This window comes from Magallana gigas, chromosome 4, assembly GCF_963853765.1.
Source record: "Magallana gigas chromosome 4, xbMagGiga1.1, whole genome shotgun sequence".
In the NCBI taxonomy this organism is placed as follows: domain Eukaryota; kingdom Metazoa; phylum Mollusca; class Bivalvia; order Ostreida; family Ostreidae; genus Magallana; species Magallana gigas.
In genome coordinates this window covers 7,740,282-7,867,645 of record NC_088856.1, presented here as the reverse complement: position 1 = coordinate 7,867,645, position 127,364 = coordinate 7,740,282, and the positions used below count along the sequence as shown (strand labels likewise).

General features: G+C 33.6%; 7 protein-coding genes and 1 long non-coding RNA gene across 9 annotated transcripts; 4 read left to right on the top strand and 4 right to left on the bottom strand.

Moving 5' to 3' along the window:
* Positions 1–7,511: 7,511 nt before the first annotated feature.
* On the top strand, positions 7,512–11,089 carry LOC105332984 (uncharacterized). Its single transcript, XM_011435752.4, has 4 exons — positions 7,512–8,207; positions 8,520–8,616; positions 9,295–9,469; positions 10,816–11,089. Exons 1-4 carry the CDS (start codon positions 7,544–7,546, stop codon positions 11,005–11,007), a joined length of 1,128 nt encoding a protein of 375 aa, XP_011434054.3. The 5' UTR covers positions 7,512–7,543; the 3' UTR covers positions 11,008–11,089.
* A 405-nt stretch (positions 11,090–11,494) lies between these two features.
* Positions 11,495–13,717, top strand: LOC105332986 (uncharacterized). The gene is made up of 3 exons (XM_011435753.4): positions 11,495–11,964; positions 12,790–12,844; positions 13,049–13,717. The coding sequence occupies exons 1-3, from the start codon at positions 11,864–11,866 to the stop codon at positions 13,715–13,717; spliced, it is 825 nt and encodes a 274-aa protein (XP_011434055.3). The 5' UTR covers positions 11,495–11,863.
* Positions 13,049–22,619, bottom strand: LOC105332988 (GTPase IMAP family member 4). The gene is made up of 7 exons (XM_034450898.2): positions 22,472–22,619; positions 20,518–20,721; positions 19,748–19,801; positions 19,521–19,559; positions 18,545–18,607; positions 18,003–18,095; positions 13,049–17,498 (listed from the first exon to the last, which is right to left on the bottom strand). Exons 2-7 carry the CDS (start codon positions 20,717–20,719, stop codon positions 16,381–16,383), a joined length of 1,569 nt encoding a protein of 522 aa, XP_034306789.2. The 5' UTR covers positions 20,720–20,721; positions 22,472–22,619; the 3' UTR covers positions 13,049–16,380.
* A 10,699-nt stretch (positions 22,620–33,318) lies between these two features.
* LOC105328175 (GTPase IMAP family member 4) lies at positions 33,319–68,478 on the bottom strand. Its single transcript, XM_066081138.1, has 4 exons — positions 68,435–68,478; positions 45,971–46,027; positions 42,247–42,492; positions 33,319–37,374 (listed from the first exon to the last, which is right to left on the bottom strand). The coding sequence occupies exons 3-4, from the start codon at positions 42,485–42,487 to the stop codon at positions 36,269–36,271; spliced, it is 1,347 nt and encodes a 448-aa protein (XP_065937210.1). The 5' UTR covers positions 42,488–42,492; positions 45,971–46,027; positions 68,435–68,478; the 3' UTR covers positions 33,319–36,268.
* A 30,931-nt stretch (positions 68,479–99,409) lies between these two features.
* Positions 99,410–102,368, top strand: LOC117682708 (uncharacterized). Its single transcript, XM_034450900.2, has 3 exons — positions 99,410–99,792; positions 100,638–100,725; positions 101,572–102,368. Exons 1-3 carry the CDS (start codon positions 99,588–99,590, stop codon positions 102,026–102,028), a joined length of 750 nt encoding a protein of 249 aa, XP_034306791.2. The 5' UTR covers positions 99,410–99,587; the 3' UTR covers positions 102,029–102,368.
* Positions 102,369–103,216: 848 nt separating this feature from the next.
* LOC109617217 (uncharacterized) lies at positions 103,217–104,922 on the top strand. The gene is made up of 3 exons (XR_010712727.1): positions 103,217–103,450; positions 103,561–103,648; positions 104,267–104,922. It is a non-coding gene; the product is annotated as an uncharacterized lncRNA (long non-coding RNA).
* Positions 104,923–105,308: 386 nt separating this feature from the next.
* LOC105317098 (polyglutamine-binding protein 1) lies at positions 105,309–110,089 on the bottom strand. The gene is made up of 7 exons (XM_011413636.4): positions 109,933–110,089; positions 109,593–109,737; positions 107,895–108,047; positions 107,447–107,547; positions 106,993–107,075; positions 106,031–106,191; positions 105,309–105,579 (listed from the first exon to the last, which is right to left on the bottom strand). Exons 1-7 carry the CDS (start codon positions 110,003–110,005, stop codon positions 105,441–105,443), a joined length of 855 nt encoding a protein of 284 aa, XP_011411938.2. The 5' UTR covers positions 110,006–110,089; the 3' UTR covers positions 105,309–105,440.
* Positions 110,090–111,903: 1,814 nt separating this feature from the next.
* On the bottom strand, positions 111,904–113,949 carry LOC105317108 (uncharacterized). 2 transcript variants are annotated; one of them, XM_011413646.4, is made up of 5 exons: positions 113,413–113,943; positions 113,009–113,155; positions 112,641–112,770; positions 112,420–112,560; positions 111,904–112,309 (listed from the first exon to the last, which is right to left on the bottom strand). In XM_011413646.4, exons 1-5 carry the CDS (start codon positions 113,871–113,873, stop codon positions 112,118–112,120), a joined length of 1,071 nt encoding a protein of 356 aa, XP_011411948.3. In that variant the 5' UTR covers positions 113,874–113,943; the 3' UTR covers positions 111,904–112,117. The 2 variants fall into 2 exon arrangements, with proteins under 2 accessions (XP_011411948.3, XP_034306792.2); XM_034450901.2 differs by having other exon boundaries at positions 112,188–112,329; positions 113,413–113,949.
* Positions 113,950–127,364: the final 13,415 nt, after the last annotated feature.

Here is a 127,364-nt window from a genome sequence, read left to right as displayed (position 1 = left end):
TTTCTGTCGTTTGTCCGCAATTTATTGTTAGCTTAAATATATATTTCATGTTTTCTAAAATTGTCTTAAATATTTAAAACATGGATCGATTTAGTATAGCTGTACTGTGAAATTGTAATCACCACGGTATCCTTACCTAAGCTTTTATAAAGGTATCTTATTTGTCTAGCTTAAAGTTAAGAAATAATGGAAAACGTATTGAAAAAAGTAAAATTAAGACAGGTGGACTGGATGCCCCGGGTCAAATCCAACGACTTCAAAGATCTTGGTTTAACCCCTGAGCATAGGTCAATCATTGCACGAAATCCACCATCTTCTCGTGTTTATATATCCACTGACAAAGCCGAATTCCAATATAACGATTTATAATGTTTACATTTATCAAACTGTGGATTTTATAATTTTGAAGGTTAATATGTTTCGTTTAACACGGTTTGATTGGACTGCACGGAGTACACGCATACTTCGACTTTTGTCATATGGCAATTAAATCTTGTTGTGGCTGATCCTTCTCGGCAGCTTCATGTTGGCAATTGAGTCGTATTTTTACTTACTTCAGTATACGGATACACGAAGGAAGAAATAATTAAGGATACAATGTTTATGTATTAAAATATAAATCATATAAAATATCTATGGGTGTTACATATCCCATATATATATATATATATATATATATATATATATATATATATATATATATATATATATATATATATATATATATATATATATATATGGGTTAATGATCACAGAACTAATTATACAATCTGCTGGGCGGGTTATGTATTGTTTTTGCAATATCCGCTATACCTTCACATCAACATCAAAGGAACAGTTCATCACCAATCAAACATTACACTACCCATTTTTCGGACACAAATTAAATAATTAATTTTTACGTTAAATTTCCCCCCTTTTTCCTTCAGAGTTTTTGAGCCATGCTTAGGAATGAACATCAATAAACACCAGAGTAGCCCCCTTCTCATGATCTATAGTATAAGAGAAAGAAGCCTACACATGATATGGATTCTCTCAATGATACTTAAGAGAGCTGTTCGGAGATTATTGAAATTTTTACTCTTACTCCCTTGGGAAAAAAAGATATACCATTGAAATTTTATCAAGAAAGTAAACCAGGATACCATTAATTAAAGTGAGAATTTCCCAGTCAGACGTCTTTAGTTCATACTTGTAATAACATCAATAGTGAAACAGACTGTACTATTTTATGCAGAATGTTCCTTGAAAATGGCTCGATACACTAAGTTTTTATGCAAAACATTCACCCATTAATTTAAAAAAAATTGGTATTGCACACCACAAGCATCAAACATGGCTATGATTTTATTAAGCAACCCAATGTTAATATTTTCAACCACTTTACACGTGGTTGAACACGAATGATAACTCTGTTCTGAATATCATCGTTTAATTTGAATAACCGCTAGATGGTGAAATAAAACATACATTTTAAAAGATTTTCATGTTTTTACATAAATCAACGTAGGATATATGAAAAACGATCAGTTCTTACGTATTTTGAAATTATTAACCGAACACATTTAATTTACTTCTGCTCGAAATTTCACAGGAACTGAACAAATCTCGGTGAAGTCTCGTGAACTTTCATTCGAGCACCTCTGGATTTATTATATATTTAGTAAAGAAAAGATTCCGAACACATTTGCGGGGTGCTTGCATGGGCCCCGGAAATGTTGACGAAAGCTGCATCCCGATATTCAGTTATTTTTAATTATGTATTTTATGTTGTTTATTAAATCATTTTTATAGTATTAAATGGTGTAAACTTCCAAATATTGAGTGGCACATTCCGTTTCAAAAGCTTCGATACAAAGTTTAGAGAATTCCATTCAAACGCAAACTTTAACCACTTCAATGCGCTTCATTGTATTTCAATCCAGATCCATTCAGTGTTATGGGGGTCTAAGTCAACGCGTTTAACTGCCTTCAAAAAATCAGATACACATATTACTTCTCCTCCTCCAAAAGAATTTCTGTCATTACGAAAAATTGTATTAAATCCCACAATTGTTATGTCTTTATCTAGAACGTCTAGAGGTAGTTGCACACGATGAAGCGTCGTCTACGCAAATTGACTCCGAGCAACCCCAACTCATCGCAACGTCATTTTAATGCATTTCCTTGCTCCTATGTTTTAAATGCCTTACAACCAAAAGGGAAAATATGAATTAGTTTTCATTTATCACCCTTTGTTCTCATTTTAAGCTATCAACATTTACATAATCTCTCCATACTTGATTTTCTGTAAAAATAGAAAATTGAGTTAGTTCTACCCAAAAGTAAACTTTCTGTGAAAAGTCTCTTACAGTCATTCTGTACATATTTTTAGAACTGGTTACATCAGTTTTTGTGTAAATAGTAGTACTTAGATATTTAGTCCAATTGTTTTAACTCCAGTTTTATGCCGTTGTGGTCTGATTTGGCGGTTTGTTAAATTTTGACGTCACGGCGGCGCAGCGAATAAACATCAAATTGGCAGGAATCTCGATAGAAGACCTTTATAGGCCAACAAATTGCTTAAACAAAAATAATACAATCATATTATCGGTTTTTTTTTTTTTTACTTATTCATTTGTCAAACTGGAGTTAAAACAATTGGACTAAATATCTAAGTTTCACCAGTGTACGAGTGTAAATATGGAGATAGTTACTAGTACCAATGCATTGAAATCAGGATCCGGTTGTATCAATATTTAATGGTTTATTAAAGCATTATTAAACTCTATATATTTAATGAGTCATTAATTTCCGTTGTATCAAAGTTTAAATGAACGAATTTGTTCATTAAAACTCCATTAAATTCCCATATTTTAATGATGCCAATGGGGCTTCATTAACACTTAATAACGCTAAATAAATAAATACACACACACACACACATATATATATATATATATATATATATATATATATATATATATATATATATATATATATATATATATATATATATATATATATATATATATATATATATATATATATATATATATGGTACCACCTTTTACATGACTCTAACAGAAATGTAAGGACAAATGTTTCATTTTTTACAAAATTCCCTTCGAGTCACCAAGTAATAGTGTTGTAATAGTGAATATATATAATAACATCGTCTCAAATAATATAGCGCCAAAAAGACAATCTAAAATAATTTTTAGATCTTTACCTTCATTGAAATAATGAAAATGAGAACTTTCATTAACCTAATTTCTGTCTAAAATAACGACAACGATTAAAATTCATACATTGACCTATAATAAGTTCATTGTACATGCAAAGTGTTTTAACACTATATATATATATATATATATATATATATATATATATATATATATATATATATATATATATATATATATATATATATATATATATAATATATATATTTTTTTTATAAGATTTATTAACAAAGACAAAGACAGCAGAAAAGGATACAAAGGATACAAGTACACATATCTCACAATGTAATAGCTTGTCTCTTAAAGAAAAAGAACATAATGTAGGCCTCTATATTATGCATATAAGTCTTTACAAATGTACCTGTATACTACTTGAGAAAGGAAGTTTGTGAGAATAAGATGAAAGAAAAGTGTTTGTGTGCGAGTTGGAGGGGGGGGGGGGGGGGGTAGTACAGTATATAACCTATTGAATCTGATAAATATAGCTAGTATATCATAATAATAAGTCACATATAAAATATAAAATGGTTACAACAAAACGTCCACAAAAACAACATTTTTATATGACTCGGATTCCAAATATATGAATTTTCAATCAAAAAATCAACAGCGATTACACCCTGTGATGTTAACGATTATTTTATTGCACAACCAATTTAGAAATGCCATTACGAAATAAAATTGATCCACATGCCGCAATGAAAGTGTATAATTTTGAATCACGCATAGATGTGTAAAACTGTCGAGCACGAACCATAAAATTATGAAACAATAATTGAGGCTACTAAAAATTTCTAGCAATATACAAATAGAAACCCCCTCTTTTGAGATAACGGACACAATGGGAGATCGATTGAACAACCCCAACCGAATTATTATCCCTGTACTTGGCCCATATCCCCAGATATTTTCAAAGTAGTTCTGCGACCCCCTTCCTATACCCTTACGGCACATGAGGCCTACTCTAAAGCTCATACAGGGGTGTGTCTTAAGTTAAGAGGGAAGGAATGTTTGATTATCATTACACATTGGTTAAAAAAACATATGGTACTTGTGTCCTTTCCGATATATTTCATTTTATCAAATAAAATATACAAATTGACTATAAAATGAAATATATCGGAAAGGACACTTGTCATCGTCTTTTTAAACTTAAAATTCGTTGCAGTAATAAATATTAAAAAACAAACTTGTTTGTGGAAAGTGGACTGTATTTCTGCTTGAGGTGCTTCTTGATGGTTGTTCTTGGATCGAAAATATTAAACATTACGACAGTTTTCAAAAGTCGAATAAATACATTACATGTATATACTGTATAGTGCACAGACTTAGCAATACTAAGATTTATATGTATACTACTATACACCAATACACTACCTTTTAACAGTTTCAATCACTGGTTCGTGTTTTGACGTAGATAATAAAAATGTACGAAAAACGAAATCAATACATTTGTGCAGATGTACATTTTTTAATTTTCATAATTTTAGCTTTGAATACTTAAACCAATTTCAATTCCCAAAATCCTATCAATGAAAACACAAAGAAACTATGAAGAAAGGGGTCTGGTGTATTATTAGAATCTGAGATTGACAGAAATGCAGTTTATGACGGTTCGTCCCTTAAGCCATTTGTGTAAGTGAGGCTGTGTGTAGGTAAATTTGATAAGATAAGGATAGATATCAAAACATTTCAAATCAAGGTTACTTTGAACAGGTAAGAACGATTAATTTGGTCAGTCATTCGTTTATATAGTTTAATAATTCATTTATTTTATATTGTTAAGTAACCGATTTCAAACGTTTTTCAAGGGAAAAAGTTATATAAGTATGTAAATCGTGTACGATAAAGTTAGTTAACCATGAACCCCCCAAAAAATCATTTTTGAAATTGATTCGAGTAAATTTAATTGTATAGTTTTGGTAATTGACTTTGGCTCCTGTGTCTGAAAGCATTGGCGGAATTTGAAGTAAAATGTGATGGTATTTTTTTTTTTTTGCAAATTCAAGCGGAGTGAAACAGATATCTTTAATTATCTTTCCATAGTTCTGAACAAGTGAAATTGTTTGTTCGAATTAGTCCATATCATTCTTATATATCTTATTCAAATCTTAGAACCGAATTCTTTACTAGTATTGGCTTTAATAATCGATTACTACATGTAAATATGTCAGACTCAGACTGCACTAGTTTTCTCTTAGCTAACTTTCCTAGACAAACTGCAGTATATTCAGCTTTTATGCGCACACAATCTATCCTGTATAAAAAATAACAATGCATATACTTATTATTACTTGTATACTCATGTTTATAAAGTGACATATAGGTCCGATGGGCCGGGTGTTTATTCATCAAGTTATTATATAATATACATGTTTCTGTATTTGTTTATAAAACACATGTCGCTGTTACATGTATAAATTATGGAACGCCTCAACTGCCTTATGTAGATAATCTTCATAATATGATGATACTTCAACATTACATGCTTATACTTTAACATTACATGATGGTACTTTAACATTACGTGCTGTTACTTCAACATTACATGCTGATACATTATTGAACTATCAGCACGTAATGTTAAAGTACCATCATGTAATGTTAAAGTATCAGCACGTAATGCTAAAGTATCAGCACGTAATGTTAAAGTATCAGCACGTAATGTTAAAGTATCAGCACGTAATGTTAAAGTACCATCACGTAATGTTGAAGTATCAGCATGTAATGTTAAAGTACCATCATGTAATGTTGAAGTATCAGCATGTAATGTTAAAGTACCATCATGTAATGTTGGAATATCAGTATGTAATGTTGAAGTACCACCATGTAATGTTGGAATATCAGTATGTAATGTTGAAGTACCACCATGTAATGTTGGAATATCAGTATGTAATGTTGAAGTACCACCATGTAATGTTGGAATATCAGTATGTAATGTTGAAGTACCACCATGTAATGTTGAAGTATCATCATAATATGAAGATTATCTACATGAGGCAGTTGAGGCGTTCCATAATAAATCATTTACTTACTTTGGTGTGAGTCCCATACTCCCTCAACTAACAATGATACAGATATTGTTTTGATTATTATTACAACACTTTCATCATCCTTTAAAATTTGACCCATTCGAAAAAAAAAATTATCTGAATGATTTGAGTTTTAAGTATAACAAATGAATCCATGTCTTTGATCTTGATACATATATATACGATGAAAAGATAAATGTGCATAAAATATATTTTTAACTATCTTCAGCGCTACCACCCTATGTTATAAAACAAAATAAAAATACATTGCATATTTTAAGAAAAAATACATGTAAAAATACATGCACGATAACGAAAATTTGTACAGTTGATTCTGTGGGTCATTATATTAAGATTAGCAAGTCAACAGTCGTTTTTCTGTCGCTATGACATTGACATAATTATGGATATAAATAAAAAATACCAGAATTCTATTTGACGATTTTATCTTTGGCAATTTTTCGCCAATATCAAACATAATTCGGTTAATAATAAACGTAAGATCATGCGGTTAAATCCAGCTCTCTCAATGTTAACAATGGAACGTGTGGAGGGATTCTCAGAACAAAAGAGGACCATTAGATACAAGACTTTTGAGGGCCTTTGTGTGGGGAACTAGCACTGTTTTAATGCGATACTTGTTATTTTATCGAAATATTTCACCTGCTAGCCGCATCAGGGCTTATCTTTTTGATCTCCGTTTGTCGATTTGGACTTTCCTCTTACAATATTAACAGCAATTTATTTCTATATTTTCATGATAAATATATTTCAAGTTATGTTTGAACTTGTATAGAATAGCGTAAAAGTGTAGTTTCATAACATTCAAACTGCATGCAGGAGATGGACATTTTCTCTCTCCTTATCTTTATCTATCCATAGCAAGATTAGGATCGCTGTCTGTTTTTTTTTTTAGCATGGAGCTCAAATACCGAATAAATATGCTGCTACTTATGGTTATGATGACAACGTTATCATAAGGAACGTTTTAAAATTACATTTAAAACAAGCTCGAGTCTTTGAATTATATATTGAATTATATCTAAAAATGTGCAAGCCGAGTATATGTTGGTGTAAATGTCTATCACAAGTATAGACAGGTTTCATGTATATTAAAACGCTTGTCGAATCCTCATTATTTTTTTTTAACTTTTTTTTAATATGCTAATGTTTTTTATTTAAAAAAAAATAACTAAATCGACTAATGGATTAACTTCATATTTATTTTTACTACTACGGTAGATATATCTTTTAAAGGAACACATGACATTAAATAGGGAATAAAGGATGGCCTCGCTAAAACAGATGTGGCTTTCGCTGACATTAATCGCCATTTTGACAAATCGACAGAGAATGTGTGGAGCCTCGACTTCATCAAGTCAACAACTCACAACAGAGGAAGGAACCACCACAGACCCCTGGGAGTCTTCGCTGATTCCCACATCCATTACACCCAGCACAAGCTCTGCAGCAACAACACAGGAACGCACCACGGACATCACCACCAGCACTGTGGCGACTACACGGGACAAGACCACAGAAAGGACAAGCGCCGCGCCAGCTACATGGGAAAAGACAATTGAAATCACAATCACTGTGGCGTCTACACAGGACAAGACAACAGAAAGCACAAACACCGTTGCAGCGTCCACAAAGCCAAGTTCGATTCTACTGAACTCCCTGTCGACCAGTCCCCCAAATATTGTCCCCTCTTCTCCCAATATGTCGTCAACTTGTCCCATTCCCAATATAAGCGGTGGTACAGCGATGGCTTCCGCAGGGGGAACAACTGTTATCATCTCGTGTTTCTCGGGCTACAACATCCAAGGCGCCAGTGTACTGCAGTGTGTGAACGGATCGTGGAATTTTCCCGTTCCCACCTGCTTCCGAGAAAGTCATAATGATATACATACTCATGTTCACAATAAGTTAGACGTGAATGATATTGGACGTAAGAAAATATACATGAAACTTTATAAATTTTCTCTGATAGAGATAGAAAATAGAAAGAAAGAAAAAAAAAGAAAGATAGAAAAATCAAACTCAGAAAGAGGGCGAGAAAGAGAATAGAGATATCTAAGAGAGAGATAATTTTAATGTTTGCCTTCCTGGTTTGTTTTGCGCATGAGAGAGAGAGAGAGAGAGAGAGAGAGAGAGAGAGAGAGAGAGAGAGAGAGAGAGAGAGAGAGAGAGAGAGAGAGAGCGAGAGAGAGATAGAAGAGAGAGAGATTTTCAAATTAAAGGTGTTGTTTTTTGTTTACAGTACCGACCTGGCTTTTATACACACTGTGTGCTGTGATAGGACTCCTTGGACTCCTACTTCTCTGCTGTGTGCTCTACGTCTGTCTGAAAATGTGTGGGTAGGTGGGCCATTGAGAGTATTTGAAAAACCATTGTTATATATTGCAAACACGGATTAAGTTATTTTTTTGCAGATTTCGTTACCTTTATACCTGCGAATATCACAAAAAATATAGAACCATTTTAACAAGACCATGGACTTTCGATAGGACCTAACTATCTATTTCTTGCGTCAAAACAAGTTTAAATAAAGCTGGTTTGAAGTGAAATATACACATATTGCGTAGTCTTAGCTCAAAAGCCAGACAAATCTTGTTGACTTCACAAAGCCTTTGCTGAGTGGCCAGCAATGATATAGACAGCCCGTCACATTCCTGTTTGACACAACTACCCAAAGTCCAAGCTCTTGTTAAAATGGCTCTATTTCAAAGTAGTCCTGTCTATTTCATTGCTGGCTTTTGAGCTAACACTACGCAATCTTTGCATATTACGCTTGAAACCACGTCATTTTAACTTGTTTTGACGCAAGAAATAGATAAGTATGCTCTACTGAAAGTCCAAGTTCTTGTTAAAGTAGTTCAGAGAACGCATCCACCCCCAAAACAACAAACGATAGGATTTATTAAAAAAGAGGTGAAAATTACGGCAGTATAGTACTATGCCTAAAAATTTATCCTAAAGACCTCAAAATATGACAAATTGAAATAAACTGACGCCTCTTATTCTCCTTTATTAAGCTGCACAACCGAGCCAGTGTTTGGGTTCAGCCAAGTCCACCCTTACGCCCCCCGACGCTCGTATTTCACATGCTGCCGAGAGAGCGTTAGCTATGACGACATGGACTACATCAGAAGGCAAAGAGGTCGAACACTCAGGAAAGACACGGAGCTCACGTTCTCGTTACCTAACGAGGTACAGTACATTAATGATTACGTCTTATAGCGTTTGTTTCATCTTGTATGGAACAAATTCCAAAGGAGCAGTGACGTTTTAAATAAATGTAAATGGAGTTATTAAATTTATCATTTAATGCTTGTCGTGCAAACAGGTAGCTGAAAGTTGCGAGCGTGCCAATTGTCCTTATGTGCGGACATCTGATTTATAAATGAATCAATTTATTCAAGGAAACTGACACAGTTTGTGAAGAAAGATACAGTCAAGTGTAGCGTTAGTTTTTGGTATGGTTATCAACATATGAAATACCAGTATACAAATGCAAGGCCAACTGAACTAGAATGACTGTTTATTCCAAACATTGAATTGAAGAAAGTGTAAGAGTGATATTTTTACCTTTTTATATACCGGGTAGTTCGATGTAAACATTTTGACAAGGATGATTCCTTCTTTCCGGGGGAGGGGTGGGGTGGTGGGTGGGGTTGATGTCGGTTGTTATTGAATTAAAATATCAATTTTAAATATCCTTTTCATGGCGACCAAATAAACGTTTACAATATAATGGTCTTTCTGAACATGAAAGTCGAATTTCATTTGATTCCTGCTGATGCCAATTTCTTAAAAGGTTTTGACTACAAATTAAATAATGGCCGCGTGCATTGACTATGCACAACCATTTTTAAATATTTACGTCACCTAATGATATACTTGGCCAGCGTCATATAGCAATCATGTAATTCAAATCTGATCTTTTTATCAATTATGTCACATACACGTTTTTTTGTTACACGTTCTTATTAGTTTTAAATAATAAACTAGATATAGTTTTACAGAATGGTCTAAGTTATGGCAAAATCAGAAGCCAGGTGCACATGAACAGAGGTTTATCCGTATGTAATCGTCTTAATGTTCTGTGGAGAGTGTAAATTAAATAAACTTAATGGAAATAAGATATTTGATAAATACAGGAAGTTGCATTTAATTAACAAAATGGAATACCAAAGTGAAAATGGCGTTTCCTTATTTGTCTTCGAGCAGCAAGACGCCATCATCACATTACAAGATTTAAAAAAACCAACATCTTCCGTCTTTACAGTTGATATTTGATATTCGCTTTTAATCTCGCGGAAGCTGTGATATCAAGTAATTAAGCAAACTGTTTGACTACCTGATATGATCTCCATTAACGCAGCCTTGAAAATTGAACTTGGTCTATTTACAAAAGAATTGGAAACGCATTATTTTTTCTGTACATGTTTTCATATTTGTGATGTATGATGCGTAAAGTGGGGACATACAACTGTATGTAAAAGCAGCTGAAATTGTTAGAGTACAATAGAGTTTCGTTGTTTTTTTTAATTTAGACTCTGGGTAGAAACGGACCAAGCAGACGACATCGGTCAATTAGTGACAGTGGCCTGTCATCCCAGCCACCGGAAAGTCCCGAGACGAGCCGAAAGTTACAAGTCAAAGTCCGGAGAACGAGAGCCAAAAGCATCCCGACGTGGTTACCACACAGCCATCCAAAGAGAAACAATAACACAAGCACGAATTAAAGGATAGAAAGAATGACACACGTCGACCTGCTGCGGCTGTTAAAATTTTTTAAAATAAAAAATCACACGATACGTGAATTATTTTTTTTTTTATTATTTTATTTAAATTGAAAACTCGATTCTAATTTCTGTATTTTTATCATACGTAGCGTGTCCTGACTAGGAAGTGAAGAAAGAATTTCATGCGGTTTTAATCATATTTAACTACTTTTACACGCCTTAACCTTACTTGAAAGTCACTGTCTTGATTTGATTAATATTACAGAATTTGCAACAATATAATGGTTCTGTTTCTTTGCATTCGTATTTTAAATTGTAGTTTACTCTTTACCGCAATGCATCCTTTACAACAATCTGATATGTCTATGATACCGGTATAAAGTGGTCAGTCATAAATTTGGTTTGTGCAATGTGTTTCAATCGGATGACCGACTTAGACTGTCAGGTGAATGCTTTTATTAAAGGGCACACTATCACAATAAGGGCCTCGGTCTTTAAAGTTTATCAAAATACCCAGTCACCTTTATGATCAGGTTCAGGCTGTTACAATAGGAGCGGTATTTGGATTGTGGATTTCCGGAGAGGAAAGTATTTTAAAAAAATCCCTTTTTAAAATTCCTTAACACCTACGACGTACAAGGGGAAGGCAGTCTTGTGGAAAAGAAGACATCGAATCTTTAATTCCCAGTTAGCGGCGCTAAATATGCGACTCCAATCCCGGAAGAGTTACTTTATGTTATTAAACCATCGACACAACGGCAATTACTCTAGAGAACAACCACACACCACCCCGTGTATACGACACATAATGCCTAGCGTATCGCTTAGAAACTGACCACCGTGTTCCCCCGCCGTGATGACATCATTAGCCGCGGTGGCTGGGGCGCTGGGAGGTGTTTTAGCCCTGTGTCTGATCGTCATACTGGGACTGTCGCTGTATTGTCTCTGCTTAAAGAGGTTAGTGTATAAACAATGGATCCTTGTCTTCACATTAACGATCGATGTGGATTAAATAGTAACCATATCATTCTTTCAATCATTTTACTAAATCATTTACTGTGGTGCCGTTATAATCTTTCGGTGTGGCGTTTGGCTATGTGTTTATTGGATTTATTAATCTATGTGTGAATATCACACCGTATCTCCTCATGTCTCGCTGCACAAAAAATCACATAATAAAACCTGTTGTTGGCAATTAAAATCTTTAGCAAAATTACATGAACTGCATTTGCAAAATCTGTTTATATTTTAACCATGATAGATTTAAGAAAATCTAAGGGTTTACTGTAAGATTCTTTAAAGTTTCCAATAAAGTTCCAATTAATCATAATTTAATAATAATTATAACACCAGTATGTACCAGTAGTGTATACATTTGATTACATGTCTCTATTTGATCACGCAGTTGACTATATTATACCTGCTTAACAAGATCGATCTATTTAGTATGGTGCTCATCCTGATTTACCTGAAGGAATAAATTGACACTTTTTAACTCATAAATATCTTTTTATCAAGATACATAATGCATAGATGTTACTAATATTTATATAATACACATATGTATTATCATGTTTAAAAAAGCATTTATTTAGTTTAAAAATGAAACGATACGAAACATTCAGAGATAAATAAAATAGAGTTGTAAATAAATCTAAATCAACGCGGGTTTTGCTTATTATGCTCTAGATTTTCTCTATACTCTTGACGTTTGTCTCTAGAATATAAATATTTATCATGAGTTATTGGAGTATATCTATTCTGGATTTTTTTCTGTTGTAGAAAGCAAGATAAAGACGAGATCGAAACACAACCTCACTCAGAGAGCGAATATTTTGTATGTAAACCTATACATCTTCTATTTCTTATATTGGAAAATTAAACCAAATACTTACCGTCTGTAGGAGAAATTTTCATAGTTTACGTTATCAACAACAACACAAATCGTTCAACTAGAATAGGTATAATTCTGATATATAATCTTTATTTAAACTGTGTCTATATAACATATTTTAACGTCTGACTCAATTTATTACCCCAGGAAGCCATCGATTTCTCAAAGATCAGAAAAAATCTACCTCAACCAAATCTTGTCAGCACTGTGTCCGACTCAACATCGTCTACAAGACAGACAGTGTCAGTCGGCAAAGAAACGGGTGCTGCCAAGTCTGGATACAACAATGACATAGAAGTGACGTCATCGTACGACGGAAACGACGTGGAATATTATAACACCGCTCATACCTATGAAGGAAGTTTTAATAAGAATGTACAATGTTGTAACGTTAATAAACATGATAACAAACAATCTCAGAATGAAACGAATGTCAGCAGTATTCAAAGTTATGAGGTGAACAGTGTATCTTCTAGAATAGAAAACAGTGCACCCCAAAGGACCTTACCGAGCGACCAGACAGAGTTTACACAACGTGAAAGAAGCGATCGAGAATCCAATTCTGAGTCTCAGAGTGAAAACTATTTTGTTCTAATAAAGGAGGATAAACATAGCCACGGCGACACGATTGGCCAATCTCCAAGGGAAAGGCCCCGTGTTGAAATACCTGAAACAGAAAGGGAATATGTCGAAATAATGGGACAAGAGAGCGACGGCAACTCACACATACGTCAAGGCAGATCTATTTCTTCAACATGTCATCAGACCTCTTACGATGAAAACTCTGATATGTATTTTGTTTTAGAAAAGCAATAAAAAATATTTTCAGATGGCAATGCATTCCAAACTCATCTAATTTGGTGGAATACAAACATGCATTCTTTACAAAGATTTTAGTCGTTTTCAAACAAAGCTGTGCTTAATTTTTATGTCTTGCCTTGTCTGTAGATAATTACTTTTTTATAACCTTTATATTTTTCAGTTTAAGTATATTTACCTGGAAAATGACAATAATAATCATCTTGTCCATTGAACCGTGGGTATGTAAATAGAAATGTGGTTTCTATTGTAGCAGAAAGATCTCTTCATTTATATACATTTTTTAACATTTATTGAATGAAGTATAAATATTGTCATTAAGCGTTAAAAGTGATTGTGTCCATTGTTCATCTATTTCAAATCAGCAGTAATCAACATGATACATTATAAAAAAATCAGTGTTAAAAATATATAATGATTTATATATATATATAATTATTTTTCAGAATAAACATTTTTGTTTCCTAAAAATTAATTGTATAAAGTTTGATTCGCTTATATCAGTTGAGACTTACAAAACCTCAACAATGTTTATCCATGTGTTAATGAAACTACATTATCATTATACTAGTAATTCAAACAGCATTATATTATTTAGAGACATCATACTTGGTATAAATGTAGTATTAATGTATTGCTTGGATGACATCATTTCTAGCAATATTTTTTTTTCAAATAAAAATTAAAACTGTAAGATTAGAACAAGAAGAAGTATAAAATTTAATTTCAGTAAGAAAGAATTCGACAAATCTTAATCATAAAATTTATACATTTACGTCGTATTAGTTAAATATTCGACATCGCGTGATTGAAAAGCGAACTCCTTAATATCTTAAAGACATATTTAGTTTATCCAATTTTCCATTTATAGGTACAATAAATTGCCCGATGATATGGTAGGTAAGACAATAATACAGAGAAAATATCAAAACAAATAACAAAAAGTATAGCATAGAAAAATATGCTCAATCCTTTAGAGGTAATCGACCAAGGATCTAACAAATCAAATCATAAAGCTTTTTAAAAAGATGAATACAATATGATGAAAATCTCTTTGAAATATAATACGAGGGTTGTCCCAAAATAGCGTAGACAGGTCACATAATTTATTATCTGTTCACTGCAATTCATTAGACTTCTATGTTTTCTTCAATGACCCTTTGGCAAACAATACTGAAAAATTCAAATCTGTACTTTATTTATTTCTCGAGAAAATAAATAATTAGTAACAACAAGTTTTGTCAGGCGGCGCAATGTTCGACGTCGAAAATTTCCAGTTTTACGTTGTTGCTAAACCCTCAACATCGTTTTACGACAACATTTACGTTTTATTTCCGAAAAAGTCTTAGAAATTTTTTTTATCTCTGAACAAGTAACCTGAGTGCACATTCAACATATATTTCTAGTTTTGTTCTTTTGTTTTAAATATTTTCTTAGTACAAACGATCTGTCGGCTCCACACTTGTCCTGTATTACTTGTTGTCTAAGGCCTGTCTTGCCGAAATGTGTCTTTGAGCATTTTGACGTCCATTGATATCGTTCGGGGTTTCTTTTAAACCACTAATTGTCATACTTGTTCAAATATTTTCAATGTTGTTTAACTACTTATTCACAAAACGCATTTTTTAATCGATTTTGTTAATTTCATTTACTTCCAAAGCCGCTTAGCATTTATTTCATGGTCTTTACAAAATTGTCTCAGTTACTGCTGCGCCGCCTTAAACGCTGACATCGTCATTTTATTACGAGTTTACTTTTCAACATGTCACAAAACGCACTCCAAGATATTTAAAAGTTTTGTTATAGCCAAAACAATTTCTGAGTAAATAATAGAATTATTATCAAATATCAATGTATGTTTTATTTGAATTTTTTATTCGAAAAGTGCTTTTCCTCGCAATTTTCATTTCATTATGTTGATTTTTACTTTTTTGTTCTTGACATTGCGCCGCATGTCGGATTTCTGACCTTACATGCTTTCATTTCACTAATTTAATCTCAAACAATATTTGATTTTAAAACATTATTTGAATGCAAATTTTTTGAACCCTTTGTGGCACAAATTTCATCTTCCTTTGTCTTCGATTAACTGAATAACGCCACTTGTCTACGCTATTTTGGGACAACCCTCGTATATATATAACAATAACACGCCACAATTAATCCCAGTAAGTATGAAACAATGAATTTAAGCAAGAAAAATACATCACTCAAAGTATCTACGACAGTCTGTACTTTATTTAATATCCTTTTCAAAAGAAATTAAAAAAAGATAAAAAATTTATAGAAAAAAAGAAAAAAAAAACCCACATTAACTGATCATCAAAAGACGTGAGTGTTATTACCATATACTAGAATACGTTGTTATAGGAATGTGTATTGTAAGAAAAGGGTTTAACGAAAGGGTTTAATCTATGCTGCAGTTAAATTTAAGAAAACGTTCAGAATTTGAGAAGGATATGTGTATACCACACATAAGTATAACACATCTCAAAAAGTTTTCAAGGGTCAGCCAATTTTCCTTTAACCGACTAAAGCTACTCTAAAACCAATGTGCAGCGCAAGAACGTTTCTCAATAAACCGTTATCTGTGATGGATTAAAGTCTAATGGCAGTGAAAATTACACAAACAGATGAGTTCTTTGAGTGACGATTGCTTTTTACGAAAAATAAGATTTCAGATGACTCCAAGCCCTTGAAAAGAAACCTTTCTCTTGTTCAACTTCCTCTCGAACTACATTACGAGCATTTCTTTGTTGTATCTTAAATTTCTCCTGTGCTTTGCGTTCCATTTCCCTTCTGTCTTCTTCTTGCTTCTTTTCTAAATCCATTTTGTTTTTAAGCAATCCGTCCAGCTTTTGTTTTAATTCATCTCTTTTCATCCCCATTGAATGCGTACTCTGCACCTGTTTCTCAGAACCTTTCATTTTAGTATCCATAACATTTTCTGATTTTTCCTGTGCATGAATTGCCCGTATTATCTCTTCAAGCTGCGTTTGCGTTTCATTAAATTTATCAGTTTTCTCAACTAACTTTGATTTATACTCTTTATCTAACCTTTTTTCAATATCTTGTTGCTCTTTTTCTCGTTCAATCTTCGCTTTCTGTATGATTTCTTTCTCTCTTTTCTGGATAAGCGCTTCCGCTTCATGGTACATTTCATTGGTATAGCAATCACCTTTATTGTGTTTTATGTTTTCTGAAATCATTGACAATAACGCCGAAACTTGCGCATCTTGCTCTTCCCCTTTAAGCTTGTTATTGAAGGCAATTACTCTCCCACCACATTTCTTAAGAAACAGTTGGAGTTCACCCGGAACGGTTTTAATATGATCGGATAGACTCTTTCCTTCATCATCAAGATCATCTTTTCTTGTGAAAAGCACAATAAAATAACCGTAAATTTTGTCTCCGAAGTACTTTACAAAATGCTCTACAGTTCTCTTTTCTTCCTCGGTGTACCTTGTCAGACTCAGAACTAAAATGAAAGCATGAGGGCCAGGTGCGGTGATTCCGACACATTTAAAAATTTCCTGTTGAATCTTATTATTGCTTTGTTTTGTATCAAAGATACCAGGAGTATCAACAATAACGATTTTGCATCCAAAACGATGAGCATATTTCTGTGAACAACTACTTGTGACAGATGAACCAGATGAGGAGGAAGTGAACTTTTTTTCTCCAAGGATGGTATTCCCCGTAGCGCTTTTTCCTGATCCTGTTTTTCCTACGAGCACCATTCTTATTTCATTCTCCTTATTTTCACCCTCATCATCATCTGAGAAAATATAAACATAATCAAATGATTTAATTTAATGAATCTTCTTTTGATTAAGACTTCTTTGGCTGCACCTATCAACCCGGACACGTACATAAACTGAAGCAATTGTACAACAACTTTGGTACATTAAAATCTACATATGATTTAAATATACAGCAAAATCATAATCTCACACACTACCAAACACATATTGTATACTTAAATACTAGCTATGAGAAGAAAAGCAAGATTATTGATCCCTCATTAGCAACTATGTTTTGAGGTACAGCGAAACAATTGATATATAAGAGGGCAATTAACTCGTTGTTGCCTCATTTGTAAGTAGAATTTGATTTTCCGGCGGATTCTAGCATTGTAATACTATAGTTTTTTAAAACTGTATATCAGGCAGATCAATTTAAAACAAACATTAATCAGGCCGAAATAATTATGAGAAGACGACCGATAGGTTTAGATATGTATAGTCATAACATTTTGAATATGGAATACTTTCATACATACCTTTCTTTTTCCTGTGAACATCTGGATTTGAAGCACCCGAAGGTACATGTTTTGATATTTTTTCGAACGATCCAATAATATCCTTCACATTTCCTGTTTAACATTGAAAAACGAAATCTAATTATATTTTTATCTGACTATCAAATTAAATGAAATTTATTTTTATCGTCTTTACTAAGAAAAAGTAATACAGATAATCTGATATAATATTCAATATGGAACTGCTTAATTAGTAAGTTAATTATGAGATATTAACTTTGCCTGCCTTTAAAACTGATCTGATGAATAGGTATGTTATGTTTAAACTAGTTAAAAAGTTATCAAGAGTCACTATTTTAAAATGATTGAAAATATTCGGGAATTAATGTTATATATACGATAATATTTCAGGTTTGATGTAATTAAACACATCAAATACATGTACCGAGACCAAATGGGTGAAACATGACCACATTATGGTTAGCGACAACATGAGGGAAATTGATATTCCAATTTGTGAATTGAATATCAATATATTCTCATCATTTGAAGCTTTTGCTTACCTTTTTCAACATTTTGGTTTGAACACTCTTTCTTCACGTGTTCCTCTGCTTTTTGTTTTGATTCTGTAAAATTAAATGATGTCAATTAAGTGTAGGATTTTTCAATACTTATTGTTGAATTCTGGAAGTTATTAAAAGCCCATGTTAATCAACTACAATCAGCTCATTTATTTATTGTAATGTACACACATGTTACCTATATCCTGACCTACTTATCTCATGCGAGAGTTTATAAAGTTTATTTTTGTTTCCCAATTTATATAGAATTTATTACATAAAATATGTCTAAATTATTACAGTAAATCTTTTATTTTCGTCCAATTTTAAAAACCACCAATGTGACTTAAATGAGCATCATCAAAATTAATAAAATTAATGATTAAAAATTGTGTCACCTTTTATCTTTGAGCACACAAAAGAAAATTAATAGAAAAGCAACAGGTTACATGATACAAAAAGATAATGTATATTTTTTTTTTACCTCTTACGACCGAAAAACATACAATCATATCTAAATATGATATAGTTTTCCGTCCTATCTGTCCATGGTAAATAGTCATCGAAACTATTTACTACATCATTTGGTTTCTCCCGTTTTTAATCTCGGATTAAAGTCCGATAACTCTAATTTGATTACCATCGAGAAAATCTGCATTTCCGGCAAATGAAGTTTTCATTGGTTTAATAAAATACCTATTTACGGACCATTCAGACGATAGCAAGATACTGTCTCCCTCAGCAGCCACTATTGCCCTTGGCTTCCTGAAAAAGTAGTTCTTTGGTTGACAATAAACTTGCTATCGTCTTTATTGCCAGTATATAGGTATATAATATTTAATGATATAATACTGTACCACACAATATAATATTTTTTCATTTAATACAGCATTTAGAAGTTTGATATCATACAATGCATAATATTAAATTACATAATTACAATATCATATGATATAATCCTCGAATGCATTGCACTTACTTTTACTGGTGTCCCCTGTTTCCAACGGTACTCTAGGTTCTGTAAAACATTAGTCAAATATAATATGACTTAAACAAGAGTAATCAATAGTAAGTGAAGATGACTATGTAAAACCCCCAACACACAAAATCGGACAGATGTGTGGAAATGACAAGCAATTTTTATCACAAATAAATTTAAGAAATCTTAGAATTTAAAACAGATTATGAAATTGATCTTGCACTAACCATTTCTGGTGTCCCCTGCTTCCTTCTCGGTGGAGTCGTGTTCGCATCTATCCCCTGAAATTATAAGAACAATGTTTTGTTTTTTTATAGAATTCAATATTCTTAAACATATCATTTAACAAATTGTAGCTGTCTTTGACTGTACAAGGTATTTATGTATTGGACACGCTCCATATATCTTACTAGACAAGCACGATCTAGACAAATGTGTTTATAAATGGTTAAGCAAGTCTTAATTTAAAAATAAGGTATTTATGAGCACATATAATAACATTTATATCCTTTCACATACACATAAGTTTTGATAAAACACAATGACCAGCTGACGGACGAATATGTACCTCATTGCGCTCGTGAATTTTAAGACTTTTAAATAGGCAGTGGAGCTTAAGGTTGTAAGGTTGTATGTTCACAGTCTACCCCAACAGAAAAGATGCATATCTCCTAATTAACTGTTTTGCTTAGATGGAAATGATTATCTTTTAAAGGTACACGCATGTAAACATTATTTATTGGTCAATAAATTTATTGTATAAAATAATATTTTTAGTCTTAAGTAAACATATTTTAAGTTTATTTGAGACTAGATTAAATTATTTAATGTTAACTGGTAATTATTTCAATTCAGCTTATTCAATTATAACTCACTATGATAAAAATATTTCGCATTTTTCTCAAAATGTATTAATTGTCGATCAAATCAAATCGTATTAATTGTATTTTCTAATAAAAAGTCCAAAATTAGCATTTTCTAAATAAGGTGAACCTGCCTCCAGCTTTAATTTCCTGTATCTTTTTGATAATCAGTAAGCGGTTTCCAAGAGGTAATTTGAGTTCTGTCAGTGCTTCTTTCAATTCCGTGTCAGACAATGACATCAACAATTTTAGCCCGAGCTCATTTTGTTTGAATAAGTTTATATAACTTTCCAGTTCCAAGCTTTGCAATAACTTTTCAATTGATTCGATTTCCATAGCTGCAAAAGCAAAAAGAAAAAAACTTATTTAAAAAAAAACGATTTTTTAAATTTTGAGAGCATAAAAATATGGAAAATATTAACATTTTTTCTCCATCTACATTATCTCGTATACCAAATTTAATAATGAGCATTTGAATTTTAAAAATATGAAATTGAGTTCCTCCATATGACACTTCTGTATGCGATAAAAATGGAAAAAGAAATGTGATAAACAATTACACAATAGTTTCTTATTGATCAAATAAATCAATTATTAGACAGTCCCAATCACCTGGACATCCTTGACTTTTTTTTTTACACAGTTAGCGTTGTATTCGGATTCCTAAGGACACGAAGCATGTATTGACATGCCCAACTTGTCAACACATACAATTTTGTCTTTTGCTAGTTGTTAAAAATCAGTGAAAGACATGCTACTAAAATCTTTTATCTTATCTCAGCAGTCTGAAATTTAACACCAATATTCTTCCGTTTCGGTGTATTTTTAAACAGCAGGTTCAAATTTAAACATTATAATGCATTTCAACGGTGTATATACATAATTATATATTAACCTCTTAGAGTTATCGATTTAACGAACACTGTAAAACTGCAATAATACTTCTTCAGTCTTACATTGGTGCGGATAAAGCCATGGTTTTCATATGTTAATGTTAATGAGTGCAAGACTGCCTCGACATTTTTAGATCTGGGATAAGTTAATTTGCAATTTTAATCATTGAGATAACTAAAGAATTGTCATGCTTCTTTAAACTGTATGATAAATTTAACAAAATACCGACCATAAGAAGGCAGTCAGCTGTACGATTTACAAATTAAATGTACACTGTAGCTTTTCGATTTTGTGGAGCTACCATTAAACTTCGAAGTCAATAACACGCTTTTTCTATGTACAAAACACGCAATATTACGTAAGAAATTATTTAGTCCTATATTGGAGTATTTTGCTTACTTGTTGAAGTTTTGATTTCAATGACAAACAGTTATTAAAGTCTTGCAACTTAGTATCAGGGTTTCAAATCGTTAAACCTACCCCACTGTCAGACTAATTTTCAGAAAATTTAAAATTCCTGTATAGGAGTTTTATCTTTTGAAAATATCTTAAAAGATTTTTTAAAACCTGAAATGTTTGCATAGGATAGCATGTCTTGCTTTTGATTTACATGTATACATTACATATACAGCTACAGAAATTCAACAATATTAAATAATTAAGCAATGTCTTTTTTTCTTTAAGTTTGTTACATTTTTCAATTAGAATTGCCAAACTTAGTTCTTGTAAGCTTCTTTTTAACGTTTCATTATGCTGTTACCATCCATAGTGCAAAAATTAAAACCTGCATTAATTGTTAGGCGATAAAATGGCTTTGCTTCATAGAAAAATTAAGAGTTTTTCGTTGCCGTTTTTACGCTTTTGATAACTACTGCGTGTGGACTATTTCCTGCTCATTCGAAACTTAAGTTAAATCGAGAGCACAGTCGTTACAGCCTCGAACGAGCTGAACTCAGACTACTAAGTATAGTTACATTATTAGCTATTATGCATTATTCTGCATTGCTCGATACCTTCACACCGGCGAGAAAAAAAAAAACAAGTTAGCATTTTTGTTTTATAAACATTAAAAAGACTGGGGATAAGTCTTCGAAAAGAAAGCTCTAACTAATATATTTACAAAAATGTTCTAAAATGTATTTGAATTTTTATCTGATTATCTGCACGATTAAATAAGAAAATCAGTTGACCTACCTGTTTTTAAGGCTCTGTTTGTTAGGTCAGGTATTCAATCTCAAAGTCAATGAGCACACGTTTGCGCATGTCTTTATTTTTGTGCACTGATTATTTGGACTCGAAAAGGGTGTTTATTCAGAACGAAAAAAAACTATCATGGTAGCGTGCTTTTTAACACGATTCACTACCTGAATAATCTCATTGCTTATGATATGTCAATACACAACTGTATTGCTTTCAAACCGACAGTGAAAAAAGCTTAGTAATTGACAATTACAATGAAATGAGCAATTTGAAATTTATTTCATGTGTTTTAGAGATTCTGTATAACTGTATATTGACTATGTACAACAAAAACAAAAACCACCCCCCCCCCCCCAAAAAAAAAAACCAACAACAAAACCCCATGATGTAACAGTTACCTAAAAGCCGTGTAAGGTTACCTGATAATCTTAAGTTAATATGATAGCAGTCTAATGGACGTTGTTAAGCATGCTACCACTGATTGCAGAGTCTATTTGGCGCTAATCGCATTACACGGCAAATGGTAGACTAAATATGTTTTCCATTAATATGTTTGAGAGAGAGAGAGAGAGAGAGAGAGAGAGAGAGAGAGAGAGAGAGAGAGAGAGAGAGAGAGAGAGAACAATTGCTTTCACTGAACTGATATTATCATGTGTGAACGTTAACATCTTTACAAATTAAAGAAGGTTACAATGCTTTATGTTACCGAATTGTCTTGTTAACACTTTTAATAACAGGTATTTATTAGGGTTTTAAACAAATGTAGTTTTGTTTAGAGGTTTTAAATTGAAAAAAATCTATTTTTAAGGTTTTTATTGTCAAAATAATTACCTATATCTTCCTTTGATTACATTATAATACCCCCTTCAATTTAAGAACTATGTACAGTTTTAATCATATTTTGCCCTGTTTTAGAGTGATTTTTAAAGATACCACAAGAAATTGAAATGTAACGTTTATTTACACAAGAATAACCAGAAACTAGAGCAGAGCTCGTGGCAAAGCCACGAGTAGGTCTTCCGTTGTTGCTGCGGGTTGAAAATATATGTGATATGGTGTCAAACGATTATATTGACGAAACTTTCAGTTCTGTTTTTGTTATAAAAACGTGTTGTGATTGAAAGCCTGTATATAAAACGTGTTTAAAAAAGAAAGGAAGAAAATGTTTTAGGAAAATTATTTGTCGAACACAGTTTGTGTAATCGTTTCAAAAATTCTTTTAAAAATGAGATGTTCAATGGCGAGTTAAATTTTCAAAGGGTAGCAAGCATTGTTATAAACAGTATGTACTCATGATTCATGTCAGGAATTGATTTTTTTTTAACCGAACCCGCCTACAAAACACGTAACCTTTTCTCTAAGATAACTTCTTTATTTAAATCTTTCTAAATTTTTGAAGACTGTGCAAGTTTAGAATTGTTACGTGCTGACAAAATTTAGTAATTAGTCAAAATTGATGGCATCTCTGAACTTTTCTATAGGAAAATGTGTGTCGTCTGATATTATTTAATGATACGAGTAGACTTGGACATTCAAAATAATATATAATCAGCTAAAAAAAAAAAAAGATTAGCGGGAGAATTTATGCAAAAGCGATCATCTAAATTTTACACCAGATGGTGCTGTTTTATAGAGACACGGCTATGTAACGTGAATGAAATAACCTTATTTACAGAAATGAATATTACTTCTCTCGACGATGCAATAATATGCAAAATCCTTATTTTTATGTCAGTGGGTTGACTAATTAAATTGAAAAAAATTCAATCGCACTTGCGTAAATTGGAATTCTGGGAAGGAATTAGACAGTCCGTTTTAGAGAAATTCGAAGAAGTTATGAAACTGGTCAGTTTCTAGATCAAACTGCGCATTGATGTATTAAAAGACTATCATGGGAATCGTCTGTAGCCACGGTCCGGTATGTGCAGTCATACATTGTGTGTACATCGATACACCTTTACCTCCTCACCTACAGCCATACAAATGAGGGTGCAACCTTTATATACACATGCATAGTATTATAGTTCTGGAAACTATTTATCTTGTATTTTAATATATTGGGTATTCATTGTTCACCTAAAATTAGTATTCCACTGGCTGTAGATAACCTTGTAAGTAAATTAAGTTGGATTACAACCTCATAATACACATTGTCAACTTTAATTAAAAGGGTTTTTTTAATCAATTTTCATACAATTAGCAATAAATAAAATCCCCAATAATGAACATCTATCTCACTTAAGTGTAACTTTGAGAAGCGCTTATATTTTTGGAAGGCAGATATGTCGCTATATTATAGTCTGCAAGTCAAGTGAACTATCATGGTCTTTCAAAGAAATAAGAAATCTGTCGACACTTGCAGTACTTTGATGATTTCTATGACGATCGACTGCATTGCATAATGTAGTATTATTTCCCAGGAACAAAATTTCTTTTGACTTCAAACTTTTAATTATAATATAAATTATTATGAATTATTCTGTTCATAACTATAGAAGTTTAGCGTGTTCAACAGGTTAATTTATTAGCCACATTCTCAGGTTACGATTTCACATCTTTAATGTGAAGATGATTGACTTCTAATAATATTCTTATTGTTTATAAAAGCACCCTTCCAACTGTTACTCAATTACATATGTTCTGAGTTGTGTGCCTGAAGCGACACAAGATTTTCGGTCGCAAGTGGCGATTTAATTAACACAGACTGACCGAATAAACAAACGGGTGGGAAAGTGAAACACGTTAAGGAGAAAATGTTACACATAAGAAGAAGTCACCAAAAATGATTTTCGACAGATCTGGATATCGTTTTGCCAAGTTAAAAAACCCCCAGCACGAGCACTTGTCAGGGGGGGGGGGGGGCGCAGCAATGAGTTCGCTTCCATCCACACTGAAACGAACAACCATGTAGAAAAACTACAGAGTGATTAATATGTGACCGATAGAATCTAATCTTAAGTTGTTTAAAATCATGTGAATATTCTTTAAAATAATCATCAAATACTTCAATTCAGAACATTGTACCTACCGCAAACATGTAACATGGAACTTTGATTATAATTTGATTTGATTTTTAAACTACCCTGTACGCTATCGTAAAATAAATCAATGCTTAATCAACTGTACAAGTAAAATAAATTTATCTTTTCATCTTAAACCTATATAATACTTTAAAACATAATAAAATATAGTTCTGTCCGTGCAAAATATGAAACATGAACGCGTGATAAGGTACATGTAGAAGAACAAGAGCCGACCGCGGATCACTTGTCCACTTGCGCTGGATCTCCTCGGCCATGTGCGAGGGATGATCATCATTTAATATTTTTGGGGGGGGGGGGGTTAAAAAAATTTAGATATACAAACCAACCATTAATTTATGTCTGACGATGTTTCCGATTTGGAGTAATATCGTTCAATAATATTCATTTACACTGTTTAATTAAATAAATACAAGATGGACAAACTTTTATAACGTGAAATTAAAACAGTTTTTGTATTTACGGTTATATAAACTCAAACACGTTCATATAGTGTGCGAATTTTGTGTATTAGATAACCGCTTACCGCTAGGTAGTGCAGCCGTGGCTGATAGATTACGTAAAGGTACAACGCACAGACACGCACAGCTCAGAACCCAGGACGATTTGAAAAGTTTGCAGTATAATGACCATATTCTATCAAATAGAAGTTCTTTATTTCAAACTTAAAACCCACAATTGATCTATGTCTGATATTGCTTTAAATTGAGAATGACATTGCTTTTATTAATTAACTGAACGATTTCTTAATTGACACCCAATCGTTTAGTCTATAAACTTTTATGTGTAATCAAAATTAAAACAATTCTTGAGTTCGCGGCTAAATAAATTCATATATGAGAGACGCAACTCTCGTGTATTAGATAACCGCTGACCGCTAGGTAGTCCCTCCGCGACCATGGTGACCGATTTTCTCGGCCGCGGGCGAGGGAGAGTTTCGTTAACTTGGCCAAATTGCCGCGAGTACTGGTCAACACGTATTACTTTTTACCCTCATATTATGCAATACCCGAACACAAAAACAGTTTTATGAGATCAATAAAGTCACAAACAACATTTTTTGCAGTGACGCCCATATCGAAAAATTTACCGTTTTAGAGTTATGAAGCAAAGAATTTTAAGGAATCTAGACCCCTCATTTTAGGGGCTAGCCCCTTTTTTATGGTATCAAATGAAAGCTCTAAATATTCTGCACAACTTTTGTTCTATATGTGTCTAGAAAAAATTTACAACTAAAGAGTTATTGAGCAAAAATATAAGCAAAATTTAACATTTTTTGAAACATAAATTTCGATGTAATTTTTTAAGAAGTATACGTGGGTTAATCAAACATGTAAAACTAGGAGGACAACGTTCAAGATGTCTACATTAAGGATTTGTAAATTAAAACTACTTGCTACGGATCAACTCGGAGCCTTTGCAGGTACACGAGACCCACTAAAAAATTATTCAAAGAGGAATAACTCAAAACCGGAAGTAGCGATCTCACAATATTTTGTGCTATAGTGAGCTATTGTCATTTACAATAAACCCTGAAAACTTGAATAAAATCTAATGACAAACAAGCGAGATATTACAGTTTAAAGAAACGTCTAGAAGAAAAAGAAGAAGAACTAGAGCAAAGCTCGTTGCAAAGCAACGAGTGGGTCTTCCGATAATGTCGAAGGTAAAGCTAAAACTGTCTCTAAGAAGCAGAGTTCTTAAACCAATAAGTATAAGTAAATAAAACAAAAAGAAGAAAAAAATCGAATTATTTTTGGTACGAGTTCACAAAATCAAAATGATTCTAGGTACGAATTAGCAATAACATTATCAATTTCAAGAACGACTTAGCAAATACAAATCCGAATGTGTTTAAGTACGATTTAACAATTATCGATATATTTTAGGTACGAGTTAATTAAACTATGAACATAACATTCTTTTCTTTACCAAGAATGTGGAATCAAAATTTCCAGAAAAGTCAATTTTCAAACACCTATATCTTTGTAATGCATCGGCCGATTTTAAAACGAATTTCAGTTTTACATTAAACTTAATAAGCTTTTATTTTTGCTTTTATGATTAATAACAAATTATCGCTCTAAAAAAGGTTACTATTAAAAGACTTTGTAGCATAGCCCTCCTGGCCCCTAATTTGAAGGGTCAGCACCTTTTTCTTGATATCAAATTAAAGGTCTCGCAAATATAAACATATTTTTTTCAACAAGTGTTCACGAATTATTAACCGTTATAGAGATATCGGAACAACTGTGCTTTAGGGGCCGACCCTTCAACTCCTTACTGGGGCCACCAACGAAAAATGTTTAGGTATCACATTGTTCACAACATTATTTTCAGCAACTTTTGTTATACAATGTTTTTCAAAATATTTCTCCTTTTCAAGATAATATTGATCAAAGTTTTGGACTTCTGGCCCCTTCAAACCCCTAATTATGTAACATATGACTTTAGTATGGTCCAGAATAGATGAACAGCTGTACAATGAACATTTTTGCTTCTATAAATAATAACAAATTATTTTTCAGTAAAGAGTTATTATATAAAGATTTTAGAGCGCTCTTGGCCCCTAATTTGAGGGGCTAGTCCCTTTTTCTTAATATTAAATAAAAGATCTTATTAATATAAACATATTTTGTTTAATAAGTGTTCAGAAATTGTTGACCGATTTGGAGATATCTTGACAACAGTGTTTTAGGGGCCGACTCTTAAACTCCTTACTGGGGCCACAAACCATAAATTTTAAGGTACCATGTTCTAAAGAACATTATTTTAAGCAACTTTTGTTCAACATTGCCTTTCAAAATATTTCTCCTTTTTAAGATATTAATGATCAAAGTGTTGGTCTTCTGGCCCCTTGAAACCCCTAATTACGTAACAAATGTTTAAAATAAGGTACTGTGTAGATCAACAGCTGTACAATAAACATTTTTGCTTCTATAATTAATGACAAATTATTGCTCAGTTAAGAGTTAAAATTAAAAGACTTTAGAGCCCTCCTGGCCCCTAATTAAAAGGGCCAGCCCCTTTTTATTAAAACAAAACAAAAGCTCGAGTAAATCTAAACAACTTTTGCATTACATGTTTTAACAAATTATCAACAGGTTAAAAGATATTTTGCAAAACGTGTTAAAATTTTGCCAAAAATGTTGGTGCCAATTTTTGACCTCGGGCGAGCTTCGGCGCCGTGCGCATTTTCCACAATGTCAAATATAGAGGATCATCTACAGACATTCATCTACATATTCCTGAAAGTTTCACTTTTCTATACCCTTTAGTTTCGGAGGACTTACGTGGACAAAATGGTTCTTAAAAATTCAAAAAATCCTCAAAATCTCAAACCGGATGTGACGTCATCAGCTCAAAATTTTACATTCGCAAGCACGTTTTATGTTCTATCAGTCCTGTCAATTTGGTGAAAATCGACCAAATAGTTTTTGAGTTATAGCTATCGAAAAATGTCAGAGGAAAAATGTAGAATAATAATAAAAAGAAACCGTAGAATAACAAGAGGGTCTTCCGTTGGAAACGGAAGACCCTAAAAATAATAATGAAGAATTTCCAACAGAATCAGTACAAGGTCTTCCGTTGGAAACGGAAGACCTTAATTAAGAATCTATATATAGCACCAAATAAGACTTCTATAAATTTAATTGTGACGTCACAGACAGTGCATTTACCCGTAAGTTTCATAAAACTGAGCAGAAGACACCAATTCCCTAGTAGTTTTTTGAATAGAAAAATATGTCTGCAGCTGTCGCCCACAATGAAACTCGCATTATAACTTTATCACGTGATATCACATAAAATATATTTGTTTCGTTGTGGGCGACGGCTGCGGACACATTTTCCTCTTAAAAAAAACTATGAGAAAAGTGGCATTATTCATCATCATTTCCCCCCCCCCCCCCCAAATCTTAGAAATATGACAATATGTTAAGTCATAACTATTTATTGAAACGAGATAAAAGTGTATAACTTGGTACTTTATATACACACATGTTCAAGATGGCACATGTGTATGTTTATGAATTTTAAACAACTTTTGAATTTTAGGGCAAATATTGCAAGTAACTTTATCTTCTAAAACACTTTTCGTTTGAAATTAAAAAAATATGCAATATGTGCTGTATATAATCTCATATACACAGGAGAAATAAATATGAAACATGTTGTTATCTTTGATTATACTTATATAACAGATAGACGAATCAGTCCATTTGAAATTTCAGACCAATATCAATTTTTATATATGACAAAAAAGTTGAATTTTTTACTGGGCAGGAATCAAGAACTTGATATTTGTCAACAATCTAAAAGTGTATTGAGTTCGGGAATCGTGATTGATTTAAACTTAACAGAGAGCTCAATCAGCTGAGTTTAATGTTTAAACGATTTGAATTATATTTATCAGTATATATTCTTTTTTTTACTCAAGTGTGTCTTTTAATCTCGCAAACTAGCAAATTATCGAACCAAAATACTTATATTATTATCATTTTATCAGTTTTTAAAATCATATTATCTGTTCTAATCTTTTTCACAAGTCACAATATCTTTAACTTGTATCCGAAGTATGCATACTGTAGACTATAACAGTATAAACCGTGGTCTCTGTCCATGTATTTACCCATGTTTAATATTATAATTTAGGCTGAATGTCTTAGACTAACCCTCCCTTGTTGAAAGATATGAGCAAAGTAACATATAATCTTTACTCGAAATAAATTGAGCATATACAAGAAGAAAGATGTATTATATCAAGAGGAAGCTTAAAGGGGCATGGTAACGATTTTTGTCAAATCTTATTTTTCTCTTTTTATTATGCACAATGCTTAAAGAATGCATTTTCAACGACCATATGAAATTTGAGAGCCAGTCGTAAAGCTATAAGCAAGATACAGGGCTCACAATTCTTTGTCATGTAAATAACTGCTGAAAGTATCTCAAACAAAGTCAAGACAGATCTATTTCTCAGTTAATTCGTTACGCAAGGGCATGCTCTTCGTATGAACAGTTATTGAGGAGAGGCAAGCTTCTGACAAACAAGTTGATAAAACAGGACTATCATCAGTCTCGTTTGAAATAATATTTTGTAAGTTTTATGGTCGATACAACGACCTTGTTAGCAAATACAATCTTCCACTGGATCGCATGCTGACTGACGTTTTGCATACTACAGTGAAACTTCTCAAAACCGGCACCCCTGAAAACCAGCACCCCCTCAATATCGGCCGATTTAAAAAGTCCCGGCCAGCTCTCTCTTTATTTCTTATATATAAACCCTTAGAAAACCGGCACCCCCTGAATACCGGACACCGGCCGTTTTTTGTCGGCCGATCTTTAACAAACGTGTGAAATATACCCTCACAAAACCGGCATATAGCCAGAGGACAGAGACACCCGTATAATTGACAGAAGGTGTGAAAAAAGCAGGTACACCGACTCGACAGAGTGTCAGTGTGATAGGTGTTAATTACGCGGGTTGAATATGGCGTTATAACGGGTTGTTTAATAAATGGAGTGTGACTAAAATGGGTAGCGAAACCCGGGCCGGGCCGGGATTTTCGAAACTGATAACCTGGTTTTTGTTGATTTCTTTAAAAATACTCATTAGTTCTGCACGAAATTTGCAGGAATACTTTATTACAACTTGTTTTGTCTTCGCTGAAATTTTTATTATCACAGAATAAGTTTTTCAATATTTATTACACATTTTCATTTTTCAGGTGACTAAAATGGGTAGCGAGCCCGGGTTACACATTTTGGCGATATAAAGCGAATTACATTGTTGAATTTGGAAACTTGTTTATTTTATCATTGCTATTTAGGTTTAAATACTAAGATAATTCAACATTTCTGTCAAAAAATTTTTTTTTAATAAAATTATGGCCGATGCATCTATTATTACAAAATATTTATGTAAAATTATTTTGTCATGATATAAATGTGATATTGAATGAAACAGCATAGTAAATGCTACTTTGTAAGACACTTGGTCCTCGTGATTGATAGTCACGTGACATGTGTTGATAATTCTCCCAAATGGAGGTCATAAACAAATTTCAATATTACAAGGGTATACTCTTATTTGCATTGAAAATTTAAATGATAATTAAATTCTTTTCTGGTAGGTTCTGAAAAGTGCGGCTGCTTTGTTCAGAGTTCATCGTTTATTAAAATAAATATCAGAGAAATGAGCTCCGGTTGGAATTTATAAGACCTTCGCTTAAAATTTTACATATTTATTAATTCATTCTATAGATTTCATCGAAACAGCAGCACATTTTAATAAATTAAACGTTCCCTTAATTTATATCCAAAATATCTTAATGATCTGTTTTGAAGATGCCCTTGTGAAAGCGGTTTAGATAGGCTTCCCGATGTCAAGCATATCGAACTTGAACATTAAACACTCAAGAAAAAATAATAATACATGCTCTAAAACAATCACATGCCGAATCAAAACAAGCATAATAGATAGGATTTTATGGTATAATAATTGTTTTAAGATTATGCTCTGCTCATTTATAAAATGCAATTTTCCATGTTAAAAAATTGATTAATTTGCCCCTCTCTACACAAAATATGCGTCAAAATTTACAGTATGACGTCACGTCGACATGTGCACTGCGATCAGTCAGTTGTTTATATTTATCGTGTTGGACTTAATTCGACTTCAAAGTTGCACGCATAGGTAAAAATAAATACAATACGATAAACATTTATTTGAAATATAAAAGACGAAAAATAAATTCCGTAACTGTGAAACATTAATTAAAGCAAGAAAATACATCACTCAAAATATCTTAAGCCGTGTGCATTTTAATCAATAACATTTTCGAAAGAAATTTAAAAAAATGGAATATTTATTAGCGAAAAAAAAAATTAAAATATCGACTGGTCGTCAAAAGACGTGAAAGTCATAATCATAAACTAGTATAGGGTGGGATTGGAATTTTTACTAAATGTTTATGGAAGAACATACATGTAAAATAAGGTTTTTTTAGTCACATCTTAAAACGACACCACTAACACTTATCATAATGTTATGAATCAATTATTTATGTAATGAAAAACTGCGTAGAGACCTCCAATATCTTGGATGTTATTTACTTCTATTTATTACGCCTTATTTGACCGGCTAAACAAATTCATCTATTCTACATGTATATCGAATAATATAAATTGCAAGCCTACGTCATAATACGGCTGATATGAGAACATATAATCTTCATGACGTTACATTCAAATGTACAAATAAACGTCAATGTTTTAAATAGTCGGTTTTTCTTAATGCACATGTGAAAAATTGAATAAAAAGAAATGAATTTGATTTCTACCTTTGTTATGCGAGCATAATATAAATAGGTATATTTTACGCTTTTTCTTAAAAAAAAAACAACCCTATTTGAAGTTTAACAGCTTAGTAAAGTAACTGTACATCGTATAATATACATGTAGGAAGATATCAATTTGAATTCATTTCTTTTATATTATTAAGGTCATAGAAAAATCTTCAAAGACTACACTTATAAAACGTATGTCTTTGCTGTCTTGATGGTGACAATGCATCTACGTCTACGTAATGTCAATCTATGCTGCAATAAAGTTTAAAAAAAGTTCGAGAGGTATATCATGTTAAACGTTGCAATATTGGATCTTTTCCATTTTTATCGTATAAATATTCATTTGAGTTGTATGATTTTCTATTTGTATTCTATAATTTTCCATTTGTATTCCACAATTTTCCATTTGCATTGTATAAATATTCATTTGTATTGTATAATTTCCCATTTGTATTCTATAATTTTCCATTTTGACATGTGTTTTTGGGAGTTGATTTTAATCAACTCTCCTATACAGTTACTCTGGCAAACCGAAAGTGAAACAGTGTTTGGACCTTAGCACAAATCAACACCGCTTACAAGACTTAGATCTTAAAATAACAGATAAATTTGGTGTACTGTATGCGGAACCATTAATTTTCAAGGAAACGTATTTACAAATACCTTGATAATAGTCAGGTTTTGAATAGTACGAACAATTTAGATATTTTTTGTAGTCGTATGTATTCCTACGCCTGAGTTTAATTTAGTCTCGTTCAACCATACGCTCGGCTGTATCCGTAAAGAGTCTCTCTTGGTAGTCGGAGATTAACATAGACAGCTGAGCGTCTGATTAAACGAGACTAGAGGGTTAATATTGCTTGGATCCAGACATGTGTACAGTTTTTAGAAATATTTCGATTACTGATACATAGTTTGATGGAATTAATTCTATCTTTAAATATTACACAACATGATTTATGTGGGGTTTACTCGTTTACTTTACTTCTTGTCGGAAAAGTTCGAGAATTCATATTAAAAAAATGTGTGTAATTTAAATACAGATTAGAAACTACTTGTCATGCAAAAGAACATATCGTTGATTTTATAATTAATGATAATCGATAAAATCAACTCCCGTCAGTACTTCAGTACTTTGATTCTTCTTGTTTTTAAAACATATGATATTTGTTTACATTTAATTACAGGTAATTAACTGGTGTTATCTGTGGACCAAGCTCAGTACAGTTAAGGCGGCTAATAAAAATATCGGCAAATTTTTTTGATGAAAACACGTATACTTTAGTTCAACTGGCACGTCTTTTTTAAAATCAAGAACATTCACTCAAATGCAATATATTTCTTAAATATATATAAAAGAGCACAATATTTTAACTCATAGTGGTCACGTGATATGGCAGTCGCATGGTACAAGCAGATGTATTTGTGGTTTTGAGGTCAATTTAAAAATTCAATATTGCAAGGGCATAATCATGTCAAAATTCAGAACTGAATTATAAAATAACTTGATGTTACATCGTAGATTTAAAAAACATTGCAAACTTTGTTAGATAAGATTATTTGTTAGTAGAAACCCTAATTTATGATGCATATGTTGAATAATTTTGAAGGTCACAAGGCTAATTTCATTAAAAGAAATTTAATTTGTAAGATTTTAAAAGGATCGTAGAAATTTGTAAGTTACACAGCACATTTCAAATTCACACGTAAAGATTTGTCAGGATTAGTTAAGTGTATGCCCTTGCAATATTTTACACAAAACCGAGGTTGCCTCTTTATACGATGCATATTTATACCAAAATGAAAATAAGACTATATAGGGAGCATTCGACTAAATATAATTTTAAACAAAATATTCATTTATAATTTTCCGGTAATCTATGACATTTATTTTTCTTCGCTAAAAAACTGCATGATAGCCTTCAATGACTTAACTTATTGCGTCATTTTGAAGCATATGACGTCGTATTTTGTAGTACAGCGAGAACATCTCGCTTATTTTCCAGTGTGTACGATATAACGGACATCAAAATTGTAAGTAATAGCATTTGTTGTTTTCAATAAAAGATTAGCATAAATTAATTTTGCTAATGAGTAAATAAGTAATTTTGAGGTTTGTGATATACTTTGATGTCATAATGCTCATTTCCCGTACTTTTTGTCTGAACGGAATTTATTGACAGCCTTAACTGTGCTGCGAGATTCTATCTTGAATACGATCGGGGTAAGATAATGATTGAACCTATCAGCGTGGCTCCTCAATATCACGTGACCATTCTTGATTTACTTACTACAGGAGTACGCCACGCTTTATGTTTAGAAGATATTTGGGGAAAACCCTCCATCCACCCCTTTCTTCCGCCATAATTATAATTTTCACTTTATCTCTATTTTCATGGATTGGTATACTATGAAGCTTGTTATTGCGTGTATCTTGTTATTTTCCCCCTTTTTGATGTTTGTATCTATCTGGGGGTCAGCATATTGCATAATGTACTGTCAAAGACTTTACACAGTAGTCAGTTGTTTTCTAGTCTATGTTGATCCCCTTGGTGGTGTATATATTTATTTTCATCATTTACTTCAATAAATGACATGTGTTCATTTCTATATATCTGTTTTTCTTAACATCAAAAAACTAAGTGCAGTTGTCTTGGCTTTAAATAACATAGGAAAAAAAATTATTCAATACAAATGGAAAATTACTGTAAACGTATTGTGTTTGGCGTGTACGATATTTGGCAGACATTAGTTTTCGAACAAGTTTGCGTGGATTTGAATTAGCGTATTATTTAATTTGACTTTTTCTTATACATAGATGTATGGCATTTAGCGATGTACTTGATTTAGCGGAGGGTCGCATTCCGCCAAAAGCGCTAAATAGAATACATCGCCAAATGTAGTACGTTTACAGTATAGAATACAAATGGAAAATTATACAATACAAATGGAAAACTATAGAATACAAATGAATATTTATACAATACACCTGGAAAATTATAGAACACAAATGAAAGGTATAGAAAACAAATGTAAAGTTATAGAATACAAATGGAAAATTATAGAATACAAATGGAAAATTATACATTACAATTAGAAAATTATACAATACAAATGAATATTTATAGAATACGAATGGAAAAGATCGAATATTGCAACGTTTGCCATGCCATTGAGAGGTGAGAATGATATCTTTATGCACCTCACATTTGTATAATACATCTTAAAAGTTTAATAAAGTCGTAATTAATTTTTTGTCACATTAACCGCTTTAAGCTTCTTGAAAACCAACATACAACGCAAAAACGTTTCTCGATGAACGGCTTCCTGTGGTGGATTAAAGGCTAATGGCAGTGAAGATTATATTAACAGGTGAGTTCTTTTTGCGCAACGATTGCTTCCTACAAAAAATAAGATTTAAGACGACTCCAAGCCCTAGAAAAGAAACCCTTCTTTTGTTCAACTTCGTCTCGAACTACATTACGAGCATTTCTTTCTTGCATCTTAAATTTCTCGTGTGCGTCGCGTTCCATTTCCCTTCTTTCTTTTTCTTTATTCTTTACTAAATCCATTTTGCTCTTCAACAATTCATCCAGCTTTTGTTTTAATTCATCTCTTTCCATCCCCATTGATGGTCTTGTTTGCATCTGTTTCTCAGAACCTTTTATTTTAGTATCCATACCTTTTTCTGATTTTTCCTGCTCGGAAATTGCCCTTATTTTTTCTTCAAGCTCCCTTTGCGTTTCATTAAGTTTATCAGTTTTTTCACCGAACTTTTTAGCTAAAATTTCTTCAATTTCTTGTTGCTTTTGTTTTTGTTTTATCTTTGCTTTCTGTATGATTTCTTTTTCTCTTTCCTGGATAAGCGCTTCAGCTTCATTATACATTTCATTGGTGTAGCAATTGCCTCTATTGTTTTTTATGTTTTCTGAAATCATTGACAATAACGCCCATACTTGCGCATCTTGCTCTTTTCCCTTAAGCTTGTTATTAAATGCAATAACTCTCCCGCCACATTTCCTAAGAAACAGTTGAAGTTCGTCCGGAACGGTTTTAATATGATCTGAGAGATTCTTTCCTTCATCATCAAGATCATCTTTTCTTGTGAAAAGCACAATAAAATAACTGTAAATTTTGTCTCCGAAGTACTTTACCAAATGCTCTACAGTTTTCTTTTCTTCCTCGGTGTACCTTGTAAGACTAAGAACTAAAATGAAAGCATGAGGGCCAGGTGATGTGATTCCGACACATTTGAAAATTTCTTGTTGAATTTCTTCATGACTTTGGTTTGTGTCAAATAAACCAGGTGTATCAACAATAACAACCTTGCATCCAAAACGATAAGCATATCTCTGTGAACACATTCTTGTTAAAGACGAACCAGAAGTGGAGGAAACGAACCCCTTTTTGCCAAGGATGGTATTTCCCGTAGCGCTTTTTCCTGATCCTGTTTTTCCAATAAGCACTATTCTTATTTCTTTCTCCTTTTTGTCACCCTCATAGTTATCTGGCAAAAAGTGAAAACAATGAATGATCAATGTTCTGTTTATTAAGACGAGTTTGTTGTACCCACCCTCCCCGACACAGAAATAAACTGCAGTAAATTTTGCACATAAACATATACATAGAATTAAAATATACAAATGATAAAATATGCGAAATGATAACTATGTATGCTTATGCACACGTTTGTGCCTTAATACTAGCTACAAAAAGAATAGCAAGATTATTGTTCCCTCATCAGCAACTACATTGTAAGGCACAGGAAAACAATTGACACCGGGGAGTGCAATTAGGTTGTTGTCAAAGATTCAATAAAAATCAATCATTCATGTAAGCAACTTGGAATGAAAAATACGTTACATGTTTGTCTTGGTAATATAGAAGGCATATTCATTGCACACTGTTTGCATACTACAGATACTTACGAAAGCCGAGAAGAATCATTCGAGATTCGAGATTCAAAATACGAGATTCGACATACAAGATTCAAGATTCGAAATTTGAGATTCAATATCTAAATTAACCAATTTAAGCAAACATAAACTCTGTAACTCGCTTATAACCCAACAACATAGTAGAGGATCAGACCCCAAAACTGTTCTCACAAAATGTTAAATAACTTGCCAATATGCTGATCCCCTTAAAACAGAAAAACAATATATATTTTAAAATGATATACAATATATACAAAACCAGCAAAAAAATGGCACCTCTAAAATAAAATATGCCACCAAATGTGAATTGCATAATGACACTTGGCAATTCCATTGTGCCATCCAAGGTGCACTGCCATTTTATCAGACATAAATAAGATTTTTCTATATGCCATCTCTAAACCCCAAATTTTCAAAGCCAAAACAATTGGAAAAAAATTATTTTACAGCAATTTGCAAAGGTAGAAGAGTTTGTGTCCACTCATCAGCAAACTATTTGATCCAAACACAGCAGCAAATCCAAACAAACCAGAAGCATCTGTAAAAAGTCGTTTGACATCTGAAGATTCGAATTCCTCTGGAAGAAGAACTGATTTTCCATTGAAATTTTAAGGAAAGTCTAGCCAAATGGCTAGGTCAGCTCATACCTCATTATTAAATTTTATCCGATAATAAGGTTTTTTCACACTTACATGTATAGTCAAGTCAATCAGACGACGTAAAAATGCCCTACCAGGAACTACTAACAAACAAGCAAAATTTAAGAGCATGTCTACGAGAAAACCATGCAAATATAGAAAAAAGCTGTGGCAGCAAGTCTCAAGAATGAACAGAATTTTATCATAGATTTAAAGGATACCCATCTAGAGTCAGATATATGATGTTTGTTTTTGCACTGGATGTTTCTATTTATAGTAACGACCAGAATTGCATTCTGGTTAATTAGCCTCTAAAATCCAGAAAAGTTAAGAGAAACATTGTCAAATTCAGTAATTAATTACAAAATGTATAAACAATGTTTGAAAAAAATAAGACTATATTCTTAAAGAGGAAGTGCAAACCTTTAATCGTTGCATATTTGTTTTTCATATTTCTATTTACACCATGTCCCAAAGGTGTAAATGTTGGCAGGATGCCAAGAAATGATAATGATACATTCTTGTCAATTTTTCAGAAAGATTTTCTCAGAAAATGACGCATTATTTTTTTTTAATTTGAGTTAATAAGAAAATGTCTGATGTATTGTTACAAATATCCATCTTTGGACTCTCAAGGACTAAAAAGTAATAAATTAACAAAAACATCCCACTTTCAAATAAAATAAAAATTTGTTGGTTTTTAAAATTTTACTTTACAAGCGATTTTAATCCACCGAAGTCAATATTTGTAATTAATTAATTAAAAAAAATTAATTGTTATCATTGTTTCTCAAAGAATTCTTATTCATAACATTTGCATTTCATTACTACTGTAAGAATTGTCTCCCCTGTTGCGCTTTTCTGTAGAGAAGGTAAACTAGTCAGAATGTTGACAAAGCTATACAAGTTCAAGTTCGGGCAAAGTATTGAGAAATGCTGTGAGTGTTGACAATATATATAATGATACTGAATGATTTTAATTGCACAAAATTTGCCCCGTTTTGTTATTGTCATTCACTATATCACATATTGAAGTTTGATGGAGATTTGTATGTAGTCTATAAACTGCTATTTTCTGTCCCCAAATATTTAAGCAGCACATTTGGACGACTTTTAGTCAAAATATACAAACAAGTATATACAAGATATACAAAATATACAAGTGCAATTAAAATAGATGAATGGGAAATTTTCCAAGAAAATCTCATTCACAGATTATCATATTTTACTCGAAAAAATCCACAATAACGAGTACTGATTTCTTACAAAATTTGATTTATAATGGGGTATGTTGAAATTGGATAGAGTGTTATATCGTTAAAATCACAGATGTCCTACGGACCCGGTTTGACCCGAGCGTAGCCTGGTCATGGTAAGATTATTCTTTCTATGTTGAAATCATTCGGAATTCACTATGAATGCCTCGTGCAATTTTTCATCGTTATCATCGGAGTCTGTTGCAATAGACATCACATTTCTGTACGTGTATATTTCACTGGCCATCTATAAACCACCCTGCAGATGTTAAGGTTAGACTCCTATAAGCATTAATTTTGACTGTTTGAATTTCTTGTGATTCGCATTTAAATTTTAAAATCATAATTAAATCGCTTTTATCAAATATAACTATACCTGTACGCAGTATCATTGCAAGTTTTGATCCGCTCGATGGAAGAATTTAGAATGTAAGCTTATAGTTCATTTCTTCGATCCTTCTTTTTAAATATTTTTTTATGAATCAGACTTTTTTCCAAGTTATAATTATTAATGACGGGGAGGGGGCCAGGGTTTTTTTTAGTTCTTGAGAATGTAACACTGAGTACAAATGAAATAAATAAAGAGCTCTACTCCCTATTTCTCTATTAGCAGTTTATCTCCTTTTTTGAAAAAATTAAAGTTTGTACCTTTTCTTAAAATTAAAATATAGTTTTAAAGGAAAAAAGGAGGTGTTAGGTTACCCTTTCCCCCGGGGATCTCAACCTACAAAAACCGCATATAAATATAAACATAAACTATAAAAAAGCTATCCCAAATATTAATAAATACTAGTACATCATAATTTGTTTTTATCGGATTGTTATTTGGGATGTTATTTAATTATCTGAACTTAACAGAAAGAATGTTTGGGAATTCTCACAAAATGATTTACACAAATGTATCTCGTTAGTGCTAACTCTAAATGACTTTTTGAATTTATATTTAAACTAAACTCAGAATTCTTAACAATAATTTGATGAATTATGCAAAATTTTATTCTTAAAAGGGTCAAAATGCTATTTTTAGTAACAGTGTTGCAGAACCAAGTTAAGACTGACCACATCAAAAAATTTTTGTTGCAAATTATTTCTATATAGATGCACACTATTACACACAAAATATGAAGTTGATGAGAGAACATTGCTCCCGCCACCTTTTGCATGGTTTTCTCGTAGACATGCTCTTAAGACTTCAATTAAAGACTGAAGCTGCTGCAAAGTAACTTTTTTACGCCCACTAAACTGATATACCAGAGTCCTACATTTGTCTAATTTGTCTGGTGGCAGCCGACTCATCATATCTATAGAATCAACCTCAATACCATAAATGAAGATGCATGTTACTGCCCAGAAAGTAATCTTAGCATTTATTGGAATATTAATCCTTCTACATAATCAAAGCCAAGAAATTCATCAAATCATTTTTACATTTGTCAGACTGAGAAGGCCCAATAAAAAAAAAGAAATCATCAAACATATGAGGCATACCATCTGCTTCTTGCTTGTTTAACATGACCCATTGAAGAGCTGTACTTAACTTCTCAAATATTTGACAGGAGCTACTTGCCCCCATTGGCAAACATTGTTCGTAGATGAATTGGCCTTCCCAAGTAAACTCTAAAAGATGATAATCCTTTGGGTTCACTGAGGTTATTCTTAAGGCATCCTTTATATATCTGTTTTAGCCAAAAGAGAACCCATCCCATATTGACGAACCAAACTGAGTACTGTGTCAATTGAATCATAATGAGCCTGAGAGCATTCCCTAGGTTTATTAGAATTTACTGAGTCCCGAGCCCGTATAAATGTAATCTTCAATATCTTCTGGCTGCTCATATGTAGACTTATGATTATGAGGAGGGTGAACGGAAGGGGACTACAATCTAAACCCAAATGTAAAGCCATTCACAAACACTTTCAAGTCATCTGCCTCATAACCTAATAATTCATCGTGAAGTCTTAACGGGTTCACTAGAGTTGGAAAAACCAGCGCCATTCCTGTTTGATGTGATAGATTTGGATGACATGTTTGTACACTGAAATCGGAGGTCGGGTGCACTACAGGCTTGGGCAATTTGATAAGGTAGGGAGTTACATTTTTGCCCATTGTTATAATTGTAGCACTGTTTGACCCGAAAGGGCTGTCGTTTACCATTATAAGCTTGGAATTTGTTAGGTGATTTAAACCCATAGAGGCTACCTTTAGTCGCAACTCTGTTACCACTCTCTCCCACGGCAGGAGGGATGTCTCTTTTAATTTTCTAAACGACTCATCGTACATTCTCCAGGGTAAATATCAGAAAAGCATCTGTCCATTGATGGATTGTAATAGGAGTTTTATTTGAAGCCGCTTGTTGTAGCTTCATCTCCTGAGGTCGGCAATAAATGTTTAAGTCAACAAATTCATTGTTCCTAATTTTAAGTTTTAGTTTTGAAGAAACTGATGCCCTAAGAGGCACACAATCTGATTAGTGAATTTAAGGGCTACTAGAGCATGTAAAGATAATACTAGTACTCTGAGATAAATTGAGATAAATTGGGGGCTCACCTGTGAACACATTATCCAGTAATGTTCCTAATGCAGAGGCAGGAATTGTGGCAGCAACCGGTTTTGATTCCCCAAATACTGGTGCAATAACCTCAACAGAATTCACCATTATAGGTTGATCTACACTTTCACCGATGTTTTTTGGCCCTTTTTTCGCCATTTGTACATCAGTTGGTGGTGTTGGCGGTGGTACTTGTCCTCCTGCCACATCGTTCCTCCTGGCTTTCTTTTTCGGTGGCATTATGGCTAAATATATAAGAATATTAAGTATGAATTCCTTCCTTTCACACACACACACACACACACACACACACACACACACACACACACCCACCCACCCACCAATATATATATATATATATATATATATATATATATATATATATATATATATATATATATATATATAGCCTAACCCACAAGATTTTTTTTTTTCAAAGTCAACTGTACTTGGTATTTTGACCTGGTCAGTTTAGCGAATACTAACACAGACTTTGAAATACATGTACATGTTAACATTAAATTTATAATTGTAAGGAACATGTCCCACCGACCATATGGGTAACACAGACCAATTGATCCTTCATCAATATAAGTACATAGATCCAAACATTCATATAATTAGATTGTCCCAACATAGATTTTTAATTACTTGTTAACATTAGATTCATAATTGTAAGGAACATGTCCCATTGACCATATGGGTAACACAGACCCAATTTTCCTTCACCATTATTTAGTACGCAAACCCAACAAACATAAAATTAATCAAGTTCCAACCAAACGCTTAATTACAAATGAAAGGGAGAACTTGAACGTGACGCTCATCAACATAAAAGAATCACACATTTAAATTTCAGGGAGCTAAGACATACACAGCCCCTTCACTGCCTTGATTAAAGCAAAAAACAAATGTAAATAAAATATATATATTCACATATTATTGAATATCATTATTCTAGAGTGGTAGCACATAAGATCTAAAATTATACTGGGCTCAAAACGTTTGCTATGCTGCAGCGAAACTTCCTCATGGGCTGGTTCCTCGGCAGGGGTACACAGCAGATGGACACCATCCGGGCTTAAATAATACAAGTCCTTCCAAAATCCCTGATGTCCCCAGAATTTACTATCTTAACTCCAACACCATCTCTTTAATTTTGTCCAATAGAAATAATATCGCGAGCTAATTTCTCCCTGTTTGTACTTCCACAGATATCATTCTCCGGGATAAACACACCGATCTCTTGATATATGTGCTATACTTCATTAAAGTCAACGATATACCCTAACCTAAAATAGAACACAGAAGCGACTTTTAAGGCTGTCTAGCCGATATTTACTTTAATGGGCAACCACTCCATTTTGTATAAATTCTAACATCCGGTGATGTTAATAGATTTGAGTTGTTTTTCCGAGCTTGCCGGAAAGGTCCGAGAAGCTGCGATTGGCGATATCACATACAACAAAAAACTAGAAACTGCGTTTTAAAACTTACTGTATGAAAACATTACTCGTGCTAACAGTTTCAGAGATGAAGACAGAATGACCCTACTCTTACTGGTCAGATACTCACCATATCAAAATACGTGACCATATCGTTTAATTTGATTGGATATTAAATCTAATTGTGTAGAATTACACCATGGAAATTTTTACAATTACATAATAGGTCACTGGAAGGTTTTTAGACTTGAAATTTGGGCTGAAAATAGACATGGATTGTGACCATTGAAGGGAAATTACATAATATGGCCAACGACCTCTACAATGCCTGGGAAAGAAATGCAACATATCTTATCAAACATAAACATAACAAATACAATAGAAAGCATATAAAATTATAGCATTCAATTATTAAAATAATTGTTGTTAAGAAAATCATTGAAAAATGAAAGTTGAATCAAGTGCACTAAGAGCTAAAACATTTTTTTTCAGCTCATGGGCAATACTGGCCGCCATTTTGATCAATAAACTTAACTAGCACTTTCATATACTGTCAATGTTTTTTGCGTTTAAATTCTATTCTAATGTTTTAAATGCTTCAATCTTAGGTTATATAATACAAATAATAAAAAAAACCTAACCCTTTATTTTATAAACGTCAATTAATAAGGGCATGCATTATGTTTTAAGTATGTCAAAAAAAAAAAGAAAAGAATTTGAAACCGAACTTAAACTTTAAAGTAGCAAATTTTATAAAAAAAATCATTTTTAAGTATTGTGTAAAAAAAAAGAATGTCGGAATCACTGTCCTTAAGATCAAATTAGATATGAAGCCATACTTCTTGGCTGGGCACCAAATGTTTAGTTTAATTTGGCTAATGATTTGGGTAATCAGGCAGATCCAACTTGTACGTTTCAAAAGAATTAGGTTATCTTTTTTACAGAATTCAACTGTACTGGCTGTTATGAAACAAACTAGAGGTACTGTGAGCAAGCTCACAATTGATACCCCCCGCTAAGAAAAATTTAATATTTGAAAACATTTTAAATTAATTTTTTCCACCAATTTTTTTTTTCCCAAAAAAAAATTCATCGGGGCAGGCCATTTTGAGAGAGACGGGGATGAGGGACTAAAAATAGTTTTATGTGGCCTGAGACAGACAAGTTTTGTGTCAAATTTTAGCTTCTACTATTTCCATTAATACAAGACATGACACAGACAGAATTAAGCATTTTTGAAACAATGACCTTGAACTTCCTTGATTGACCTTGGGTCAAGGTCATGACACACCCTTAGGTCATAAGCAATCTTTGTGTGAAGTAAAAACTTCCAATGTTATGGACCGGCCACAAAATTTGCATTTTTTCTGCCAGTGACCTTGACCTTTCCCAAATGACATTGGGTCAAGGTCATGACACACCCTTAGGTCAAAAGCAATCTTTGCGTGAGGTAAGAACATTAAATGCTTCTCCATCAGGAAGATATGGACCGGACACAAATTTCGCACTTTTTCTGCCAGTGACCTTGACCTTGCCATAATGACCTTGGGTCAGGGTCATGACACACCGCTAGGTCATAAGCAATCATTATGTGAAGTAAAAACTTTCAATGTTTCCCCATAAGAAAGATATGGACCGGACACGAATTTCGCATTTTTTCTGCCAGTGACCTTGACCTTTCCCAAATGACCTTGGGTCAAGGTCATAACACACCCTTAGGTGATAAGCAATCTTTGTGTGAAGTAAGAACTTCCAATGTTTCTCTGTTAGAAAGATATGGACCGGACACGAATTTTGCATTTTTTCTGCCAGTGACCTTGACCTTGCCCGAATGACCTTGGGTCAAGGTCATGACACACCCTTAGGTCTTAAGCAATCTTTGTGTAAGGTAAGAACTTCAAATTTTTTACCCATAAGAAAGTTATGGACCGGACACGATTGCACAGACAGACGGACGGACAGACGGACAGACAGACGGACAGACGGACGGACAGACGGACGGACAGACGGACAAGGTGATTCCTATATACCCCCCAAACTTTGTTTGCGGGGGGTATAAATATCTGCGCAAGTCCCAAAAGCATTAATTATAATTTTAAAACGTTTTTAGGTTGCAAAAGAACCAATACATCATTCACTTTATTTTTCAATTACTTTGACACTTTTGCTACGCTAAAATTATCAGGAAAAGACTTCCAATATATAGGTTAAGATCTGTATACTTAATTAAATTTACATTTTACTTACATTTTTAAAAATAACAAACTTTTATACATACCCGGACGTACATTCCGTGATAATTCTTCGAAAGTACCAATAATTTCTTTAACGGTCACTGTTTAACAATGGAAAATCATAAATTATCTTCTAATCTGACAATCAATTAAAATGAAATTCATGATGCAGTTATTCTAATATAATGTTCTTCTCGGACTGCAAATTTCCTTTACAACAATCTCTACTATGCAGATTTATAATTAGCGGCCAAAACATGATAATAAGTTATTTATGATATATTAACTATATCCGACTTTAAAACTGATCTGATATATTGTTTGTTAGGAAGTATTTTTTTTTTGCGAATATCAAGCATAACACTGAGTCATTATATGAAAAAATGGAAAATAATAATATAGAATGATGGTATTTTACTATACCAACAACAAATAATTGAAATATGACAATATAATGATAAATGACTACAATTAACGGGATATCGATGCTTTAATTTGAATATTGAATATTAACAAGAGGCACATAAGCCACATTGCTCACCTGAACAACAGTTCCTTGTAACATTAAATTTGGTATCATATGCTATTTCTATTTTAAACTTTGAAACCCTTTCTTGGGCCCCAGTATTGGTCCAGGGTTTATGGTTAGCTTTAACAATTTTCAATCTACACTATTTGAGGATGCTTGCATAGTAATCTCACAAACTGTAGGATTGTAATTCTCGAGAAGATTTTTTTTTTTAAAAAACATTTTCCATTTATTTTTCTATGTTAAACTTTGAACCTCTTCTGGGGCCCCAGTATTAGATCGAGGGTCACGGATTTAATAATTTAGAATCTACACTATTTAAAGATGCTTACGTAGTAATATGACAAATTAAAGCAGCGTAGTTCTCGAAAAGAAGATTTTTAAACATTTTCCATATATACTTCTACGTTAAAATTTGAATCCGTCTTGGGTCACCAGTATTAGTCCAGAGGTCGCTTTTTTAAAAATATTTAATCTACCTTATCCAAGGTTGCATTCATATCAATCTCACAAATTGTAGCACTGCAGTTCTCGAGAAAAAAGATTTTTAAACATTTTGCCTATTTACTTCTATGTTAAACTTTGAACCCCTCTTGGGGCCCCAGTATTAGATTTTACCAATTTAAAATCTACAATAGCCACGGATGCTTGCATATTAATCCCACAAACTGTTGCACTGAAGTTCTTGAGAAGAAGATTTTCAAACATGTTCCCTATATATTTTTATGTTAACTTTAAACCCCTTCTGTGTCCCCAGTATTAGTCTAGGGGTCACGGCTTACACAAAAAAAATCTTGACAATTTGAGGATGCTTGTATAGTAATCCCACAAACTGTTGCATTGTAGTTCCTGAGAAGATGATTTTAAACACTTTCCCTATATTCTTCTATGTTAAACTTTGAAACCCTTTTGGGGCCCCAGTGTTGGTCCGAGGGTCACAGCTTTTACAATTTATAATTTTCACTATTTGAGGATCGTTGCATAATCTCACAAACTGTAACATTGTAGTTCTCTAGAAGATTTATAAACATGTTTCATATATATATCTATGTTAAACTTTGAACCCCTCTTGTTGCCCCAGTACTAGTCCGGGGGTCACGAATTTAACAATTTAGAATCTACAATAGCCAAGGATGTATGCATAGTAATATCACAAACTGTTGCGTAGTAGTTCGTGAGAAGAAGATTTTTAAACATTTTCCTATACATGTTAACTTTGACTTCCCTCCTGAGGCCCCAGTTTTAGTCCGGGGGTCACGATTCTTACAATTTATAATCTTCACTATATGTTCAAGCTTTTGTGTAAATATTGGCATTTCTGGTCAGTAGTTCTTAAGAAGAATATTTTTAAACATTGTTCCTATGTATTTCTATGTTAAACTTTGAACCCCGTCTGGGGCCCCAATTTTGTTCCGGGGGTCACGATCTTTTCAAATTAGAATTTTCACTATATATACAAGTTTTTAAGTAAATATTGGCATTTCTGGTGCAGTGATTTTTAAGTAGAAGATTTTTTAAACATTTTTCCTATGTATTTCTATGTTAAACTTTGAACCCCACCTGGGGCCCAAGTTTTGGTCCGGGGGTCACGATTTTTGCAATTTATTATTTTCACAATATATGCTAGCTTTTATGTAAATATTGGCAATTCTGGTGCATAAGTTCTTGAGAAGAAGATTTTTTAACATTTTTCCTATGTTTTTTCTTGGTTAAAATTTGAACCCCACCTGGGGCCCAAGTTTTGGTCTGGGGGTCACGATTTTTGCAATTTAGAATCTTCACTATATATACAAGCTTTTACAGAAATATTGGCATTTCTGGTGCAGTGGTTCTTGAGAAGAAGATTTTTAAAGACTTGCACCCTATTTTCACTGTTTTGCAATCATCTCCCTTAAAAAAAGGGATTAGCCCTTTATTTAAGCAATTTATAATCCAGGCCTGATATATATATATATATATATATATATATATATATATATATATATATATATATATATATATATATATATATATCAGGCCTGGGGTCATGCTAAATGTAATGGTTATGCATTGCAATGAATTACATGATTTTAAAGTAATGCTAGTAATGTGTAATGCCACAAAATTAGCATTACAAGTAATTGTAATGTAATTCATTACTTTCCCAAATCTAGTGTAATGCTGGCATTACATGTCATTACTTTGCATTACTATGCTTAATTATGCATGTTCACTTTAAAAAGAAATGTGATGAATAAATGAAAAGCTGAAACTGTCCATCCATGATGAAAATCAAAAACACTTCCAATATTATAACCCATTTAAAAACCCATTTTACTCTCTCTCTCTCTCTCTCTCTCTCTCTCTCTCTCTCTCTCTCTCTCTCTCTGTTGTTTATTAAGTACATTAGTTTGGACTTATAGAAAACACAAGATACATGTATTTTTTCAATTTTTGCACTTAATATATCCTAAGATAAAGATTGTCAAAGAATCCTTCAGTCCCAGCTTCCACAAAACATTTATTTAGTATAGCTGGGAAGATTTTCAAAATGCAGTTAAAAGGTGAACCTTTACAAACTTTGATCAAAAAGTGTAACAGCAATCTTTTGTCATAAAGTGTCATCAATATAAAGAAATCAGATTAAAATATATTAAGAAATATAACTAGGAAAAACCCTCTGTTTATAAATCAATACAATTAAGTGTCCAAAATTATAATGATTTGTGTAATCTGGGGACATATCTCTATTTAGCTTTAAATAACCGCAAAGTTATTCCATAAATTGTGTTCTGTAATGCATGTAATTCTGTGTTTCTTTTTCATATCTGACATTGTATCATGCCAAATGCCTATAAATATCTTTTTACTTAAATAATATATTGTTCATCATGACACAAGATAATAATATAATGAGCAAAAAAAGAATGACTCTTGTATAGTCATTGAATTTAAACCTGATTATATATATATATATATATATATATATATATAATAAAAGAAAAAAAGCAACACTAACTGCAAAACATAAGCGCTTTCATTGTTAAAAATCTTCAGACGTTTTACAGTCGTTAAAACTATGACGTAATTACGTTACCTAGTGATAACGTCAACAATAATACTATGACGTCATAATGCTAATTGAAGGAAACAATCATAGAATAAAGTTATATAGCGTTATATACAGTAAAACAAAATCAGAGACGATGAAACAGTCTATATCAAACTATTTAACGAAGGTTTTAGTGACTTTATAAAATGTTTTTCTTTTTCCCTTCGTTCAATTGCATTGTCAGTATAAAGTTTATAAAACGGAAAAACTGAAAATTGTCCGTGGCCACAAATATCAAGATGTTCACTAAGTTTAATTTTTCTGTACTCGGGTTGATTGACGTGTTGTTTGTGTATACGAATACGGGTGCGTAGGGTTGTTCCAGTTTCTCCTATATAGAATTCGTTGCATCCGCTACACGTAATGTTGTATATAACATTTTTAGAGGCACAAGACATGTTCGCATTAACAATAAAGTCCTTGTCCCCGAACTTGAACGATTTCCCGACTTTAATGTATTGGCAAGTTCCACAGCGGGGATCGTTACACTTGCTGACAGAATAAGATTGACGTTGAAAAGAAGACTTGCAAAGTATCCTTCGGAGATTCCTGGTTTGTCTTTTACTGTTGATGAAGTTATATTTTTTCAGCACTTCGGACATTTTTTCATCAGTTTGTAGAATGTTGTTAAGTTGACGTACGACTGGAATAATATTAATATCATTCGGATTATGCGTAGTTACGAGTGGTAATATCTTTAAATCAGAGGTGTTATTTTCAGGAGGATTAATAAGATTTTCCCTGTTCAGTGCTAATGCCTTTTTGATACCATCGTCTATGATTCCTACTGGATAACATTGTTTTATCAGGCTTGCTTTCAATTCATGTAAACGTTCATTTCTTTTTTCGTTGTTGCTAACTATGGTACATACTCGCCTTGCTAAGTTGTAAGGAATTGCGCGTTTAGTATGGCCCGGATGGCAAGAACTGAAATGAAGGTACTGATGGGTATCTGTTGGTTTGTAATACATGTCGGTGGTTATATTTTCTCCGCATTTAGAAATGAGCACATCCAAAAATGGAATACAGATCGCACTTTCATCTAGCGTAAAGTTGATGTTTGGATCCAGATTATTTACAATGTCTAAAAAGACTGTTAAATTGGCGTCGCTCTCGTTCCAGATGATAAAACAGTCATCAAGATATCTTTTCCATCCATTTTTTATATTTTGTGCGGTTTGATGGTTAAATTGCCGTCTAGCTTTTTCATACATTTTCTCTTCTAAGTACCCTAATGTGAGGGTGGCATAAGTAGGGGCCATTTTAGTCCCCATAGCCGTTCCTTTAAGCTGCAAATAATGTTTGCCGTTGAAAGAGAATGTGTTGTTTTTAAGGACTAAACTGCTTGCCTCTAGGATAAACTCTCTGCTGAAACGGCTGTTGATATTTTGTGGATATTTATTGATCCAGTATTTGAGGGCATTGATACCGAGATCTGTGGTTATGTTTGTATACAAATTTGTTACATCCATAGTGACCAACTTTGCATCTTGGTTAACTTTATCTGGTAAATATCTCAGGAAATCAAGATCATCTCGAACATAACTTTTTACTTCTGAGCATAAGGGTTTTAGTAATATATCCATAAGATGACTCAGTCGTTGTGTTGGAGCGTTAGGTCCTCCCACTATAGGTCTAAATTTGAGATCGTCCGGTTTGATACAAGTAATATATGCATTATTTTGCATTTTGATGGCATTAGTAATTGTTTTAGACTTATGTATCTTAGGAAGTCCATAAAAGACACTTTCCCGGAAATCAAAATCCGTTAAAAAATCCGCTTCTTTGGTTGTTATATCGGAGGAAGTCTGGTGGTCTTTAAGTAATCGTTTCACTTTTTGAATGGTTTTTTTATCATTGTTCTCAGCTATTTCGCAATAAAACTCGTTGTTGTTAAGCATCTCCAGTATTTTATTTTTGTAGTACTCTGCGTCCATAACTACTACTGCTCCTCCTTTGTCCGCCTCTTTGATTACGATAGAATCATCATTGAGCAACGATTTGATAGCATTTTCTTCTGATTTTAATAAATTATGTTGTCTTTTATTTTTAGGGGTGTTATCTTCAGTTGATAGACTCTCAAGAGTATCACAAACTGTATCTAGGAGAGCATTTCTTCCCTTTTTAGGATTAAAGTTAGATTTGTTTTTGACAAGACTTGTTTCAGTTATATTTTCCTCGTCGTCGTCACTATGGAAATATTCGGCTAGTCTTAATTTTCTAGTATATTCCTTAATGTCTGTAGTTAAATCCTGAGGATTACTTTCATTTGGTGTTGGTGTAAATTTTAATCCTTTTGAAAGTAAGTTTATTTCAGCTTCGTTCAATGATCTATTTGACAGGTTAATAACTTTGGGGTCTACTATTTCCGCCCTGTCCTCTGTCCTTGTAGATATCGGTTGTTCGGATACCTTTGGCCTTGGCTTGGTTTGCCTCCTCCTAAAAAATAATGATTAGCCTTTCTGCCGATGTAGGTCGTTCCATTCCTCCTTAATAAATTCCCGGGTGAATGATAAGAATTCCCATTGTTTTGGCCATTATATCTGTTTTGAGGAAATTGTCTTTTTCCTACTGGTTTTCTTATCAGTGGTTGATAAAATGTGTTTCTGTTGGCATTCGAATTCCTTTCAAACGGAGACTTTCGCCCATGGTGTTGGTTATTTTTTGTATTCCTCCGGTTATTAGGATCGGCAATTTGCGGTTGAAACAAGCTAGTTTGCGCATTATTTTCCACCACTTCAGGAGCATCTTGAGATTTAGACGTGATTTCAGCATAGCTTAGTTTGCTGGGTTTTGATTGATATGTTGGTTTTGGTTTATTTGTGTTTTCATTTCTCTTGACTTGTTTCGGCGCGTTTTCTTTTATGCAACTATTGCCATATTTCCTTACGTAATCTAATAACCAAATTTCTTTGTACCGCCAACGGTCCACTGACTTCTTTTCTTCTTTCTCACAGTCTAATTTCCACATACTCAGAAGAATTTCTAAGACTCTGCCTGTTGCTTTTGTCTTTAAATCTACTATCATTTGCTCGTCAATGTTTGCGACCTTTTGTTTAGAAATACCTGACCTCATACGCAGTAATTCTATTTCCCCTTTGACTCTCTCTACAGCAACATTGACTCTAATTTGTGTTTGTTCTTCAGGTTCTCCGCGAATGCTTGTAATTCTATATTTCCGCGGAAGAGTTGCATTTTCCTGATTTAGCCATTTTTCATACTGTTCAGCATCATTAGAATTGTTAATTTGTTTCCAATATAGTTGTTTTCTTGAATTCAACTTTTTACACCATTCTGCCCTCATTTTCTGTTTAATTTTGGTAGCTTCTTTTTGCAAGGATAGCTCATTTACTTCTCGTTGAATGATTTCAGTTGGAGATTGATACAATATTTGTTCCTCGTCAAGGCTAGATGTCATAACGGATTTTACATGCGTTTCATCACTTGCAAAAGGGCTAGAGCTTTTGTCACATACCTTGATTAATTCCTTCATCAGTACATTTGATTCCTCCATCTTTTCCTCAATGAAATTAATCCTTTTCAAAATTTCACACAAAAAGTCATTTGTTTCCTTCTTGTTTACGTTTTCTTTTTCTTTTCGTGTCGCCATCTCGGTCACTGGTAAGTATATATCCAAATCACGAAAGTATTTTCTCAGTGTCCGGTAAAAATATAATAAAAGAAAAAAAGCAACACTAACTGCAAAACATAAGCGCTTTCATTGTTAAAAATCTTCAGACGTTTTACAGTCGTTAAAACTATGACGTAATTACGTTACCTAGTGATAACGTCAACAATAATACTATGACGTCATAATGCTAATTGAAGGAAACAATCATAGAATAAAGTTATATAGCGTTATATACAGTAAAACAAAATCAGAGACGATGAAACAGTCTATATCAAACTATTTAACGAAGGTTTTAGTGACTTTATAAAATGTTTTTCTTTTTCCCTTCGTTCAATTGCATTGTCAGTATAAAGTTTATAAAACGGAAAAACTGAAAATTGTCCGTGGCCACAAATATCAAGATGTTCACTAAGTTTAATTTTTCTGTACTCGGGTTGATTGACGTGTTGTTTGTGTATACGAATACGGGTGCGTAGGGTTGTTCCAGTTTCTCCTATATAGAATTCGTTGCATCCGCTACACGTAATGTTGTATATAACATTTTTAGAGGCACAAGACATGTTCGCATTAACAATAAAGTCCTTGTCCCCGAACTTGAACGATTTCCCGACTTTAATGTATTGGCAAGTTCCACAGCGGGGATCGTTACACTTGCTGACAGAATAAGATTGACGTTGAAAAGAAGACTTGCAAAGTATCCTTCGGAGATTCCTGGTTTGTCTTTTACTGTTGATGAAGTTATATTTTTTCAGCACTTCGGACATTTTTTCATCAGTTTGTAGAATGTTGTTAAGTTGACGTACGACTGGAATAATATTAATATCATTCGGATTATGCGTAGTTACGAGTGGTAATATCTTTAAATCAGAGGTGTTATTTTCAGGAGGATTAATAAGATTTTCCCTGTTCAGTGCTAATGCCTTTTTGATACCATCGTCTATGATTCCTACTGGATAACATTGTTTTATCAGGCTTGCTTTCAATTCATGTAAACGTTCATTTCTTTTTTCGTTGTTGCTAACTATGGTACATACTCGCCTTGCTAAGTTGTAAGGAATTGCGCGTTTAGTATGGCCCGGATGGCAAGAACTGAAATGAAGGTACTGATGGGTATCTGTTGGTTTGTAATACATGTCGGTGGTTATATTTTCTCCGCATTTAGAAATGAGCACATCCAAAAATGGAATACAGATCGCACTTTCATCTAGCGTAAAGTTGATGTTTGGATCCAGATTATTTACAATGTCTAAAAAGACTGTTAAATTGGCGTCGCTCTCGTTCCAGATGATAAAACAGTCATCAAGATATCTTTTCCATCCATTTTTTATATTTTGTGCGGTTTGATGGTTAAATTGCCGTCTAGCTTTTTCATACATTTTCTCTTCTAAGTACCCTAATGTGAGGGTGGCATAAGTAGGGGCCATTTTAGTCCCCATAGCCGTTCCTTTAAGCTGCAAATAATGTTTGCCGTTGAAAGAGAATGTGTTGTTTTTAAGGACTAAACTGCTTGCCTCTAGGATAAACTCTCTGCTGAAACGGCTGTTGATATTTTGTGGATATTTATTGATCCAGTATTTGAGGGCATTGATACCGAGATCTGTGGTTATGTTTGTATACAAATTTGTTACATCCATAGTGACCAACTTTGCATCTTGGTTAACTTTATCTGGTAAATATCTCAGGAAATCAAGATCATCTCGAACATAACTTTTTACTTCTGAGCATAAGGGTTTTAGTAATATATCCATAAGATGACTCAGTCGTTGTGTTGGAGCGTTAGGTCCTCCCACTATAGGTCTAAATTTGAGATCGTCCGGTTTGATACAAGTAATATATGCATTATTTTGCATTTTGATGGCATTAGTAATTGTTTTAGACTTATGTATCTTAGGAAGTCCATAAAAGACACTTTCCCGGAAATCAAAATCCGTTAAAAAATCCGCTTCTTTGGTTGTTATATCGGAGGAAGTCTGGTGGTCTTTAAGTAATCGTTTCACTTTTTGAATGGTTTTTTTATCATTGTTCTCAGCTATTTCGCAATAAAACTCGTTGTTGTTAAGCATCTCCAGTATTTTATTTTTGTAGTACTCTGCGTCCATAACTACTACTGCTCCTCCTTTGTCCGCCTCTTTGATTACGATAGAATCATCATTGAGCAACGATTTGATAGCATTTTCTTCTGATTTTAATAAATTATGTTGTCTTTTATTTTTAGGGGTGTTATCTTCAGTTGATAGACTCTCAAGAGTATCACAAACTGTATCTAGGAGAGCATTTCTTCCCTTTTTAGGATTAAAGTTAGATTTGTTTTTGACAAGACTTGTTTCAGTTATATTTTCCTCGTCGTCGTCACTATGGAAATATTCGGCTAGTCTTAATTTTCTAGTATATTCCTTAATGTCTGTAGTTAAATCCTGAGGATTACTTTCATTTGGTGTTGGTGTAAATTTTAATCCTTTTGAAAGTAAGTTTATTTCAGCTTCGTTCAATGATCTATTTGACAGGTTAATAACTTTGGGGTCTACTATTTCCGCCCTGTCCTCTGTCCTTGTAGATATCGGTTGTTCGGATACCTTTGGCCTTGGCTTGGTTTGCCTCCTCCTAAAAAATAATGATTAGCCTTTCTGCCGATGTAGGTCGTTCCATTCCTCCTTAATAAATTCCCGGGTGAATGATAAGAATTCCCATTGTTTTGGCCATTATATCTGTTTTGAGGAAATTGTCTTTTTCCTACTGGTTTTCTTATCAGTGGTTGATAAAATGTGTTTCTGTTGGCATTCGAATTCCTTTCAAACGGAGACTTTCGCCCATGGTGTTGGTTATTTTTTGTATTCCTCCGGTTATTAGGATCGGCAATTTGCGGTTGAAACAAGCTAGTTTGCGCATTATTTTCCACCACTTCAGGAGCATCTTGAGATTTAGACGTGATTTCAGCATAGCTTAGTTTGCTGGGTTTTGATTGATATGTTGGTTTTGGTTTATTTGTGTTTTCATTTCTCTTGACTTGTTTCGGCGCGTTTTCTTTTATGCAACTATTGCCATATTTCCTTACGTAATCTAATAACCAAATTTCTTTGTACCGCCAACGGTCCACTGACTTCTTTTCTTCTTTCTCACAGTCTAATTTCCACATACTCAGAAGAATTTCTAAGACTCTGCCTGTTGCTTTTGTCTTTAAATCTACTATCATTTGCTCGTCAATGTTTGCGACCTTTTGTTTAGAAATACCTGACCTCATACGCAGTAATTCTATTTCCCCTTTGACTCTCTCTACAGCAACATTGACTCTAATTTGTGTTTGTTCTTCAGGTTCTCCGCGAATGCTTGTAATTCTATATTTCCGCGGAAGAGTTGCATTTTCCTGATTTAGCCATTTTTCATACTGTTCAGCATCATTAGAATTGTTAATTTGTTTCCAATATAGTTGTTTTCTTGAATTCAACTTTTTACACCATTCTGCCCTCATTTTCTGTTTAATTTTGGTAGCTTCTTTTTGCAAGGATAGCTCATTTACTTCTCGTTGAATGATTTCAGTTGGAGATTGATACAATATTTGTTCCTCGTCAAGGCTAGATGTCATAACGGATTTTACATGCGTTTCATCACTTGCAAAAGGGCTAGAGCTTTTGTCACATACCTTGATTAATTCCTTCATCAGTACATTTGATTCCTCCATCTTTTCCTCAATGAAATTAATCCTTTTCAAAATTTCACACAAAAAGTCATTTGTTTCCTTCTTGTTTACGTTTTCTTTTTCTTTTCGTGTCGCCATCTCGGTCACTGGTAAGTATATATCCAAATCACGAAAGTATTTTCTCAGTGTCCGGTAAAAATATAATAAAAGAAAAAAAGCAACACTAACTGCAAAACATAAGCGCTTTCATTGTTAAAAATCTTCAGACGTTTTACAGTCGTTAAAACTATGACGTAATTACGTTACCTAGTGATAACGTCAACAATAATACTATGACGTCATAATGCTAATTGAAGGAAACAATCATAGAATAAAGTTATATAGCGTTATATACAGTAAAACAAAATCAGAGACGATGAAACAGTCTATATCAAACTATTTAACGAAGGTTTTAGTGACTTTATAAAATGTTTTTCTTTTTCCCTTCGTTCAATTGCATTGTCAGTATAAAGTTTATAAAACGGAAAAACTGAAAATTGTCCGTGGCCACAAATATCAAGATGTTCACTAAGTTTAATTTTTCTGTACTCGGGTTGATTGACGTGTTGTTTGTGTATACGAATACGGGTGCGTAGGGTTGTTCCAGTTTCTCCTATATAGAATTCGTTGCATCCGCTACACGTAATGTTGTATATAACATTTTTAGAGGCACAAGACATGTTCGCATTAACAATAAAGTCCTTGTCCCCGAACTTGAACGATTTCCCGACTTTAATGTATTGGCAAGTTCCACAGCGGGGATCGTTACACTTGCTGACAGAATAAGATTGACGTTGAAAAGAAGACTTGCAAAGTATCCTTCGGAGATTCCTGGTTTGTCTTTTACTGTTGATGAAGTTATATTTTTTCAGCACTTCGGACATTTTTTCATCAGTTTGTAGAATGTTGTTAAGTTGACGTACGACTGGAATAATATTAATATCATTCGGATTATGCGTAGTTACGAGTGGTAATATCTTTAAATCAGAGGTGTTATTTTCAGGAGGATTAATAAGATTTTCCCTGTTCAGTGCTAATGCCTTTTTGATACCATCGTCTATGATTCCTACTGGATAACATTGTTTTATCAGGCTTGCTTTCAATTCATGTAAACGTTCATTTCTTTTTTCGTTGTTGCTAACTATGGTACATACTCGCCTTGCTAAGTTGTAAGGAATTGCGCGTTTAGTATGGCCCGGATGGCAAGAACTGAAATGAAGGTACTGATGGGTATCTGTTGGTTTGTAATACATGTCGGTGGTTATATTTTCTCCGCATTTAGAAATGAGCACATCCAAAAATGGAATACAGATCGCACTTTCATCTAGCGTAAAGTTGATGTTTGGATCCAGATTATTTACAATGTCTAAAAAGACTGTTAAATTGGCGTCGCTCTCGTTCCAGATGATAAAACAGTCATCAAGATATCTTTTCCATCCATTTTTTATATTTTGTGCGGTTTGATGGTTAAATTGCCGTCTAGCTTTTTCATACATTTTCTCTTCTAAGTACCCTAATGTGAGGGTGGCATAAGTAGGGGCCATTTTAGTCCCCATAGCCGTTCCTTTAAGCTGCAAATAATGTTTGCCGTTGAAAGAGAATGTGTTGTTTTTAAGGACTAAACTGCTTGCCTCTAGGATAAACTCTCTGCTGAAACGGCTGTTGATATTTTGTGGATATTTATTGATCCAGTATTTGAGGGCATTGATACCGAGATCTGTGGTTATGTTTGTATACAAATTTGTTACATCCATAGTGACCAACTTTGCATCTTGGTTAACTTTATCTGGTAAATATCTCAGGAAATCAAGATCATCTCGAACATAACTTTTTACTTCTGAGCATAAGGGTTTTAGTAATATATCCATAAGATGACTCAGTCGTTGTGTTGGAGCGTTAGGTCCTCCCACTATAGGTCTAAATTTGAGATCGTCCGGTTTGATACAAGTAATATATGCATTATTTTGCATTTTGATGGCATTAGTAATTGTTTTAGACTTATGTATCTTAGGAAGTCCATAAAAGACACTTTCCCGGAAATCAAAATCCGTTAAAAAATCCGCTTCTTTGGTTGTTATATCGGAGGAAGTCTGGTGGTCTTTAAGTAATCGTTTCACTTTTTGAATGGTTTTTTTATCATTGTTCTCAGCTATTTCGCAATAAAACTCGTTGTTGTTAAGCATCTCCAGTATTTTATTTTTGTAGTACTCTGCGTCCATAACTACTACTGCTCCTCCTTTGTCCGCCTCTTTGATTACGATAGAATCATCATTGAGCAACGATTTGATAGCATTTTCTTCTGATTTTAATAAATTATGTTGTCTTTTATTTTTAGGGGTGTTATCTTCAGTTGATAGACTCTCAAGAGTATCACAAACTGTATCTAGGAGAGCATTTCTTCCCTTTTTAGGATTAAAGTTAGATTTGTTTTTGACAAGACTTGTAAATAATCTGGATCCAAACATCAACTTTACGCTAGATGAAAGTGCGATCTGTATTCCATTTTTGGATGTGCTCATTTCTAAATGCGGAGAAAATATAACCACCGACATGTATTACAAACCAACAGATACCCATCAGTACCTTCATTTCAGTTCTTGCCATCCGGGCCATACTAAACGCGCAATTCCTTACAACTTAGCAAGGCGAGTATGTACCATAGTTAGCAACAACGAAAAAAGAAATGAACGTTTACATGAATTGAAAGCAAGCCTGATAAAACAATGTTATCCAGTAGGAATCATAGACGATGGTATCAAAAAGGCATTAGCACTGAACAGGGAAAATCTTATTAATCCTCCTGAAAATAACACCTCTGATTTAAAGATATTACCACTCGTAACTACGCATAATCCGAATGATATTAATATTATTCCAGTCGTACGTCAACTTAACAACATTCTACAAACTGATGAAAAAATGTCCGAAGTGCTGAAAAAATATAACTTCATCAACAGTAAAAGACAAACCAGGAATCTCCGAAGGATACTTTGCAAGTCTTCTTTTCAACGTCAATCTTATTCTGTCAGCAAGTGTAACGATCCCCGCTGTGGAACTTGCCAATACATTAAAGTCGGGAAATCGTTCAAGTTCGGGGACAAGGACTTTATTGTTAATGCGAACATGTCTTGTGCCTCTAAAAATGTTATATACAACATTACGTGTAGCGGATGCAACGAATTCTATATAGGAGAAACTGGAACAACCCTACGCACCCGTATTCGTATACACAAACAACACGTCAATCAACCCGAGTACAGAAAAATTAAACTTAGTGAACATCTTGATATTTGTGGCCACGGACAATTTTCAGTTTTTCCGTTTTATAAACTTTATACTGACAATGCAATTGAACGAAGGGAAAAAGAAAAACATTTTATAAAGTCACTAAAACCTTCGTTAAATAGTTTGATATAGACTGTTTCATCGTCTCTGATTTTGTTTTACTGTATATAACGCTATATAACTTTATTCTATGATTGTTTCCTTCAATTAGCATTATGACGTCATAGTATTATTGTTGACGTTATCACTAGGTAACGTAATTACGTCATAGTTTTAACGACTGTAAAACGTCTGAAGATTTTTAACAATGAAAGCGCTTATGTTTTGCAGTTAGTGTTGCTTTTTTTCTTTTATTATATTTTTACCGGACACTGAGAAAATACTTTCGTGATTTGGATATATATATATATATATATATATATATATATATATATATATATATATATATATATATATATATATATATATATAAATGGGTTTTGTGTATAATATGGTGGAATGCATATCTTCATTTTATGTAACACAATTTCTGTTTTATTTGTTTTGTTTCTTAAGTGTAAATCATATTTTTACTTATGCTTTTTCAGATGTTTAACAAGTTAAATAACATCGGCTGTGCATGGGGATAAAAGAAACCAGAAGCTACCTAGACCGAATTACATCAAGCTATGACACTGAAGTTTTCAAATGGAAAACTGAAATGTGTGACTATTTGCTTAAACTGATATCAGACAGCTCAGTCTTGGATACTAAAACCATTCCATATGTAGACAGTGAAGCAACCCTTTCTGTTTTTTCCCTTCGTTAGCTGCTACATACCCTCAAAGACCGCCCACAAAGAGGAAATATTTTCAGCCACAAATGCAGCAACAAAATGAAGGTTAATGTTGTTATGATATAATTAATTTAGATAAGACAATCCTAACTTTAAATTATAATATCGATTACGTCTATGTTGGTTAAATAAACCTGCATCATTTTTATTGCAGACTTGGATTTAAGTTCAACCCATCAGAGGCAAGCATGTACTTAAGTGAAAGGTCTTCACTAAAAGGTGAAAGTTTGATGATTGAATGTGATAAATCCTAGTATTTAACCAATGCAATATGAGTACTGAATATCCCAGTACTTAACCTACTAGTATGCTATTAAAATTTCTTTACATTTATGATATATAATGGTTCTCAATATTTTGATTTCTGTAAAAACTGAATAAATAAAGTATGACAAATGCTCTCTAATTTCAGGTCGGTGTGGATTTTCCTTATGTTTTGATAATGTAAACCAAAGATCAAACATGGGTTGCCAAAAATAAAATGTTAAATGAAATTCAAGGGTATGCTGCAGAAATAGAGTACCAACTTTTCATTCAAATGATAACCTACCATCACCAGAAAGTATAAAGACCATTCCTTTTTAAAACTACCTCCCATCTGAGATAGAAGTTGATCATCAGGTTTGAATTCCCCACAATTGTCCACAGAATTCTGTGTGAATACATTCCTATCTTTATACCTTTAGCAAATGCTATTAACTGGCACATCCAACATAGATACACAAATGCGTCTGCAGCAAAAAGTCAAATGGTCAGTTTATAATTACCTTTTCATTTATAAACGTATGTAAACACGTTTTAAAAATTGCAACTTCACAAGATTAATTCAATTGCAGGTCCAAATTAGTTTTCTGGATAAGGACGAAAGCAGAGTTTCAGATACCAAAGACATCCTTGAGGAGTATCACAAATATGTTCCATAGAAGTCAAATTGACCACCTTTCCAAATTTTCTTACATGCAGATGGCGTAAGTGTTGAAAGTAATGCTCAGAATGCCACAATAAACGGAAAATAATGCATGGAAACTGCTTCAAGGCTTGCAAATGAACATACAAGAATAGCATAAGAGATGTCTTTTGTTACAGGTAATATAAAACAGTATTTATCTTAATTACGAGGAAGTGACCATTAATTTTGATGCTTAAAATATGCTTTCATTTTGAATAATTACCTTTGGAGAGGAAAAGTCTTTTTGTTTGATCACCAAGTAATTTGATGCATTATTCTTTTAAGACATTTTTGATGAGATGTACAAAGGTTCTAGTGTAAAAGAAATAGCCATCCTCTTTCAGCTGAGGAACAACGTCAACCTTCATTATGTGACAAGCAATGTCAAACAACCGTTTAATCACGATAAAGAGTTTTTGGAATTTGCAACAAATGGATATGTTGTATTGACTGCTATGCATGTTCTGAACATGCAGAATTTGTATGATTTTCCTAATTCTTTTCCAAATACTGAGGAAAAACAAATGCTTTTCCTTTATGATGTGTCGGGAAAAATAGTTGATATGATAGTTACGTCAACTCAGCCAAACGAAAAACACTTTCTACCAGACCAAAGCAATTACCCCGAAACAGAAAATGAAATTTGTGTATGCAGGTCAACCAATCAAGATCCGGAATGGTATACTTTGCAAACAAGGACTGCATGTTTGGGGGATGGTTCCGCTTAGACTGAATAGGTTATGAAGAAGATGATGTGCCCGAATGGAATCTGATGGTGTTCATTGGAATGCAAGAATTACCAACATGGATAGAAGAACAGAGCAACAGTTGTTGACCTGACAGACCACAACAAATGTTTTGCTTAAGCCAGTTGGTAGCAATGCAAAAACATCTTTCTTCTTTAAAATACTGAATAAAACACCCTGCTGTTCCATCTTAAACTTCGTTCAAACAGTCGCAAATGTCCTCTTGCATATTTTCTCCATTATAGAAGAGCGATGCAAAAACGACCTTATATTGGCATATATAAATAAGCACTTAAATTGACAACCGAAAGTTCAGCTTTATTACAGTAAAGATGGCGCCTAATATATATCATGAAATCAGACTAAAGAAAAATTGTGTAAATCTGTGGGATAGAGCCGATTAAATTGTAAGTGGCAGCTAGTAGATAAATATACAGAGTCAATTACATCCATTATATTTTATTATAATAAATACAATAAACAAATGCTTTTATGTTGCAAGTGTAATTCACTCCCACACTTGCACCATTACGGGGATCCTCCTCTCTCAATAAAATAAAAATCGGGAAAGGACTACATTATTGCAGCTATTAAACACTGAACCCCTCTTGGGCCCAAGTTTTTGCACGGAGGTCACACTTTTAATACCTTAAAATCTTCACAATTCATCCAAAATGTGGTGTAAATATTGGTTTTGTTAGAATCCCCTTCCTATAAGGACGCTATGTTACAAGTTTAGTTAAATTTCAGTCCAACAGTTTTAAACAAGGCAAAAGTGTTAAAAGTTTGCGGACAAAGGGACATTCAGATGGACAGACGGACATAATACGTACAACAGGTGATCAGAAACACTCACTTGAACCAAAGGTTTAAGTTAGCTAATAATATAAGCAAAAACGATTTTACATGATGTCATGCATGCAAATTACGCACACAAGAACAGAACAATGCCCTTTTTACTCCTTTATATCAGCGCAGCTACATATCATTTTTATCGGCATATAAGAACTTTTTCAGAACAAGAAAACAACAAATCTATACTTAGAACTCCTTTGTGTACGGATTAACATTGACTGATAGTTTCTGAGACCTAATTCAAAAATAGGATACCCCATTTTGCGACAAAGTTACAACGTAAATGGGCAAAATTCGACGTTTTTTTTCCTCAAAACAAGGTTGTAAACAGGGTTGGCCGGGAAATAGCAGTGGCGGGAATTACCGGTGGTAAATACCGGTATTTCCCGTCCTGGTAAATACTACTGATTTTCACTAAACTGGGAAATGCTGGGAAATACAAATTTATAATCTTTATTTCTTTAATTTGCTCAATGTAAAATGTATGTTTAGGATATAAGATATTAACAATTAGCATCAAAACACCGTTTAGCATACTTTGCCATTTCACTGTCAGTTTATGAATGTTAAATTCACCAGATCACCTATTCCCAAAGACTTCTATAGCTGCTAGAGTACAAATTTAATCTAGCTTTTTGTACCCCAAGTTTAGTGCTTTACAGATTTATAATTCAAAGCACAAAATAAACTGTCATAATTACTGTATATGTGTTACAAGTAACAATTAAATAATCAATGTTGTTTTAATAATTGACTCTTGACAGTTTTATGCTCCTGTTTTGGGGAGATATATACTATGAGTGGGGCTAATTGGCTTCTCAAGTGTGTTGCATACTGAGGAAGTGACACAGGTCACACTTTATATTCATAATTTTCTTGGCTCATTTTCACATACACCAAATAACCAGAAAATGAAACTTTTGATATCATGTTTTAGATAACTGTATAGATGCACCTTTACCTGACTTAAGTCTTAAAAACAAATAACAATGGTGTATGAATAAATCATGTTTGGAATATTCATAAGAAAATAACCAATGCATTACTGGCTAGTCAAAACTTGTTAAAATTAAAAGACTATTATAATTGTTCATAGCTGACAAGGTGTACTATTGTCTACTTCCCAACAGATTTGATTAAGACTAAGTATGAAGTACTATAATATGTAGTTAAACTTTATTTCCCAGTATTTCCCGGGAAATACCAGTAATTCCCGGGAATTCCCAGTATTTCCCACCGTCCTGGGAAATATGAGTATTTCCCGCTTTTTTGCCAACCCTGGTTGTAAAGTGGACAATAATGCCCTTCTCCCTTTTTTCAAATTAATACAGCGACCCTAAATAGCTGTTGCTGCGTTCATCGCGCTCTCTTGGCGTTTCTTGTGTGTTTATTAGCATTTGTACCGCGCTCCCCCGGCGTTTCTAGTCAGTTATCATCCAGAACACGAAAACTCGAACAATGGCTGTTGTAAAATACATGTAGCAAGTATAAAGTAGCATTTGCTAATAATCCAGGACCTATCAAAAGACGTAAATGGAATTCATGCCATTTGGTTCTAATGTTCTCTTATCTTTTTATGCTTTCTAACAACTAATAACAGATATTTTTTGTAGACCTGACTACTAAAAGTGTTGTTTTAGTCCATTATATATTATTTAGAAGTACTTACGTTTCAATTACAATGTACCTATTCATCAAAACAAAACAATTTTTGATCATTTTTTTACTAGTTGTAAATTCTTGTTTGTTCCCATACAATTGTACAAATTAACATTGACCTACCAAGAAGTAGCTATAAAGAACGTCTTGTGCATGTTGTTAGCGCGCAGAGCACGCCGTGGACGCGCGGTAAAAACTCCTTGCACGTCATGAGTGCTCGGCGGATACTCAGCGAGAGCGCAGTCAATCGGCAAGTAGAACCCAGTTACACGCAATGGGTGTTTCGTAAGAACGCTTAGGTCGCCGTTAGGACGCTGTGACATCTTCAATTGTAAAATCATAAATTAAATTGTTCATTTTATCTGAATTTTCCTGGCATTGTTTAAGTTCTCGTGGTCTGGATGACAACGCACTAGAAACGCCATTAGGTCATGGTACAAACGCTAAAAATGAACGCAGCAACAGCTCTTTGGGGTCGCAAAGGTTCACAAAGAACTCTGAGAGGTATCCGTGCAAGTGCAATTGATTTATCACTGCGTTCCTTGAGCGCGTCAACGAAGCTCTCGTGGCGCTGTTGGAGATCTTACAGCGCTGTCACGGCGACCGCACACCGCTTCTACGGCGCGTTATCAGAACGAATAGCCAAGGTGCTTACTTTGTGCATGTTCAAAGTGCGCGCCGTCGGATGGCCTTCGAAAATGATCTAGGCGATCCCACCGCGACGATTGATTGTTACGGCACTGTAGGAGACTCTACAGCGTTTACCTTGGCATTTTACATTATTTAAGGACGCAGCTGGAATGCCGTGAGGATGCAGCTCCGGTGTGACAGGGGTTCTACAGTCACAGTTCAGTAATCAAATGTACATTTTTTAAACTTTAATCCCATGTATCTCTTCTATATTAAATGTTTTTACTTTATTTACAGGGGAGGTTCAAGCTTACCACCAGTTTGTTGAATTTTCTACCGACCCCAAGTGTGTTATGCGTGTGACAATGAAGAAAAAGGAACAAGAAACAATAAAAAAAAATGATTAAGTGGAATAGCCACAGACGAGTGATTATAGATTAATTTACCCTGTGAAAGAAATGCTTGTCATAACACATTGACGGTTGTTATTTAATTCTAAAGATGTATACCATGTTTTGTTCATTGTTTCGTTTACTCAATGTGGACCCTATGAATTATTTTATTGATTAAATCAACTTTCCATTCAAGAGGTACTTTTTGCAATTAAGTAATGTCTTATACAAAAGCCCAATAAATACAAAGAAAGTAAAGAAAGAGTATAACCTTGCTCTTTGTGACTATTCTGGAGAAAAAATAACTATTAACTACTCAATAGTCTCATTTTTTATGTATCCTTTGAAGTGACAAACGGGTAACTGTGCAGTAATCCAGAATTTGATGTTCATCAACAGTTTAAAGGTGCATTGAATTTGGAAATCATTAAATGCTCGGTAAAAATACAATTCAATTTAGACGACTACCAAAACTTCCTTATTGTTCGTACCATTTAAAATCTTAATTTTTTCAATGTGTTCATGAACAAGAGTCCTCAAAAATTCCGAATACATTACAAAGAATTGTTTTATGTTTATATGTCTTGTGAGTGGTGATGATTTTTCATTCATTCATTTTATTTGTGCGTTGGTCGAAACCCTGTTTTACTGCTGTTTTGCCAGAGTAGCTGCCTAGGAGACTTGATATAAATCAACTTCAAAAATTATTATATGAAAAAGTTTTTAAAAAGTTAAATAAAAAAAAAATGTTAAAATATATAAACATTGGTCTTAACTGTTATCTCACGTTGGTTATCTAACATTAATTTAGTTAAGGAGATATGATAAAAAACAAGATCTTGTATTATTTGATCCATATTTGCAATATTGTCAGCATCTCTTTTATGGATTTTGTTATTGATCTTTCTTAAAACCTATAGATGAAACAAAGGTGAAAGACCCTACTCAACTAAGCAACTTGGTACAGACCAACCAATTTGCTAAGCTGTGGTCCAGTGTTAGTCTTTGTTAAGAAAAGGAAATTCCCATCTGAAACATCAATTATGTAAGCATTGGTTAAAGCTGATAAAAAAAAGAACAAAAAATTAATTATCTAGCCGTTTCCTATGATTTGAAAAATATGATTTAGGTACTACATTAGATAATAAAACGTCATCCAGAAAAACTTATAAATTTTTGCCTTCTTCTAATACCTTCTATTTAATGACCATTGAATAGAAACTTTAAAGCATAAAAATATCTGCAAAAATTAAGCACTTTTTTAACCTATAAGTTTACAACATATTATTAAGTCACGGGGGAATAATAATGACTTAGGAGTAAGCGTTAATTCATAATAAGCGTATCCTTTATAACCGTGATTTATTGCATTCCCCGTGACTAAAACATGTTACTATGCTGCAAGTGCGTCACCTTTATTCGCTACTTTTTGGCAACTGGTATTGGTTACAAATTCAAAACATTTAAAGAATGATCATTATGGAAAAAGCCCGAGATGAAGTGTTTTTCTTACGACAGAATGTACTCACTTTAAATTAATTGTTCATTTCTTCCTGTACATCTGTCTAAATATTGGGAAATTTGTATAAACAGTTATTAAGATTTTAACTTCTCTTATACGTGACATATTATTTTCATGATGAAACCAGAACAATTCGAAATATCTTGGCAAAATTTAACAAAACCGGAATTTATATTAACTAAATGATCAGGTCTTTTTTCGTAACCAGTCAAAATCGTTACATCGTTTTTAACCATCTGTGAGATAGATGAAAAATTGCTATCAAAACGGAAAAACAAACGAATCATTTTCATTATCAGAAGGTGGTAATTTGATTTTTAGAGCTTTTTATGAGTGGCATGCCAGCAACGTTTGCAATAAAATCAAATAAGGCAGATAACCGATTTTTCCACTGCAACATTTTATGAAGCAAGGCAACACATATCTTTTTTTTATTGTCAAAAATTATAATTTTTATTTTTACCCATCATGTTATATATATATATATATATATATATATATATATATATATATATATATATATATATATATATATATATATATATATGTGTGTGTGTGTGTGTGTGTGTGTGTGTGTGTGTGTGTGTGTGTGTGTGTGTGTTTAGTACTCTTCCATTTGGTGTATATAGTGAAACTTAAAGTAAAAAACAATCTTCACGAAATATTGGTTTTGTATAATGCATTTTTACAAGTCTATATTGTCAAAATTACCTTTTCCTGTTCTTATAAAGGATGGCTTTGGTGGAATTGGTGGTTTATCTGGTGACAACAAATGAACAAAAACATTTATTAAGAATTGTAAAAATGGATAAAAATGAATAATTCTGGAATCAATTTTATTCATGGGTGTCAATGATCGTGAGTAGCCAATATTTACCTGGTTCGTTGGGACGTAATTTCGTTGGTATAAACTTTTATTTAGTAAATATATAGTATATACCTATTTACTGGCTATGAAGATAATAGCAAGTTTATTTTTTCCCAAGACAGCAACTATTTCACGACGCAAAGCGGAAGGAAATAGTTGCTTTCGAGGGGGATAATATACTTGCTATCGTCCGAATAGTCAGTAAATAGCTATTTTTTAATGCCGAGAAAACTTTGTCTGCGATGCAAAATTTCTTGATGATAAACAAATTAGAGTTATCGTACATTAAATTTCATGTAGCGATCGGATTACTTCGTAAGTGTTCCGAGTATAAAAGGGAGGGGAATCGAATCTATAACTATTTTATAACTATTCACCATGGGCAGATAGCACGGAAACTATTTTTAAGATAGATAGAATGGCACGTTTATGCGTTTTACTTTTAAGCCCCTTTCATAATTGGCGCACAATCAGAAGTGACAAAATATTCGTGCGACCGAAAAAATTAAATATGAATCGTAAATCATATTTTCCTCACCATCATGCAATGAAATTTTAATGTATATTGTTAAATTATGGTCTGAAACAGATATGCTTATATAGGGTATATATACTAGTGGCAAAGCATGGCAAATTAAGGCTGATAAATGATAGTAAAACATTGCAAAATTACATGAAACATGTTGAGCAACAGCCTTATGGTCGCAAAACACACGCATACACAGCATCGATTCATCTTATAATCTCTAAAAATCGTGCATCACTCTTGCGCGTATGAAAAACGTTGTAAAACGTTCGTACTAATGTTTGCGCGTCGCACTGCGATGATTTGGATCGCATTCGGTCGCGTCTGAACTGTGTACATGTCCACTATTTTGAGGAGATTTGATGCGAGCACCAAAACGCATGCATCGAATGCGAGAGCTCGTGCGACGTATGAGAGACCTCCTGTGAATCTAAAAAGTTCCGATTGCAAAGTGTTGTAAAGAGCTCGTGCGCCAATTGTGAAAGGGGCTTTACAAAGAAAATATTCACAGAGGTGTATTATAGCATATACATGTTAATACGAATAATGATGATTCGACAGTAATAACTAGGCAATAAAACACAATAGAAATAAAAATGCCTTTTTTTTCGTTTCCGTATACTTTACTACTTTTCATTTAATGTCCACTGATTAAAGGTTCTCTGACCCTGATCTAAGAACCTTTAAACATATGAAATACGATATAGTGTCAAAACAGTATCCATGAATACCCAAGATCATTAACATGATTTGATATGATATGATAAAGGTGGTCTCCTAAGATGATGCATCGTCTTGGTGAGCCTTGTAATCCGTGATTACCTATGATTTTTAGTGTAAGACCCCCATGAATTGCTTATTTTCACACTCTGACGTCCCAAATCACTTTCAATTTACATTGATTAAGAATTCTATATATGGAAAAAAAATGAAAAATTCTGGAATCATCTTTATTCCTGGGTGTCAATGATCGTGGGTGGCCAATATTTGCCTGGTTCGTAGTTCTATCTCGTAAATAAATCAAATAACTAAATAGCTATTTACTAACTATTCGGACAATAGAAAGTTTATTACCCCCCCCCCCCCCCCCGAAAGCACCTATTTCCCTCCGCTTCGTCTCGCAAAATAGTTGCTGTCTTGGGGGACAGTAAACTTGCTGTCGTCCTTATAGCCAGTAAATAGGTATATGATATTTATTTACGAGATAGAACTACGAACCAGGCAAATATTGGCTACCCACGATCATTCACACCCAGGAATAAAAATGATTCCAGAATTTTATAGACAAATGGTTATATGTTTGGTATCTTCTTGAAACCTGGATAAACTATGGATAAAGACTTGGGGTTTTAATGTCCAGGAGTGCTTAATCACTTTAAAATTCGTTAACGGTTTATCAAAAAATATTAACAATCTGCAAGGGAAAATAGTGTTATAAAAATGTAGTGACAAAAGTGGTATATCTCTTAAAATAATTTTATTAACATATATAACATGTGTATTCATGTAAGAAACAAAATGTATTTTTTTTTCTAAAATTGACACATCTAAACATTATATAAAATCACACTATTTTTACATGATTGACGTACTGGTGCTTAAAATAACTACTACAAATTATTATTGAGATAAAGGTAGCAATACGCGGCCTGGTATCCGTATTTGTAAACAAAGTTTCGAGGAAGAAGACAACAGCAGTTTTGGGGATATCAAACGAAGAACCGAAGCAAAACATACTTTAAAGGGGCTGAACCAGTTGACAAAAGTAATTAAATATTAATTTTACTATTTGCGGACTGCCATTTTAAGATAGGCTTTATATATACAAGTCGTTCTTATTGTCTGTTTACAAAGTCACGTTAACAGTAGTTTGATAACTATTAAATGACATTTTTTGTTTAGATTCAATTTTCTTTCCCAGCAAAAATATTTGAACCACAACAGTCACGTACTGTACATGTAACCGTGACTTAGTATTCCAGATGTGCAATTTTGCAGATGCCTGTCTGATTAATTCGCAGACTACTAATGAGAGTATATACATGTACGAATTCTACGGGGAAAAAAATGCACAGCTATCTTATTAAAGGAATGTTAGGGATGCTCGATACACTAGAGTATAATAAATAATTAATAGTTTCATGTCATAGACATGAGTTGCAAGTGTAGATTGGAAAAATATAAAGTTTTTATTATGCATATAAATAAACGTCCAGAGTTGAATTTCAAGAATGGCTAATATCAACGTAAAACAGAGTCAAACTATAATTTTTATGCCTGTATCATGTGTATTGTTACAATGCGAAGATTTGAATAATATAAGGTCCAACATTTGATTTTCAAAATTTAAAAATGTGAATATTTCCCCCCAAAAGAACGAGTGCACTTTAACTATAGTGTATGGGCACTTTTTCAGTGTCAATTTTATGTAAAAAAGTATCAACAAATTGCCTTTTTCGTACTATTTAAGCACTGATTGATACTCCTGATTTAAATGCACGCGTAACTTCACCAAAACTAGCACACATTTTAAACAATGATGGATTTATAGTTGCCTATAGATAATCTAAAACCGGAAAAGCGCACCGATTCTATTTGAATTGTGTTTTTTTAAATTAGAGGGAGAAGACATTTAAAATTAATCGGCATTATTTTGTTGGTGGATCAATTGGCGCGTTTGCTTAATTATACTTTGTGCTATTTTATGTCTGAAAAAAATTGAATAAAGCTTTGAAGTTGCATATGATTTATTGTTAATAAACCAGGTGCTTTGAATCTACATAAATGCCTTTTTTTATCTCATAAACACACTCATATTTCCCTTGACAACAATTCGAATTTGGATTGAAGACCGTATATTTCATTAAATAAATTTGAATTTTTGCTTTGTGTTTTCACAAACATGACAGATACAAGAACAGAATCATGTCTTTTTGATAACTGAAAATATGCAGCTGCACACTTATTTTGAAGTTTTTACATCTGAAAATAATGTCATAAAGTGTCCACTCTACAGCCATTTGTTAAGAAAAAGCTACACCATTGATATGCAAAATCTAACGTTTTTCAATCAAATGGTCGTAGAGTGACACCAATAAATCCCTTTCCCTTTTTTAGATTTTTAATTCTTCAAGAAAATCCTGCAGCTGTGCAAGTCTACAGATGTTCCAGGTGATAACAAAAATTGTTTTGCACTTCTGTGTGCATTTGTCATGCGAAACAATTTATATAACCTCATATTTATTTGTGTTTTTTTTTATCTTTGACAACAGTTTTGGTGAGTCGTTGCTATAAACTAGCCTGTTCAAGACATAATTACTTCTTTTGTTCCACATTTCTGTAATAAATGTAACTAAGATCGGTTTTGGCATTCCGATCAGCTGGTATTTCGTTCCAGAGTTGTGAACTGAACATGGAATAGAACGGACATCCCTTTGACCGGCTAATACATTCGAGACACAACTCAGGTGGGTAGTAAATTTAAGTTATCCCTCATCACTTGCCACGTTTTCTACTAAAGTAAATAATAGCGAGCGCAGCTCGCCGGCGCGCAGCGCCGGCGCGAAGCGAGCTCTACCGGCAAGGCGTGTGTGAATAGAAAATTCGGACTAGTTGCACATTCATTCAACGGATTTTTTTGGCGTCAGTAAATCGGACCAGTAATGCATCGTTTTAATCGTCCCAGTAGTTCCCTGTAATCATGGCAATTTTTATCACTTCACACTCTCACGAGAATCAGCAAGACGTTTAGACAGTAAAAACAATAACGATGTAAGCGACATACAGTCAATGTTACCTCTAAAGTTCACCTCAGTACACTTTCAATCAAAAATAATCGTGTGACGTCACAAACGTTTACACATTGATCCGATATATTTTTTCGGAGTCAGTAAATTTTGACCCACAATTCATAGTACCAATGGTTTCCAACCTCACGTTCCAACATCACGTTCTCCCGAGAATCAAAGTAAAACCTTTGAAAAGCTTATAAGATGTGTAATTTTAAGAACATCATGCTTTTTAAGTAAATAAAACAGTATACTTCGCATACTTTTATTTCTCAGGGGAGTTTTAAAGAGTAAGACGACACTTAACCAACGTCAGCTTTAACGTCACAATAAGCACTGATAAGGGGAAATTACTCTAATTGAAGTTATTGTAAATCTGCTGAAATGACCAAAATCCTCTTAAAATCTTGCAAAGGCTAAGATAAAGAACAGCTGACGAATAAGGACATTTCTTCAGATACAGGCAACAGTTGTAAATTACACTAATTTGGATGAATGCTCACAAATATTTTATTTACTATAATTACGGTAATTTCCTGAAACGTAACATTATACGTAGCAGCGCCTTTTTTTAAAGGGGGTGGGAGGGTGGATGGCAGCCTCATCCAAAAAATCTTTGCAAGCAAAAAGAAAAATAAATCATGAAAATTCTAATCCTTCAGCTCTTTAGCAGTTCAATGGTTTCTTTATTTTCACTTCCATTTATTACATGCAGTGGGGGGGGGGGGGGGGGGGGGGGGGGGGACAACACCATGTTCTTTTAACATGATAAGCAAATATTTTTAAGCGTAAATTAAAAATAAAATTATACATTAATTATTTTTTTCTAAGTGGAGGGGCAAATCCATGGTAAGTCGATTTTCTATGTATAAATTGACAAAAATGAAAAAAAAATTAGCATGGGGGGGAGCTCTATGATGAGTCAAGTTTTATATGTAAGTTTAAGAAAAAATGTCTACTGCAAAAAAAAAGGAGGAAATCAATCAATCAATCATAATCACAATCATTTTAAAAGAGGAGATGCAGTGCAATGAATATTTATATATTAAAATCTTTATTATTTAACAACATTGTATCTGAGATTAAACTATTGTTCTACATATAAATAAATAAATTATAACAAATCTTATAAACTATGAATAATAAAAATTTACTGAAAAATAGGTATGTTTTATTTTTTGGCATTCAAATTTCACGTTGTTAATTTTATTAATTTATTATAATTCATTGTTTGATCACATGCTGTGCTCGCCCCAACGGTCGCACCGTAAAACATATTATAACTAACAGTACTTCACAACATATGTACAAGATTGTCTTACATCACCCTTAAAGCACCATATATACTTTGAAATGAACACAATTCCCCGAATAAACTAGGTACTGTTCTGCAGCAGAGCAACTGCTTACACCTTTTGGCATTTCAACACGTGTGAGATTATGTTCGTAAAATTTCATGAAATTCTACCTGATAGGTAATCATTGTGAAATATTTTAAACCTTATTTTATTTTCTATAAACAAGACCAATATAGCAAACATGAGAGTAAGGTTGTTGACACACTTTGATTGGCCCAAGTCAGTGGGGGTTTGAATGAAAATATATTCTGGTAAGGAAATATAATACTGATTAAGATTTGACAAATTTTGAATGAATAAATTGAGCCAATTCGTTTCTTAAATGCCGTATTCTAGTTTTGAAACAAAGAACTTTCAGAACAGGTAACCAAGAATGCACTTTTACTAATAAACATCACGGTGGAAACTAAAACAGTTCATTATGAATAAGACAGATAATCGTGCCCCCCAACATTTTTATCAACATCTTTTTAATCTGTAATTGACATAAAGAAATATATTCTTGACAGTGTTATATAAGTAAAATTTGACCTAAAGAAAGAAAAAATCATATGATATTTGATTTTAAGAATTTTTATAGAAAATAATTAAGAACATTTTGGAAATAGTACAAAGAAAAATTTTGTTCAACATGCAAAGCCAAAAAAAAATGTGTAGAGTGTTATTTCCCGCGCGTGCGCGGTTTACCATTTAATTGACATCGTTTTTATGCAAAAACGATTTAAAGTTAGTCTTTCACAATTGGGTGTTATTACCCAATTCTGTCAAAATTACCTTTTTTTGTTCCTTTTAAAGTTGGCTCTTGTGAAAAGGGTAGTGGATTTTCTTTACTTGCCTTCATATTTTCTACAAGAAATACAACAAATATAACACAGAAGAAACAAACAGTATTTGACATTGTCATCTGACGTATGTAAAATAACAAAAATAATGTTTGAAAAAAAAAAAAAAGCCTATCCATTCTTTGTCTATAATTGCGGGGATAAAAGATCGTAACTTCTGCTTCTCTGTCCCCTTTGTTCCGTAACAGAAATTTTAAAAGTTTGCCACTATATTGTCCGAGGAAAATTATTATGCTCTTGAATCTGATTCAGCAATAGATTTTCCTCTGAAAATTATGATGTTCCGATGGGGCCACTTCAACCTTCGCACTTTCGCCTTTAGGTCGAAGATGCGAGAGTGCAAAGTTGCGAAGACGAAAGTGCGAGAGTGCGACGGCGAAGGAGCGAAAGTGCGAAGATGCGACGGCGAAGGAGTGAAAGTGCGATGGCGAAAGTGCGAAGGCGAAGGCGCGATACTACTATCGCCCCTTCGCCTTCGCACTTTCGCCTTCGCAACTTCGCACTTTCGCCTTCACCTGTTTTGATAACATTCAGAAAGTCTCGGTCGATTACATAGAATTTGATGCAGACACCGTACTCGCCAAGGTTTTCCAATTAATCTATGATATTATTGGTATGTGTGCGCTTGGCCATTGTGCTTTCTATGAATGTTTATAAATATTTAAATGTGCATATGTGACATACATGTATATGTTTACCAGTGCTGGCTATGCCTAATCATTATATACTCCACATAAAATGTAAAGTCCGCTTTAATGTATACATTTGCACTTCCAGACTCCTGTCACTTACCAGTTGTCTGTTTACCGTGAATCAGACACAGTAACATTCTAATTGCATTATGCGACACTCCTTGTTCATGTATGCATCTAGAGGGGGAGAGCCCCCCCCCCCCGGTAAATTCAATTTTGATAACTTCACACATGCAGTAAAGGGGGAGAGAGGGTCCAGATCTCATCCCCCCGGAAATTTTAATTTTATTATATTATATATTATCCATCGACCCCCCCCCCCCCCCCAGAAAAAGTTATGGGTCTGCGCAGGTTGTGAAAATGAATTCTAAAAAGTTCATCGTCTGCAGCTGCCTCAGCACCCCTGCGAATGTGTTCGGAATGTTTTCTTTATCGTTGCTAAGTATGTAATGAATCCAGAGGTGCTCGAATGAAAGTTCACGAGACTTCACCGAGATTTGTTCAGTTCCTGTGAAATTTCGAGCGGAAGTATGTGTTCGGATAATTTTCTCAAAATACGTAATTACTGGTCGTTTTTCATATCGTACCCTACTTTGGTTTATGTTAAAACATGAAACTCTGTAAAGATGAATATCTTATTTCACCATTTAGCGGTTTTTTTTATATTAAACGATGATATTTAGAACAGAGTTATCGTTCGTGTTAAACCACGTGTTGATTGTTTGAAAATATAAACATTGCGTGGCTTAATAAAATCATATCTATGTTTGGTGCTTTTGGTGTGCAATACCATATTTTAAAAAAATATGATGGGTGTCTGTTTTGCATAAAAACTTGGTATATCGAGCCATTTTCAAGGAACATTCTGCATAAAATAGTATAGCCTGTTTCACTATTGATGGTATTACTAGGTCAGGCGCGGATCGAAAACTAATCCTCAGGGGGATCTCTTCTTAGAATGTTAATTGTTGCAACAGCAGACAAAAACTATTTTAGTCATATTTTATTTTTTTTCATTTTAACATTTATTTCTAGAACACATGTTTTCCACCAATTAATGAAAATAAAGTTTAAAATCAATAAACCTCTAGATTTTATACTTGATTACTTGTGCCTAAATTCTATGAAATAGAATATAAACACGAGGCGTGATTTTTACTACGAAACTGAAAGGGTCAAATAAAGCCACGTGGTCTTAAATTTAAATGACAATAACATTCGCAGGGGTGTCAGATGTCCTTTTATACAGCTAAAATTGTCTTTAAATGATAGAGATCTCCACAATTACAAAAAGGCGAAGGCGAATGCGCGAAGATGCGAAAGCGAGAGTGCGAAGTTGCGAAGGCGAAGAAGCCATTGTAGTATCGCTTCTTCGCCTCCGCAACTTCTCACTTTCGCCTTCGCATCTTCGCCGTCGCATCTTCGCACTTTCGCTCCTTCGCCGTCGCACCTTCTCACGTTCGCCTTCGCAACTTTGCACTCTCGCACATTCTACCTAGAGGCGATAGAAAATGCCAAAGTAGATTCTAGCTCAACTTCCAATGGCTTTATTTTTAAATTTCCAACCGCTCTGAAACTTCAATGGAAGTTGTACTATTCCGTCAAGTTTTGTTTTGTTTTTCTCTCAAACGTATAAGTGAAGTTTCTTTCTTGTTTCACTTTATCATAATAAAACAAGTAAAAACCTGTCAATGTGACAGCAAACCGGTTTTTGTTTATGTGAACTGTATACATACTCTATGTCAAACCTGAATTGATAAACACTACCTACCCTATCCATAGAAATGGAGTACCCATATGCAATATTTTGCAGAAAAAGTTTAAAAGAAGATATGTTTTTATTATTAATCAGAAATCAACACCCTAACAATATGCTCACCTCTGATGTATTTACGATTGATCTGCAAAAGAAAAACTTTCTATCTTGAAAACTGTAGTAGGAGTTATCCGTACAATAAGGGTACCTTATATGCAATATTTTGCCAAAAATGACTCAGTTCAAAAACAGGTATTTTTTTCATAAATTATCAGAAATCACTATCTTAGCAATATGCACACCTCTGATATATGTACCGTTAATCTGCAAAAGAAAACCTTGAAGTTCTATCTTAAAAACTGTAGAAGGAGTTATCCACCCGCCCGCTCGCTATTTTCACTATTTCAATAACCGGATTTTTAGTATTGTAAAAAATAATGTCACATTTATTCATTATGACAATCAAATACTTGCAAAATTGTTAAAATATTTTTTACAACGGCATGTTTACTGAAGCAGACATCACAAAAAGGAAGTATGGAACAATGTTATCGTCATAATTTGCAACAAATGTAAATATAAGAAATAAGGTATCATTGACGGGATATTAATACGACTTGGAATTTAACGTGATTAAACCCTCCGGGCTTTATGGAACTGAATCACGTGATCAGCCTGTTTTTTTTTTTATATCTGATATGCATATTATAAGGGAAATTCTACAGAAGTTGGTTAAGTACATTCACTATATAGATATCATTATTGTTTGAGTTCAAGGTGGAATGACTACTAGTAATTAAATCCAGTGATGGGTCTATCACCGGCAAATGCTACTGCCGACCACGGTATTAGTATGGACTTGACCCAATTTATTGATAAGGGTCGGAAATATTACAAACAGTGTCCGTGCGAAAAAAGGAAGTGCGTTGAAAGTAAAAAAAAAAAACAACAACAACAAAACAAAAACAAAAAACCCAACAAAAAACCAACCCCCAATCCCTCCCCCCAAAACTACCCCTTTTTGTGTGTGTATATATATATATATATATATATATATATATATATATATATATATATATATATATATATATACACACACACACGGGTGATGCTTTATCAAATACTTCCGGTCCGAACTCTTTTTGACACAGCCCCTCTCTCAACGCTTTAGTGACCTATTTTCGAAGATTTGCTTGTGATTTTAACCTAGCTATATCTACTACAAAAATTTATATAAAATTGATTTTGTCAAAGACTTAAATTACAAATATGAAGGAAAACACATAACTGCGTAGCATAGGCGTCGGAACCCGGGCAATTGGGGGGGGGGAGGGAGGCTTAGTTTTATAAAACTCAAACAACTGTCAAACTAACGAGCATTCGCAACTATGTGTTTGTCACCAAACTTGATTGTTCAAGTCTTCTAATCAGTACTTCTATTTAATCAAGTGATTAAGCTCTAAGAAAAATTATTTCGAGCTAAAATAATTATTTCAAGGTTTATTTCAGGTAAACTTTACACTAAAACATTTAGATTTATCTCACAAATGAATACTAAATTGTATTATGCAAGGTCACAATAACCACATAACACAACGTTGCATCATCGTTTTTAATCTTTGAAAAAAAAATCAATTCGGGTCATATAAGGAACAGTCTCAAAAGCTTCATAATATAAATCAAATTGTATAAGATACATGGAACATCGATATTTGTGTGATTATATACTTGCTATATCCAACTCGTTGAAATGTTTATTATTTGCTCGGCAAGCCTCACGAATATATACACCAATTCAACTCGTTGGATATTTAGCAAATATAATAAACACACTAAAGATATTCTCTCTCTCTCTCTCTCTCTCTCTCTCTCTCTCTCTCTCTCTCTCTCTCTCTCTCTCTCTCTCTCTCTCTCTCTCTCTCTATATATATATATACACAGAATAAAATCACAGTGCGAGTAGACTTCAAATGTTTTCGCCATTCCTCATTACGGAGGACGAGTATCCTTAAATGTAAAAAAAAAAGCTAGTAAAGAATTTCAGAACATTTTGAAAGAAAAAAATATTGAGTATTAAATCGACTTTATGGTATGGTTCTTGACCACATGGTGAAAAGGGTATTATTTCAAATTTTATTTTGTTTTTAATGATATGCCGTGCAACCCTTCCGTCTTATGGATCCATCTGAGGGTCTGCTCAAACTTAGTAATCACCAAGTTCTTTCACAAGCAGTTTTATTAAAGCGTGATCGTATAGTCACAGTTACAACAATCAAAAGCAGCCCAAATCAAAGAATCTCTGTAAGCGGAATCATGCAAAACCCAGAATACTATTTTAAATTAAAAAATTCTTAAAATCTCAAATTCTCAAATTCCGTCTAACATCATTCGACAGGGGTATATATAACATTTTACTTATGATTGACAGTTCTGACCAGTTCAGCCCATCTACGATGATCATGAGTGAACATGTAGTGTTCAAATTCCAGAGTTAAATTTTATATCTAAATAAAGCAACAAAACTGTCAGAATGTCAGAAATAATATTGTGATGCAGGTTTTGAGTCTTCGAGTCCCGAGTCACTGGGTCCCCCACCTGGGTAGGATGCATCGCTTACGCATAATACATTCGTACATACATGCTTACATGTAAAGGTTATAATAAAGGTTACACGTTTTATACACACAAACGTAAATAGCATTACATGACTAACTTGCAAAATCAGGGCCTTCATTACGGACACAGGATGCCAAATATGACAACTTGTTGGATTTTACTGTGCCAGAATTAATTAACCTCATTTAGAACTAGGAGTATTTGGATGCAGGCTTTGAGTATCCCGCCTTATTATGACGCATCGCTTGCGTGCAATATTGAAATATCATATTATACAAATATTGACTGGGGTTGAGGGCAACATTGATTATATTAGCCCCCGAGGGACGAAATATTGCCCGACGCGAAGCGGAGGGCAATATTTTCGTCCCAAGGGGGCTAATATAATCAATGTTGCCCGAAAACACAGTCAACATTTGTTTTGTTATATGAAAAAAACAAACCAAAATTTAATAAAGTAATTGAAAACAGGTCGTCGTAATTATCTCAGCTCAACAAAGAATTCACGAATTCAATTTTGTGCAAAGTTCATTTCCAAAATATCCTCAGCATCAAACGGTCACTAGTGATATTCCGCCGACCGTAAGAATTAACATTCAGATGTTCTACCTGATTTTACTTCACAGTAATTCGCAAATCCTTACATCCGTTATGACAGCAAACCGTCGCATTGCGCGTCCGTTGTTTACTTGCCTTGACTGACTGTCTATTATGACGTCACCTTGTTTTTGGAGTCGCGAAGAGTTATGTACGTCATAATTTACGAATCCTCAAATCAGAGGCGATTATTTGAAATAGGGGAATGTTCTCTAGATATTATTCCTAGCCGGTCAATATCAAAAAAATATTGACCGGTCAATATTTTTCGGACGAGCTAATATTACATTTATTGACTATTCGTCTATTTAAGAAATGAACTCAATGTCTACCCAAGTTATACTCGTATAACCTGGGTTGGGGCAACTTACGCTTTATAATCCGCGAAGCGGATTATAAAAAAGCGTAAATTGCTCCAACCCAGGTTATACGAGTATAACTTGGGTAGATATTGAGTTCATTCCTTATAATTTAATTTTCTGGAATTTGCTGTACAAATTGAGTCCGTTTTACTTTTAAAAATGATATAAATCTGTTCAAAATTCAAACGTAACGTCAAGTGAATTAGTACGTTGGTGCATTGTGACGTGTCTTGTGACGTGCAAACCAGGTTATACAAATTTAACTAAATTTTTCTATCCAATCAAATGCCGCGTTACAACCATAATTAAATTATATAGAGTTATATAGTGAGAATATACTACTGAATATAACAATATACAAATATTGACTGGGGTTGAGGGCAACATTGATTATATTAGCCCCCGAGGGACGAAATATTGCCCGACGCGAAGCGGAGGGCAATATTTTTGTCCCAAGGGGGCTAATATAATCAATGTTGCCCGAAAACACAGTCAAAATTTGTTTTGTTATATGAAGAAACACACCAAAATTTAAGAAAGTAATTAAAAACAGATCGCCGTAATTTTCTCAGCTCAACAAAGAATTCACGAATTCAATTTTGTGCAAAGTTCATTTCCAAAATATCCTCAGCATCAAACAGTCACTTGTGATATTCCGCCGACCGTAAGAATTATCAGACAGGTGTTCTACCTGATTTTACTTCACAGTAATTCGCAAATCCTTATATCTGTTAAGATAGCAAAACCATTGCATTGTGCGTCCGTTATTTACTTGCCTTGACTGACTGTCTATTATGACGTCACCTTGTTTTGGAGTCGCGAAGAATTATTTACGTCACCGTTTACGAATCAACAAATCAGAGGCGATTATTTGAAATAGAGGGAATGTTCTCTAGATATTATTCCTAGCCGGTCAATATCAAAAAAATATTGACCGGTCAATATTTTTCGGACGAGCTAATATTACATTTATTGACTATTCGTCTATATAGAGTTATATAGTGGGAATATACTACTGAATATAACAAATAAAGTTATACATGAGTTCATGATTTAAAAGGTCACAAAGACTATATATAGAATATGCAATACATGACTCGCTGTAGAGTACCAGAGCTATCGATGCAGACACAGAATCGCCAAATATGACACTTATTTATAAACTCTCAATTTGGATATTATTATGCCCGTATTATGCACCTGTCTTTATAACATCATTAAGGAATACTACGCAGTGCTACAACAGTCACGAGTTCATTCTGTTAGTTATCATTACCACAATTCATCGCGCAGTATCTAGGTATACATAAGTATCATAGTGACCAATATGTAATACTAGCAATTCAAGGTCATAGCATGGCTATCTGTTTACAGCCGGAAAATCTTATTGTGCCCCTGGACCCTAGAAATGAGAACACAAGCTGTATCCTGATATTTCCTCTGCAATGTTTTTTATGTCTGCGCATATACGCAGTCACTTCAACATGCTGCGAACACAGCAACAAAAGCAGAAAAAGATGAAGAACGTAGCTCAAACCTTTAATAGAAAGGAAACTCTTTAAAAAACTGAAATATGTGTATATATGTTGTGAAAAAGTATCATTTCATTTTTTCAATACAGCACATGTAAAAGGAAGTTAAAAACACAAATAAATTTGTTAGGTACAATATTCTTGACTTTATTTTTTACAATGTCACTAATTCTGAACATAGTTGTAAAGAAAGAAAATTAGTGTGTTTGTATATGTGTGAATGTGTACAAACTTTAGAGCATTCCATTCAAACAACACGTTTACCACTGTGCTTCAATGTAAATCTTAAACTAAAATTTCAAAAAAAATGTTTTTAGGAGCACTGCTGGTTGAAATTCCACAAAAACCCAAGAATATAAACAATGTTCGAGGGTTAATGGAATGAAAAAAAAAATGAATGAAATTGAAACAATAAAAAAACCTAAAAAACTGCAAACATATTGATATAAAAGATCTTATATAAAGGTATATGTGGCGTATCTGGAATACAATGGTTGACATGAGTTTAAGTAAATATATATTAGACGTTTTACAAACTCCAGGCAAAGATTAGAGACAAAAAACTAAAAACAAAACATGTTTAATGGGCCTATAGTTTGATTCTTTTGATTGGTTAAAGTATTAGATGTTTTACAAATCTCTCTCTCTCTCTCTCTCTCTCTCTCTCTCTCTCTCTCTCTCTCTCTCTCTCTCTATTGTACTACGACAGATTGTATTAATCCGTCCGGAACAATACCGCGTTTTAAACGGATGTCAGATATACTAACCTAAAAAGAGTTCACTGCAACTTTAATTCTAAATTTCTTAGCTTTTGATTTTTAATTTAATTTAGATGTGTTTCTTAGGGAGGTTAAGACCTAGCATCAACACACTTTGCCAGTTTATGCATTTGAGGGTGTCAGGTTCTTTGGTGAAAATCTAGGTCATCTTTATTTAATTTCTGAATCTAATGGCTTTTTATGGTGAAATAATTTTCATGAAAATGTTAATTTTGTTACTTTCAATAAAGATAACACCACTTACAAAATATAAGACACTTTTGGCGGTGCAGTGAGATCATCAGATAAATTGTGTCCTTCTTCTACCTTGAAAGTGTGGTGGACAAAGAGGGTGGCACAGACTGTGCATCTAGTCAAGAAGCGGCAAAATCAAGGATTGAATTTACCATGCTAAAGAACATCTGGTCTTCAAAAAACTATACACACTGCTACTAAATTGCTGATATTCAACTCCAACATGAAGTCAGTCCTACTATATGGAGCTGAGACATAGCGAATGTCCAAAACAACTCTCCAGAAGTTTCATAAATTCTACAACACATCGGTGTTGCATCTTTAAATCACGAGTGGATCCAGGGTTTGAAGTAAGAGGGCGGCAGTTTTGAGCAGGGGGTCTGGGCCGTCTTGAGGTATCCAGTGGGTCGAGGGCAAAGCCCTGAGGGGGACCATGGGCGAACCCACCGGAAGCCATAGAGATAAAGTCATCAAATTTAAACTTTTCTGATGTTTCTACTCGTGATTATACCTAAAAGTAATACAGTTCTTTACATTTGTAACGGATTGTAGATTTACAAGCTCCAGTAATCCCATCAAAAAACTTTGCCATGCAGAAATATCAGAAACATATTCTTTATTTTTATGGGGTTTCAGGGGGCGAAGCCCACGGATGGTCTTGGATTCTAGAGGTTTTGTTGTTTAAAAATGAAGTCTTCATGTTTAGCATTTTGTTAGATTTCTTCTCGTGATTATATTTAACAGTAATAATTTTTAAATAATTTTTTCAGGTTTGTAGATTTAAGAATGCAGTAATGTCAACAAAGCCCTCTGCCTTGCAGATATATAAGTATATAGGAATACGAAGCTGTTATCGAAGGAATGCAACTTTAGAGATATTCCTTTTCTTTATTATACCCCAATTTTGCAACTAATTACTCCCCCTTTGTGTATATAAATCACGTAATCGCCCTTTTCCATTAATCCACTGCAAGAAGTATGTTTGTGCATTATGTGTTCAGAAATTTTTATGTAAATCATTAGTTTTTCAAATCCAAAACCCACCTTCTCCTGACTGTCTTTACTTATGACTGTATGCGATTATTCATTGGAACACGATACTGCTGGTTCTAATTCTTTATTGCAGACTATCTACCATTAATCATACCACCTGGCACGGCTGAAAACCTGGAAGTGTATCTAGCGGCTGTTCTATTAAATTCCCTTTGTTGTTGAAAACTTTGGCCCTAAAATCTGCACCTCCCTGAGTCAAGGTCATATATGCTGATATTGTATATGAGTAGAACTTTGACCTTTAGTCTTGCTCCTCACAGGAACAAGGTCACATTACTGTCGTATCATCAACTTAAAGTTGCTGTTGTTGTTTGAAACATTGGCCTTGACCGATGCACCTCCCATGGTCAAGGTTACATTTGGTTACATTGTATATTGATTTGAATTTTAAACAAACATTGTGTTTGACTTCTAAACTGAAATATATACATATATGGATATATTAGTCGTGCCCATAATCGCCAATAATTATTTACAAGACATTTTTTTGTTTTCCTTGCAACCTCCGAGATAATAATTATTGTACAATGATATCGTAGCTCTGATCCATGAATTAAATTGAATTGAATTGTGGCTGCTAATAACCTAATATTCATGCTGAATGAAAATCTTTTTTATTGCATGAGATTAAATTTTCCCATTTTTCTCATGCAAACAGCGTTACATATTATTTATCCTAAAAGCATAAAGTGAACATAAGTTAACTTGTTATCTGAGACTGCACAACTCAGCCTACCCAGGTATGAAACCAATCTCCTTTTACTAGTAAATACACATTTTATACGATTAAACCGACCTACTGATGGATGACAGACCTTGAAGCATGACTTAAATTTGCCTAAAACACCGATTTAGGTATCAGGTCATCTTTCGTAAGCACACGTGGTGCTGCAAAGTATTATTATACATACGATATATATACGCCTTTATCTACCATCATGCATGCTACTATGTTACTATTTAAAACTAAACAAGGTAATCAGAGCACATAACCTCGAATATTTTCTTTAGTTTCAATATTGATCATAAATAGACAATATAGAAAATAGTAAGATTTATAGACAATATGCGCAGTAAGTAGCTGACAACAAGCTTTCCGTTTCCTATGTTAAAATATTAGATAAAGGATTGACTTTCAAATGACATTCAAGCGGTATCAACCACGCATGCGCCAATATGTTTGGTATTGCATATTTCCAACGACCTATTTTGTACATGTGCAAGTAACACACCAACTGCTAGCTATTACGAAACTGAAAGAAGGAACGACAATCAATTTGTTTCTTAAATCTTATCCCTACTTTTGAGAAAAATGAGTTAACAAAAGATTTTAATGTGTAAAAAAAATTCAAAACTTGACTTTGCTTTTTAGATTAAGGACACAATACTGAATTTTTGGGGTTTTTTGTATTTGAAGGCATGACGTGAGCCAAAACTTGTAAAAACCAGAGTTAATTATATTAAACGACTTCATCATTCATTAACATGCTGTCACTGCTTTGATTATAAAAAAAATGAAAACAAATCACAGGTGTCCATTTTAAGAGAGTTAAAGCTAAAGATAAACAAAAATACATTTTTAACCCACATTTGAGGACACATTGTGTCGACAATTTCGACTTTCCATGATCAATATTTAATTGAACAAGGCGGTATGTTTTCAAAAAAGAAAAGAAAAAATGGAGAAATGCACATTCTAAATCTATATCACATGCCAACAAATACTCTCTTATAACAACTTGTTTATAGTAAAGTGACTTGCTGCTTTAAACCCAAGTATGTTCAATGATTTTAGTAAAACGAAAGTCTGGGCTACGTGGGTACATGTGTATATTGTATTATGTTTGAACAATCACGTCACTTGAAAAAAAAAGTTTAATTTTTTTTTCATTTAAAGCAATAATTTTAATATGTTAATATATAAGTTATTCAAAAAGTTACTTGTTCTGATGGTAAACATGTTGATCCCTTACCTGAGAAAGGTTGAAGAATAATGTGTCTTTGTTGTTTTTTATTAATGCGGTCAACTTGGTTTTAAACCAAATCTTGAGTTACATTACAGGGTTAAACGAAATTATAAGAACTCCAATTACTTTTTTCAAATATGAAACATTATGATATTTGTTGTATCATTAATCAACCTTTAAATAATTAGAATTTTGCATCAAAAGAAGAATAATAATAATAAGTTTAACAAAATAAAGACGGAAGTGTCCTATTGTGATCCTCACTGAAACCGAAACTTGAACCCGATATGGCTATATGATCACGTAATGCTTTCCTCTGGCATATATATTCCCTTTTTTATTGTAATAACTGAGGGTAAATTATTAAAATGTATATTTCATCACCCCCACATTGATGAATTACTTTACACCCTGTGATTTCGGAAAAACAAAATGTATATTTGTATACAGTGGAGTTTATAATATTAATATCCGAACGCTTTCGTTCCCACGTCAAATCGTCCGGATATCAGAAATGTTGTCACTAATGATAAAGTTTTTGTTCATTATGATTGTTAATTCTATTTTCTTTGCCTTTCGTATGAAATAGCAACTAATTAAAGTTGTCTGTTGACTTTCACCATTTAATTGCAATTAAGGAACACACCTTTATACCATTATTTCATCAGAAAAAATGTAAACCGGATTATAGTAATAACAACCGAATTAAGCGAACTTTATGCGATATGTGTTTATTTACGATACATTTGTATACTTTAAATTTAACGACACCAAATTTCCACAATAATTGATTTATCATATGCTATTTATTCTTCAAAAATGTTTGTTTGATTAATAAATTATGTTACATGCTGGAAAATTGCAAGATCCAACGATGCACTTACGGAGTGAATATGCCTTTATTTTTTTTTGTCTGCTTCCGACTTGAACTTAATATAACAAGGCATTCATGAGACAATTCGTTAAAAACTGACATGAATTCATAAAAGCATTTCGTCGCCGTATTAGTGTCGGTGGCTCCTCTACTGCCACAGGGGTATACATGTATTTACCGACTGAGAAATTAAAGTTACGATCAGTTGCTTCCTGATCGAGGCATTCGGGTTGCACGGACTTCTAAATTCATGAACTACACATTGTAGTGAAATTTTGTAGTAATGAATAAAGGGAACAACAATCAATAAAATACAAATTAGATAAACTTATATTTTGAAAGAATTTCCCAGGTATGCGTATTATTTTGCACAGATAGTGCTGCCTTATTTGCATGCACATCGGACACGTGTGTTTTACAGAGTGTAAAACGTCTGCATCTTTTTAAAAACTCTAGAGGCACTACATCCAACACAGCAGCTAAATGATAGTAAATCCATGAAAGTACAGTGTGACATAGTTTCCATTGGTTTCTACCGTCTTTTTGTCCAAGGCAGCGTGATCTGGTGTGTGGAATACCTTAACACGGTGAAACTTGAATAGTGCTTTCTGTCTTATATATAGGGGATGTGTAGCAATGAGCAGAACAATAGAAATCGACAACTTATATGGCGGTAGTTGGAGATTAAAGGAAAATGATGCGTATTTATAAGTTCATGTCATCTTTAAGATACTTTCTTTAAATAGATCAATCGCCAAGTTACGTAAGACTTTCCAGTTTAAAAAAAATCGTGCACATTCTTACTATGAACTTAAAGAATATTAAAAAGTGATGACAGTTGACAAGTGTACAGGTAAAGATACCCAAGTGAGACGTGGCTAATCTTGTCTGAATATATAGACACTGTCGGTAATTTGAAAGTAATTTTGGACGTCAGAGTGTTTATACAAGAAAGAGAAAGTGTGAAACTCAATTGACAGACGTAAACTTTCTATTGTAATGAGTCAGGTATCGTAAAATTTTGCAGTTAAATGAAGCAAAATTGATAGTTAATCTGTGTGGTATAAACAGGCCGCCAGGATCCGGAACACGGAATTCCGGATAGATGAGACAAAATAACGTAAACGCGTCACGTGATTGCCTTATATATTTCTTTACACGGTAAGCGACAAAATTTATACGGCAAATGGCGGACGTAACGTTATTTGAGCTGATTTTTTACACAAACGTTCAACCATACCTTTCATTTTTAAGCCCCAAAATATTTAGAGTGACCCCCCTTTTTGCCCGTGACGTAATATTATGATCCTACAATGAATTCCAGGTTTGCACAAACGACTGACGAGGAAGGTAAAAAATTAGAGAATATGGCTATGAATTTAATCATTATATATTATCCGTCGCTTGTTTACATATCCAGTGGCGTAGCTTCCATTGTGGCAATGAGACAACTGCCTCACTAGAATTTTTTTGACCATCAATGGGGTTTTCCCACCCACATAGTAGATATTCTTTCTTTTGTAAATTTAAGAATTAAACAAATGTAATAAATAAAAATGTTGATAATATACTTTCATCTCAATGTGATCACAGGGGCTCGTCACGAAGTATTTTCAACCTTTTATATCTACCACCTCTATACAATAAAATACACTGTATTTTATTATATAGAGGTGGTAGATATAAAAGGTTGGAAAAACTTCGCGCCGAGCCCCTGTGAAGAAAAGGAAGAACGACAGCCCAGAATCGGCATCATTACTTTACAGAAACACATATAAATCACTTAATTATTCTATTAATGTTTAAATACTCGAATTCAAAATAAATTTTAGCAGTTAAGGCCCAACACTGTTTCAGATTAAAAATAATAATAATAACACAATTTCTCTTAGTTTAGTAATTTATCATCCCAATATTTTCTCACCAGGAGATGAACATTTAACACCAGATATAGATATTAAATAACCCAAGCATAATGATCATATAGTTAAGAGAGGAAAAAACGCAAAACAGATTCATTGGATCCTGTGAATTTCGTTAAAAAAGTGTTAGATGTCAGTGAAAAATAACAAATACTTTAAAACAAATGGAGCCCTATCTCACATTTTTTAATCATAAAGAATTCAAAAATTGAGTACACGACAATCGTGTTCTCAATTTTTGAATTTCTTATAATTCAAAAATTTGTATACGACAATACTGTGAATAGATGCTGTTCTGAAATGTAAAATAACAAAACTTCGTTCCGGACAATGGGTTTTTTCACATTCTAAAACTCCCAAATTCATTTTTCGTAGGGGGACTTCGCCTCCTGAACCTCCCACTAGGGCTCTGCCCTGGACTCGCTGGGGGCCTCAGGCGACCCCCAGTCCCACTGCCGCAATAAATTTGCCTCACTAGAATATTATCTCAAGCTACGCCCCTGATATCAAACTCTAGATCCTCGACAAAACAAAACACTTATTAGGTTTGTTACTGACTGTTTACAGAAATTTGAGTCTGGCCTTCTATGGACTTTACCGACCCCACAAATTTCTGTAAACAGTCAGTATCAAACCTAATAATGCTGTTCCCTAATAAACTAGTCCGTCAACTGAAGCGTCCGGATATCTGAATCTTCGCTGTATCGTTTTTCAGCTAACCTTAACCGAAAGTTAAAGTGAGCTTTCTGATCGCCTGTTCAAATGAAGGCCCTTTTTACTGGTATATTGAACCTATGTAAACAAAAACGGGACACGAACTTTGTTTACATGACAAAAAATTGTGAGCCCTGTATCTTGCTTATAACCCAACGATTGACTCTCGAATTTTGGTTGATCATTAAAAATATATTTCTAAAGCTTTATAGGTAATGAAACGGAAAATAGAATTTGACCAAAATCGTGACCATGCTCTTTTAAGACTAACTATACTTTGCCCCGTGCGTACACGGGTTGACATTGCATATGATATCGGACATATACGGAAGAAATACATCGACACAGCGAATTGTTGACATTTACATATAGAAGCTTTAAGCATACAATACTGCTAATATATTTTACGGTGCTACCGTTCTGGGGAGCGCAGCAAGAATTACACATACCTTGCATCATTGTCAACTTGTAGTTTTGTTTAGGTATCAACTAACGTCAAAGAATTTTTGAGAGAGTATTGCTCTACAATAAGTGTTATTTATGTCTCTGGCCAAAGGTACTAATTTTAATGGTCATGATACATACAGCGCAACCCCCTACTCCTCTCCCAAGAGAGAGAGAGAGAGAGAGAGAGAGAGAGAGAGAGAGAGAGAGAGAGAGAGAGAGAGAGAGAGAGAGAGAGACCGGTACCTGTTTGTAGGTGTGTAATTTCCCACTTTTAAATTCAATGGTCTGAGTATATGTAATATCTACATAATATTTTAACTGTTTATTTTTTCATTTTATTCCTTTTTATTTAGTTCAAAATGTCTTATTGTTTATTTCCTTTCTTCTCATATACTTACCTGCCTACTGTACATGCATGCACAATTAGCTTAAAAATGGATCGATATGACAGTAAAGTATGGCTCTTGCTAGTATATAGATATGAAATCTCTATATTAAAAAAAATTAAAAACAAATCATATGTCAAATGAGGCAGGTATCGCAGTCTATACTGAAATAGCCAGTACACTCATTACAGATTTTTGATCCACCTCTAAATTTATCGCGGGAAATATATAGCGCGAGTGCACTGTGACGTCATCCATAATTTTGTTCGTCTTTGTTTACGTTTCTCGACTCAATACGAAAGTATTGAAGCAACAAACAAATCTTTTGAGTCTCGCCAAAGCATATACGGTACTCAAAACGTGTCTTCAAACTTTTAGTCACCGTAAATTACGAGTTAAAAGTCGGCCATTTTTGGCATAGCACCACGGGTGAAAACATTAGAGAGCATTATGGGACGTAGACAAAAAATTTTGTTTGATGAACTGTAGGTTTAGCTCGTTCTTTTTCCCGCGCACACTGGTTCTTAGAGCTGGCTTCGCTCGCCGGCGCTGTGCGCCGGCGAGCTGCGCTCGCTATTAATTTCACTACAGTCTGCTTAGTTTGAATTATGTAACTGTGTCTCAGGACAGGCCTTCGCCACAGTTAAAATGCCTCTTATATAGATCTACCCGTGATGCAGCAGAAAACTGCAGAATCGCCCCGAAACCATTTTGGAGAAAATTAATGAAGTTGCGTTGAAAATAACAGTCTAATTATTAAAAAAAAAAACATTTTGAGGCTGTAAATTGTGGAAAAGTAAACTAAGAGCCTCCCGTGATTTAGCGTGAATGTAATGCGCATGCGTAAGATTGTAAAATAAAAAAAAACCCAGATGATTTCCGGAATTTTTTTTTAGGAATTTTCGTGGATTATTGATAAGCGAAGCTTGATGGAGAACAAATAAAAACAAATTGGTAATCTTTAAGTACCAATGATGTTCAAAGTATATAATACAAAAGACAGTACTCTTCCGATTTATTAATATTAAAGGCCAAATATTTTAGTCTATTATTTAAATATCGTATTATAGATACTGAAAGCACCCTCATATAGTGTAAGGTACCTTTTAAATGATTTAAAGTGTGACCGCTGGACCAAACTTGGACTTTGGTGCTCACCTAGAACTATACAGGGAAAATATTAAAAGATATTCTAGATAAATTCATTCTACTTGTTCAATGCACCATTCATATCAGAGAATCTTGGTCGTGATGTATCAATAATGACCGAAAATGGGATATTAAACTTTAAACATTGTCCACCTTTATGTCTTAGATTCTTGTAAGTCAATGCATATAAGGCCATATCATTTTTACAAGTCGTTTTATCAACTTGTCTGTCAGTAGCCTGCCTCGCCTTAGAATCTGTTCATACAAAGAGCATGCTCTTGTGTATCGAATTAACTGAGAGACAAAAACACCATGTGCAGGTGTTGAAGGTATTTTGCTACATAAGTAGGAACAGTTGACTATAGATAAATTGAAGTCAACGGGTTCATCATAAAGTTTTGTTGTTAGGTTACCATCAATGTCCATTTCCAGTAAAATATCCAAATATGAAACAGATGACACAGTCTCTGTGGTATCATTTATTTCAAGTTCACTGAAATATATCGAGTCGAGGTAAGTATGGAAATAACAATTGTTTGAGATATACTGACCTAAAGTAGGTCATCGTAGCCTTCCTTCTGAATTCAAACCCCTTTCACCGCCCCTTTCCCAGTTGGCAAACGTGCCCATTACAGCACGGCAATCAGAATGTTATAGTTTCGCACGTGATGTTAGAGACAGTGATGTAGATGTGCAAGTATCACACAAGCTAGTGATACAAAACTCTAAGTAAAGCCAATGTTTTGTTTCTTAAATCTTGCAACGATTGTCAAAGAGGGGATTTGAGTACATGACAATCTATTTTTTGTGTAAAATAAGTTGATTGAAGATTTTATCGCTATAAAACCATGTTTAGAATTTTGATTTTGATTTTAACGTCAAAGATAGATTCCTGCACAACACACGAAATTTTTTGGGGGAAAGAACCATTGTATTAAAAAATAAATGTGTTTTCCGACAAGGCTTGCTTCCAAAATTTCTTCACCAAGTGTATGAACACAATGAGATTTAGGGATGTTTATTCTTATGGGTTTTTTTTTCATTTCGAATACTAAAATCGGTACTCGGTTACTCGAATGTATATTTTTTAAATATTTCTATTTATTTAATAATGCTGAAACGAATTGAACGCACCCATAAAAAATGGTATGACCTGACAACCCTTAAAATGAACTGTTCCAAGGGTATATAAGTCAGCTCAGCCGGCAACTAAGGTAGACTGGCTAGGAAGCTCGAAGGCGACGAATTGGAGAAGTCTGAGCAGAAGAAGAAATGTATTCGGAAGGCAATAGTCAGGAAAGTAGAGGCTAGGGTGGGAATTAGAAAAAGTTTCACCAGCAGTATTGGTGTCTGGGGAATTAAGTTGGGAATCAGGACGTAGAAGATCTACATAAGATTGAGGCACCTGGTTCCCAATATTAATAGGAACCCAATACCGGGAAGTCTGCGGTGACAGTATACCCAGTCTAAAGAATACCTGGTAAAGTCTCTGGTGAATCATTTTAATAGAACTCAGGAAGAGTAGAGGAAAATCTTTTATAATAGGATAAATCAAAATACTCAGATAGAGTATCTTAGGAAAATTATATATATATATATATATATATATATATATATATATATATATATATATATATATATATATATATATATATATATATATATATATCCCTTAAAAAGAACCCTTATATTTATTGTAGTTAGAGAAACACGTAACAATGCATTAAAACAACGTTTTTAAAACTTAAAATGTCCATTGCACTTGTACATACATTAATTAGAATTTCCTACGCCTCTAAATATGCTAAATGACCGTTATCGCCTACGGCAGTGTTTATATAGTAATTTTCGTGGCCAAGCACCTGATACCTAGCTTTTCTCACCTTTGGCTGTCTTTTACCCTTATGTTTGGCTTACTTTAATGATTTGTTTTCACTGAAAATCGTTTATATAGTCTATTATATAATTAGATAGCACACAATAGAGACATTGAACAGACCTAAAATGCCGCCACCGACTTCAAATGTCTAGAAATATTTTTAAAACTGTGAAAAGAACTGAAGATTCAAAAAACGTAAAATGTCAGCTGTGCGAAGTAAACTTATCCTATACGGGGAACGACAAACATGTTAAATCACATTCGTCTTAAACATAAAGAGGAATTTGACAGGCCAGATCTATACTCCAGAAAATCAACCGACTTTAACGAATTTTGTTAATTCTCCAAGAAGCCGTAAATTCTCCAAGACGCCGTAAATTCTCTGGAAAAGAGACAGATATTATTACACAATATTACACGTGCGATTTTGATATGGTTGTGTTTGATTACATGGTCGAAGGCAAAGGCTTTAAAAAACTGATGTCCATCGCCGCACCAAACTACAACATACTGTCCCGTAATACTATAAAATCTAGGATCAAAAAAGTGTACGAAGATCGTAAATTCGCTCTATTAGGTCATGCGGTGTTAATTCTACAAAAGTGACCAAGGTTTTACAGTTATCAATGTACCTGTTCATTACCGAGTACCCGGCTACTCGATCGGAAAAACGTCCGAGTAACCGAGTACTAAAAATTGACCGATTTGACATCCCTAATATATATATATATATATATATATATATATATATATATATATATATATATATATATATATATATATATATATAGCACAGAGATATTCATATCATTATATATAATTCATTTTTTACATATAATAAGCACAAACATTTCAAGAACTCACGACCTCTGGAATCCATTCTCCTAGCAGTATGCTAAATTACATAGAATTTGACTCAGTGGTTCTCGAAAAGAAGATTTTAAAAATGCACCCCCTTTTTCTACAGTTTCAAGGTTTTCTCCACTTTGAATAAAGATCGGTTTTTTATTTCAAAATGTAAAAAAAGTGAAAGACGGATGGACAGACAGACGGACGACGTACAAAATGTGATCAGAATTAGCTCACTGTAGCTGTCAGCCCAGGTGAGCTTAAAACTAAGTCATTAACCTACTATTTTGAAAGTGAAAAATAACACTACAATCAAAAGTCTATAACATACCATAGATTTAATACACTATCATCAGTGGTTTTTTTACACTGAGTAAATTTCGTCTTAAGGAAGAGAAATTCATGTTCTCATATTATGCGTGGCTCATGGCGTCAGCACTGCGATCACTTACGTGTGAATGAACCCTGCACCCATTGTCTAACATTTTGTTTTGTTTTTTTTGCGTCGAAACGTGTTTCAGAACCCAAGGCCTTGAAAGACGCATCCCACACCGTCCAAAAAAACCCCACTCAATCCCATTATCTTAACGCGGATGGCATAGCCATAAGTCGTAATTTCAAACAATTACGACGAACAATTCATTTGATTTTTTTTGTAGTACACACACCTGAATCAATTTATCGCCCATCGTGAACGGAACAAAAGTATTGTTTATGCATAGTTATGGCCTCAGATTCACAGATTCAGAAATGGTGAAAAATTCAGATTATAAATACAATCCAGAGGCTTAAACCGTTTTTGGATACTACGGTTGTCTTTCCGGTGACCGAAACTGATCCAATCGAGTCGACTGTACCTACAGCACTTTGTTCGAACACACAATTAAACGAGAACACCTTTTGAAGGAACAGGGATGCCAGGTGATTAGTGTTTAGAGACATGATTTTGATAAGCAAAATAAAAGCAACACGATCTCTAACACTTTGTACAAATGTTAATCCATGAAAAGCTCTTTATTAAACCGCACTAATGTCATTTGCTTAATCTGAAATGTGTTGAAATACAAACCTTTCCCATTAAGACAAAAATGTTGACATAGAGAAATTCGGGGACCTGAATATACTTTGGACTCTGCACTATCTTATTTATCACAACGGAGGAAAACTATTGTCTCCAATTTGTTGGACAGGATTAGAGACGCCAAAACTATCGGTGTCAACATTCGGTTCTGAACCCTCTTTGTCAATTGACGGGAACTTTGGTGACCATTGGTCTATAGGAATCGTGTTAGATCAAATGAATCTTATTTTCGAAATCTGGCAATTTCCAGATAGCAGCAGCACTTTGTTTACAGCCTAGATCAACAGTTTTTTCAAAATCAAGTTAAAAGCCTCTGTATTTCACCATGACTGCCAAACAGCAAGCCTACGTTCTGGATTCTAGCAACGAGAACAACTGATGTAAGATCCCTTGAACGTTGAAAATATCCGCTTAAAAAACTGTTTATAAATGGTCTACGGGGAAAATTTACACGTAGTCTACAAAAACATACAATGAAATACTTGACCGCACAAGAATTGAACAAAATGTAACAAGACAGTAACATTCAAATAAAAAAAACAAAAACCCAAAACTCTCGAATCTTCCAAAACAACCTGATTTGGACATGATCCTGGTCAATGATTTATAAGTTTATACCCCGATTCACCTTTTCACATTGCTGTTCATTTCTGTAATAAATCGCAAATGTAATGCTCTGTTTGGGTTCAATCAGTAAAATTACAAATATTTGTTGAAGAAATGAATGCAAAATTGGAAAATTGTACTATTTAAAAAAAAAGTTTCAGACGTGGGGCCAAGCCTAAAAATACAAAATGGCAGCTATGTGTACCTTGTGTACATGCATTGTTATATGTATATTTTTATGCTAAGAATATATGTAACATCATCTGCCTGAGTGTAAAAAGGCCGAAATGTCTTCAGGAAACACGATGCATTTATAAATACATGTGCTAAGAAATTTGAGAACATTTTCTTGTAACGTTTTCGTGTTGAAATATACCGGTAAACTATGTCAAACATATATTTGATTCGTAGAGTACGTGAACTTTTTTATATTTAAGATATGTATGTCAACACATAATACAATGATGGCTTTATGGATTATTCACTTGTATTAAACACCCCTATATATGTTTCTCATACCACATTTGTGTTTATTGTTTGATTTAAAGTTAAATAAATGGCACAAATTCATCCTGTTAAAAGGACTATGTGCGGGGTAAAGTGTTTTTATGCCCCAAAGTTCAAAGTTATGAAGAGAGTCATTTTTAATATGATATGCAAAATAATATGAACAATTAATAATGCATGTAAAAATAGTTTGGGGGCAATATTGCGCTCTATACCTCCTACTCTTTAATATAAAGAAGAATTGGTGAATGTTTCACGCTTGAGAAAATGAGGGAAATGGCCCATTAACGTGACGTCATTGGAGCATAATAAGGAATATTTACATTCTACTGTGTTTTTCCATTAAATTCTGTGATCTTCAAATGCCTCTAAATGCAACAAGTAGTCAAAGGTCAAATTGACGAGTTTTATTATGACGTCATAAACGCTGAACGCTGCAAACTGCAACGTCACAAGCGAAAATCAAAGTTCATGCTTGTGGCTGTTACTGTAGCTCTTCCATTAACGTAGCTCGCGGGTTTGCTGACGTCACAATAGGAATCGACGTAAAGAGTTGACCGTCATAGTAAACTCATAATTTTTTTTTAAAATGACAAATGAGATATTTAGAAGTATAAAAGAAAATATTTTAAAAAGCTTATATGCGGTTTATGACTGCTTATACAAAGATTAATTTTATAATATCAAGTGCTGAAAATTTAAAGATGACACATACATTGTCACATTTTGTTTTGCCTCGGACTAGAATGTCGCGACGTCATTGGATGAAACGCGTCACGTGGCTGCCTTACAAATTTCTTTAAAAGGCAAGCGTCAAAATTTATAGCGCAACATGGCGGACGTAACGTTATTTGAACTGATTTTCTACACAAACGTTTGTTTACTTATCAAACTTTAGGTCCTCGACAAAACAAAACACTTATTAGGTTTGTTACTGACTGTTTAAAAAAAATTGTGGGGTCGGTAAAGTCCATAGAAGGCTCGGCTCCGCCTCGCCTTCTATGGACTTTACCGACCCCACAAATTTCTTTAAACAGTCAGTAACAAACCTAATAAGTAATATTGTTCTACAAAGATAAAGAATGAGTGTGCGTTAGAACTCTTCCATTTAAAGTCATGTTTTTAAAATAGAATGTATGCATTAACTTCGCTTTTTTTTTTTTACAATTATAACTTCCGTAATCTGTACAATTATGCTGTACTACCGATTAAATTCTTAAATTTCTTTTGGCTTGAGATAACTGTTTTATTCGATTACTTACTTATAATGTCAGTAGTTGCCTGGCATTTTATTTTTGCATTGATTGACTCCGAGTTCCATAAAAACAAAAATAGCAATTTTCTGTATCTTTACAGCCTTACATTAATTGCATTTGATAACATTCACAATAATGTCTAATAAGCATTTACATGTTCTAAAATGTGTTAAACAGCTAGTCTTGTCAATAAATGCATTTCAATTTTGGTGTTCTAAGAAGTAAGGAAATGATGACGTCAGGCTAACGTCGTAATAATAATATAAGGTTTTGAGAAATCTTTAAAATCTTTAAAGTTTTTATGCCAAAAATTGGCCGAGAACACATACTGATATTTTTTTATGAATTAATTCATAATTATCTCCTCTGTTTTTGTGTTGAGTATGATTAATTTCGTCTGAATCGTTTAAAAGTTTTGAGCATAGTTTTGTAATGCGTTTCTCGGTTAAAATGTGTATTTTACTATATATTTCATTGAAATGGCGTTGCTTGATTTTATTAATGACACTGTATTTGAAACACGATAACATTATTACCGCGCAGACGAATCTTAAATAAATTTTAGAAATAAAACTATAAAACCTATGGATCACGTGGACAAATTTTCAAGGTAGGTTTTCTCACAAGCAGGTAAACCCGCGAGCTACCTTAATATTAACTTACCCTTAGAATAAGATAGGAATTTTAAGGCATGAATCACATTTGCAGACAAGGCAAGAAGTTGAAAAAATGTAAATATAAGCATTAAATCATGATTTTTTGAAGTATACACTCTCATAACTGCCGCGGTGTGTGCATACAAATTTTCATAACGCGCTAACGCGCGTTACTCAATTTGTATGCACACACCGCGGCAGTTATGAAAGTGTATACTTCAAAAAATCATGATTCAATGCTATAATAACCGAAATTGTAAAACTTTTTAAAAAATTCTCTAACTAGCATATTCAGTTTTATGTTTTTATCAAAATATCTTTATGCTATGGGTTTTTTTTAAATTTATAAATCACGGGGTAGAAATTAGACCTTTTCGCATAAAATTCTTTGTTCTTTAAAACTCTTTGTAATAGATGAATAATGGAAGAAAACATGAAACATGCAGTTAAGCAGTAATTGGTCAATATCAATTAAAGACCTGAAATTTAAATAGTCTCTATCGACCATGTTTGTCGACAACGAACTCTGACTTATTGATTGATTGTCACTACTTCTGTTTCCGCCGCCATGGCATGCCCCGTTCCTACTGCAATTTCCAATGGATATTATGTCGGGGCTAAGGTGTCGTACGCTGCGGGTGACGTCATACAGTACGTTTGTAACACTGATTACGTCATGTCCGGAAGCCCAATGTCCATTTGCGATGCAACCGGAAATTGGGTTCCTGCTTCTGGATCCCTACCTGAGTGTAGCATCTCATATTTTAGTAACAGTAAGTAATTGTTCTTGTATTTATACTTTTTAAAGACTGAACAATAATACTTTATCGTATTCCTATCCATGTTTATTCATTGCGTTTTCTTTAGTTAACAAAACATTGTCATATTCTTTAAAAGTATACTTTACATACTAGGTTTTTTCTCGTCTCTTGGCTTATTTGATAAGTTTGAAGGGTCTGTATTCATTATAGTCAACTTTTACCTGTAAGAGTCTGTATGAGTTTTTTATTTACAAACTTTACTGCATGTATTAGAACAAAAGTATCTTCTACAACTCAGTAGGGGTTCTTTGATTGTAGAGTCATCGTAAGTTTCCAATGTAATGGTATCATTTTTGTCTTTTAACATATTACATTTTGGATTGCAGATTGTTTTATACTGCAAAATGTTTACATGTTGTATGCTAAATCTTCAGTCTGTTTTCCGTGCTGTATGCTATTATGCCTGTTTATATTATTGCATTTACAATCTAGTTTCTGTGTTATATGCTATATTATGATACAGATGTTTATGTTTGCATATAATGTACATGTACTTACAGGCTGATTTATGCGTCATATGCTATAAATTACTGGTCTGTTTCTGTGTTGTGTTACTATATTTACACTTTTACAGTCTGTTTTTGTGCTGGGTGCTATACATACAATCTGTGTATATGTGTTGTATGAAATCAGTCTGTTGTATGTGTTATATGTTGTACTTACAGTTTGTTTATATGTTCTGTGTTGTATACTTTAGACAGTCAAGTTTCCGTATTGTATTATATATATACAGATTGTTCATGTGTTGTATGTTATATTTATACAGTCTATTTATATGTTATATGTTGTATTTGCAGTCTGGTTTCTGCTGGTGGTAACGTTAATAGGATTCATCGCTCTGATCATTATTCTGATTCTCGTGGTTATATGTTGCAGAGTTTGCTGGTAAGTTAATCTCATTGAGGTAATTTGATATCGTCGATCATAAAGAAAAATCAAACGGAAAAAATCTTTTCCTTGATCAAAGTCTGTCTTCATACAATGCTGGCATTGGAAAAGGTTATAATGAAAAATTAAGATAATTTTTAGAACAGGCAAAACAACTTTTTGAGACAAGTCACAAAACAAAGTAATGATGTTCCTATCCATCGTTTGAAACCTAAAGTTTATTTTCTAATTCGTTGCACTCAAACGATCATAAACTATCTACAATGATAACAGACACGTGAATCGCTGATCTGCCTGCATTTATTACAATGTACAAAAACAAATAGATCTTCCTGCATTTTACTTCTTCCTTGTCAAACAGATAAATACACAATAATTATTCAGGCACATGTAAACCATGAATTTTCAAGTACAGTCCTTTTTGTGATGTTTGCATACTTGGCACAAAACTTGATTTGGGTGAGAGGGAATAATATAAACACGGCAAAGAGAGCCTTCGAGTGACACTCGTGCTTGTAATGAGTACCTGGACCCAGGGCCATAAAAGTTAGACGAGCTCGCGTATTTTGATCTATCTCACTAATTTACCAAAGGAACATGTGGTGAAAAAATGAAACTTAGATCAAAACTGAACTCGTCTCTGGTTGTAGATATTTATAGTAACCGAAAGCTGTGATTTAAATATGCAACCAAATTGTAGACACGTGTTCTAGTACCCATGATACTTATTCATAAACTAATATTATAATTTTAATTTAAAATCATGATTTCATTAAAAAATGTTCTTATTATCATTATAAATATGTCTTGAAAATGGTTTAATTAGTTCTGTTGCCGTTCCAGTAAAAAACGTGTATATGATGAGGAGAGTGAGACAGGGGGAGGCTGCTGCAGACCGCGCTGCTCGTGCTGTTCAGCGGACAGTGACGATGAGGATGACGGGAAACCGCTCCGTCCTGTGAGGAGAAAACCTCTCACGACGGCAAGAAAAGGTCCGGCTAAAAAGAGCACGGCAAAGAAAGGCACTGCAAAAAAAGTTATAGGTAAAAAGACTGCCTCCAAAGCTGGCAAAGACAAAAACTCGAAGAAGAAAGTTGTGTCAAAGAAAGGAAAACTGTTTAGTAAGTCTAAGGGCAAAAAAGGTGGTAAGACTTTAAAGAAAGGAAAGGGAAAAACACCAGGGAAGACACAGAGCGGCGAAGCTCGTGTTAACAAAAAAGTTTGGAAACCTTTCGCAAACCCTGTGAAATCTTTGGACACAAGTACAAGCACAAAGATAACAAAGAGGGTTCCACTATAAACGATAAAAACGTTACAATATACACATAAAGAGCAGTGTACGATTGAATTAAAATGTGTATACGTCAAGAAAACTAACCAATTATTGTAACAGAATGATAACAAGAAAAGGACTTCTCATAAAATTAAATATATACTTAAAAAATCATAATTGTTACTTATAAACTTACAAAACAAAGGAAAACAACATGTGGAAGATATAACATATCAGATATGATTAGTGAGAACTCCGAGATCCAAAAGAGACACGTCGGTCGTTGGACACCTGAAATCAAGTACAGACAGTGTCAGAAGAAACTTCTGCACAACTTTTCACTTAAACTACTTCTAAACATTGCTAATGGAAACAATTTGATATTATTAAAGGACCTGTATTAATAAAGGACATGTATTAATTATTTGTATCATTAATTATTTAAATAATAAAACCATCAAAGCTATTGAAAATAAGGCATCTGCATGCTATGAATGTAAAAACCTTTTAAAAAGTATTTTAATATTTTCTTGCCTTACATAATAGGCATTGTATTAAATTATTATTTTGTATCTAGATTCAAATACCAATGTTCGGTCATCTAGGCTTTTATGATTTGTTTTCGTTTAACTTTTATCACTTTTGTTCAAGTTACCTAGCATTTCTATCATCAAAACTATAAATAAGCAGATTATTCCGACTCTCTTTACGGTACCATTCAAGATCATTAGTTTAAAAACCATGAGCTGGGCCTTTCTTACGGAGCAAACAGCTAATATTGACAGTCTTTCAAGCGGGTAAGGAAAAGACAATATTTCTTAATAAACAATGAATTTCTCGTGACTATATATTTGCAAAGTATAAATTATGATTTAAAACAAGATCAAACTTTAAAACATTTCTTTTCATGTTGATAGCTAGGAACAGAAATAAAAGTTTGACAATGTCTAAGTAAAAAAACCTAAAACTCTATTAATTAAAACTTACACTAATATATCTGTGTGTTAGTAATAGAGCCCTGCATGTGTTTGTTAAACATCGATAAATTAAGCACACATTGTGCATTCTACCTTTTAAATTTCAATTTTCACTCAACGGGCACCGGCTTACACAGAACAATAAGTCATAATGATTACTAGTTCAATATCTTAAATTGAAGAAACAGTGTCGTAGGTGTTTGGATCAATAATATATGCTCTATTCTTATCGGCCGTCATTTTTACCGTACCTTCTTTTTCTACATAATGGCATGTCCCGTCCCAACTGCCATTTCTAACGGATATTATGTTGGGGCAAAGGTATCGTATTCAGCGGGTGACGTCATACAATACGTCTGTAACACTGGTTACGTCATGTCCGGAAGTCCCGTGGCTGTCTGCGATGTGTCGGGGAAGTGGATTCCTGCCTCAGGTTCTCTACCAGAATGCAACAACTCATATCTATCTAACAGTAAGTCGATGACGCCGGTTATGCAGTTTGTTTGCAATGCGCTCTACCTTCACACCCCCCCCCCATGAACCACAAAAAAAAATACACTCTTGGTTTTTTTTATCTTTTAGTCTGGTTTTTACTGGTGATATCGTTGATGGGGTTCGTCGCGTTGGTCATCGTTTTGATTCTTACCGTCATATGTTGTAAAGTGTGTTGGTAAGTAAAGTATTTACTACAAAGCTTCAACATTCCACTTTACTTAAACTTATTCTAAACGAGAAAAATTGAATCTATTCCAAGTGCGTGAATACCATGAACAATTCATTTAAACAATGCAAGAAAGTTTGGACTTATCAATAGTTAGGCTAGAAACAGCAATTCGATGGTATCATTAATCTGAGTTTATACGCCCAAATTCCATTCGTTTATTGCATCATACAATCATCACAATACATTCATCTTTATGTACACTCTACATATGCTTCTAACTAATTTCCAACCATACACCATACTAGCTATAGATTCTTGTTTTACGCTATAGTAAAATTGTAAATATAGTGTAAATTTTATCAACCGTTGACAAAGGTACTCTAGAAATAAATTCTACAGCATTTCTCATACACAGCGGACATTGACATATTCTTTTGAAGAGGGCTAGATGGTCGGGGCCATCTTTAAGTTTAATAATTAATCTTTTTTTTAAAAAGAGTTTTGTATCAAAACATAGAATATTAAATACATTAATTATTTTAAATGTCTTTGAAAATCTTTTCCCAATACAAATTTCCTAGTAAACGAAACGGTGATGATTGCTTCATAATGCTACATTTGCAGTAAAACTCGTGTTGACGACGAAGAGAGTGAAACGGAGGATGGTGGGTGTTGTAGATTGAGATGTGCATGCTGATCTTTGTCACTGTGATGCCTGCGTCGACTCGTCCAAGAAGACAAAGAAACTTCCGATGGAAATGAATATAGTCCTTTAAAGACCTCAGATAACGACGCATCCATAAAAAGATACCAAGCGGTTACATATAAACTAAAACAGAAAATCTGTCAAATAAGGTGAACAGTATGCGTGGTGGTCAAGGGAAGAGCTTTGGAAAAGGGAACAAATGAAACAAATGATAGAACAAAACGGAGGAGAGTTAGGAGGTGAAAAGCATTTAAGAAGTCTTCCAATATCTGATTCATCAACTCACGCTGAAAGTATCGGCAGAGCACGTATTAGTCCGCGACATTGATACGTGTACGAACAAAAACCCTTTATTAAGTATTCATACAATAAAGTGTACATTCCATTACATACTCATTTAATCAGATTTTTGGTACATTTATTTATTTACAAAACTGATTTATTTACAATTCTGTGCATAATGTAATTGCACTTTATCACGTTAAGAGTTGTATTACTGCATGTGTATTTATCATGTTTATATGTAATATTTCATGTCTGACTAGGCCCTAATTTGGAAAATAAATGTTATTCTATTCTATATTTTCAATAATTAGAATATAATCCACTTTTTTACCCAGTCAGCAGTCACTAAATTTTCTTTTAAGTGATGGTATTAATCATTAAATTCTCTTAGCTCCCACTTAGGTCAAATATCAGTTGACATTAGATTTGCAATTAACTTTTAATCAGCAAATGAAAAGGTATTTTGTTTTAAGTGAATTGGATCATTTAGTAAAATTTAGCGATTAGGAAGGGGCGCAGTCGCTTTGCTTCCTCCATCCCCTTCATAGTCACTAAAATTTTACTTAAAGTTACTTTGTAACTATTGCTCTACAGTGTTTTAATACATATTAAACATATATTTTGTAAATAAAAGAACTAGTACCCGTAGTTCATGCGAAAGAAACAAACGAACAGTCATGGCATATATCTAACTTTATCATTCTTTTACCTAAAAATATGGAAAATAACAAATTGCTTCATGAAATTTCAAAGACAAAGTCAACGATGATACTGCATGGAATACATATAAAACACTGCTGAGGCTGGCTAGGTCTGATCTCGGTTTCGGCGCAGGATTTCCCCAGGGCTGGGGTAAGGACGTTGCTGGAACAGAGGCCCTGAGGCAGTGGTGTCCGCTCCGGTTTTTGCCTCCCCACGTGACACGAGCCCCGTGGACCAGGTCCCCCTGTAATATAAATATTGTTTTGAAATGTCTTGTTCTAAGCCTATCTATTTGTTACAAGTCAATATATTAGAGGTGGTCTGTTTGTTTTGGATAAATAAGTTACCCGTACAAACAGGTGAATGTCTCTCCATTAACTGGAAAGTAACTTTTTCAAATAAACATTATTTTTGTTTAACGGCTTAGGGTTTTAGGGATTTAAACACTAAGCTTGTGGTGTGTTCTGTTATCAAAAGAATTAATTTGACCCATATCTTGAGGAATGACCTGTTTTTTTTCTCAAGATATTAGTGTTCAAATAGTCTGTATAATTCAAAACTTAGAAATGAGGCCAAATTTGAAAATACCTTGAACACAGAAAGACAGATCTTGCACATTACATAACAGCATTCTTTAATCTTGTGAAGTTATTTTGATTTAGTGGTATCTAAATACAGGCTGAGCCTTCACTAACCTTGGTACTTCAGAGTACGCTGCCGGATCCATGGGGTCAAGTTCCTCCTTCTGTCGCCTCCCTCGTCTCTGTCTGTTGTCGGGCTGACGGCGCCCTTTATCTCTACGACGTTTTTCGTATTCATCCTCTGAGTCAGAAGAGCTTGAGGAGGATGAGGAACTCTTGAAAAAATAAAACAACAAAATCTCAGACTTCTTACTAGCATTTGTTTACACTCTGTGTCAAAATTTGATTTTTTGGAGTGTGTTGAGTAACGTGACAAATACAATTAAATTGACACAAATAAATGTAAAATTTTAATAAACAAACTGCCTTACTATATATATAGTATTAGATCATTATTTATCTCAGTGTTTCACTGAAACCTGCCTAGATGTGGGATTAAGGTGGTATGGGACATCTGTCGATATTAATGTGGATTAAAGTACTATATAATTGAAAATTTTTAACCGGTTTAGAATTTTCAAATTTTACAATGTTTAACCAAAAAATAGCTTTAAAAATATTTGTAAAGGTAAAACTTGTAAAACCCCCAGCGGGATTCGAACTCATGACTTACAGGTTCGTAGTAAACCCTCTAACCCACTGCGCTACGGAGTTAGGTGACTATTTTTGGAAAGAAACTACTTATATAATTACACTTTATTTTAATGTTTATTTCGATAAACAATACGTCACAACATGGAAGTGTCCCATACCACCTTAATTTAGATTTATGTTTATAGCTCATGTCTAGACAAGTAGGGTCGATTAATGTTTAAATATAGCATCACTTAGGCAGCAAACACACGAAATTCGTCACTATAAGCTTATCTTAAAATTTAAGAAGTGGTTAACCCATTGAGAAAAAAAGAGCATTCACTTAGTAAAAAAAACCAATAGGATTTCTCCTTGATTTTTTAGAGAATATAACCGTTGTTGTGTTTTTTTTGATGTTTTATTATGATGATGATGATACATACCCCATCACTTTCTTCAGATGCATTTGTTTCCATCTCTTCATCACTACCTTCCCTGGCTGTCAGAGCCTGGTCACCAAAGAGATCTATAACAGATCATGGAAAGAAAACCACCGATCACAAAGTAGTACTGATAAACTGTACAATAGCTGGGTTAAATCATCAGCTAGCAAACCTGGTAAATAAAAGAGTCCCATTGAAATCATTCATTTGTCATTTTCACCTAGCCCGTGGTGAGCCTCTTAGTTTTTTTCTGTTTTTTTACCATTATAAATACCCTCACTGAACCTCATTTTATTGGACCTTAAATCAAACTGAGCCCCTTTTTTCCCCCCGAATTTTTTTTGAAATGAAATAAAATACATTTAATGGGATGAGCAAATTTCAGAGAGGGGAGCGGGGATGGGAATCTAAATATTTAGTTTTATTGGGCCTTATCATAACCTGCAATCAGTACCTTGAATTCTCTGGGCAGACACTGTGATGTTGGCCCGGGGGTGTACAGGGGACAGCCAGCAAACCTGGTCTGTGATGGTGTTCCAATAATAGTAACGATTCCTGTATGAGGAAAAAAAAAAGAAAGAAAATGGTCAAATAACATCCTCAAATAAATGAATACATGTATTATCATTTATGACACAGAAAGCATGATCCTACAAGCAATCAATACACATCAGTATAAACAAGTCTTTTTTTATCAACTCAGAGACATTTGATGTTTTTTTTTTTACACAAACATTTATATCATTACCCATAAACATGAATATAATATATAAATAAAAATGCAATATTGAATAATGCATACATTCTTATTTGTTTTATATTAACATGAATAAGTAAATGTAAATTAAACCCACACACTTGCAACATTTTTCAAAAATTTATTGAGAGCATTTAAATCTTACGTTAGAGGGTCTGCCACCTCCTCCCAGCCCTCGGGAAGAGGGTACCGCTTCAACATCCTGTCTCTCTTCTTCAGCATTGTGGGGGGAGGCTCAAACTTCTGACTCCCCCACCTCTTCAAGCAGTACTCTACACAGGTGTGATATCTGTTAAACCTGGTAATAAAGTAAAAACAAGTGGGATATTCATAAGTCTGACTCATTCATCTTTTCATTCATTTATGTAAATCTACAAGTCTAACACACATGTACGGGATCCAGTGCATGTATGTGTGTGGGTTTTTTCTTTTATAAAAAAGATTGTTTAAAATTAATTCTATGCTTAACCATGTTAACATCACCAGTGCAGTATAGGTTTAGGCAAAATTGTTATTTATAATGAACAAACAAATTCCAAGTTTTCATTTTTACAATTTTTGCAACTACGGTAAAATACTGCTAGCTGTAGATATACAAAATACTTCAGGCACAATATGGATTATACATTGGGTATTCCATTGGAATTTAAATCTTTAACACTGATAGGAGAGATCATTAAACAGCTAGTGTTCATGTAACTTGAATACTCACTGATTTTTATTAATATAAATTGCTTGGAAATTTTGTTTGTTTTTAATTTTATCACTCTTCCTTGTAGTTTTGGTATTTTGAAGGAGACAAACGTAGAATTTTCTTTGAGCAGCCAAACTATTATAAGTATGAGTAAAATAAAGGAAACGGCAGACCTACATGTAGTTTGATTTGCTACATGTCAGATTATGATATTATTACTTATTAGGTTAGTTACTGACTCACTACGGAAATATATTGGGTTGATCAATCTCATAGATGGCGAGGCGAAGCCGAGCCTTCTATGAGATTGATCAACCCAATATATTTCCGTAGTGAGTCAGTAACTAACCTAATAAGTGTTTTGTTTTCTCGAGGACTATCAAGCGACATATTTATTCACAAATAGCGATGATCTACGCAAAGCCATGTACAAGATGCCTTACATCTCGTCCAACTCATTTAAACTCTTCAAAATTTTCAATCTCACCTTTCAAATACTCTTTCAAAATCTTTGCTTTACCCATGTTTACTTACAATGTTTTGTTGCTATTCAATTTCAAATGTTTTCTCCCTTTCCTCTGCAGAGATTTGAGCAAATTTCGACGCTGCCATTTTGTTCTGCTCCAGACAAAACAACGTGACGTCAATATTCTAAGGGCAACTACTCTACTTTATAAAAAATTCAAAGGGCAACAACTCCAAATACTTTAAGAACTTACGGCATGCAGTTTATGTATAAAATACTATGAAATGTCGAAATGAGTAAGCGAAGCGTCGACCAATGACGGCCATATTGCCTAATATTATTTCTCACAGAACAAATATAGAGATATATGAGGCAATCACGTGCTATGTTTAAACCAATGAAAATGTGACATTTCAGTCCAAGGGAAAACAAATATTTATATAAGTACAATACACATGATGCATGGCACCTGATAGGAGTGTTTGAGCACCGTGCATGCATAGTAACTGGTTTGATTTGCTACATAATTTTAATAACTATAAAAACAATATAAAATACGTTAATACCTGTTAGGACAGGTGGAGACTGATAGTGCACCTGTGCATGTGTACTAACTAGTACGAATTGTCATTGTGTATTAATTTACTAGTGATTGTAATACTAATAAGAACAAAATAAAGCACCTGTTAGGGCAGGCGGAGACTTCGTGTACCAATGGTTTGACCTGACTATCCCCGGTCTCCATTCCTTGCTCTGTGGTGACAGGAGTTGCGTTTTCTTTGATCGGATCATCGTAATCCTCAGCAAACACTTCCTCTATTTCTTCACCTATAAAATAAAATAATACAAATCTTGTGAATTTCAATATAACATTTCGAACAAAGTAGTGTTTCTGTTGAAACAAGATGAGCTTTAAAGGGAAAAAAACCGAAAAAAACTCAACAATTCCCGAGGAAATTCGAGTCATCAGGGCTACTTATGACAAACTGTAAGGTTAACATTGCAAAAAAGCAAACAACTCACTTGACTTCTCTTGTTGTGCATCTATAATTCCCCTCTTTTTCAATCTAGCAAGCAGAGCTGCTGGAAGCGGCATTTTCTTACTAATCTTATTTTCACTGACGCTTCTGTTTGTAAATGGTACACTCGCGAGAAGCTCCGAATTGAGGTGAATAGAAGTCAAACCCGTATGAGAATCTGTATAATCCGGAAAAAACTCTCTAAAATCGTTTGAATGACTGTATTTTTACAGGAAATATAAGAATTAATTTTATCAGGTTGAATTCATGAAGTGAATTTAATGCGTATTATATCAATATTTTTTTTCAATTACAATAATGTGAAATTCAAGAGGGAAAAGTTTCAGGCGAAACTTGTGTGTAGTGAATTCACGTGTATCGAATAAAAAATGTTCATTATATTGGCTGATTACAGGCTTAATTAATTAATGGGGTTAATACTAAATTTACTCTTCTAGAAATAGATGTAGGCCTATAAACAATGGACCCAAACTTTCACACGTGGAGTATTATCAAAATAATGGAAAATGTTTAGGGGTTCTAAATTAACAGGATTAAGGGACATGGTCACGATTTAAGCTGCATGAAAATATCTTGTTGTTTTCTTCCAATTTTTAATTTTGCATTTATTTGCTAGGATTTATCAGTTGCTCAACCAAAATCTGAATGTCAGGTTTCGAGACACAGGGGCTACATGTACATTTGTACATGTAGGTTATAAAATGGAATCATAATATGATTATTGGGAGGGGGGGGTCAGCTGGTTAGGATGTGCGTGGTGCTAGATGGCCGAGTGTTTATAAGCGACTCACGAACCGTAAACTATAGTTATACTGATAATCGTATTAAGTAGGGCTTAGAGATGTGAAACAAACAATTTCACGTCGTAAACAATAGTTTATTGTGTAATCTAAAACATGCATGTTTACTCGTTTTTGTTAATTTGACATGTCATAAATACCTGTACAACGTAAACCATAACGCAGTGAGTAGATTTATGGGCAATATATGTTTAAATTCTTCCAGACTAAATTTGAAAAAAAAAATATCTTTCAAAATGTAAGACAATAGAACTCATTAAAGATTTTACGTCATATTTATGTTTTGCAGTTAATATCTAAACCACAGAAAATCGAAAAAATTAGCAGTTAGTGGTTGTTTTTCTCTGCATGGAATATCCCAGTTGTCCTTGTACTCTAATTGTACATGTATATGATGATGTTAAAAATGAGCCATACTAGGAAAAGAACGATTACCGCATTCAGATTTCATTCTCTTTACTCATTTTAATTCGTTTATTCGGCTACTGCACGCCTGATTAATAGTTTTGGTTTGTTATGTGCGGTTTTTTTGTTGCAAGTAATGTTGTGGCGACACATGTTATTATCACAAGAAACTCGAGACCACTCCTCTATTCATTGCAAGATTTACTCAAGTTTAATCTAAATTTAATAAGCCAGCAAGAAGATTTAGAAATTATTACTTTTAAAATTCCGTTGATTCATATCTTTTTTAATCGATATCTTAGTAACTCAAGATCAGGATATAACATCGTAAGAATATATAAAGATTATAGAGTGAAAGAAAACATCAAAATGTGTATTAATGATGCATAAGTTTTTATTCTGTTTTCATTGTTAACAAAAAACAAATTATACATACAGATTCAGGACATAATTACAATAGGCATCAACATGAAATGATAAAATGATGAAACATATCACAAACACAACTAATTATATGTATATGAGAGCAATTTACCATGTCACCGACACGTGATACTACATCATGTTGGTACGGCCTTGTATTATAAAATGCATGAGAATTCCTTCTTATTTTGATCACCCCTGCTCCCAGTCAAATGTGAATGGTTAATAGGTCTTGCAATAAATTCATTCAAACCCACGTACGTATTTAATTAGCTATTAATCCCAATCGTTAATTATGAGGCATATATTTCAATCACTTTCAAGTATATATCACTTTACTTCCTATAATTTCACGCTGAGCAAATATACATGCATAAACCACATCAATAAAAAACATGTTTCCGTGTCTTCGCAGTATATCAATTAATGCAAGGTAATTGTTAAACCCAGACACGTTTTTTACAATGTCCTTCATCACAAAAAGCATAATGAGCGATGTAAGGGACAGTAACCGTGCATGTATGGGGGCGAGATTTCGCGTTATTTGGCCATGGTCTGGATGTACCCCAGCCAGAACAGCGTCTCAAGGAGTTCGTCCCGCTCTTCCTTCACCAGGTAGTCAAATGTCCTTGAGTAGTAAACCACACTCCTCTCTTTCCGGAGAGTAGCCTCATCTCCCTTAATGATCTCCTCTAGATGTTTTCTGCTAATGTTCAGATAGGTAAGCATCACCTAGCAATGAATTTATATCTCTAAAATAAAAATCAAAGTACTGATAGCACACATTATAAACGTTTATAGCTACGAAAAATGTAGTTGAGAGATCGTCAATGTTAACATACTGAGGACTGCCAACATATCATCCCAAGCACCCGCGGGAAGAGCAGCGACTCCTGGACCTCCAACAGAAGCTCGCCTGCGTGCTGAGCCAGAACCGCGTCCTCCATCTCGAGAAAGTCCGGTCCCGGGGTCTGTCTTCTAGCCTGTCAATTAAATAAGTATCAATTTTGATATAATGATGACTCGCAATTATATGAACATAGATCTATGAGGAATAGTTTACTTCAACAGAGGCCAGGAGAGTTGTTCTGATGACTTGGAGACGGGTAGCTGGCATGTTCTTCACGTAATGGAGATCAGGAGTACTGGTCACGTGTATCATATTCATCTGCATGTCTCTCGCTGAACCAACTCTAGAGAGAAAAAAATATTACTACCTGTATTTTCTTCATAATTTCACATTTTTAATAAATCTTATGGTTGATTTTACAAAATATAACTGATCTAACAGAAAAAATGTATAACCCACGAACAAACGTGGGTTACGTTTATTCTTCACGTTCCACGTGAAATTAATGGAATTTGATGTTTTTCATTTTATATGAATTATATACACTGAATACTACGCGTGAGGTATCTCTATAGTTTTACCTTGGATCGAGATGGACAATTCTTGTGAAGGATCTCAGTAATTCTGTGTACTGTGTTTTTGAAACGACCTTGCTCAGTTTACAGTGTGCGATCTCCCGGTACAGTCTGAGAAATTCTCTGATTTTGAAGCACCAAGACAATACCAACCTAAACATTGATCAACATAAACGAAAAATATATTCAATCGCAACAAACACTATAATGAAAAATACAAAAATGAATTAAATTCTAGATATTGTTTTGAGAGAATCTGATTTCACTAAATGTTCTCTGAAAAGTTTGAAACATATTTTGATATTTAATGAAGAAAGACAGCAATTTCTGAGGAGAAAAAAATAAATCATGTATCGCTTCAGTACACTTGGTTTTAGAAAATTTTCACTAACATTTTTGAAAATACTTACATCGATCTGTTGTGACAGAGACCAATTTTCTCGATCTCGGTGTTCAGTTTTAACTCGTACGCGTCAAACTCAGCCATCGCCCTGATGGCTTCCTCGTAATTCTCAACGTTAAGGACCCCGTCGCCGACTTGTCCGGACTCATTGAACGTAAACTGTAGGGCGTTCTGTGTGTGCTTCACCAATTGCTTCATGATCTCAGGCGTGTCCTCGACGGGCGTACAGACAAACTTGTGTCTGTTTCCATTACTGATACTGTTCTGTACGACAAGATCAGTCAGTTCTTTTAACGTACTTTCCCGTTCGTTGTAAAATATGCGCTTTGTCCACAAATCCTCCAGGGACCAGCTTGACACATGCTCACGTTTGACGTCTCCTTCTGATTCCCGACTGAGGTCGGATCCCGAGGAGCTCCGAGAATTGCATTCGGAATGACTGGACGCGAGTAGCCCGTGGTCGGACATGTTCTTTTCTGTAACACAAACTAATACGAAAGCTCGTTCATAGACCTATTTTATAAGATTGTTACTTCTAGCTTCATCCCTACCTGTAATTCATCACGTGGAGGCTCGTAATGTAAGTGTTAGTTTTAATAGCTTATGTCATTTCTAATAATGTTCTTTTGGAAACTGACAAATGCATTGTTACACACTGTACGAAAGAACAAACTTGCATAGATTTCAAAGAAAACTAATTGCCGCCCCGTTTCTAGATTCATCTTTATGACGAGTAATAATGTCTGCATCGTATATATATGAAAAGGTAGTGAAATATATGCCTGTACCAATTTTTATTAACAAATATCAAAATACTTGTAAAGAACGTTAATTCATGTATTCCAAAAATAAACAATGCACATTCTTAAAGCGGCTGGATGGTCAACAAATTAACCATCAAATCTACCTTAAGATTTTAGACGGGGTTTTTTAAAACCATAAACTATTGTTAAGTAAAGAGAATTCCTAATATTTAGCTGTGAGATTTTTTTTCTTATTCTAAAGACGAATTATCACGGTATAATAGACCCTTTTAACAATGAGTATAATTATTTCGAAATTGCCTATACTCCACATAAATCCCAATTGTTTTCATCTGTTGTCAGTCTCATAAGGAACTTTGCTATTCTTGTCTTTGGAAATACACATGAAATATAATTATTAGATATATCATTTGTATTTAAATAGAAACGACTATGGAATTAAAATTTTAATGAAGAGCATATTAGATAGATAGGACATGATTAAAAACAGTGAAAACACTCGATTTATCTTACTGTCAAATAACTTGATCTTTGCATGTCATACCAGTAATTGTAAAAGCGACAATGCATTAGACATCTTGGAAATTCATTTTTGTTTGTTTGGTTTTTTTTAAAATTCTTTTTAAAGGAGAAGTCGCATTTGTGGAATAAAACAAACACATGGGAGTTGCATGGGACTAGTTTTATCTTGCAATTTCAACATAATAATAAACCTCATTAGGAACTACGATCTTTATTTATTTTGATTCTACTCAACTCTTGGTTAAGATTGCACACACCATTGCTCTCAAACTTATCAGCAACAAAACACCACTAAAAACAATTCCAAAACTTGTGCTTTTTATCTTTATCATCATTTTTACTAGCTTTCGATTTACCGTTACCGTGAATATATCCAGTTTTCAAAAGAGAAAATATAAATTTCCTGGAACATCATCAATAAAAAAATAAAATTAAGAATTCTAGTAATACTTTATATCAAAATTTATTCACATTCTTGTAATCAGAACACCAGAAAAGACATTAAAAGCGTTATGGTCATGCATTTTAGCTGTCTTTGTGTTGTAATTTTGAATCCAGATTTTGTCTCCCTTTTCAAGAAGAAGTTGAAGGGTTTGTGCAGCGAGTGGATATGTTCCAGATGCAGAGTACAAAAGAGCCAGGGCGTTACCATTCTTCATGATGTTAAGGTGGACAAAATTGCTTGGGCTGCTCATGAGGCTACAGGAAATGGTGTATATTCCCTTATAAGGCGCGGTAAATATCCCCGTGGACGGTACATAGGCTCCACCTACATTGGTCAGCACTGTGTCATACTTCACAACCTCTTTGCTGCCAAGTGTTGTTTCCTTCGACAGCAATGCAGTAAATGCAACAGCCTGATCATTGCCTGATAAAATAGTCAACATAAGTTTAAACCATGCTCTAACAATGCCTCTATATTTATAAGTTTATCGACATTTTAAACTTTAAGAATATCCGTAAATGAACAATCAAGTTAACCGATCTAGTTTCTTACCCTGGCCGAGATCGTGTATGGTTTGCACTGTGTGTACATCTAAAATTGAATGAATTTTCAGTGTTGTTATACATTTTTTCTACCGAGTTTGATAAATTAAATAATATCTAAAAGACATCATTTTCCATTTGTCCATCAAATTTAGGTAATGGTTACTTGAATACTACATTTTTGTTGGTACACTTTAACTTGTTTTAAAATATTTGTGTGGTTATTCTAAATTCTTTCAGTGGACTTTAGTATTTTTTTTTTTTCAATTAATCACCCAGATATTTATTCTAAAACATATGAAGAAATGCAACATTAAAGGGGCATGGTCACGATTTTGGTCAAACTCTATTTTTATGTTTTTATTATGTACAATGCTTTAGAAATGTATTTCTAATGATCAAATAAAATTTGAGAGTCATTCGTTGAGTTATAAGCAAGATACAGGACTCAAAAGTCTTTGTCATGTAAACCAGTAAAAAATCTTTTTCCAGCTTATTTGTCTATCTTTTTATTTTTTCTAAGCATAGATAAACAGTTCCTAAAATTTAAAACATTCGTTTTAGGTTTAAAACTGAAATTTTTACTTCAACGTTAGAAATGTAATCAAACGCTTTGTTTACACAGCGAAGAATTTCAAGCCCTGTAACTCTCTTATAACTCAACTAATGACACTCAAATTTCTGTTGCCTATTAAAAAGGTCTTTCTGCAGCATTATAAATATTAAAATCGGAAAAATAATTTTGGACCAAAATCGTGACCATGCCCCTTTAAAGCGACCTAGTTAAGAACAATCTAACTAGTAATGCACCCCTTTCATCTGAATCACTGCCAAAAATCTAACCTTTTTTCTCTTTGAAATTCACATTTATTGCTGAAAAATCCACGAAATACGAAATGTTCATCATAAAGAGTATACATGTACTTACACACTCCATCTGAACAATCCAGAAACAACAGACCCAATAGAAACCAAAATACCACCATAGCGATTCCAACCTAAACTAACCGAAATAAGAATGTTTGATCATTGTTTTAATATCAGTGTACTCATGGTGTACTTTTAATGATAATTATAATAACGATGAATAAATAGATACATAAAGCTATTTACCTTTTGATACTGCAGTGTATAAATTCGTATTATCGATCGATTGTCCTTGCAGTGCTTTTTATCATAAACACGGACATGCAAAGTATATCAATTTCATTTTAATGATAAATGAAGGTGTGAGTTTCATATGTCATGTAGATACAAATTATTTTGGTATAGAAACATTTGTCTATTTTAAATCAACATACTTTTCAATAGGAAATTTAGCGGTTTGTTAAATGCAATATTACATATATTGTTGTAATAAAATGTAGATTAATAAAACGATTGCATTTGATTGATGAATTGTTACTTAAAGAAGGGTATGTTTAATTACTGTGTATAACAAAATGATAAAAAAAACAAGCAAATCCAAGGTTAATATATACATGAGGTGTAGCGGAGCATCGATATGTAATGCACAGACTTTAACCTTTCAAAGATATTACTGTTTGCAAAGCTCTTGCAAGTGTGTTTAGGTAGCTCTGATTCACAAAGGTTTGACAAATTAAAGTTAGGATTTTGATTAATCGAAGTACAATGTATTATACGCTCTAAATATACGATCTGCATTTAAAAATGCAGATAGGATCTGCATATAAAAATGCAATTACGATCTACATTTGAAAATGCAGTTACGATCTGCATTTAAAAATGCAGTAGATAAATAAACAATCTACAACTTACTCGAACATATCCCTGCAATAAGTAGTAGAAAACACAAATCTCTATACAATTGTCCCCATAAATTAAATTAAAAAATTTAAATACAATGGAAGTTTATTCGTTCGCAAAAACTTGAGCTTATAATTCTACACTCACTAGTGATCATGTAACTTATATTTTTAAAATGGTTTGCAATAATGAGTGTCTCTCATTTCTCGTTTCTACAAACCGCTTATAGAGTTGATGCAGATAGGGTATTATTAATTTTAAACGTAATTAATTAATTTAATCCTTGGTTTACTTTCAGTGAGGAATATGGCACGAACTGATTTGTTCATAATGAAATTTGAATATACTTCTATGTCATCTGTTACTGTTTAGCTTAGGGTTTGAAATTCCTTTAAAATGGCCCGAAAGTGTACCAAACTGTAAGAGTCAAAAGAAAATCACAACGTCGCTATTTCAAATATGAAATAATGTTTTAATTTTCGATTGTGAAAAATGCATGATTTCCTCATAGCTGTAATTGATATATTTTAAATGTATCTGCTAGTATATGTTTATTCTTTATGTCCTACTACAGATGATGCAGAGGACTTACTTGTTCAAGTAATATTAATTTATTAAGTCCTGACATGGTGAACTTGTGTTTTGTTTTCGAAGACTATTTAAGGAGAGAGGAATGTAGTAATTGAGGCCCTTTTTACCTATATGCTCATTTCTCCTTTTCAATTATATTTCATATCAGAGTCAACTTTAAAAATTCTTGTACTAATTATATTTATTAAGAATAGATGAAGGGGATGGGCATTCCCATTAAACTTTCCTATTTTATACAAACATTTTTATCTATGTTTATTAGTGTTTACAAATTAATGTCTTAGGTTTACAACCAATCTGTCGTGGTATGAATATGGATAAAATTGAAACACCCTTGGTTATGTATTACCGTAAAATCATTTAATTTCGTGGGGGCCAAGTTTCGTGGATTGTGAGTTTTTTGTTTATTCGTGGGTATGTTATTTCGTGGATGCGTCGGTTTTCAGTTTCAGTGAGAAAGACAACTCTTTCTAGATTTGTTTTCGTTGAGGTTGTAAATTCCAGAGAGAGGGCTACCCACGAATACCACGGCACCACGAATTCTAATGATTCCACACTATTGCATATTAAATATTTTCAACCAAAGTGGTAAGATTCAAAGTATCTGCCCTATAGTTTACTCGCCCCACACTTTCGAACCGCCATGATGTCAATTAGTCCACCCGTTTCTTGGCACGCCGATCTAGAAAGTTCTTTCCATTAATACTCAAATGTCTTTAATTCTTTATAAACTTTTGTATAAATGGAAGTCCAATCCAAGGTACCTGTCCGCGATGCACGATGAACTCGTCTAATACTTTTTGTTAATTAGTCAATCCGCGTTCTAGGTTACCCCGTTCTGAACAATTTTATCCCATTCTCTCACCTGAGGTCGTGTTCGCAAGCGAATGAGTATTAAAACTAAAATCGCCCACTAAAGAAACAAATTGACTCCTCTTTTTATTTAACAATTGTCAAATCTTAACTTCTATGTATTCTCTAAATAGGCTCACAGTAAATATATTCACTCTTTATGTACTTTTTCAATATTGTTTCAATTCATGTTCATATTTTGATCGATACTATCTCTGACTTTGATCCGCCAAAGCGTGTCCGCCACCTTACTCTAAATTTTGGCATTCCAGGCTTGTTTATCGTAAATGAAAGTAGATTTGTGATTAATTTCACAATAAAAACTTATCAGTTAAAATTCAATTATACCTTTCGGACGTCACCTCACATGTGTTGAAATACCAAAGGTGTAAGCAAGTACTCTGGTGCAGGCATTTAATTCGCAAAATGCCTTAATTTATAAGTATAAGATGCATACTTCATGAATGCATATACCTGACGACAGTCAAAAACTAAAGTAAAATTTATATAAAAAACCTTGTTAGCTGAATACGTGCAATTCAGAATATAATTTTAACGACTTGCCAGCTACTTACAGATCAATTTATAATTCTTGTTCATCCAGGCACGTAGCATCGTTTTTGAAAGTGTGTGTGTGTGGGGGGGGGGGGGGGCAGACTCATCCAAAATCTTGACAAGCAAAAAAAAAAATAAAAAATAAAATAAATAAATAAATTTCCCAAATTCTTCAAGGGGGGGGGGGGGGTGGCTGGCGTAGTATATATCTTCAATTTCACTCCTCATTTCCTTATTTTCATATCAATTTTTTATATACTCCCAAAAAAGTGTGGGGGGGGGGCAACTCCATGATATTTCAATTTTTTATATGTAAATTTCAAAACAATTGTTGCTTCGAGAAAAAAGTGGAGGGCCAGGCCCCCCCCCCCTGATGCTGCGTGCTTGTTATCTTCTTATTTACTTTGTGGTATTAGAAAGTGAAGCAACTTTTTAAGCCACTGTATAGAATAAGAACAAATAAATTAAAATAATAATTGCAAGATATTGCAAGTTTTCATATCGGCAATGTTTTTCCTTTTTAAGTCAAGTGTTTATTTGTAGTTCTGTTCTTCTGAAAAACAAAGCATATACGCAGATATTTGTACCAGTTGTAATCTTATTTGTCTGCACTGCTGTCACAGGAAACAACCTTTGTTTCCGACAATCACAATGCTTTCAATTGGTTGCCGTTAAAATATCTATTATTTGTAAATACTCTGTAAATACTCTGATCAATGTCATAAATAACAATTTCTAACATTTAAGAGTAGTGCAAACAATTTTCAATAACTTTTCATTTTGCACCAGATGCAAAAGACTGAATATATAAACCATCCATCAGATGAAATCCACAAAACGAAAGCTTTGCTTGCTTGTGTAAGTAATTATTTATTTAGTTCTGATACCTGAATGATGAAGGGATAGATTTAATGATTCTTTAATTTTATTTTGGTTTTAATATTCAAATTTTGACAGGCTTTTGTCCATATGCATGTACAAATGTCTATTTTATTTTTTGTTTTTACTTTTGAATTATGGTGTACATGTGACATATTGGCAAAAAATAGTTGTTGATTGTGCTATCACTAAAGATAACGTGTATATCGGAGCATATAGAATATTTCAATATTACTAAAAACTACACCGTATAAACTTGAAATTTGTCGTTTAAGATGGCTGTCCCTACTCTGACTATTTTTAACCTTATGCCAAAATCTCGTCTTCTCGTATTTCGTTTAATTTGAAAATTTAATTATGACAATATAAAATAAAATTAGAACATATTGCAAAACCTTTAATAAAGCAAACATCAATAAAACAAATGTCCTAAGGTTTCATAAGATAAAACTGGAGGGAAAATACAATCTTTGCAATGATACAATGATCAGCAACACATTCGTTTTTTCCTTCGTATTAGGTAAGTCATGATTGGATTTGGATTGTTGCTTACTTTGACCCTGACCTGTGGAAATGGCTTATGTAAGTTTATTTTTTACTGCTGGTTAAATATCACTTTCATCATGTTCCTAATACTTCAAAACGTTTAAACGATATTTTAAAGAACCATTATCAAATGTCAAATGACAAATGCCATTATATATATGTTCTTGATATTTGGTTTTTGAAAATAACAAAGCATCAAACCTAGCATTTTAACTTAAACAAATTCATGACAATTTTTATGTTTGATAAAAAAAATATTGAAAATAACTTATGTGTCTTTATAATAGATTCATTTACCTTCAGATATACAAACTGTGCAAACATTTCAAAACTTTAACCAAGGTATGAACACTTTTTCATATTATTTTCTTTAAAGCTACTTAAAAATTCAAATAAATGGGTTTTTAATGTATATTTTCATTTTTAATTCTTATCACGTAACAGCAAAAGAAGTTTAGGACGTGTAATTTCAAAGATATATATTATTATTGGTTTTCTGTTAGAAATATCATCTATACTACTATATTAAAATAATAGACTCGAATTTTTGGGCTTTAATACCGATAAATCGGAAGAGTACTGTCTTTTGTTTTATATATTCTAAACATTATTGATACTTGAAGATTACCAATTTGTTTTTATTTTTTCTCAATCAAGCTTCGCTAATTAATTATCAACGAAAAATCCTCAAAAAATTCCGGAAATCATCTGAAATTTTTGGATTTTACGCTCATGCGCATTACATTCACGCTAAATGACGGGAGACCTCTATTTTATGTGTCCACAATATCACATTTGCATGGATAAACTCAGAGACGATAAACAAATGCGTGTAAATTTTCATTGGAATTTTTTTTCCCCTTTTTATCAAAGAAAATACGGATGATAACTCTAACACAGTGCATTAACTATAAAAAATCCCGAGAGTTTCGAATGTCAACATGGTGTGTAAATAACGTTGTTGAAGAACTGTTGAATTCTGCAATTAAAGAATTAAACTTTTCGAAGAAAGATATGAACAGCTTCAAGATGATTTGTTATCAATTTGACTGTTATATTCAATGCAACTTTATTAATTTTCTCCAAAATCGTTTTGGGGCGTTTCTGCAATTTTCTGCTACATTACGGGTATATGGGAGGCATTTTAACTGTGTTAAAGGCCTTTTCCCAGACACAGTTACATTATTCCAACTCAGCAGAGTGTAGTGAAATTAATAACATACGTGTAGGCTTAAAGCTTGGTTATGCAAATGTCAACGATATACGGTGTGTCGGTGCATCTATTTCGTAAATGTCCGATATCATATACTATGTCAACCCATGCACGCACGAGTCAAAATCTAGTCAATGTTTATTTATTATAACTTAAAAATTATTTAATTATTACTTCTCTTTTGGATGGGTTTTTAAATATACTCTCAAAGTAAAGTGAAACCTAAGTAAAAGTACGTACTGTTTTATCATTATCTATCAGTTTGTAACATAGAAGGGGCTACTATTAAGATCTTTGTTTGGCAGAAAAGCGAGAAATATAAAATGGTATACGTTTATATTTCTTAAATTAAATCTTTATCTAAAATTGTGCTGTTACATAAGCTCATTTTTTATCATTAAGTATATGTATACAATTTGCACTTAAAGGAGTTTGAAATGTTTCTATAACAGTTATTCTTTTTTAAATATTTTTTGATGAAGAAACATGTTCATACTATTGTTTGCTTTTATCATTGTTGTATTACATTTAATGAAAAGCAGAAATCCAATTTGTATCACTTTGTCAACATTGCTATATTATCAATTATTAATACTATGGAATACGTTGAACACCGATATGTAAAATTGAGGTCCTAAAAATACTTCCGCATTTGTATTTTATCGAGGTAACAAAGGTAATTGAAAAACATTTCAAGAACTAGAAGACTTGTATTCCTAATGATTTTTTTATATATATTTAAGGTGAAAGGAGATCTCGAGCTGCTGTTGCTTTTACTGCCCTTTTGTCCAAAGACACAACGGTTGGCAGTCAAGGGGTTGTAAAGTATGACACAGTGCTGATCAATATTGGTGGGGCTTATAAACCATCCACGGGAATATTTACCGCGCCCTATCAGGGTGTTTATACTATATCATGTAGCCTTATGAGTCATCCAAGAAACTCCGTTCACCTTAATGTTATGAAAAATGGCGTTAAACTGTCTATGTTGTACTCTGCGTCTAGTTCTTTTCCTCAATCTGGACAAACACTGCAGCTCTTTCTCAAAAAGGGAGATAAAATTTGGATTCAAAACTACCAAAACAAGAAGGGAGCCATATTACATGATCATGGCTCCTATAATTCATTTTCTGGCGCATTGGTAAATCAGTTGTGAAATTAAAGGTAGTAAATGTTTATCATAAAGTTTGTACAGTGTTCTTTGTACTTATGTTAATTAATCCAGTTATTGACAATAATAGCAAAGACATTACAACTGTGTCCTTGCTATCATCGGCGTTTTCAAGATACCATATCTGTTAAAATATCTTCTGTTTTATTTAAATGCATTATCTAAAAAGAAACATGTTTTACAGTCGAATATTAGTCTAATCATTCAAATAAATAATAATGCATGATTTTACAAGGTATAAATATCCTTTATTCCTTTAGAATATTGGCTTTATTTATATGTATTTTTTATTACAAAAGCAGGGAGGAAACAATTCCAACAAGAGTATGTAAGACTAAACATGATTTTGATTTTACTTTGCCTGTGTATATAATCATAAAGTAGAGGTGCTCTATGAACCAATGCTCTTTCCCCGAATATTATTTCAAAATAGTATTAAATGTTGCTTTGTTGATGTTGCGTTTGAGAAATGTTCTATTTTATTGACTGGTTTAAGCCAGTATAATTTCAAAACTTAAATAAGAAATATTCAATATTCAAGTGTCATGATTTGCTGTTCATTATGTTATTTTTTTGTATCATCACCCTTTACCAACTAATACAACTGTATTAGGATTTGTTATACTTTCATGTTAAATACTGAAATCTGATTGGTTAAGACGCAGTTAATAATATTTACTATTACCCTCAGCGTTAGCAACGCACTTGGCAACGGGTAACATTAAAAAATGTTACATGCGCGAAAATTATGCGCGTACGGTTCGCTGTAGAATTCACGTTATTCCTATATAAAAGCAGTAAAATTTTCTTAAAATTTTTAAAAAAGACATTCAGTATAACAAAATAAATAGTGCCTGTTTGGGAGGATAACAGTTGAAATTGACACCCCTCGAAAACCATTGTCAACCTCCGCTTCGCGTCGGTTGACAATGGTTTTCTCGGGGTGTCAATTTCAACTGTTACCCTCCCAAACAGGCACTATTTATATAATACAACATGTATGACTATTGTTCAGAATATAGCTCGTACATCTAAAGCAATAAAAATACTATATCAAGAAATGATGTATAAGATTAATTTCATGTCTAAGGTTCAACAACATTTCTATCATATTCACTCGTTACTTGTTTTTATCAACTCACAAAGCCCCCCCCCCCCCCCCCCCACACACACACACGTAAAAAAAAAATTGAATCAATAGCGGCGTGTCGTGGCCTATAAGGAAGTGCACTCTTCTGTAGAAAAATGACACTATACCATTTTTTTATTTTAAGAATACCTTTTCTTAAAACGGTTTCAGGTGAGACATATTACAACTCCTCCCAATTGAGTTGGCAACGATTTCAATGCTGAGTGTGTCACAAGAGTTTATTATACTTGTTGGTTCTGTTGAAGTTTTGTCATTTCAAATGTGCTTTACTGGCACATTAGACTTAATACCTTTGTATTGAGAGAAGCACCATACCCCGCGAATATTACGACAGACCTATAAAGTAGCCCACTACAGCAATGTTACACTTTTTTTGACGCGACGTCACAAGCTTCATATTGCAATTATCAAAGATGAAAGTTACAATAAGGGAGTGCCAGTATACCCAATAAATAAATCAGGAAGAAATAGCTAGTTCATACTGTATTCTTAATATGGGCTGAATGGGCCATGGCCGTTTAAATGAGGGAGCCGAGGCATCAATATAAAGCCTTGTATGGCATCTCTTAAAATGCAAAAATGGTAAACCCTGGGAACAGATGTTCACAATTACATACTGTCAAGATAAGCAAGCACATATTAGTTATAACCAAGTCCATGGATACTACTGGTAAGCTGAAAAGCCGCACCCACACTTTGAGGCGTCTCAGACTTTGGTGAAGAAGATACGAAAAACGGCCATGACGATGGGATTGATGAAGACAGTACATTTACTTAGCAAGATTAAAGCAACACGGCCTGTAAATACAACAAATCTAACATCAGAAAAGGTGTAACAAAATCACAACTAATATGAAACATTTTATATTCAATAACCGAAAATGCTAGTAAAAGTTGGTGGGAGGGTGGGTAAAATATTCTGCTTTGACTGATGATGTAAATGCGTACTATAGTGACATCAGCAATTCATGATGTTTTCACTAATTTTCGCGCGCAAAGTCATAAAGGTCAAATTGAAAAAAATTTAAAAAAGGAAAAATATTGTCCGTTCACTTTGATAAATTAATTTAACCTTAAATGGTGAAATCATTATCAAAGATGAAAGTTAAAATAAGGGAATACCAGTATACCCAATAAATAAATCAAGAAGAAATAACTAGTTCATACCGTATTCTTTTTATTGGCTGCATGGGCCATGGCCGTTTAAGTGAGGGAGCCGAGACATCAATATATAGCCTTGTATGGCATCCCTAACAATGCAAAAATGGTGAACCCTGGGAACAGATGTTCACAATTACATACTGTCAAGAGAAGCACATATTAGTTATAACCAAGTCCATTGATACTACTGGTAAGCCTAAAAGCCGCCACGAGACTATGCGAAATGCTATGGCATAGTCTGCGCCACCAGTAGTAAAAATAAATAAATAAATAAATAAATAAATAAATAAGCGCCCAATCTCCACAGAAAAATTAACTTTGGATAAAAATAAAAAGGTAATCAGCAAAAGGTTTACGAGTGATCAATTATTGATCACTGTCAGATAAATAAACTGACTGGGTATATACGTGCAAATAAGTCAAGAGCAATAATATAATCAATGCAGCCACTACAAATTTGTGACTGAGACTATGACCCGTTAACTATGACCCGTTAACTAATTTTGGTGACACTTTTTCAGTGGGTTTTGTAATGAAGGTCTGCAAACCTTGTTGAGGGCGGTACAAGAAAATTTGGTTACTTAGTTCAGAGAGATGAACTCCATCAGGGGCAAACAAGAGCGTACAATCAATCTGAATTTCTGGATATCGAATATATTTCCCCCCTGTGCGGATTAAGGCGGTTGCAACAAAACTGTTTAATCGTGTTCTGACCATATCCATTGCTTCTTGGTCAACATCGCCTCGCCAGTGCTGGCGGGGAAGTGTCTGTGACCAAACCAAAACAGTGTCGGGCAACAGCTTGGCCAAACTGACCAAGGTGTTCTCACCTTTATCACCCGGTATGTTATTGCACCCACAGTGCAATACGAGGAAATTGGGTGGGTCCTCTACTTTTAGTATACACTTGATTTTCGGCATGATTTCCGCTCATTTCATTCCACCCTTACCCTGCCAGAAAACTGTTGCCCGATGCCTTTCTAGCTCGTGGTGAGTTTGAAATATTGAATGACTTGTCTGACAAAAGGCTCTCTTAATAATGGACGAACCCACAATCCAAATTCTAGTATCTACAAATACAAAACTAATTGAACGAGAACTATATACACATTATAATACGTATTCCACAATAGTATGTTAGTTTATGTCTAGATATGACATACAGCAGCTACCATTGTAACCCTTATGTAAAATAAATAAAACGGGGCAGCGTGACAATAACAAACTAAATTGTATTACACTTTAAATGCACAATATAAATGCTAGAAAAATGCTTAACTTCTGATGTACCTATACATGCAACGAGATTTCCAACGCCCATTGCCCGCAATATCCTTATGACTCATTCCGCTAGCCCATGCGTTGGAAGCTGCTCAAATGCGGAAAGAATGAGTCTTATACATTTTGGTGTCCAAGCCTAGCATTCTAATAGCCTTGTTAAATTCCGATTCTGCTTGATATCTGGTCACTGGATAGCCAGACAAATGAATGAAAAAGGCTCATGGGGAATTTGGTCTTAAAGTTGCATATTAAGTTAGATGTTGGATAGGTCAGATTGGACTAGAGGGCACTAAAGTGATTGTGGCACCCTTTTCCTCTTGATCAGTTTTGGAGTGTCTAAGGGTTATAATGACTGAATTGCTTGTTGATAACCGAACATCACCTACTTGTATTGCATGACCTGGTTTTAATTTTGAATCCTGTACGAGCTCCCCTATTCTAAAATATCCAAAAAATACTATGCAAAAAAGTGCACTGAATAAAATTGATTCATAGTTTGATAGGAAAACTTGAGGAAGAA

Excerpts from the sequence above, each read along its gene's own strand:
- LOC105332984 (XM_011435752.4), top strand. The coding sequence starts at position 7,544 with ATGGCCTCGCTAAAACAGATGTGGCTTTCGCTGACATTAATCGCCATT. Across the intron at positions 8,208-8,519 it reads AGACGTGAATGATATTGGAC|TACCGACCTGGCTTTTATAC; the intron begins GTAAGAAAATAT and ends TTTTGTTTACAG. Across the intron at positions 8,617-9,294 it reads GTCTGTCTGAAAATGTGTGG|CTGCACAACCGAGCCAGTGT; the intron begins GTAGGTGGGCCA and ends TCCTTTATTAAG.
- LOC105317108 (XM_011413646.4), bottom strand. The coding sequence starts at position 113,873 with ATGTCCGACCACGGGCTACTCGCGTCCAGTCATTCCGAATGCAATTCT. Across the intron at positions 113,156-113,412 it reads CTCTGTCACAACAGATCGAT|GTTGGTATTGTCTTGGTGCT; the intron begins GTAAGTATTTTC and ends ATCAATGTTTAG. Across the intron at positions 112,771-113,008 it reads ATTGTCCATCTCGATCCAAG|AGTTGGTTCAGCGAGAGACA; the intron begins GTAAAACTATAG and ends TTTTCTCTCTAG.
- LOC105332988 (XM_034450898.2), bottom strand. The coding sequence starts at position 20,719 with ATGGAAATCGAATCAATTGAAAAGTTATTGCAAAGCTTGGAACTGGAA. Across the intron at positions 18,096-18,544 it reads AAACCAAAATGTTGAAAAAG|GAAATGTGAAGGATATTATT; the intron begins GTAAGCAAAAGC and ends AATGTTAAACAG. Across the intron at positions 17,499-18,002 it reads TGTTCACAGGAAAAAGAAAG|ATGATGATGAGGGTGAAAAT; the intron begins GTATGTATGAAA and ends ATATTTTCTCAG.
- LOC117682708 (XM_034450900.2), top strand. The coding sequence starts at position 99,588 with ATGGCATGCCCCGTTCCTACTGCAATTTCCAATGGATATTATGTCGGG. Across the intron at positions 99,793-100,637 it reads CATCTCATATTTTAGTAACA|TCTGGTTTCTGCTGGTGGTA; the intron begins GTAAGTAATTGT and ends TTGTATTTGCAG. Across the intron at positions 100,726-101,571 it reads ATATGTTGCAGAGTTTGCTG|TAAAAAACGTGTATATGATG; the intron begins GTAAGTTAATCT and ends TTGCCGTTCCAG.
- LOC105317098 (XM_011413636.4), bottom strand. The coding sequence starts at position 110,005 with ATGCCGCTTCCAGCAGCTCTGCTTGCTAGATTGAAAAAGAGGGGAATT. Across the intron at positions 107,076-107,446 it reads GTCTGCCCAGAGAATTCAAG|ATCTCTTTGGTGACCAGGCT; the intron begins GTACTGATTGCA and ends GATCTGTTATAG. Across the intron at positions 105,580-106,030 it reads GCGTACTCTGAAGTACCAAG|GGGGACCTGGTCCACGGGGC; the intron begins GTTAGTGAAGGC and ends TTTATATTACAG.
- LOC105332986 (XM_011435753.4), top strand. The coding sequence starts at position 11,864 with ATGACATCATTAGCCGCGGTGGCTGGGGCGCTGGGAGGTGTTTTAGCC. Across the intron at positions 11,965-12,789 it reads TATTGTCTCTGCTTAAAGAG|AAAGCAAGATAAAGACGAGA; the intron begins GTTAGTGTATAA and ends TTTCTGTTGTAG. Across the intron at positions 12,845-13,048 it reads ACTCAGAGAGCGAATATTTT|GAAGCCATCGATTTCTCAAA; the intron begins GTATGTAAACCT and ends TTATTACCCCAG.
- LOC105328175 (XM_066081138.1), bottom strand. The coding sequence starts at position 42,487 with ATGCCACCGAAAAAGAAAGCCAGGAGGAACGATGTGGCAGGAGGACAA. Across the intron at positions 37,375-42,246 it reads ACTGGATAATGTGTTCACAG|ATAACTATGAGGGTGACAAA; the intron begins GTGAGCCCCCAA and ends ACTTTTTGCCAG.